General features: G+C 38.5%; 1 protein-coding gene across 2 annotated transcripts; it reads right to left on the bottom strand.

Moving 5' to 3' along the window:
- Nucleotides 1-24,027: 24,027 nt before the first annotated feature.
- On the bottom strand, nucleotides 24,028-142,671 carry LOC147914483 (uncharacterized). 2 transcript variants are annotated; one of them, XM_087443735.1, is made up of 4 exons: nucleotides 142,584-142,671; nucleotides 125,971-126,010; nucleotides 28,864-28,984; nucleotides 24,028-24,933 (listed from the first exon to the last, which is right to left on the bottom strand). In XM_087443735.1, exons 1-4 carry the CDS (start codon nucleotides 142,652-142,654, stop codon nucleotides 24,920-24,922), a joined length of 246 nt encoding a protein of 81 aa, XP_087299861.1. In that variant the 5' UTR covers nucleotides 142,655-142,671; the 3' UTR covers nucleotides 24,028-24,919. The 2 variants fall into 2 exon arrangements, with proteins under 2 accessions (XP_087299861.1, XP_087299860.1); XM_087443734.1 differs by having other exon boundaries at nucleotides 24,028-24,577.
- Nucleotides 142,672-144,179: the final 1,508 nt, after the last annotated feature.

The following is a 144,179-nucleotide window of genomic DNA, read 5'->3' as shown; positions in this document are numbered from 1 at the left end:
ACGGAGGGCCTGGCACAGTCACGTATCTGTCACCTCCGAAACTTTTCAAAAATACAAATTCTACTAACTCAGAATCTCTAGGACTAGAGAATTTTCTAAAACTCCCCAGGTGATTCTCAAACTTAACAGCCACTTGCCAAGAACCGTGACACTCAGTCCCTGAAACTGTTTGTGGTAAGCAGGAGAGAGTGGTGCGAGCAAGTGGCTGCGAGCAGAAATGTCTTTGAAGTTTCAACGTTTATCTTGAACTTCCATGTGACTTTTTCTTCCAACTTGGTAATTTAGCAGTGTTTGTCTTAATGTAAAATTTTCCCAACATCTACAGATGAAATGAATGCTTCAGGAATGAGCACATTTTTTCCAGTGGCTTTAAGAACCAGGAAACCTTTTCCCCCTTTTGAGAAGCACAGGACTAGAAAGAGAAGGGGCTGCCCCTTTCCCCGCCACAGCCAGTCTCTGGCTTCCTGTCTGGGATCAGCCTGTCCCACACGACTAACCTGGAGGATGTCTTCTTGCAGGAGAGGAGTTTCTCCCTGACTTCCCAGGTGCCCTGTACTACAGAGGCAGCATCTTGGGGGCCTCTCAAGTCTACTCCCTTTCTTCTCCACCTCCAGATCGCCTGTCCTGCTGATTTCTAGCTCTCCATTTTTCTCTGTCCTGATTTCTAGAACAAATGCTTTCTTTCACCTTCTACCCGGCTTCTAACTTGCCACTTTTTGCCATTTTTTCATGCACGCTGTGGCCCCTATTAAACTCCCCTGGCTTTCAACACTTACACACAATGGTTCCAAACAGCCCACCCGCTCAGAGTAATGCCCTAGCCCGATCCTCTTCTTCCTGCGTTGCCTGTGCTGTGAGACTCCCAGCTATGATCCTGTGGGTTCTCACCTCTGGTCACCAGTCGCATCCTTTCTTCCTTCCTCAGACCCTTGTTCACGTTCCCTTCGTTAATTCCCACTGTTGAAGAGCAGGATCAGCTACATAATCTGCAGGACCCAGTGCAAAATGAAAATGTGGAGTTCCTTGTTCAAAATTAAGAATCTCAAGAAAGGAATAACAGAGCCTTAAACCAGGAAGGGCCTTTCTAGACTGACACCCTGTGTGGGACTCCACTGTTTCCATACCCATGAAGCTGGCTCTGGTGCCACCCTATTCAAGGACTTTTTACTACTTATCTTACTGAAATCAGTTTCTAGATGATTTTCTGATACCAGTTGTCTATTTGTTTTATAAATTCCTTCCATTTGAGTGATTTTATCAGATCACATCCTTGCTTATTCAACCCAGATAAACACACTGTAAAACCACTGTGCTATTCTCCTCTCTTATGTGTCTCTACTCTCACATATGTGTCCTGTTCTCTTGACCAAAATGGCTGTCTTGCCTCTATACCTTTGTTGAGGCCATTCCCTCAATCCGGAACATCTTTAACTCACTCTACCAGTACAAATCATTCCATCACCTCAGACCTAGGTAAAATTTGTCCCACCTATTAGTCACTCCAGTTTGCTGCCAGGTGAAATGATTTATTCTCCCTCTGAAGACCCATAGCATTTATTGTCTGAGTCATGCAGATGGCTGTTATTACTGTCTTTCATTTAACATTTTTCTGTGGGTAGTGGTTTGCCTCCTCCATCTTAAGATCGGGCTCTGTCTTTATCTTCTCAATACCCTGGGCATGTAGTGCACTCAATACATGAAGTGATTGTCTAAGGGGTTTTGAGTCTAATTATTTTGAATAAACTGTGCAAAGAAGTCCTTTAATCTCAGACATTTAAATGCCTCTCTTTTCCAGGAAAAGTCTGAGAGGGCACTTCTGCTCATTCTTTGCTTTATTTTATTATTTTTTTTTTTTATTGATGTCTTAATAGTTTATAACATTGTGAAATTTTGGTTGTACATTTTTGTTTGTCAATCACCATATACATGTCGCCCTTCACCCCTTGTGCCCACCCCCCATGCCCTTTGCCCGTGGTAACGACAATACAGTTCTCTCTGACCGTGTGTTGGTTTATATTCCACACGTGAGTGAAATCATGTGGTCTTTGTCTTTCTCTTTCTGGCTTATTTCACTTAACATAATACCCTCCAGGTCCATCCATGTTGTTGCAAATGGGACAATTTTGTCTTTTTTTATGGCTGAGTAGTATTCTATTGTATATATATATATACCACATTTTCTTGATCCAGTCATCAGTCGAGGGATACTTGGGTTGCTTCTACTTCTTGGCTATAGTGAATAATGCTGCAGTGAACATAGAGGTGCATAAGCTTCTTTGGATTGTTGATTTCAGGTTCATTGGATAGACTCCCAGTAGTGGGATAGCTGGAGCATAGGGTTTTTCTATTTTTAATTTTTTGAGGAATCTCCATACTGTTTTCCATAGAGGCTGCACCAGTTTGCATTCCCACCAGCTGTGTATGAGGGTTTCCATTTCTGCACATCCTCTCCAGCATTTGTTGTTTATTGTCTTGGTGATTATAGCCATTCTAACGGTGAGGTGATATCTTAGTGTTTTTTTTTTTTTTTTTTAATTTTTTGTTTATTGCGGTAACGTTGGTTTATAACATTGTAAAAATTTCAGGTGTACATCATTGTACTTCTATTTCTGCATGGACTACATCATGTTCACCACCAAAATACTAATTACAACCCATCACCACACACATGTACCGAATTATCCCTTTCACCCTCCACCCTCCCCCCTTCCCCTCTGGTAACCACCAATCCAATCTCTGTCCCTATGTGTTTGTTTATTGTTGTTATTATCTACTACTTAATGAAGGAAATCATACGGTATTTGACCTTCTCCCTCTGACTTATTTCACTTTGCATTATACCCTCAATGTCCATCCATGTTGTCACAAATGGCTGGATTTCATCGTTTCTTATGGCTGAGTAGTATTCCATTGTGTATATATACCACAGCTTCTTTATCCATTCGTCCCTTGATGGGCACTTAGGTTGCTTCCAAGTCTTGGCTATCGTGAATAAGGCTGCAATGAACACAGGGGTGCATGTACCTTTACAAATTGTTGTTTTCAAGTTCTTTGGATAAATACCCAACAGTGGAATAGCTGGATCATATGGTAGTTCTAGCCTTGATTTTTTGAGGAATCTCCATACTGTTTTCCATAGTGGCTGCACCAGTTTGCACTCCCACCAGCAGTGTATGAGAGTTCCCTTCTCTCCACATCCTCTCCAACACATGTTGTTTCCTGTCTTGTTAATTATAGCCATTCTGACGGACGTGAGGTGATATCTCATTGTAGTTTTGATTTGCATTTCCCTGATAGTTAGTGATTTTGAACATCTTTTCATGTGTCTGTTGGCCATCTGTATATCTTCTTTGGAGAAATGTCTGTTCAGGTCTTTTGCCCATTTTTTAATTGGGTTGGTAGTTTTTTGTTGTTGAGATGCATGAGTTCTTTATGTATTTTGGAGATTAAGCCCTTATCAGATGTATGGTTTGCAAATATCTTCTCCCAATTGTTAGGTTGTCTTTTCGTTTTGTTGATGGTTTCCTTTGCTGTGCAGAAGCTTTTTAGTTTGACGTAGTCCCATTTGTTTATTTTTTCTATTGTTTCTCTTGCCCGGTCAGATGTGGTGTTTGAAAAGATGTTGCTAAGACTGATGTCGAAGAGCGTACTGCCTATGTTTTCTTCTAGAACTTTCACAGTTTCAGGTCTTACATTCAAGTCTTTAATCCATTTGGAGTTAATTTTTGTGTATGGTGTAAAGTAAGGGTCTACTTTCATTTTTTTGCATATGGCTATCCAGTTTTCCCAACACCATTTGTTGAAGAGACTTTCTTTTCCCCATGTATGTTCCTGGCTCCTTTGTCAAAGATTAGCTGTCCATAGATGTGTGGGTTTATTTCTCGGCTTTCGATCCTATTCCATTGATCTGTGTGTCTGTTTTTGTGCCAGTACCATGCTGTTTTGGTTACTATAGCTTTGTAGTATATTTTGAAATCAGGGAGTGTGATACCTCCAGCTTTGTTCTTTTTTCTCAGGATTCCTTTAGCTATTCGGGGTCTTCTGCTGTTCCATATAAATTTTAGGATTCTTTGTTCTATTTCTGTGAAAAACGTTGTTGGAACTTTGATAGGGATTGCATTGAATCTATAGATGGCTTTAGGAAGTATGGACATATTAACTATGTTAATACTTCCAATCCAAGGGCACGGAATATCTTTCCATTTCTTTGTGTCTTCTTCAATTTCTTTCAGAAATGTTTTATAGTTTTTGGTGTACAGATCTTTCACCTCTTTGGTTAAGTTTATTCCTAGGTATTTTATTCTTTTTGTTGCAATTGTAAATGGGATGGTATTCTTAATTTCTCTTTCTGCTACTTCGTTGTTGGTGTACAGAAATGTGACTGATTTTTGTATGTTGATTTTGTATCCTGCAACTTTACCATATTCGTTTATTACTTCTAAAAGTTTTCTGGTGGATTCTTTAGGGTTTTCTATATATAAAATCATGTCATCTGCAAATAGTGACAGTTTCACTTCTTCCTTTCCAATTTGGATCCCTTTTATTTCTTTCTCTTGCCTGATTGCTCTGGCTAGGACTTCCAATACTATGTTAAATAGGAGTGGTGACAGTGGGCATCCTTGTCTGGTTCCTGTTCTTAGAGGGATAGGTTTCAGTTTTTCACCATTGAGGATGATATTAGCTGTGGGTTTCTCATATATGGTCTTTATTATGTTGAGATACTTTCCTTCTATACACATTTTATTCAGAGTTTTTATCATAAATGGATGCTGGATCTTGTCAAATGCTTTCTCTGCATCTATTGAGATGATCATGTGATTTTTGTTCTTCATTTTATTAATGTGGTGTATTACGTTGATTGATTTGCGAATGTTAAACCATCCCTGCATACCTGGAATAAATCCCACTTGATCATGGTGTATAATCTTTTTAACGTATTGTTGTATGCGATTTGCTAGTATTTTGTTGAGGATTTTCGCATCGATGTTCATCAGTGATATCGGCCTGTAATTTTCTTTTTTGTGTTGTCCTTGTGTGGGTTTGGTATCAGGGTAATATCAGCTTCAGTAGAATGAGTTAGGAGCTTCCCCCCCTCCTCAATTTGTTGGAAGAGTTTGAGAAGGATAGGTATTAAGTCTTCTTTGAATGTTTGGTAGAATTCACCAGGGAAGCCGTCTGGTCCTGGACTTTTATTTTTGGGGAGGTTTGTGATTACTGTTTCGATCTCCTTACTGGTGATTGGTCTATTCAAATTCTCTACTTCTTCTTGATCCAGTTTTGGAAGGTTGTATGATTCTAAGAATTTATCCATTTCTTCCAGATTGTCGAATTGGTTGGCATATAGCTTTTCATAGTATTCTCTTATAATCTTTTGTATTTCTGAGGTGTCTGTTGTAACCTCTCCTCTTTCATTTCTGATTTTACTTATTTGTGCCTTCTCTCTTTTTTTCTTGGTGAGTCTAGCTAAAGGTTTGTCTATTTTGTTTATCTTTTCAAAGAACCAGCTCTTGGTTTTATTAATTTTTTCTATTGTTTTTTGGTCTCTATTTCATTTATTTCTGCTCTGATTTTTATTATTTCCCTTCTTCTACTGATTTTGGGCTTTGTTTGTTCTTCTTTTTCAAGTTCCTTTAGCTGCATTGTTAGATTGTTTATTTGAGATTTTTCTTGTTTGTTGAGATAGGCCTGTATTGCTATAAACTTCCCTCTTAGAACCGCTTTTGCTGTATCCCATAAATTCTGGCATGACGTATTTTCATTTTCATTTGTCTCCAGGTATTTTTTGATTTCTTCTTTGATTTCTTCGTTAACCCAGTCGTTGTTCAGTAGCATTTTGTTTAATCTCCATGTATTTGTGGCTTTTCTGATTTTCTTCCTATAGTTGATTTCTAGTTTCATACCGTTGTGGTCAGAAAAGATGCTTGGTATTATTTCAATCTTCTTAAATTTATGGAGACTTGTTTTGTGGCCTAATATGTGATCAATCCTGGAGAATGTTCCATGTGCATTTGAAAAGAACGTGTATTCTTCGGTTTTGGGATGGAATGCTCTGTATATATCTACTAGGTCCATCTGTTCTAGTGTGTCGTTTAAGGCCAATGTTTCCTTATTGATCTTCTGTTTGGATGATCTATCCATTGGTGTAAGTGGAGTGTTAAAGTCCCCTACTATTATTGTGTTACAGTCTATTTCTGTTTTTATGTCTGTTAATAATTGCTTTATATATTTAGGTGCACCTACATTGGGTGCGTAGATATTTACAAGTGTTATATCCTCTTGTTGGATTGTTCCCTTGATCATTATGTAATGCCCTTCTTTGTCTCTTTTTACGGTTTTTGTTTTAAAGTCTATTTTGTCTGATATGAGTACTGCTACCCCAGCTTTCTTTTCATTGCCATTTGCGTGGAGTATCTTTTTCCATCCCTTCACTTTCAGTTTGTGAGTGTCTTTAGGTCTGAAGTGTGTCTCTTGTATGCAGCATATATATGGGTCTTGTTTTTTTATCCAGTCAGCCACCCTATGCCTTTTAATTGGAGCATTTAGTCCATTGACGTTTAAAGTAGCTATTGATAAGTATGTACTTACTGCCATTTTTTAACTTTTTTTTTTTTTTTTCCCTCAGTGTTTTAGTAGTCCTTCTCTGTTCCTTACTTCTTCTATACAGAATTGATGGTCACTTTAGTTTGACCTCTGTCTGAAACCTGTACTCTTTAACTACCCTCCTCCCTCCTTTTATGTTTTTGATATCATATCCAACCTCTTTTTTGTGCATTTGTGTCCATTACGTTCTAATCGTGGAAATAGATAATTTTTCCTATTTGTGGTCTTCTCTTTTCCCCTTAAATCAGTCCCTTTAACATTTCTTGTAACACTGGTTTCTTGGTGACAAACTCCTTTAATTTTTGCTTATCTGGGAAAATTTTGATCTCTCCTTCCATTTTGAACGATAACCTTGCTGGGTAGAGTATTCTTGGCTGTAAGTTTTTTCCTTTTAGCACTTTAAATATATCGTGCCATTCTCTTCTAGCCTGTAAGGTTTCTGCTGAGAAGTCAGCTGATAGCCTTATGGGGTTTCCTTTGTATGTAACTTGACATTCTCTTGCGGCTTTTAGGATTCTCTCTTTATCTTTAATTCTGGACATTTTGATTGTGATGTGCCTTGGTGTGGGCCTCTTTGGGTTTATCTTGTTTGGGGCTCTCTGTGCCTCCTGTACCTGGATGTCTGTTTCCTTCCTTAGGTTAGGGAAGTTTTCATCTATTATTTCTTGAAATAAATTCTCTGCCCCCTTGTCTCGCTCTTCTCCTTCCGGGACACCTATAACACGGATGTTAGTGCGCTTGATGTTGTCCCACAGGTCCCTTAGACTGTCCTCACTCTTTTGAATTCTTTTCTCTTTTACCTGTTTACCTTGGGTAATTTCTTCTAGTCTTTCTTCTAGCTCACAGATCCGTTCTTCTGTATCCTCTACTCTGCTTTTGAGTCCCTCTAATGAATTTTTCATTTCCAGTATTGTATTCTTCATTTCTGATTGGTTCTTTTTTATATCTTCCATTTCTTTGTTGACATTCTCACTGAGTTCATCTATTCTTCTCCCCAGATCACTGAGCATCCTTAACACTCTTAGTTTGAACTCTCTGTCGGGTAGGTTGCTCATTTCTGTTTCACTTAGTTCCTTTTCTGGGGTTTTGTCCTGTTCCCTTACTTGGAATGTATTCCTTTGCCTCCTCATTTTGCCTCTTTCCCTGTGCTTGTGTCTACGTATTAGGTAGGTGAGCTACGTCTCCTGCTCTTGGATAGGTGACCTTATGTAAGTGATGCCTTAGGAGGCTTCCAGTATGCTTCCCTCAGTTCTCAATGTTCCAGGGGTGACCCCTATGTGGGCTACGTGTGTCCTTCTATTGTGGCCTGTTAGCTCTCCCTATAGGTGCCCAGGGAGGCTGAGTTATGCTCCTGGCCAGCTGTTGTAATGCTCAGCTGCTTGTAGTTGTTGTGGGCCCTTCAGTCTCTTTATCAGGTGTGGGGAGCCCCAGCACAGTTGGCTGTAAGTTCTAATACCACATTTGTGTTGCAGTATTTCTTTTAAGTGAGTAGGCCCCCAGTGTGGCAGGTTGTTAGGCTCAGGGCCTTACAATTGCTGTAAGCCTCTAGCCTATTAGGTCTCTTGTCAGCTCTCTGAGGATTGCAGCTGGGTGGGGCTGCCCTCAGGCACAGGAGCACCCAATTGTTTCAGGCTTTGGAAGGTGGGGCAAACCTCCTATGTGGGTCTTTGAGAAGCACAAGTCTTCTGCAGCTGACAAGCCCTGTTGCCCACAGGTCCACACACACAGTCAACACAGTCCTGCCCCGTGTGAGCGCCCCAACCTCCCCAAGTGGACCCAGTCTCTCCAAGGCGGGAGCCCCACACACTCCGCCACCACCCCACACTCTCCACCCGCTCCTTGTGCACACTCTGCCCAGCTCAAGTCAGCTCAGTTGCCAGGCTGCAGAGCATCCAGTCACCAATCTATGCAGGCCCACACGTTGCCTGAGGGCTTGTTGTTGGGTGGGGCCAGTCTCTAGGGTGGGCTGCCTGCCCTGGCTGAGCTGGATTAAATCGGTGCTCTAGCGGGTGGAGCAGACCCTGGGCTAGCAGGTCTCAGGGAGAACTCCAATGGCGTCTGTGTCAGCACGCTCACACCAGGCCACAACAATGGCCGCCGCCAATGTCCCAGTCCCTGGAGAGGTCTCACCCCTCACCGAGATGCACTCAGGGCCTATTAGGTGAGTCTCTTGTCACCGAAGCACTGTGCACCTTTCTTTCTGGTGATTTTAGGATGCTTTCTGGAACGGGTGAGTTTGTGCGTGGGCCCTTTAAGAGCCAGTTTTAGTTTCTTTGTGAACCGGGTTTTCTGGGGGTGCTACCCAATGCTTTAGTAGCAGCAAAGTCAGATATTATGCCACTGGTGTCGATTGTGCTGGGTCCACAAAATGCGCACAGCGGGGGCGCTCCCCGGCTCAGGACCCCACGCCTCCAGTGAGGCTGCGTACCTGTGAGCTGCTCCAGGCGGCCGTGAAGCTGGCGGCTTGTGAAGGCGGCGTTTTTCCTCTCCGGAAGGGAGTCTCTGCCTCTTCTACCCCAGTTACGATTGTCCGTTGTTGCAGGAGTTCCTCTTATCCAGTTTTCAGTTCTGTCTCAGGGGTAATTTTTCCACGAGTAGTTGTAAATTGGCTGTGTCCACGGGAGGAGGTGAGTTCAGAGTCTGCCTACGCCGCCATCTTGACTCCGCCCCTCATTCTTTGCTTTAGAATGAGACCAAGATGTTCACATACAGAATGGGGAGAGGGAGGAAGAAAAAAAGGGAAGAGGGAATTGGAGATATTCCCAGTTCCTCCTAAGTTGGGGGATGTCCAGACCTCTTGATTTATAGGTGGTGTCTCCCCAACTTTATACACATGAATCTGCCTGTAAACACAGAATGCATTCCAAAGTCAGTGGGTTGGAGATTCAATCACATATTAACGAATTTATGGTTTCTGTTCTCATCCATTAGTAAAGATGACTGAAAGACTGTATAAAATGAACATGGGAGTAAGGAAATAAATGAACTAATAAAAGTCTTATTTGTTTTGTTTGTTTTTTCTTAGAGAACTGGGGCATATCTGAAATGTATATTCAGCAACATTAGGAATTTTATTAACTTCCTTAACCCACTATTTATTAGTAACTATTGTGTACTGAAGATTTAAAGATTAATAAAATATGGTCTCTGATTCTGAGTAGCAGCAGAAAGAAAATTTTAGGCCTTCTGGAAGAGGTGGGAGGTAGGGAGTGGGTAGCAGCAATAGAAAAAATGAATCATATGATGATTAAGCAGAAAATAACAAGAGCAAATGTCATTAAAAGACCCTCCCAGGTGTGGGGATCTGGCCTTCCTCTGCCCCAGGGGAAACTTGTGCTGAGAAACAAGCGATGCAGCAGCCCAAGCTGTGAGGCGGGGACCAGACTCAGAGCCAGAACATCTGCCTGGAGAGTCTTCTGTTTGGGGGTAGACGTTAACAGCGAGGAAGAAGGACAAGCTGGGCCAGAAGGACGCCAAGTTTACCGCACCTGGGGAATCCAGGTGTCAGTAAACAGAACTGCCTCTGGGAATCACCTCAAATCAGGAAACCAGGTAATACTCTCCCAAGCCCTACTTTCACTTATTTTCTTTTAGAATGAAAAGTCATGCCATGCCCCTGGGAATTGTCGTAAAACTAACCTATCCTCACCAAGAACCTCATGATCATAGAAAGAGTAAAAGACATAAAATAGCTTTTAAAGCAGAGCAAGCTTTTAACTGGCAAGTAGTTGACTATCTATAAAATGCTGTTGGGAGCAACGCGCGCTCTTGTTTGCTCTGCCTCACCTGCTTCCTGAACTGAAGACAAAAACAGTGGCGTGGCAGAAGAAGGGGGGCAAACTCGGCTTTCAGAAAGCAAAGACAATGCATCGCATGTTCCAAAAAGGGCCCTAAGCAAAAATGAGACATTCCCCCAGAGTGAGTGAACGTCATCAGTCACATTAGAATAGTAGCATGAATCATACTAGTTGTTTAACACTTTAGAAAGTGTATGTAGGTGGAGAGGAAGAATTGGAGAGGAGGACGAAATCCCACAGAAAGTTCAAAGACAACCAGCTATCAGCCTGGGACCCTGCTAAGGCCCCAACAGGCTCCATGCGCTGCACCAAGATGTAAAGAGTGCCCCTCGGAGGTACTTGAGGACAGAGGGTGCCTTGGATGTGTGAATAGAAACCATGCAGGCACCCTGAAACCAACATTTATTCCCACGCCTCAAAGAAGAGATCGTCAAATGACGTGTACATGACAAACTTTGGTGCTGAGCCCAGACTCCCTGATGGACTTCTCCCACCGGGAGAGAGGGACATGAGGGAGTCAAGCTTACAGGAAGGTTTGAGGAGTTCAGCATGGCTTTCGGAATTGTTTGGGAGGGAGGGAGGTGGTTTATTTATTTTTTAATTTTGTTTCATTTTGCTTTTTGAGAACCATATAATTTCAGCATCATCTGTGAGTGTCTGACTCCCAATGGCTGCTGTGGTGCCCAAATTAAAATACAGTGGTACTTTGGAAGAGTGGAAAGTATCATGTGACATTTACTAGATTTAAAAGGCTGGGGGGCACTTTTGTGGTACCTACCAGGCAGCTGACCACAACTTTGCTACAACCGTTGTGGAGATGGCAACAGGGAAGAATCTATCCTAAAACAGGGTCAATAATCAATTTAGAGAGGTTCTAATAGGGGAGCCTTGATGATCAAATGTTGTCAGTTACCAAGTTGTATCACTACTGTCTTGACTCTGGGAGATACAGACCAGGAGACGTGAGAAAGGGAGGCAGCACAGAGGACTGAACCAGGTCACCTGCCCCAGTCCCACACCTGGTGGGCCACAGCCCTCACAGCAGACCATCCTCATTTCCATCAAATAAGTGGCAAAGCCAAGACCAGAAACAAAATGCCCTGATTCTAGAGTCCAGTGCTTTCTCACTACATCATCATACTTGACTCTGATCTTGCCAAAATAATAAAGTATTTCTGAAAGAGTGAATCAGCCTAAGAAAAAAGAAAAATATATAGAATTCATGCCAGTACAACTGGAATTATCATCATTATTAAGTCTATCTAGCACTATCCCAGCCACCATATCCTCAACCTCCAGCATCTGCTGGACAATTTTAATCCCTAAGATTAAAAATCTACAAAATTGATCACTAGTTGTGCACCTTCTATTTGCCAGGCACAGTGTTATTTGTATTATGTATTTGATCGTCACACTCAGGCCTACTATACATGCAATTTTACAGCTAAGCCCACTGAAATTAAATGACTCCCATAACTGAGCAGTGGAGACAGCGCTTGGCTGTTTGAATGCAGAACCCACGTTGCTAACCACTCCCTGCGCTGTCTCCTTTCACCCTCCGCTGGGCCCTTCTGCCCTGAGAGTGAACTGGTTACCCTCAGAACAAGCATCAGTCACAGTACGAGGGAAATGAAAGGCAGCAACCATTTAAGACAACGTTTCATTAAATATACAACTACTGTGCCCTAATAAATGAACTGTATACATGCAATACGACTATACACACCCAACAATTCATTCTTTTGCACAGCCAACTGTCACGGAGCCCTACGGGACTGGTGAACCACAAGAGGGTCCTTCTGCCCGGAGCCGCTGCCGCCAAGAGAATGAGACCCTGTTCGGAACAGCAGGGCGGAAACCTTATTTGTTATCAACAGACGGAGGAGGCACAGCCTGCGCTCTAATACATCATCTCCGCGAAGGGAAAGTGAGCGGGGTTCTCGCGGGATGTGAAGGGGGGGTTCTCGGCGTCCCCGCCCTGGGCGGGGCATTTGGGGCAGGCGCAGAGCTTCCCTTCTTGCACACGGCGCCCTTTGCACACGTTTCCTTTTGCGCAGGGCGTGCCATCGCCGTCTTGGACCTTCCTGGTTTGGACCGCTTCTGCGGTTTGGCTGTCTGGCAGTGTTCTGTCTTGGTTCCTATAAGGAAGCACAATTTAAAAACAAAGCATAGACATGGAAAATGTTTCAGGGACCTCCCTGCGTGCCACGAACATACAGTTGTGAAACTGGCACGATCTGCACAGGATTAACATTATACGATAGTTCTAATGTTTACCAATTGCTTTTCTCAATGTGAAAAAATGAGATACATAAGTCACATAGATTTAGAAATTCAAACATTTGTGACGGCATTAATGTCTCTAAAATGGCCATGTAGTATAAATTTCCAAGATTTTCATCCTTGCCATTACTGGTTTTAATAGCCTGTAAGTTTTCCCAGATAAATGTTAATTTCCCTAAAATTACAAAATAACTGATAAATGTTTAAAGAAAAATATATTTGGGCACCAGAGGAGAAAAACAATCTAGTAATTTTCCATCAGATAGTTTTTTCCAAAGTTTATTTGCTCTTAGATAATACAGTATGTTTTGGATTTTAAATTTCAGACTTGGCATTCCTGTATCTCAATGAGAAACACATTCTTTTGCAGGGAAAAAAAAAAAAAAAAGCTTTGTTAGAGTGAGCAAAAACTATAACGAAAGATCATTCTCTCCTTCAGACAGAGTCTGTGCCATATTTAGCCATCTGCATGGTGTGGTTTGATGCATACTGGAGGAAAAAACTTACAAATTACAACAAAAATCTCTTTGTCACTTTCTTGCCTCAGTGCCAAAATTGTCACTGTGGTTTACTGCTCCAGATTGGATAAAAGGCAGTTGTCAAACCACACTGTTGCCTTTGAGGAGAATTGTAGCTGTCAATATTAATCTCTTAGAGATGGTTAGGCTATCATAGTATCTCATGTGGACATGAGACTTAGAATGTGTGCGTTTTGATAGATGGATGACTGGCAGCATAGAAAATCAATGAGTGGAAGGAGCGAGTGCTACAGCGGGGTGGACAATCATTACAGGAAACTCCACCAGTTAACCACTAATTTTACTTCTGGTTGCGTTTGTGCTCTTGTATCTTGTCGCTAATACAATCTACTTTTAGTTACTAATATTTGATTAGAGTGCTACCAAACCCGCTCCTTGGAATACGTGTCATAATGTGAAAGAGAAACAAAAAACTAGTTTCAATATTAAACTTCAAAAAAGTTTAAAATGCAATAAAATACTAACAGATATAGTAATACAATGTAAGGCTAAAGGAGATCAGAAAGGCTTCAGCGAGAAACCCTTTTCAAGTTGTCGGTACAACACTGTAATAGAAATACCAATATTTACCTTTTTTTGTTCTTGATCAAATTGTAAGAAAGAAATTCACTTAGACTGCTAGAGAATTTTTTTTGAAAGAACTGGAATAGTTAGCTTTCTCAAATTTTTAGTCAGGCTAATAAAATGTGTAGTTGAGAGTAAGCTTTAAAACAAATGGTGAAAACTGTAAAAAATAGGTGATGTCTGTTCCTGACCTCCCCTTCCCACTGGCGGAAATGCACAGGTAAGGCTGTCCACAGGTGACAAATTCCAGGCACGGAATTTATATCACTCTCCAAAGCCATAACACAATTTTTCTCATTTTTCTGTAAGAGTTATATAGGGAATAGTTGTCTTCTGCAATAAGTCATAAAGAATGCAGACACTCTGCCAAACATGTCTCAAAGAAGATGAAAAACCAAACTATTGGTTATTAGTGTGGGCTCTTTTAGCTCAGCCAACTCCATGATTCCTTTTGTAAGGGACCTTGGAAGCCCTCACCCACTGGAGCATGTGCACTTGTGCCTGTGGAGTAAAGAAGTGGTGTTCGGATCAAGTTGTACCAGATACTGCTGTATCATCACTGGCAGGTAACATAGAAAAGAAAAAGCAAAAGAGTTTATTCAGTTCTGAAGGCTTTCAGACAAATAAACCATTTGCGGTTTTTTTCCCCCTAAAACCAGGAGGTTTGAGCTTGCATTTTTAAAACAGCCTAAAAATCTGTAATATAAATATTATATATGCATAATACGAGCACCATGAGGAAAAAATACATAATTGCCTATAATGTTTTCATTTATTAATGAGTTCATTAGAAAAATAAATACGTCATGGTTCGAGTGTTCACAACTAATCTGCATAAGATGCCAATGACCTATGTACTGTTTTCTGAGATAACATATATTTCTACCCACAGCTTTACAAAAGAAGAATGAGAAAAACTGCATTTCAAAGATTATTAAATTTTTCAGAGACTCTGAAATCATCTAATCCAATTTTTCACAAAATGCTTGTCCTAGACCCCAGTGCTACACTAACAGAGCTTTAAATAACTTTGAGTAGCATTCTGTGGAAATGACTCCCTTTTCAGTTGTTCCCCTTCTGATTAAGTCAAGAAAAAAAAATGTCAGTTACTAATCGTTGTTAACAGAGAACTGGCATCAGCTTTGAGCTTTAATGAGGCAATGGTCCCAAGTGCCGTTTTGATGCATTGTTCATTTTCATAGGTGACTGCCGTTCATAGCATTGTTACTCATTTTCCAGTTACAGCAGTGATCTGTGGTTTCCTACTTAGATAAATTTACTTCGGTAAAATAGAGGTGTTTTTATACTGCAGATATGATAATTTATTTTAACATGCTTCAGTATAAACAGTAAGATGTGCATTTTGAACAAACTGTTTCTAACTTACACTCCAGAAATGGCTGACTACCATTTGAGGCCGGGTCGGGACTCAATATCTAAAGAGAACTATACTTAAAAGATAACATGTCCCTAATCAAACGTATACCAAATGCTTTGTTAATTAGTGTAAGGTATGTTAAAAATAATTTGTATTGGCTTAAATGAGTGTAGCCCACGAGTGATGATGAGTAGGAGTACTGAACAGGCCCCACCTCCTTGCGTGGGCACCACAAAGCCCCAGTCGTGTCGATCCTGCATCCTTCCACTGCACGGGGACCCTGCACCTGATCTTACGACAAGGATGCTGTAATAAGAGCACGGTGATCAGAACACCACGATGTCCCTTTGGAGTCAGCCTTTCTTGCTAGGGCTAGTGTGCTGAGGACAGAAGTGGGACTTCAAAGGTACTGCATAGAATGGATGACCTCTTTTGGTGCTTAGTTGCTAAAACCTTATTTCTTTAATCTTAAAGTGCACATTTTTCTCACATTTTAACATGCCTAGAATTGGATGTGTCTTACAATCAACAGCATTTTATAGTTACGATTAGCAGTGTTTCTTTCATTCTCAGTGGTCTATAGAACTATTATGCATCTTAAAATAGATAGCATCCTAGTTTTGGTTAAATACAGTAAATGTTTGCACATTTGACAGAATTAGATCTGAGACTTTCATTCATTGTAATATATCATCTGGTAATGAAGGAAGGAAGAGGAAAATATCCTTTACCGACTCTAATAACCACTGGAGGACTAGCAATATTTACCAAAGAGATGTTTGCTAAATGGCATAATTGGCTTAAAAGTAATTTTGCATCATGATACAATTCAAAGAACTCAGTAAAAAACAGTAAAGGCTGTAAGTAGATATGGAAAATATTAGAAAGTCTTAAGTGAATGACTGAAATTTGGGAAACATTAATTTGGTCAAACCTTACAAATAAAGAAACTAAGAGTCAGTTAAGTGGTTAAGTGGCTTGACCAAGATTTCACAGCAAACTGAGTGGTGGAGTTTATGTAACAACCAAAGTTCATTTAACTATTTTATGCTCATCTTAGTTATCTATTGCTCGGTAATAAGTTACCTAAAGCTTAGTGGTTTAAAATAACAAACATTATGTCACTATTTTGGGGGGTTGGATGCCTGTGGCTCACAGTCTTTCATAAGGTTGCAGTCAAGCTGTGGCCAGGGTGAGGGTTCATCTGAAGGCTCACCTGGAGGGGGAATCAGCTGCCAGAGCTCACTCACGTGGTTGTTGGAAGGAGTTTTAAATGACGCAGATCTCCCCAGAGCCAACGTGGTTCCCCATGTTATTTATTCTTTCTTATAATAGACCCTCAGCAACTTTTCAGATTGTCCTGGCTCTTTCTGATATTAACTGCTCGAGTTATCATGGCCAGAGACAAAACTGTCAAATACATGAAAATTATATTTATATTTAGTGCTTGTTATTATATTTAGAAAAAGCACTAAAAGGTTAACAGGGCATCTTTTTGGATGATAGAATTATTGTTGATTTTGTTTTACTTCTTTATATTTTCCTACAATTTTCAAGTTTTCTACAATAAGCATGTAAAATGCAAGTTATTTTAGCAAGCAATTTTTTAATGTTTTAAAACTCATAAGCAATGAAGTAAATTATAATATATGTGCTTTCATGTTTGCTTAAAAATACATTATTTGCTGCATTTAGGGTTTTTCCTTGAAAATTCAGAATTACAGGTCCTTGGATACATTCTACCCTGAATAAGTCTAATGCCAAAAGAGATTTTCAACTCTGTTACCAAATTCATGACTCATGCCAAATTGCAGAAGCAGAAAAAAAAGGTAGAAGAAAAGGCCAAGTTCCTTTTGGTCTCTCAGACAAGGTGAAGAGCTCAGAAAGGTCAAATCATTATTTTCTTTTAAAAGTTTGGCTTCCTGAACAAGTAGATTAAGTCACAGTTTTCATTGCTGTCTTGCCCCTTCGCACAGTCAAACATGGGCTGTACAGGCGTCACTGTAAAGGAAAGCCTCTTTGCAGAGTCTTCAAGTGCAGACATTTGGATGGTTTGGACCTTTTCACTCCAGGCACAGCCTCTTGTAAGGTGGGTGTTAGGTGTCTACTGGCACTGCAATGTTTTCTTTCCTCCCTGTGCCCATGGTTGACAGTCACTGGTGTCCCAATTATTCTAGAGAACCAGGCCTACCTATTCTAAGAGATAAGCTCAGGCTCCAGCAGAAACTCAAAGAAGAAAAGAAAAATATCTTAAAATGATGCTGATTTAACCTGAAGAAACTTTGGAATGTGAGTTATTTACATTTCAACAATTAAAAACAACTGCATAGCTGTTTTTTTTCCATTTTTGAAGAGAACAAAACACTGAGTTATGACCCTACACAAAGCTTGACATTTTTGTCCTTAACATAAGATTTATTCTTCTTAAATCAAGATTGTTTACTTTATTAACAGATCAGAAAGATGTATTTTGTCTTAAATGTTTCCAGAATGTGATTCGTTTCTGAGGATCCCACTGCAGTAATATAAACTTGTACATATCTTGACACACAATTATAAGCTTAGAAGAGGTCATAATTCCATGACTTCATCACAGTGGCTTTCGGGCTGGAATAGTAATTACAGCTGTGTTCACTCTATTCATTATGGTCTTCATAAAAAAAATTCTTTATATGAAAAAAGAAACCCCTTCAAATTGTTTTAGAAATAGGGCGGTATATAAATAGAATAAATAAATATATTGGAATCTAAGTGATGATTTATATTCACAGTTCACTATATTTTTTTTAACAATTTATGGTATCATCCTTCCTTTAACGTGGAACCCCTAAAACAAATAATAACAAGTTTACAGATGGCTATGTAACAGCAACTTCATGCAGTCCAGTATAGCCATGAAGGAAGTTAGGGAGGCTAATTTTTAAATAAATTTTAAATAAATAGGAAGGCGGATAAGAAAATTCCTCAAACTGCTTAATTGTTGGCATTTGTATTATACGTTAGAAACTCCTCCTGAGACCTTGAATGGATTTCCAATGTGTTTTTCTCAATCTTGAGTACTGTCTTGTATGAAAACTGCTATTAAAAATGTCAAGAAGCGGGCCAGCCACGGTGGCCTAGTGGTTAAGTTCAGTGTGCTCTGCTTCAGCAGCCCAGGTTCGGTTCCCAGGTGTGGACCGACACCACTCATCTGTCGGAGGCCATGCTGTGGCGGTGGCTCACATATGAAATAGAGGAAGATGGGCAACATATGTTAGCTCGGGGCAAATCTTCCTCAGTGAACAAAACAAAAAAAAAGAAAGAAAAAAGTCAAGAAGTAATACAATCAAAACACCTGAAGGTAAATGAAGCTCATCTCGCTTTCCTCATGTCGCCCTGATGCCATGCCTCCCAATTTAATAGATCATGACCATTGTGATGATCGGCTATAGCTAACAGAAAAGAAAAAAGTTAACATAATGAATTCTAATGTTTAATAAATGAGAAAAAGAAGAAAGTTGCGTATTGGAAGAGAGGACACAGAAAGAAAAGAGAAGGGATTTTGGTATCATGTTATTCAAAATACTCTCTCAAATGTGCCTGCATATGCAGCCTATTTCTCAAACTTACTTGCCAAGAAACTCTTTTGTTGTTTTATTTTATTTATATTTTTGTCATTTGGCTTCTCGTGGGACTATGTCCAAAGGAATATACTTGGAAAATATCAATATTATCTGACAAAATTTATAGGCAATTAGATAATATAGTAGCCTGAAGCTATATTTACACAACAAAATTTAAGGGCCTATTATGTGTTCTTCTACTCTAAAGATTAATGTGATGCTATAATACACAGGCCTTTTCCTTAGGGAGTTTCCTGTAAAGTGGTCATTTTAGGTCTTGCAGCTATAAATTTCTCTCAGCTCCATAGTCAAAGTAGTAAAAAAAAATTAGACCAGTCATTTTCTGTGTTCCTCAATTAAAATATTAACATAATCCCTCCTCTATGATTCTTTGCTCTCGTCACATAGGCAGCTGTTACTATTCTAGACAGAGACAAGCTATTGGATGGCATTCTGTAAGATCAGTGCTTATCAGTTTTACCCACCGTGGGCATTCAAACTGTGCATGTGAAAGAAACCTAGTGGGTGTATTTACCTGTAAAAATACCTGAAGGCATTATTAAACCTAGTACTTTATGAGGATAACAGCAGAATTTCTCAAGAATGACTGTATGCACATTTTATAATGAGAAGCATCCAGTTCATCATATATAGTTAGTTACATTTAATGGAGAGGGATGATAACATGTTTTTCCATACTTCATGATCAAATTAGATATAAGTACTCCATCTCCCCAAGGAAAACAGAATCAGAGCACAAACAAGACATAACATCCTCAGATTTTTAATTTGGAAAGCACAGTCTAGCTGTATGACAGCAATAATTGAAAGAAAATGTGATCAGGCATAGGAGTTTGTATCACCATTTCCCATCCTAAAACTAGCTAAAGACCTTAGAGCCTGGAGGGCGGAAAAGATGGTGGTGCCCACCTCTCCTCAAGCAGAGCTCCAGGGAAGGACACATTCTGAGGGGTCCCAGAGTTGAGGGATGTGTGTGGTCCGCCTGTCTGGAGCTCTGGGGCAGCAGTCTGGCCGAACATCTTTCTGCCTCCATGGTGCAATAGGGGGTGAATGGCTGCAGAAGAGCCTGGGCCGCAGTGGGCTCCCATCCCGGGGAGTCTTTTGCAGTCCCATCAGCAAGTGGCAAAGCAAAGCAGCAAAAGAGCCTGGAAGTTAGCTGAGACGTGATCTGGGGATCTGGAGGAGCCACGCAGCCAGAATGAGCAGAACCCAGATGGACGCAAACATGGGCATCTCAACAGATGACAGCATGCGTCACAGAGTTCACCCAAAGCCAGCACATTGTGTAAGCTCCTAGACCTTAGATGATTTCATGAAGAGCAGGAAAACACTGGAAGATGTCTGAGAGCATCTGAAATTGACTAGATTAAGTTTCCTACCATCAAGCAAAATGAGGGATAAGAGAGTGAGATTAAATAGATTTGCAGGAAAAAGAGTTACATTTTTCACATAACCCTATTAAAAAAATGACTTATATGGTATATTCATTAGGTTCTGATATTAACCTCCAGTTCTTCCTCACCAGAAAACTGGTGATAACTCTGACCCAGAGTAACCAAGACAAAAACACTTGCCTTTTCTGGACTCTCTGTGTCCCTCTTGTCCTCTGCTGTCAACGCTGAGATTGCTGCTTCTGGGCTATTTCCTTCCCGAGCAATCACCTTTCCCTTGTACCTTTTCAAATTATAGATTTGTTTTGTTTATTTTTTTGTGAGGAAGATCAGCCCTGAGCTAACATCTGCGCCCATCTTCCTCTACTTTATATGGGACGCCGCCACAGCATGGCTTGATAAGCAGCACGCAGGTCCACGCCTGGGATCGGAACCCGCGAACCCCGGGCCACCGAAGCGGAGTGCGAGAACTTAACCACTACACCACCAGGTTGGCTTCTCAAATTATAGTTTTAAATGTTGAATCCTTGTCAACCAATTTCTATGAAAGTTTTGGCTTCCTTCCAATTTGCTCAAGAAAATATTGGCTGTGAGTATGCAATCCTCCATGTTCTTTATCTAACTATTTAAACTATTTAAACTAATCTGTGTCTGTATGTCTGGGGGCTATGTTCTCTCTGAACCAGGAGAAATTTTGTAAATATGGGATAAGAGAAAGGATGTTGTAAAGAACTGACAATGGGAAGAGTTAGATACTGTTTGTCACGTAAGGAGAACTCAGTACGTTCTTGCTGAGGGTTGGGGGATGGAAAACCAATAAATGAATCTGAGCTGAAAAGTAGACCTTCTATTGCATACTTTTTTGAACACTATAATTCTTATGTATCACCTTTAAAAATGACCCCAGAGGCAGGGGCTGAGAAACATCTAATATCAAACAGATCACACCAACTTCTAAAAATGAATTATCACATTATACTGTAATCACTGATTTCCTTGCCTATTTACTAAATCAAATTATCAGCTTCTTGAAAGCAAGGACTATGTTTTCTTTATTGTTGTTATTACTAATCCCTACAACAATGCCTGGGACATAATGGGTGTTCAATAAATACTCACAGAAGGAAAAAATTAATTAATGAAAGAAATTGTTAATTATTACATTCACAGATCTATCCAGCTGTGTCTAAAATATATAACATCAATCAAAACCACAAGTTAATTGTTCTTTCTTATATCCTGCTCTATGTTTAAATGAGATCATTCCAGTGAGAACGGGAACTTCCTCCAATCATTAAGAACAAACCACAACGTCCATCTCAAGGTAAACAGGAAATCGTGTCTAAAGCTGTTGGTGGGCCAGTGAAACATTCCCATTTCAGTGGAAATTCTTCCACATGTACACAGGTTGACCAATTTGAATTGAAACTTTGAGTTCTGACTCAGTTCAGCCAATGATGTCACTCCCTCTTTACATTTTGAGTCTCTGTACTTGTTTGTTGCATATTGACTTGAAGGAGGGGGCATTAAAGTTCAAAGTAGCAGTCCCCTCCCAGGAGACTGACCCAGTCTGTTTGCATGTGCTTTATAGTTTTGGAAGTCTTTTCATTCCTATTATCTAAGTTAGTCCTCTCAAAATTCCTATGAATTAGAGAGATTCCCTTTTTCCATTTAATGAGTAAACTGGGGCTAAGGGAGTTGTTCAAGGTCATGTGGCTTTTAAATGGCAAAATCAAGACCAAAATCCATCTAGGTCTTCTAACTATAGCACCCCAGCCCTCACTCTCTATGCCACCTTGCTGTCTTTTTTATAGAAAAATACGTCATTTGGGAATGTTTTACCTAGACAAATGGAAAGTTTTTATGTTTCACATAGAAGTATACTTAGCAGTCTTAATTATGATTGTGAATTAGTAACACTAAAGAAGAAGAAGACCCGAGTGTAACTACTGTGTATCTGTTACAATGTCTAGGGCATAAATATACATCTTAGGTAATGTATTTTCCTGAGAAAAGTGTGTGGGTGCATTATCTCATTTCCTGTGGCCAGGTTTTCTTGTCCTGGCTCTGAGTTCAGACTCGGACACAGAGCCAGCGTGTAACTCCTGATGGAATTCTGGCAGCAGAGTCCTGGCTTCACTACAGCTCGCTGTCACCCAGAAACCCTAAGGGAATAGGCAAGTGTTCCATGGACTTGCAAAAGTGGATTAAATTGTGAATAGTGTTATCTTTTTTTTGTAATCACTCCACACTGACTTTCATTTCATACATAATCTTAACATTTTACTGAGGCATGTAAATAATTTCTCCATAAACTCACAAGGAAAAAGCAGCAGGTATTGTTAGTCATTATTCCCGTCTAGCCTAATTCCTGGCACATATGCAGTAGGTGCTTCATAAGGCCATGAATTCAGTATCAATGTATGTGTAAAATATTATTTTTTATTATGAAGAAAATCTCCCACTTTCCAACTTCCCTCCATCCCTTGCCTTCTAAGAGGAGTAGATTGATGATCAGTGTGGTGAGTCTGAGAACGCAAAGACAACAAAGGGAGGCAAATTTATCTCCTCAAGAAAAATATAAAGATATAGAATTATCTGAGAAAAATTCCAGGAAGTAGAAAAAGATAAAATGAACTGGAGAACTGCAAGATGAGCATCAATAGAGAAAGTAGCCACAGGTGGAAAAAAAACTTGGAGAGAGTAGAACAAGAACTTCTAACAGCATTTTTTTAGGCTCACTTTGTGGTGTATGATGCTACACTCTTCATCTCCCACAAAATCTTTCATAAAATCTCTGTTCCTCTCCAACATTATGACATTGGATTTGTTTGACGGACATGCAGAGAAATGCTGTTTACTTCAAGGTGGACAAAGAAGTTGCTTAGATCTGTTTCCACTGGCTTGGTGTTCATAGGATCTTTTCAGCATATGTGCAAATGCATAGACGTTTAGAATGAGAAAGATCCTCAGAAGTCATTATCTAATCTCTACGTGTACCGAGAGGAAATTGAGACACAGAGAAATTAATTGACCTTTTCTCTATTTCATTAGCTCTAAGAGTCATTGTAAGATGCACCATTACATTTATATATCACTAAGAAAGAAAACAGAATGCCACTAATTAAATTATAACACAATATTTTTATCATTTGAAATTTTATTTTATACTTAGTGAAAGAGCTATTTTAGAAAAACATGTTAAATGACACCATGAAGATATAAACAGCCAAATCCAAAATGTGAGAAATTGTATTACAAAAATAAACCTGATTATTTAACAAAAAAATGGCATGAAGAAAAGATGAACTATTATAGATTAAAAGAAACTTGATATATATTAACCCAATGCAATGTGTGGATCTTGTTTGAAAACTGATTTCAACAAACCAACTGTAAAAATTAATTTTTCAGGTAACTAGGGAAAACTGAATATGGACAGGGTATTAGCCTTTATTAAAGAATTGTTATTAATACCAGTGAGTGAAATAGTACTATAATGGCTATGGGTTTTTTATTTCCTTATATGTTAGAGATATACAATGAAGAATTTAAGAATGACACGATATCTGGCATTTGATTTCGAATCCCACATCCCCCAAAATCTAGGAGCAATGATAGATAAAACAAAAGTGACAGAAAGTTGGTAACTTTGGAAGCTAGATAACAGATACATTTGGGTCCACTATACTGTTCTCTCTACTGGATATGCTTTAAAGTTTCTATTAAAAAATGTTTTAAAAGCTTTTTAGATTTTTTTATACATGAGTGTTATATAATATATATTAAAAATAAATAAAATGTTAAATTGTTTTTAGAGCATCTTCAGATTCAAAGCCAAACACTTCTGAATCACTTTTTAAAAATAAACTGTTTATTTTAGAATAGTTTTAGATTTACAGAGAAGTTGCAAAGATAGTACGGATTTTCAATATACTCCACACCCAGTGTTTCCTCTATTATTTTCTCTATTATTAACATCTTGTATTAGCATGGTATATTTGTCACAATGAATGAACTAATATTGATAAATTAAAGTCCATAGTTTATTCACATTTCCCTAGTTTTTACCTAATGTCATTTTTAGGTTCCAGAATATCATCCAGTATACTACATTACACTTAGTTGTCTTTTCTCCTTAGGCTCCTCTTGGTTGTGGCAATTTTTCAAACTTTCCTTGTTTTTGACAATTTGCAGAAGTACTGGTGAGGTATTTTGTAGAATGTCCCTCTGTTGGCATTGTCCTCTCTTCCTCTCATGACTGCGGGGTTATGGGTTCTGTAGGAGACTGCCGTGGTATCGTGTCCAGGGTGCACACAGTCAGGAGGCTGGCCTTGAGCACCTGCCGGAGTCCTGTTTGTCGGGTTCGTCCACTGTGAAGTTGTTCTGTCCACGCTCCCCTCTGTGGAAGAAAGTCACGATGTATATACTCTGTACTTAAGTTACACTTCACCTTCTCAAGGGGGGAGTATCTACATAAATTATTTGAAATTCTTTTGCAGAGGAGATTTGTCTCTTCCTCCCCATTTATTTTTTTATCCAATCATTTATTTATATCAGTATGGACTTGTGGGTATTTACTTTATACTTTGGGTTATAATTCAATTTTATTCTTATTTTGTTGCTCAAATTGTTCCAGTTTTGGCCATTGGGAACTTTCAATTGGCTCCAGCATCTCTTTGACATGCCCCCATCATTGTGGGTCTTTATTTGAGTACAAGCATACTTCAGAAATATTGCAGGTTCAGTTCCAGACCACTGCAATAAAGCAAATATCACAATAAAATGATTCACACAAATTTTTTGGTTTCCCAGTACATATAAAATTTATGTTTACACTATACTGTAGTCTATTAAGTGTGCAATAGCATTTATGTCTAAACAAACAATGTATATACTTAATTAAAAAATACTTTATTGCTAAAAAATGCTAACCATCCCCTGAGCCTTTAGCAAGTCATAATCTTTTCGCTGGTGGAGGGTCTTGTAAAAAATGCAATATCTGGGGGCTGGCCCAGTTGCATAGTGGTTAAGTTCATGCAATCCACTTCAGCGGCCCAGGGTTTGTGAGTTCAGGGTCTGGGCGCAGACCTACATACCACTCATCAAGCCATGCTATGGTGGCGTCTCACATACAAAATAGAAGAAGACTGGCACAGATGTCAGCTCAGTGACAATCGTCCTCAAGCAAAAAGGGGAAGATTGGCAACAGATATTAGCTTAGGGCCAATCTTCCTCACCAAAAAAAAAAGCAATATCCGCAAAGTGGAATAAAGTGAAGGAAAATAAAACAAGGTATGCCTGTACTTCTTTATTTTCTGGCACTTACAAGATTCTCCAGGCTCATCTTATATATTTCCAGCCCCAGCTGAGTCATTTTTTAACTGAGAGTCATCAATATCCATGTTTTCCCACACCTTTTGTCTTCTACCTTATCAAGAACATTAGTGAAGAAACATTTCTTATAAAAGTGTTCCATTCTTGTGTCAAGGTTTTCTTCCAAGATGCTGATACCTAGTCTGAACAGTGCTTTTAGCAAAATATCAAAACATAGAAGTTTTTTATACAGCTATGAACAAGTTTTCTCACATGCTTTCAATGACAACTATTTCACATCTGGCAGATGGCAGATAGCAACTGTAAGATCTTTTAGTGCAGTTGTGCTGGTGACAAATTCTCACCCTTTTTATTTGTATAGAAATTTGTTTATTGTGCTTTCATTTTTAGAGACACTTTTGCTGGATTCTAGGACAGCTGTTATTTTTTTCCTCTCGTGTCTGGGTGCTCAGCCTGGTGTCTTGGTCCCATAAATAAACTAGAATTACTGATAGAAGATAATTCCCTCTCTCCCCACTCAACTGCAGTCATTCAACAATTTAAACATTTTTAAAATCTAATATCTTCTGTCTCCACAGTTTCAATTAATAATTAAGCCATCCATCTTAAAGTCACTGTTTTTAAGATAATATGTCTTCTCTGTCCACTTTTAAATTTTTTGTCTTTGGTTTTCAACTTTCTTGCTATGATATGTCTAGTTGGTGTCTTGTATCAAATTTGGAAAATTCTCAATCACCATGTCATTAAATATTGATTATGTCTCATTATCTCCACTTTGTCTGTTACACAGATTATACTTATGTCAGATATTTAAGCCATATTTCACACTCTTCTTTCTGTTTTTTATTTTTTTTAGTCTTTCTAACCTTGAATCTAGCTATTTCCTTCTGATTTGTCTTCCCAGTCAATATTCTCTTTTCAATGGTGTCTAATTGCATGTACTTTGTCCATTGAGTTATTGTTTTCTTATTATTCTATTTTTCAGTCCTAGAATTTTCACTAGGTGTTTCTTAATTGTTTCCACTGCTCTGCTTAATTTTCAATCATGTTTTGAATTTCTTGAATATATTAATCATAGTTATTTTTAAATCTGTGTCTGAATAGCATTATCTTAATTTCTTGTGTGTCACTTTCAATTTTTATTGTTTTTCCTTGGTTTGGATTATTCCTTTTTATTTCATCTGTCTAGCTAGTATTTATTAGGTGTCAAACATTGTATTTGAAAATTTGTAGAGATAATTTTAGGCACTGAATTATGTCACATCTACCTAAGAGGATTTACTTTTGTTTTTGGCAGGCAGCTAGACTAGGAAAAGTACAAACTTCAGATCATCTTAACCAAATTAGGTATTGAAGTTATTTGAAATCAGACAAATCCTTTGAGAAATGGTATTTTAATGGTTTACTGTTATTCCTAGAGGGAAGCCATTTAGGAACCCAACCAAAAGTTTGTTTGCTTAGGTTTTTCTTTTTTTTCCAATGCCTTTTCTCATGAGGATCTGACTTCCACTTTTGCCCCTTCAGTCTAAGAAATCTATTGGAAGATTTGCTCAGCTTCTTATTTTCTCAGCCACCACATTCAGAATCAGCAGATTTCTCTGGATAAAAGGAGCCCCACATTCTGGGTTCACATTCCTACAGTTCTCTCTTCTCCTGGGTATTGACCCTGCATTCCTTACTGCTTTGGTAGCCTTCCAATTCAACAAACAAAACGTGTCCACCTTGTTTAGTTGTTCTAAGTGGGAGAGTTGGTCCAAACAACCTATTTTATGATGGCCAAGAGCAGAATTTCCTACATTTACTTTTTAAGGTCAATTCATACTACTTATACCCTCACTGAATAATATTATAAATAAATGATAATATCAAAATGTTGTATTATTAAAATCACTTATTGACTATCAATTTATAGCATCAGTCTATAGATAAAACATAGTGACTAAGTAAAACGGGAAAAAGTATAAATGCTGTAAACTTTAATCATAGAAAGTGACTTATTAGAAGTTGAGAGGTGAGGGAGAAAGTAAAGGTAATTATAGCACTGAAAACTTCATCTTATTACATTATTTGGAGTCAAGAAATACAGGTTCAGAAAGTTGAGTTTTATGTATATTATTTAATGTTTAAAAGTAATCAATATTTTTAAATAATTAAAGAATTGAAAATAATTAAAAATAAAACAGCAATAAAATGAAGGAAAGGCTCTCAGTGTAAAGAAGCAAAATGCTGCATCTTTTTTAGCAGGAATCTATAATTATTGATTAAAATATACAAATCTAGAAATAGATGCATAATTTTTTTATTTGAAGTTATAGAGATAAACACCATAAAGCTAAATAAATTAAAAATTAAAAGAGTTTATATTGCGATAGTAAGACTTGGTGGTGAGTAGAGAGTATTTTTCATTTCATAACACCACTCGATTTTATTTATAGTTTTATAATAAATTGTTATATGAAATAATTATTAGTTGATCATACAGAAAGGACCAAATAAATATAGTCCATCATAAAACGGGAGAAAATACTAAGATAAATGTAAATATATATTTTAATGTAACTTCTTTTGAGAAAAAAACTTTTCTATAATAGAGTTAATTCGTTCACCTTATGAAAGTATATCTTATTACTAGGCCAAGAAAATAAACTATATATTACCAAATTAAAAAGTCCAGGGCCCAGCCCCATGGCCAAGTGTTCAAGTTCCACACATTCTGCTTCGACGGCCTGGGTTCCCCAGGTTCAGATTATTCTTTTTACTCCACTCACCAGCCATGCTGTGGCGGCACCCCACATAAAAGTAGAGAAAGAGTGGCACAGATGTTAGCTCAAGGCTAATCTTCCTCAAGCAAGAAGAAAAAAGAGGAAGATTGGAAACGAATGTTAGCTCAGGGCGAATCTTCCTCAGGAAAATAAATGAATAAATAAATAAATAAAAAGACTAACTATAATGAAATTGACCTCTATGGTGAGTACACTAACTCTCTAAAGGAAATCAAACAGGAGATAAATCAAAGTTTTCAGGTCATGAGGAAGCCAATTAAAAGCTGAAATCACTCAATAGCATTGAGTAAAATTAATATAAGTCACAAAGGTGAACTGTTTTCTTCCTAAACATGATTCCTGTGGTAATTTTTTTGAAGTTTACTGTTCACATGCTCAGGGAAAAAATATAAATGCTGTTTATTTACTCAAACCACTTAGATATTTACTCAAACCACTTGGAAGGTGCTTATGTCAAGAAAATAATAAATATGTTTTCAAAAATAAAAATGTATTAGCAGTGACTCCAAACTTTTGATTCCATGGGCCTCCCTCCCTGGGTATACATAAAATCTTCCAGGAGACTTACCTACGTGAGAAGAGCAAGCAGAGAACTTCTTGTCCTTCAGCAGCTCGCAGCTTGCAGTGCGTAGAACACCAGCAGTTGGAGAGAAGGGCATCTTGTACAACCTCATGGAACAGAAGCTAATCTGAGAGCAGCAAGTTAATATGTTAGGGCCATGAGTTCATTTTTTAAAATTTATTTAAATAGTTCCAAAGTTTGCATTTTTCTTATTTGTTTTACACATTGACTAGCAGTGGTTAATAAAACATCAGCTACTGAGAAGTACTTCTAGCATAGAGTTGTGGAAAGTTAAATAATTTCCATACCTAGGTGTTATCTTCAGCAGAATATTTAGTACATGCATATATCTTTATGCATGAGCTCATATATGTATATTCTATATGTATTTTCTTATCAGTTATCTTCAGGTGTTTTTATAAGAATCATTTTTTAAAATGTTGTCAAACTCTTCCAAAGGCATTTGTGTTGTTGATAGGCTGACAGGCATTATTAATGCCCAGAATAGCTCCAGAGACTTGAAATATTTTAGCACTGAGATCTCCTGTGTTGTATCTTTCCACTCTCAGATGTTATGCCAGAAAGACTATGCCTGGCACAGGCATGGTATACCTGCATGGCCATAGGGTCCACTATTCAGAACAAGTTCTATGTTTATAAAGATTCTGATCGGTTATAATACTGGGCTGGGGGGGGAGGTCTAAACCCAAGCAAGGCCGTTAGTTTTTCTGTGACCTCTGTCCATAGCCCGCAGCCCCTAACCCTGGCCCACTTGTTGGTCAAGAGTATGGTCTTGGCAGGAGATGTGGCTGAATCATGATAAATTTATTCCCACTCAGCAGAGTCTCAGAACACATGCCCCACAGATGGTGGGCCTCTGCCACTTTCACACACATTAAAGTCATCTCTTTTGCTTATACAAAGAGCTGGGCCTATAGGGCCCAGAATCCAGTTTTCATACCACATCAATCAGTGCCAGCCACCATCCAAGCACAGTGGCCACCTGTGGGAACAGACTCTGTGCACTTGCATAATGTCACTAAAAAATGGCTTGCAGAATTAATCAAGTGAAAATTTTCAGTGTCTTAATCTTTTCCATATCAGCTCCCTCATTTTTTCATTCCAGAAGTTTAATGATAATAACAGTTTATGATTAGTCTAAAAGTATTTTATTTTTTAAAGTATCTAAAATACCAAAATTTGGGAGCTGAATTAAAGAAATTGATGAACTATTATTACTAGCTTCTGTGAAATTTCCTCCTCCCTGAAAAGAGAATAATTTTCTTACTGAAATAACTGGGCTTGTGCTTCTATGTATATTTTTCTAATGCTAAACTTAGCAGTTACAGTACACTTTAAAATTAGTTTGAATTAAGATAAAATGCCTTAGCACCTTAAGTAGTTAAAATCCAAATTAATGGAAATGATTGTCAATTAAATGAGTGACTTCCTTTCCCACAAACTCAGAAAAAATATTCTAATTTTTCAGAACTCTGTCAGATTTGAACAAAATGTTTTAGTTTCTATATGGTTTTCAAAACAATTTACCATTTATCCAATATGAATGTTAGCACTTTATACAAAGTGCACTATAAAAGTGTTACATACAGATCAAAAAATAAAAGAAGGATATATTTATTGGATAGATGATAAAAAAAGCCATTTTTAATTGGCAAAACTCTGTTAAAAGTTTTGATATTAAAATAATGAAAAATATCTAAATTAAAATTAATGAAGTTTTTATCAAAATTGGACTGAAGAACAGTATGAGAGAATAAACTAGACATTCTCAGACATGCATAAATTTAACTTCTTAATGTACATTAAATATACTTGCTGAACTTCAACAAAAATCACATAGTAACTGATGTTTTTCCTTTTCCATCATTCAATATTAATTCAAACCATTCAATAGCCATTTTGCGTAAGCAGTTGAAGGAATTTAATAGCAAGGCAGCATAGTTATATGATTTTAAAAGAGATAAAATATTAGCTTTCTACATGAGAAAGTTACAAATAAGCCTAGATAAGCAAGTGAGAAAAAGAAGAACAGAGTTCCAGGGCACGCTGTAATCTGGGAAGCTTCACCTCTGACAAGACCAGTTTGGTTAGCAGTCTGTAGCCACATTTTATACTGACATTACGGTTCTCCACACATACGTAGTTACTGCTCACACAACACATGATGTAAAAGTAAAATTAAAGAATTTCTGAGACCACAGTTCTAAGAAATATTACAAATAAAAATAAAAGGTTGCTTTCCAAAGATTCAGGAACAGGAGCCCAAATGAATTGAGAGTTATTCAAGAGACACCACTCAATAATAGGTGAAGAAATCTAGAGTCTAGCAGAACTTTGCCATGGGCCAGCTAAAGCATACCTATGAAGTGACATTACAGCATCCTTTGCATGCCAGATGCCACAGAGGTATTTCCTTCTTGGAAACAGACACTCCTTCAATCCATATGCCAAAAACTTAAGATGGTTGAAATTTTTTAAGTTACAAAAGATTAGACTAAAACTAAGAAACCGAGAAAGTTGATTCCCGGATTTGATAAATTGTATGAAGTCCAATATTTGGTAAGTCATTGAAATTAAAAGTTGTGAAAATTTAAAGAGATTGGTATTTGCAGAAAAAAAATTGGGGTTTGTGCAATTGGAAGTAGTGTATGGTGGAATATTATGGAATCCTTAAAACCATGCTCTGAAAGAACATGACAAGAAAAGTCTCATGACACAATGCTAACTGATTTAAAAATCAAAATACATAACTGTATATTTTGCATGATCCCAATTTTAATATAATAGTGAAAGTGTATTATTCTTTTTGGCTTTTCAATATCCTTCCAATATTTGGGGAATTTTCTGCCTTTTAAGTCCTGGTGGGAGGCAAGAGTGGCCTCCAAAATCTGGGAGCCAATACTCTTTCCCCGAATTCGTCTGTAGTTAAGGCATACACACATAAACTGGCCTGTGCAAGTGTCACAGACCTTGGCTCAGGAGCCACTGTCCCTAGAGATGAGACATGGACTATTCTATCTGGCAGCAGGAAGAGTTCTGCAGAAAGAACCAGCTCTGAGTCTGGGCTATTTGCCCTGGCTGCTTAGCAAATCTGACTCTCCTAGACTCCCAACAATTCTCAAGCGACTCAACATTCACTTAATGAGGTCCTTTGCTGCTTAATTAAACTGGAAACCAGTCTCTATTGCTTACAGTTAAGAACTCTGACTTAGAGTAGCATTTACCAAAAACTCAAGTGTAAGTTATCTGAAAGTTTATGAATTGTTTTTGCTTCCTTCTTTATACTCAGGTTTATTACTCATGTAAATATACGTCATCTTATAAACAGAGAAAGGAATATTATTTTTTAAATCAGAGCCTTCTTTGGTGTGCAGTTAGTTGATTTAATGGGGTATGGTTTACAGAGCTAGCGATGTGGTGGAGCTGGCTGGTACCGGACCACAGGAGACAGCTGTGCACATCTCCTCCCAAATCCCCTTTCAATGGTATCACGTTAGTAGCTTGAAGCCAGCCATGGCGGGAGTATTTACATGAAGGAAGTTGGCATGGCTTTTCTTCCTTGGAGAGCCAGGTTTTTAAAATCCAGATCTTTTTTTCCCCCACAGAGCCAGTTGTTAAACACTCACCATCACACTGCTGTGTGTAGCCTTAGCTAAGTACATTAAATTCTACATTCTATCATCAAATTCCTTAAACTTTATGAAGTGTGTTCTTTGCCAAAATTTTTTTGCTGTAGTGTGCTTGGTGGCTCTCATCATCAAGTACTAGGGAATCCCTTAGGATGTTTCAGCTATGAATACTCCCAATCAAAATGGCCTAATTCCATAAAACAAGAGTATCAGGACCACCTGAACACTTGTTAGAAACACAGAGTCTCGGGTCCTACCCAAGCTTTGTTGTTAGTGCCCTCAAGTGGATTCTGACTCCTAGTGACCCTGTGGACAGCAGAGCAGAACCCTGCCTGGTCTTTTTGCACCATCCTCTCATCTTCCAGCGCTGTATCAGACAATGCTCCACTGCTATTCACAGGGTTACCATGGCTAGTTTTTTCAGAAGTAGGTGGCCAGATCCTTTTTCCTAATCTGTCTATTCTGGAAGCTCTGCTGAAATCTGTCCACCATGGGTGATGGTGCTGGTTCAGCATGACAGCAACACTCAGCTGCCACAGTATGACAACCAACAGATGGGTAGCGTGCTTCCCTGAGTGGGAAACAAACCAGGGCCATAGTGGGGAGAGCACTGAATCTTAACCGCTAGACCACCAGGGCTGGCCACCCTAGAACTACTGAATCCAAATCTGTATTTTAGCGAGATCCCCAAGGGGTTTATATTCACATTAAAGTTTGAGAAACAGTAACTTGAACAATTATGGTTTATGTTTCTCACATAGCCAGAAGTTTGAAGGAAGATGATAACATTATTTTTTCCTGCTTTATTGAGGTGTAACTGACATATAACACTGTGTAAGTTTAAGGTGTATAATGTGATGATTTGATACGTATGTATTGTGCAATGATTACCACACTAGGGTTAGTTAACACATCCATCACCTCACATAATTACCTAAAATGGGTTTTGATCACCAATTCCAACATGGGAGGAGTGTCCCCACACATACAACAAGCAGTGTTCTGACACCAGCTGGGTGTCCTATAACTTAACTCAATTCTGCCACTATCTATCCAGGGATAGGATCAGATTCCACAGGTTAAGGGTTCAGTCCTACAAGACTGCCTCTCGACCCCCCACTTCAGTTGCCAGTCACAAGTCCAGGTTATCACCTGTGCTTCTGACTGATTGGCTACAGATTTGAGGTTCCCATGACCTCCTGCTCGGACTTCAGATGCCAGTCACAAGTTCAGGTTGTTACCTGTATTTCTGACCAACTGGCTATACATCAGAGGTTCCCACAACCTCCTCCTCAGGTTCAATTAATTTGCTAGAGCAGCTCACAGAACTCAGAGAAATATTTTACTTAGTAGATTACCAGTTTATTATAAAAGGATATAACTCAGGAAAAGCCAGATGGAAGAGAGCCATAGGGCATGGTACAGGAAAGAGTATGGAGCGTCTATGCCCTCTCCAGGTGCTCCACTCTCCCCGGTCTCAATGCAGAAGCTCTCCAAACCCTGTCCTTTTGGGTTTTTATGGAGGCTTCATTACATAGGCATGATTGATTAAGTCATTGGCCATGGGCGATTGATTCAACCTCCAGCCCTCTCCCCTCCCTGGAGGTCAGAGGGTGGGACTAAAATTTCCAACCCTCTAATCACATGGTTGGCTCCAATGGCAACCAGCTCCCCATCCTTTGGGTACCTAAGGGCTTTCCAAAATTCACCTCATTAACATAACAAAAGACACTTTTATTGCTTTTATCACAAGAAATTTCAAGGGATTTAGGATCCGTAAGCCAGGAAACATGGATCAAGACAAAATATATATGCGAAATATATTTTGGTCACCTGAATACCCAAATATATATTTCTCATAAATCACAATATCACATTTTTTTGCATAGTGAGAACATTTAAGATCTACTCTCTTAGCAACTTTCAAGTTTTATAATACAGTATTGTTAACTATAGTCACCATTCTATACATTAGATCCTCAGAAGTTATTCATCTTATAACTGGAAGTTTGTACCCTTTGACCAACATCTCTTCACTTCCCTCACCCTTCAGCCCTTAGCAACCACCATTCTACTCTCTGTTTCTATGAGTTCAGCTTTTCTAGATGCCACATATAATTGAGATCATCCAGTGTATGTCTTTCTCTGACATTTCACTTAGCATAATGCCCTCAAGGTCCACCCATGTGTCACAAATGGCAGGATTTTCTTATTTTTTATGGCTGAATAATATTCCATTTTATATATGTTTATATTAATCATATCATATCTTTATCCATTGACTCATTATTGGACACTTAGGTTGTTTCCATACCCTGGCTATTGTGAATAATGCTGCAATAAACATGGAGATGCAAATATCTCTTTGAAATAGTGACTTCATTTCCTTCAGATATATATCAAGAAGTGGGATTGCTGGATTATATGGTAGTTTTATTTTTAATTTTTGAATAATTGCCATACTGTTTTCAATAGTGCTTGAACCAATTTACATTCCCATCAACAGTGCACAAATGTCCCTTTTTCTACACATCCTCATCAGTACTTGTTGTCTCTTGTCTTTTTGATGATAGCCATTCTAACAGGTGTGAGGTGATAGCTCATTGTGATTTTGATTTGCATTTCTCTGATGATTAGTTATGTACCTGTTGGCCATTTGTATGTTTTCTTTAGAAAAATGTGTAATCATATCTTCTGCATATTTTTAATTGGATTATGTTTTTTTGTTGTTGAGTTGTATGAGTTTCTTGTATATTTTGGATATTAACCCATTATCAGCTATGTGGTTTGCAAATATCTTCCCCCCTTCCATAGATTATATTTCATTTTGTTGATTGTATATTTTGCTGTGCAGAAGCTTGTTAGTTTGATGTCCCATTTGTTTGTTTTTGCTTGTGTCATATCCAAAAAAGTTGTTGCCACGATCAATGTCAGGGAGATTTTCCCCTATGTTTTCTTCTAAGAGTGTTAAGGTTTCAGGTCTTATATTTAAGATTTTAATCCATGTCAAGTTAAATTTTGTGGGGCATAAGGTAGGGGTCCAATTTCATTCTTCTGCATGTGGATATCCAGTTTTTCCATCACCATTTATTGAAGTGACTATCATTTCCCCATTAAATATTCTTGGATCCTTTGTAAAACATTAGTTGACCATATATGCTTGGGTTTATATCTGGGCTCTTGATTCTATTTCATTGGTGTATGGGTCTCTTTTATGCCAGTACCATACTTTATTGATTACTATAGCTTTATAATATAGCTTGAAATCAGGAAGTACAATGCCTCTCGCTTTGTTCTTCTTTCTCAGAATTGCTTTGGCTATTCGGATTCTTTTGTGATTCCACATAAATTTCAGGATTGTTTTTCAGCAAAGGCTCTCTCTTGCTGTCTTGGGGTGCATAGACGGAGCCATCTATTGGGTGGGAGTGTGTGTACCTGAGGTGCACATAGCATTGAGGGTGCCTATGGACCAGTTGGGGGGGATCTGCAGGTGAGACATCCCCAACAGCTCTAGGGTGGCCTTCCTGATGGAATCTGCAAAGAAGTTAGCTGGATCCTTTTTCTTTGATGCCCTCCTAGAGCCCTGGCTGTTATTTCCCTAGCTGCTCCCTGCCCCCTCGGTCTCACAGTACCCCTTAGTATTCTGGATGGGGCAAGAAAGAAGTGGTGGCATCTTTGCTGGCCATCCTGCACAAATAGGGAAGCTGGGTTCTCACTGGGTTCTCATGGGCAATGTTCTCACTTTCGCCCATGAGAGAAGTCATGGGTCAAGAAGATCTCTCTTGTGACTGAGCTGTGCCACCTTAGGGGAAGGGTGACTCAGGTAAAATGAAACTGTTCCTCTTACTCTCTTTAATGTGTCCAATTCTGGACTTTTTTTTTTCATCCAACATTGCACTGGATCTTCTCCACTGGACTCCTGGACTTCCACAAAGGCGTTCTCATCCATGGGAGATTGTCTAAATTGGTGTTCTTTTGGAGGTAGAAAACTCATATTCTGCCATGTTGATGATGTCACTCCCAAGCAATTCTTCAAGATGATAACACTATTCATTTAATATCTCAAGAATGTTAGGGCTCTGGAGTACCTTGTCTACAACTTGTTTGGTCTTCCCTTCAAGGTAATATTAGAGCCACAAAAACTCTAAGCATATAATTATCACATGTCCAACACAAAAAGGTTCTCTTCATGTATCTCTATCTTTTTATCACAACCTCTAGGATATTCACTCTCAGCTTCTTTTGGCCAGGATTAAATCATATGCTCATATCTAAAGTGTAAGGCTGATTGGAAATTCAAGTATCTAGTATTATCACTTTTCATTATGGGAGGTGGGTTCTGCCAGCAAGACAAAAGAAAGAGAAGAATGGCTGTTGGGTAGGTGACTAAAGTATCTACCAAATCAAATGACATTAATTTTTCATTGACTACAGCATAGATAGAATGCTATCAATTCCCTTCACACTGTATGGAAGGCATCATTAATAAATCACTTCACTCCTCCCTATGGAACCTGGAAGAAGCTACCCATAATTAATTTCAACACAGTGACCTGAATATAAGCTGAGTTAAAAAAACAAAAGCAAAATTATTATAGTCAATTAAGAAACGGTATAATGCTTCCTTCTAGTCACTCAATCAACCTATTTTTATTCAGTATATAAAATGTACCACTATTCTAAGTATTGGAGGATAGGTCAATCATTTGTTTAATTTACGCTTTAACTTATTCACATATGAGTAAAGCATGTCAATTATTTTAGATTCATTACTACCAATTAGTTACTATGCTTATAGAATAAAATTTGCCTTGGGGTTCTTAATTTTCAAGGCCAAAAGATGATAGGACAATTTACCTTTAAATTGCACAACAAATAACCTGCTGCTCAAATAGACATGATGCCATAAACTTGAGGAAATATGCTCTGAAAATATTTTTTAAATATTCAATTGAATCTGTGAACTTTTTTGATGAGTTGGGGAGAAAAATAAGACATAATGCAGCATGACAAACTGGGTTCCACTGTAAACTGGTCTTAGTATTAGGATCAAACTCTTTTGCTGATCATATGACTTCCTGAAGGAAAGTATACTGGATAGGATTAAAGATAGAATAGAAATGGCAAAAGAAGAGATTAGTGAACTTTAAGACATGGCAATATAAACTAACTAAAATAAAACCCAGTATGAAAAAAAAACTGAAACATATTAAACAGAACATCAGTGATCTATGAGACAACTTTAAGCAGCCTAATATAATTGTTACTGAAGTCCTGAAAGGAAAGTGGAGAGAAAATAACAGAAAGAAAAAAAAAACTTTTGGGCTGGCATGGTGGCATAGTGGTTAAGTTCACGTGCTCCACTCCAGTGGCCTGGGGTTCACAGGTTTGGATCCCAGGTGAGGACTGATGCACCACTCATCAAGCCATGCTGTTGTGGCTTCTTGCATACAAAATAGAGGAAGATGGGCACAGATGTTAGCTCAGGGCTGATCTTCCTTACCAAAACAAATAAATAAATAAAATTTGTTTAAAAAAAAACTTTTGAGAAAATAATAAATAATAAACTCATAGATCAAAGACATTCAATCAAGCACAAACATGAAAAATATGAAGAAAGCTACAACAAAGCGTATCATAATTAAATTGCTTAAAATGGTGAAAACAAAATCTAAAAAGCAGCCATAGGAAAAGATACATTACACACAGAGAAACAAAAATAAGAATTACATCATTTTTTTTTGTCAGAAATAATAGAAGCTAGGAAACAGTGGAGCAATATTATTAAAGTACTGTAAAAAATATTAAAAGGTCAACTTGGAATACTTTACCCAGCAAAAAACATCTTTCCCCCCAAAAAGAGAAAGATAGATCTGTTGGGTAGAATGGAGATATACTGTTTAATGAGTACAGAGTTACTGCTTGGGTTGATAAAAAATTTTGGAAATAGATAATGATGATGGTTACATAACATCATAAACGTACTTAATGCCACCAAATTGGACACTTACTGATTAAAACAGTACATTTTGTGTTATGTATATTTTACCATGACAAAATTTTAGAAAAGATCCTAAACAAAAAGGAAGGTAAAATAAAGATACTTTTCAAATAAATGAAAGTGAGAGAATTTAACTAAAGCAGATTCACAATACGAGAAATGATAAAGGAAGCCCATCAAACAGAGAAAAATAAAACTAGATGCCAACCTGTACCTGTGAAATGGAATAAATAGCACCAGAAATGGTAACTGGAGAATAATTATAAAAATATTTTTCTTATTATTTAAATCCATTTAAAAGTTAGTAGATGTCTAAAGCAAAAAGAATGGTAATGAAATGTGAGATTTATAACATATGGAGAAGTTAAATGTATGAAAACATAGCATAATATCCAAGGGAAAAGAAATAGAAGTACACTGTAGAAAAATTCTTAGGCTATATGTGAAACAGGGTAATAGCACTTGGAGGGAGACTATGCTGAGTTCAATATGTATTATATTAAACATAAAGCAACTCGCAAAATAAAATTACATAACAAAGAGTTACAGCCAAGGTGATAAAACAAAATCATAAAAAAAAAAAAACAATCCAAAGGAAGACTGACAGAAAGGAAAGGGAAATACAGAACAGAGTAGACAATGAGAAAACAAATAGTATGGTGGCAGATCTAAATCCAAACATATCAATAAGGCCATTAAATATAAATGGTCTTAACACTCTAATTAAAAGGAAAAAATGTCATCTTGGATTCCAAAAGAAAGATCAAATATATGACATTTACAAAAAACACACATTAAATAAAAAGACACAAATGGGTTAAAAGTAAAAGGATGGAAAGAGATATACAATGATAACAGTAGTCAAAAGAAAGCTATATAAGTATCAGAAAAAGCATAGTTTAGAGCAAAGAATATTATTAGGGATAAAGAAAGTTATGCCATAATGATAAAGGTGTCAATTAGTCAAGAAAACATAACAATCCTAAATATTTATACCACTAATAAGAGAGCTTCAATAATACATGAAGTGAAAACTATTAGACCTAAAAGGAGAAACAGAAAAAAATCACAATTTTAGTCAGATTTTAATATCCCTTTCTAAATAATTGACAGAAAAAGTAGGCCAAAAATTAGTTGAGATAAAGAGTTGGACACCATCAGCCAACTTTTCCTGACACGTATACAAGCACTTCACCCAACGACAGCAGAATAAACATTCTTTTATAATGCACATGCAAAATTTACCAAAATTGACCATATTCTGAGTCATAAGACAAGTCTTAATAAATTTAAAATGATTCAAGTAATACGATGTTCTCTGCCCATAATTAAATTATACTGGAAATCAACAACAGAAAGATATGTGAAAATCCCCCACATATTAGGACACTAAACAACACACTTCTAAATACCCGGTTGGTCAAAGAAGATGTCAAAGGGGAAATAAGAAAGCATTTTGAACTAAACAAAATTGAAAACACAATCAACATGTGTGGAATGCAGCTATAAGCAAGGGAAATGCATAGCACTAAATGCCTGTACTTGAAAAGAAAAAAGGTCCTAAATGAATGACCACAGCTTACACTTCAAAACACTATAGAAGAAAAAGTAAATAAAACTCAAACTAAGAAGAATAAAGGAATAATAAAGATCAGAGTAGAAATCATTGAGATAGAAAACAGAAACACTTCAGATAAAATCAATAAAGCCAGAAGCTGGTTTTTTGAAAACATCAGTAAAATAGATAAACCTCTAACCAGATTGATCACGAAAAAAGAGAGAAGACAAATTACCAATCTAAAAGATTTTCACTTTTTGGAAGATGGAGTAGACATGTGTTTCCCTATTTCTCCCTCTAAGTACAACTAAAAACAGTGAATGAACATGTGTGTGTGTGTGTGTGTGTGTGTTAAACAAACATAAGAAAACTCTGTAAGGTGGAGAAAAGAAGGCAAACCTGCTATGGACCTCAGGCCCCAAGGACATGGTGGCAAGTTCCCTTGGTGTTCCATTTGCCTCATGCATCCCAGACATGTTGCTGAAGAAGCTATCAACCAAGAAATGACCATGAGTACAGACAACAAAAGCCTACTCTCTCTAGTTCAAGGACCATGGAAGGGACAGCCTGGAAAGAAAGGAAACCTTTAGACAATGTCTGCTTTACTAAAGCCAGACCTCACAGAAAAACTGTGGCTCCACCTTCATCCGTGCCAGCAAATGTCAAGCAGGTAGCCCAGATTTCCATCCTCTCTAGTCTGTAATGAGGAACCCCAAACTCCCAACAAGGTGATAACAGAAAAACTAAGTAGAGAGCCTGAACTTCCACCCCATCTGGCAGTAACAAGCTGTCCTCCCCTCCTCCGCACTGGGGAAATATCAAAGAAGACCTAGTTAAGAGTTGGGACCTACACTATTGTTCAGCAGTAATGAGGCCAACCTAGCATCAGTGGGGATTAGTAGTAACAAGACTCTCCTAAGCCTCCTAGCCAGAGACATATCAGTGGAAACCTAGTGAAGAATCACAATTCCCACCCTGCCCAGCAGTAAGGCACAATGCCCTTACCTCAGATGTCAACAGAGACCAAGTGGAGAATGTGGACTTTACTGCCACCTGGAAGTAACAATGTGCCCCCCCAACCCCTGCTAGAACAGAGCTAGAAGGACTCAGCTAACAGCAGAATGGTGAAGACAGAGGAAAGAATCAGTGAGCTTAAAGATAGAACAATCGAGATTATGCAATCTGAACAACAAAACATACTTTAAAAAAAAACAGTCTTGGAGAACTGTGGAACTATAATAACATGTGTGTTAGAGTCTCAGAAGGAAAAGATTAAGAGGGGCTGAAAGCTTTTAAAAAAATAATGGCTGGAAACTTTCCAAATTTGGCAAAAGACGTAAACCTATAGATTCAAAAAGCTGAGTAAACCCACAACAAAATAAAACTAAAGAAATGCACACCAAGACATATCATACTTGCACAAAATAAAGACAAATAAAAAATCTTGAAAGCAGAGAAAGAGAAATGACACCTTACCTATCAAGGAGAAACAATTCAAATGACAGAGTATTTCTCATCAGAAACCATGGAGGCCAGATGAGGTGGCACGATATTTTTCAAGTGCTGAAGGAAAAGAACTGTCAAACCAGAATCCTATATCCAGTGAATATATCCCTCAGGAATGATGAGGAAATTGAGACATTTTCACACAAAGGAATACTAAGAAAACTTGCCACCAGCAAACCTTACTTAAAAGAATGGCTAAAGGAAGATATAAACAGAGAAGAAATAATAACAGAAGGAAACTTGGAACATCAGAAAGGAAGAAAAATTTAAAAAATTAAAAATATGACTAAATAAACACATTTCCCTTCACCTCTTGAGTTCCTTAAATTATGTCTGATAGTTGAAGCAAAATTATAACACAATCTCGTGTTGTTTAAATGTATGTAGGGAAAATACTTAATACAATTATATTATAAATGGGGGAGGGTAAAGAGACATAAGGGAGTAAGATGTCTACATTTCACTCTAACTTGTAAAATAATGACAGAGTAGACTGTGATAAATTCTGTATATATAGTATAGTACTTAGGAAAAAAACTAGAAAAGCTATAAAAAGAGATATACTGAAACACACCATAGATAATTAAAATGGAATTCAAAAAAATGATCAAGTAAACCAGAGGGAGATAGGAAAAAGAAAATAGAGAAATGAAAAACAGAGAAAAACAGAAAATCAGAACTTAAATGGCAGACTGAAGCCTAACATATGAATAATTATACTAAATATAAATGGTCTCAATATATCAATTAAAAGACAGAAATTGGGCAGAGTGGATTAAAAAATATGACCCAACTATATGCTGTTTATAAGAAATTCACTTTAAATATAATGCTATTGGCAGGTTGAATGTAAAAGGATAGAAAAGGGTATATCATGCAAACATTTTTCAGATGAAAGCAAAAATGGCTATGTTAATATCAGATAAAGTAGATTTCAGAGCAAAGAAGTTTACCACAGACAGAGAAGGACACGACATATTGATAGAAGGGTCAGTCTACCAAGAAGACAAGCAATCCTACATGTGTGTGCTTCAAACAACAGAGCTAAAAATACGTGACAAAAATAAAAGAACTGAAAAGAGAAAGAGACAAACTCACAATTATAGTCAGAAATTGCAACACCCCTCTCAACAATTAATAGAAAACTAGGCAGGAAGCTGGCCCCATGGTGCAGTGGTTAAGTGTGCTCACTACGCTGCAGCGGCCGGGGGTTCACAGGTTCTGATCCCAGGTGCGCACTGACGTACAGCCCTTCAAGCCATGCTGTGGCAGCGTCCCATATAAAGTAGAGGAAGATGGATGTTAGCTCAGGGCCAATCTTCCTCAGCAAAAAAAAAAGAGAGAAAGAAAGAAGGAAAGAAGGAAAGAAAGAAAAAGAAAGAGAGAGAGAGAAAGAGAGAGAGAGAGAGAGGGAAAGAAAGAAAGAAAGAAAGAAAGAAAGAAAGAAAGAAAGAAAGAAAGAAAGAAAGAAAGAAAGAAAGAAAGAAAGAAAAGAAAGAAAGAAGGAAGGAAGGAAGGAAAGAAAGAGAGAGAGGAAGAAAGAAAGAAAAGAAAGAAAGAAAGAAAGAAAAGAAAAAGACAGAAAACAAGCAGAAAATCAGCAGGAAGAACTGAATAATACCATTAACCAACAGAATCCAACTGATGTTTATAGAACACTCCACACAGCAACAGCATTCTTTTCAAGTATGCACAGGACAGAGACCATATCCTGGGCCTCAACAAATTTAAAATAATTGAAATCATACAGAATATATTCTGCAGCCAAAATGAAATCAAACTAGAAATCAGTAGCAGAAAGATCCCCAAACATTTGGAAACTAAACAATACACTTCTAATAACCCATGTGTCAAAGATGAAGTCTAAAGGGAAATACAAATATTATATTGAATTGAATGAAAAGGAAAATATGACATATCAAAATTTGTGAGATACGGCTAAAGCAGTGCTGAGAAGAAAATATATAGTACTAAGTGCTTACAATAGAAAAGAGGAAACATCTCAAGTCAATAATCCAAGCTCCATCTCAAAACTGAGAAAAGAAAAAACAAAAAACAAGCAGAAAGGGGGGCCAGCCCAGTGGCACAAGTGGTTAAGTGCATGCGCTCCACTGCGGCGGCCCAGGGTTTGCCAGTTCAGATCCCAGGCACGCACCAACGCACCGCTTGTCGGGCTGTGCTGTGGCAGTGTCCCATATAAAGTGGAGGAAGATGGGCATGGATGTTAGCCCAGGGCCAGTCTTCCTCAGGAAAAACAAAAAGAGGAGGATTGGCAGATGTTAGCTCAGGGCTGATCTTCCTTACAAAAAAAAAAAGCAGAAAGAAGGAAAGAATAATGATAAGAGCAGACAACACTGAAATTAAAAACATAAAAAATGAAGAAACTCAATGAAACAAGAGCTGATTCTTTGGAAATATCAATAAAATTGACAAATCTTTAGCAAGACTGATGAAGAAAATGAGAAGACAGAAATTACCAACATCAGGAATGAAACAGAGATATTATAGACCCCAGAGACATCAAAAGGGTAATAAGAAAATACTATGAACACACGAATTTGACAACTTAGTTGAAATGGATCAGGTCTTCAAAAAACACAAACTGCTACAAGTCCCAATGTGAAATAGATAATTTGAATAATCCCAAAATGCTTAAGTAAATTGAATTCATAATTTTATTTATTTTTATTTTTATTTATTTATTTTTGCTGGGAAAGATTCACCCTGAGCTAACATCTGTTGCCAATCTTCCTCTCTTTTTTTCCCCTCCCCAAAGCCCCAGTACATGGTTGTATATCCTAGCTGTAAGTCCTTCTAGTTCTTCTATGTGAGCTCCCACCACAGCATGGCTACTGACAGATGGGTGGTATGGTTCCGTGCCTGGGAACTGAACCCTGGCTGCCAAAGTAGAGTGCACCAAACTTTAACCACTAGGCCATCAGGGCTGGCTCAGAATTCAAAATTTTAAAACTTTCAAAAAAGAAATATTCAGGGCCAGACGGTTTCAGTAGAGAATTTGACCAAATGTTTAGAGAATTAACACTGATTCTAAACAATCTCTTCCTGAAAAGAGAATAGAAGGGAACACTTCCCAATATACCAAAACCAAAGTACAAGTAAAATAAAACTCCAGACCAATATCACTCATGAATACAGATGCAAAAATTGTTAACAAAGTATTAGGAAAAAGAATTTAGCAATATATAAAAAAAATTACACACCATGGCCAACTGGGATTTACTTGAGCAAGCCTGGTTCAAAATTCAAAAATCAGTGTCATCTACCATACTAATAGGCTAACAATGAAAAATCATATGATTATATCAATCGATGCAGAAAAATATTTGACTAAATTCAGCACTCATTCATGATAAAAACTCTCAAGTTCCTCAGCTTGATAAAGAACATCTATAAAAAAAATGCAAAGCTAACATTATACTTAAGGATAAAAGACTGAATGATTTCGCCTCAAGATTGAGAACAACTCAAGGACGCCTTGCTCCCACAACTCTTATTCAACATGGGGCTGGAAGCTTTAACCAGTGTAGTAAGGCAATAAAACAATATAAAAGGCACACAGACCTATAAAAAAGAAATAAAACTCTCCCTATTTGCAGATGACATGATTGTCTCTGTAGGAAGTCCCAAGAAATTTACAAAAAAACCACCTAGAACTAATAAATGAGTTCAGAAGTTTGCCGGATACATTGCAAAAGTTTAAAAATCAACTGTACTAGCAATGGACACTAAAATTAAATATACAATACCATTTTAAATTGCTCAAAAAATGAAATATTTAGCTGTAAATCTAACAAGAAACATACAGACTTATATGGTAATAACTACAAAACGTTAGTGAAAGAAATCAAAGATTTAAATAAGTAGAGAGATATACCGTGTTCATGAATTGAAAGACACAATGTAATAAAGATGTTAGTTCTCTTCAAATTGACATAAAGTTTTAACACAATTCCTATCAAAATAACAGCAAGATATTTTTGTAGATGTAGACAAGATAATTCTAAAGTTTACATGGAAAGGGAAAGAAACCAAAATAGCTAAACCAACTTTGAAAAACAAGAATAAAGCAGGAGGAATCAATCTACCCAATTTTAAGAATGATTATACAGCTACTGTAATCACAACCGTGTGGTATTGGCAGAGGGATAGACACATAGATCAGTGGCCTAGAACAAAGCTCAGAAACAGACCTACATAAACGTGTTTCCCTCAATGGAGGAGGGACGGCCTTTTCAACAAATAATGCTATAGCAACTGGACATCCACAGGCAAAACAGTGAACTTTAAACTAAATCTCACACCCAAGAAAAAAGTAACTCAAAATAGATCACGGACTTAAATGTAAAATGTAAAAGTATAAAACTCGTATTAAAAAAAATCTTTGAGATCTAGGATTACGTAAAGAGTTCTTAGAATTGACACCAAAAGTACTATCCATTAAAGAAAAATTTGATAAATTGGACTTCATTAGAACTAAGTACTTTTGCTCTGCAAAAGGTCCTAGTGAGGGGATGAAAATGCAAGCTACAGACAGGGAGAAAATATTTGCAAACCACATATCCAACAAAGGACTAATATCTAAAATATATAATGAACTCCCAAGACTTAACAAGTAAGAGAAAATAAACAATATAATCAGAAATGGGCAAAAGACCTGAACACACGTTTCTCTGAAGATGAAATACAGATAGCAAATAAGCACATGAAAAGATATTCAACATTATTAGCCATTAAGGAAGTGCAAATTAAATCCATAATGAGATATCACTACACACCTATCAGAATTGCTAAAATGAAAAATAATAACACCACCAAATGTTGGCAAATGATGTGAAGAAACTAGACCACTCATACATTGCTGGTGGGAATGTAAAATGGCACAGTTAGTCTAGAAAACAGTTAGGCATTTCTTAAAAAACTAAACACACAACTATCATACCAGCTTATAATTTGTCAGAGAAATGAAAACTTATTTTCACACAAAAACTTGTGCACAAATGTTCATAACAGCTTTATTCCTAATAGACAAATACTAGAAACCACCTAGGTATCTTCAAAGGATGAATGGTTAAACAAAGTGGTACATTCTTACAACAGAATACTACTTAGCAATAAAAAAAGAACAACCTATTGATACATGCAACAACTTGTATGAATCTCCAGAGAATTATGTTGAGTGAAAAAAGCCAATCTCAATAGGCTTACCTACTGTATGATTCTATTTACCTGACGTCTTGAAATGTCAAAATTACAGAAATGGAGAACAGATTTATGGTTGTCAGGGGTCAGGGACTGGGGAGAGAAGAGAGGTGGATTTGGTGCAAAAGGGCAACAGAAGGGATCTTTGTGGTGATGGAAATGTTCTGTACCTTGATTGTATCAATTTCCATATCCTGATTGTCATATTGTACTATAATTTACAAGATGTTGCCCTTGTTAGATAAAGGGTGCATGGGATCTTTCTATATCATTTGTTACAACTGCATGTGAATCTACAATTATCTCAAAAAAAAAGTTTAAAAATAAAAGATAAGAATGGAATATTATGAACAACTTTATGACAATAAACTTGATAATTAGATGAAATGGGCAAACTTCCTGGAAGACACATCATCAAGCTCACTCAAGAAGAAACAGATAACTTCAATAGCTGTATAACTACTGAAAAAAATGAAGTTGTAGTCAATACTTTTCTATAAAGACACCTCTAGGCCTAGATTGCTTCACTTTTTAAGGAAGAAATAATACCAATTAAACACAAACTCTTTGAGGAAGTTGAAGAGAAGGAAATACTTCCTAATTCATTCTATGAAGCCATCTCTACTGTGATACCAAAACCAGAGAAATACATTACAAGAAAAGAAAACTACAGACAAATATTCCTCATGAATGCAAATGCAAAAATTCTTAACAAAATTTTAGCAAATCCAATCCAGAAACATATATTACATAATACAGCATGACCAATTGAGGTTTATCCTAGAAATGCAAAGTTGGTTCAACTATTAATCATATGAAAAGAAGAACCATATGATCGTCCTCAAAAGATGCAGAAAAAGCATTTGACAAAACCCAACATTCACTTGTAAGCAAAACAAAAGAAAGAAAACTCTCAGTGAACTAGGAATAAAAGGGAACCTCCTAAACATAATAAAAGTCATCTAAGAAGAACTAAAACTGATCTCATACTTAATGGTGAAGCCTGAATGATGTCCCCTTAAGACCAGGAGCAAGACAATGATGTTTGCTCTGGCCATTTCTAGTCGATATTGCACTGTAGCAATAAAATAAGAAAAAGAAACAAGAGGATCCAGATTGGAAAAGAAAAAGTAAAACTGTATTTATTTACAGGAACAAGATCATCTATGCTGAAAATCTGATGTAATATACATAGCTACTAAACATCATGAGTTAATTTAGTAACTTTGCAGGATAAAGGTCAATATACAAAAAACAAATGTATTTCTACATACTAGTAACTAACAATCAGAATTTGAAATTTGAAAAATAACATTTATAATAGTATCAAAAATTATGAAACATTGTTTTTAACATCAAAATTAAAACTATTTTTTTTGAAAGGCATACTTAAGAAAATGAAAGGACAAGGCATAGACTGGGAGAAAGTGTGTGTAAAACATACATCTGACAAGGGGCTTGTATATAGCCAATATATAAAGAATTCTTAGAACACAATTATAAGAAGACAAACAACTCAATTACAAAATAGTCAAAAGATCTGAGCAGAAAAAAATATACAAATATAAGACAAGCATATGAAAAGATGCTCAACATTACTAGACATCAGGGAAATGCAAATTAAGACCACAATGATGTATCACTACACTTTCCCTAAAATAGCTAAAATTTACAAGACTGGCCATATCAGTCTTGTTGGTGAAGATGAGGAGTTACTATAACTCTCATATCTTGTTAGTAGAAGTGGAAAATGGTACCACCACTTTTGGGAAATTAGTATAGCAGTACCTTACAAAGTGTTATATACCCTTATCGTAGGACCCAGCGAATCTACTCCTGGATATTTATCCAAGACAAATGAAAACATGTGTCTACATGAAGACTTGAACACAAATGTTCATTGCAGCATTATTCATAGTAGCCAAAAACTAGAAATAACCCAAATGCCTGTCATTTGGTGAATGGATAAACAATTTGTGATATATCGATAAAATAGAACATTATTCAACAATAAAAGAAACAAAATATTAATGGATACAACAACATGGGTAAATCTCAAAACCATTAAGCTAAATCAAAAAGGTCAACTCAAAAGATTACATACTATATAATTCCATTTATATGAAATTCTAGGAAGGGAAAAGTTGAAGTGGCAGAAAGCAGATCAGCGGTTGTCTGTGGCCAACGGGGGCCAACAAGGGGAACAAGTGCAGAGGTACATGAGAAGACTTTTTAGGGTGATTTTGGTGGTGGTTATACAATTCTGTATCATTAAAAAAATTCAGCCAACTGTGCATTTAAAATAGGTAAATTTTAACGTATGTAAACTATACCTCAATTAAGCTGAGATAGATTAGATATAGATAGATAGAAGGATAGATAGATAGATAGATAGATAGATAGATAGATAGATAGATAGATAGATAGATGATAGATAGATAGGTAGGTAGATAGGTAGATAGAGAGAGACAGCCAGGGGAAACCAGCAGCAATGCCCCTCGAAACAATCTTCAGGTGCCATAACTTACCCATTATAGCGGACTATTCAGATGTGAGGACTTTTGCCAGCACTCTCCTTGTTAACTCACCACGGCACCTGGTTTGTACATTCAGCTGTTAGGTTGGTGTTCATTCTCTATCAGGTGGATCCAACCTGGCAAAATGCAACTTTTCAAGGGTATCTTATTGAATTCATTTAGGATCAGAGTGATGTCTGCAAAAGTACCCTCAACTGATGGTTTTAAAACGAATGAGTATGTTCTTTTTTCTTTTTTTTTTTTATAATTTTATTTTTTTTTATTTTTATTTTTTTTTCTCCCAAAGCCCCAGTAGATAGTTGTATGTCATAGTTGCACATCCTTCTAGTTGCTGTATGTGGGAGGCGGCCTCAGTATGGCCAGAGAAGCGGTGCGTCGGTGCGCGCCCGGGATCCGAACCCAGGCCGCCAACAGTGGAGTGCGCCCACTTAACCACTAAGCCACGGGACCGGCCCTGAATGAGTACTTTCTTAAGCAGTTCTGTAATTTCTCACTTTCAATGTGAGTCTTACTGAAACATAGTGATCATTTTATTATTCTAGTACCTTTGTTGAAACCATGCAAAATATAATATTTGGCATAGATGGGCCCCAAATGTGCATCTGTTTTCTTTCTTTGTCTTTTTATTGTTTTGTTTTTTAAGTCTTTGATGAAGTTTGGAACTTCTGACTCATCGGCCCTTTGCAAGGGCTGACTTTCTTTTTATCCTTTCCATTTCTGTGAGTTTTAAGCACAGTTTACTTCTTTTATATGCATATTGCCTTTAACTACATTTTAAATGATTTTTCTAATATTTTGACAGCTATTCTTGCAATGTATTATTTTTAACTTACCTGAGAACCTTCTGAGAGAAGTAAAGAAAATTTAAATTTGCTCTACCTTCTAAAAGTCTTCTTTGAACATAGGGTCAACATAATTATATGATAAATAAATATTAAATTGCAATTATTAACAAAATTTTTTAAAATATAAATAGAAGCAGAAAGTAAAAAGCAAAATTGTTAGCAGCATATATCACACAAGAGAATTAAGACATGATCCAATAATCAGTAACTATGAGACGTACTATACTGATAGAGTTGAAAAGAGACAATGTTGATTTCAATCCTCAAAAAACTTCAACCTCAAAGATGAGACAAAGTATAACCATATAAAACACTTAGTCAACATTTAGTGTAATGTTTCATTTTACATTATGTGATTCAAATTTACATTATATGAATCCATCTGGAGAAAAAAAATATTTTATCTGTTCTTTCCCAGAATTTGTTTGAAACAGGTTTTTGTTGTTTCTTTTTTTTCACCTAGACCAGTCTACTAACACTGGCATAGACAAAGATATGTGAATTTCTCAAAATTATTTGAAAATCTTATGTGCGTGTGTGTGTGAATGTAATGAATATTATATTTTTTAATTGAAATATGTTTGACGTAACGTGTAAATTTAAGGTGTACAACATGTTTATACATTTATATATTGTAATATGATTGCCATTGTAGCAATGGTTAGCATCTCTATCACATTACATAATTATTCTTTTTTTAGTGGTTGGAATAATTAAGTTCTAGTCTTTTAGCCAGTCTGTTAATTATAATACAATATTGTTGTCTATATTCACTGTACTGTGCATTTGATTTCTAGGGCTTATTTACTAGTCATTGTAACTTAGCACCCTTAAACAACATCTGTCCTTTTCCCCCACCCCATCCCCTGGTAACCACCATTTTATTTTCTGTGTTTAAGAATTTGGCTTTTTTAGATTCCACATATAAGCGAAATAATACAGTACTTGTCTTTCTCTGACTTATCTCACTTAGCGTAATGTGCTCAAGGACCATCCACGTTGTCACAAATGGCAATTCAGCCTTTCTCATGGCTGAATAAGTTCCATTATATATGTATATCACATCTTCTTTTTCCATTCATCTATTGATGGACACCTAGGTTGTTTCCATACCTTGGCTATTATGAATAAATGCTGCAATAAACATAGAGTGCATATATCTCTTTGAAATCCTATTTTCATTTCCTTTGGCTATATACCCAAAGGTGGAATTGCTGGCTCATAAGGTAGATCTATTTTTAATTTTTTGAGCAACTTCCATATTGTTTTCCATAGTGGTTGAACCAATTGGCATTCTCACCAACAGCGTCCAAGAGTTCCTTTTTCTCCATATGCTTGCCAACACTTATCTTCTTGATGATAGCCATTCTAATAGGTGTAAGATGATATCTCATTGTGGTTTTGATTTGTATTTCCCTGATGATTAGCAATGCTTATATTTTCTAATTATCTAACATTCTAGGCTTCTAAATGACTCATTAAATAAGTCTATTCTCCTCTCTCCAAAGAACACATAAAAATACCTGTGGTCTAATAGTACCTCTCACAAATCACTAGTGTTTGTTTGAAGAGATTGTATAAATGAAACTTGGTTTTGGATAGACTATAAACAGAAAATTTATAAAGATCTATCATTGCACAAGATTGGAGGCTTTGGAGTTCAATTTTGGGAACAATGGATAGAAGAAAAGAAGAAATACATTGAAAATGAATAACAGGAAAAGAGAAGCTTGCCCACCATACTGATTTATAATTTTCTATTTATATGAACGTCACTAGACTATAAGAACCTTGAAAGCAGATATTATGTCTTACTCATTTTGTATTCTTAGCACAGAACATGGCACCTGGTACCTAATAGGAATAAACAGATGGGTTAATGAATATACTTCTCTCTCTCTCTATCACAATCTCTCTCTCTCACACACACATACACACACACACGCACACAGACACAGCTTGGACAACAGAATTCAGAACAGAACAGGAAAACATATGGTGAGGCTTAGGCAAGTTAAATATTTTCAGTTACCTTTTATTATGATTTTAGTGTTCAAAAAGTATTTCATAATAGACCAAAAGCAGCTTTATTTTTGAAAACATAAGTAAAATATTCAGAAACTAGCAATTTCATGGTTTTATAGAAATTTAATTCATGGTTGGCCTCGTATGAAAAGGAGTCACATTGACATTTTGCTAAATTCATGTACTAGAATGTTAGTCCTGGAAGAGGTCGGTGCTCCCGAGTGATTAAGTTCTGGGCAGTGGGATGTGTGTGAATGTGGCGTGTGCCCCTCTGGCCTGGTCGAGAAGAGCCTCTCACATGCGTGCACTCTGCTCTTCGGAGCGCTTCTCAGAGCTTTTTCTCCCTCTTGGCCACTGGGACTGAGACAACCGCAGTGGTTGGAATCAAAGATGGCAGAGCCTCTTTTAGTCTCGGTTATTGATTGATCTTGTAGAGAATTTCTGTTCCCACTGACCAGAAATACCACCTCAAACTGCTATGTGAGCAAGAAATAGACTTCTGTTGTGTTTGAGCAGCATATATTTTGAGTCTACTTGAAAGAGCACCTAGCATTAGCATAATACACCACTCTTTATTTTGAATATACCTTGAATATCTGCCTGGAGTCATTCATTTCATTTTCATTCAAGAGCATCTTTTTTCATCTCCTCATCACTATAGTTACAAAAGATAGGGAAATCATTAAAGCATATTTTTTGTCACCAAAGAATTCCCAAACTGGTTGGAAAAGGAAATAAGCAAGCAAATGGTACAGGTTATCACAGGATACAATCTTGTGTGCTATGCAAGCACACAGGAGGAACTATGCAAGATTAGGAGTTAGGAAGGTGACAGGTCAAGGAATGCTTCCTGGAGCAGGTGATATTTAAGCTATGTTTTGAAGGATCAGGAGTTAACCAAGTGAAGAAAGAAGGGAAGGGCATTTTGGGCCAAGGTTCCAGTCAGTTTGGTAGCACAGAGGGTTTGGGGAAGTGTCAGTCATTGTGAAGGCCTCAGGGCCTGGGGTGTGGAGCAGAGAGTCCCTGAAAGGGAGAGAAAGCAACACGCAGAGTGGAAAGGGCGACCCACAGCTGCTACGCCATCTATAGTGTGTGTCTGAAACAGCAAAAGGCAGCTGCGGCAGTGCCCCCTGGAGGCTCCTGTGCTGACCGTGAGCAGGTTACCTTGAGGGAGGAAGGGTCCAATATCTGAGCAAGTTCTTGGAGGTGTCGAGCACCACGATTCCCACATCCTTTCCTGTCAGTCAGGGCAAAAATACAGCAGATAATATGAAGTTTCTTTGCAAAAGCCAGTTCAGGTTTTGTTTAGCTTTCTTTTTCTCTTTTTTTTTTTCTTTTCTTTAACTTTTGGATAACCTATCAGAGCAAACTATTTTGCTCTGTACCTTCATTTGCTAAAAGAAGGAAGTAAAATAAAAAATAAATAACTTTGCTACCAAATTGTTTCCATTGGTAGATACGTGGATGCAAATAAATCAATGTTAAAAATGTGTGGATAGCATATGCAGTGAACACAATAACTAGCACTTCACAATCAGAGAAATTCATATGTTCATTCCACTTTAATTATCTGGTGCCCCAGAAGATAACGTATACAGGATGCAGACACACTAAATATCTACAAACAAGAGAAAAAAAGGATCATGCTTTAGAAGAAAAAAATCAAGCTCCCGTCTTCTCTCATTAAATAAGACAGATGGGAAGTCATGCACATCACTGGTGATGCCACAGTCGTGGGGTCAAGAATGAGTCTGTATGGAAAGGAACCTGTTGGTTGACTTTTCTCTAATTAATCATCCCTAAAAATTTCCAGTGTTGTTGGTATTTAAAAAGCCCTTAAAGCACCTGCCACTGCTGCTGCCATTTGTCTTTGCTATTGGCCCTCTCCCTGTCGTTTCTGCCTCCGCTTCAGTACCCAGTGAGTTTACTTTGGAAGCAGAATGACAGATAGCCATCACAACCAGCAGGTCTTCTTGAGATTGATGCAACACAGAGAGAGGCCCTGTCCAAGATTTAATAAAGACCACATTTAATGAAGCTAAAAAAAAAAAAAAGAAAAGAAATCTCATTTCCTATTGCAAACTTTTCAAGAGCTTTGAGAATCACTTATCTGTATAGAGTTAGAAAAGAATATTCTTAGAAAATATTATTAGAAAAGAATAAAAACAAAGTATAACTGGAGATACCTAGCTTATAACAAAACAACTTGCCAAGAGAGCCTTCATTAGATGGAAAGCCGCCCTTCATCCTGGGAGATGAAAAACGTGGCCTCCTCTACGGAACAGCTATAACCCACATGGACTCTGCTAATCACGCAGAGCCTTGAAAAGAATCTGAATCCTTTTCCTTAATTTTGTCATGGCTTCTTGGCCACCACCTGCTGTGTTCCTGAGGCTTACCCCAGGAATTAATTCTGTGGCCCCGTTTCTTTCCTTAATAAACTTGTGTCCCAGGCCCAGAGATTAAAGAGCCCCTTTCCTGAGTATATGCAGAGCAGGTGGTGGGAGCCCTGCAGCTGCTGCAGGGACCCCACTTCATGTCTAAAATGACAAAATCAAAACAGCTGTAGGCCTCTTAGAGGTCTTTTGACACAGAGTACAAACAGGTCACCCTGGGAAGTGCAAGTTCTCATTAGGTTAAAATGTTCTGTGTTGCCCATTTGACGATCACACACGTTCTACACACCACTCTGCTCTGCAGTATTTTTTTAAAAAGATAATGGTTATGTTCACAGGAAGAAAAGCAAGGAGAAAAGCAAAAGTTCCTATTAGCAACATTGAGGTTCCAAAAATCAACCATCTGGATCATAGGGAAAATTTAATGTGATTTTATTTTACCTAGCTGGGTGTCTGTATGCCAGGAAGGCAGGGTCGATAATTCTAGGTCATATGGAAATCCACAGATAGCTCTGGGACTGTCATAATCCTGTCTATCAGTGACCGAAATATCATGCCTATCCATAAACTGAATTGTTATGCTATTAAAAGAAGGTGTGATCAAGTGGGAAATGTACTAAACTAAGAAATCCTAAATGTTCTTCCTTGAGCTGCCATTAACTACTGGTATGACTTTGAGAATGTCATTTAAATTCTTTGTGCTCAAGTCTACAAAATAAAAGAGTGACCATTTTTACTCCAAGAACATTTTGTAAATAATCAAGCAAAGCAGGCATAACAAAAGCTAAAATTCAAGCCATTTAAACATAACTAACCTTCACTTTCATTGAAACTCTTGACTGAGTATCAGATTTCATGCATCTAAGAATGGTTAAGACTTAGAAATGATATAAAACTCGCATTCTATACTAAATTCCTGTAATGAATTGCATTTGGAAAGGAAGATTAGATTAAAAATGAAAATAAGTGGAATCCCAGTACCCATTTAAAATGTCAAATGGCGAGGGAGAGAAATCATATTTCCAGGTAAGAAAAGCCAAAAGAAGGAGGAAGAGGAGGACAAAGAGGAGCAGAAGGAAGAGGAGGAAAAAGAAAACAAATACTCGTTAAAATTAAGTTAAACTGCTATGCCATTTCAATATCCTAGAATAGTAGTTTTTAAGTATAGTCCCTGGACCAGCATCACCTGGGGACTTGTTAGAAATGCACATCTTCAGGCTCCACCCCAGACCTATTGAATCAGAAACCCTGACTGAGGGGCCCTGCATTTGAACAGAACCTTCAAGTGATTCTGATGCAGAGCGAACTTTAAAAACTACTACTAAGTTCTAAGTTCTACTAATTAGTACTAAGACTACAACTCTAGCAAAAACAAGTTGCATTTAATTAATGGGTGTTAAGTGGTTAAATAAGCACATTGTAGGAATGGAATAAAGAAACATTCAGGAATGTAAGGAAGAAACAAGAAAATAATTGTTGTTTTATTTTGAATTATGCTATTTAAATTTACATCTTTTGAACTTGCTAGAACAAGGGCATGGGGGAGCTGGAGAGACACTGACCTCCCAAGAGCTTGAAAGCCAGGATCACCTGGGGGCCTTTTTCTAAGCTAGACATGTCTCTTTCCTTCCTGCCCATTGAAAATTCCTGCTGTAGTAAGCCATTCTACTGACTGGAGTACTCTTATATCCTTCAGATGAACTGGAGCAGAAAATTGCTGAAATACACTATATTCAAATATAGCACCCAAAATTATAATAAATAAAAATAGCTGTAAATTATTTGATACCAATTTAAAAATTTTTAGCTTTAATCCTCACAATAACCCTTTAAATTGATCATTATTCCCATTCACAAGTTAATAACCCATGATATGGAAAGGTTAAATAAATTATGCAAGCCTCCACTCTTAGATGGTGTGCCTTGGACTTTAAGGATTTCAGAAGCCCAGCCCAGAACCCATGTCTTTTTCCCAGAAATAGTGTCTGCGGTTTGATAGGGCACTTATGGCTGGAGACAGGATTAGTCATCACTGATACACAGTAAATACTTGAAGCCTCTGCAGAAGACAAATGTTCTTACTAAGCAAAGATAGAGATGAGAACTAAGGACAGAAGTCTAGGGAATGCTAACTTTTAAGGGCCAATTTTTGGGTGACCAACGTTCCTGATTTGCCCAAGGTTGAGGGGTTTCCTGCGACAGGGGACTTTCATTGCTAAACCTGGGATAGTCCCCAGCAAAATGAGGTGATTGGTTACCCTACAAGTGGCGAAATAAGACACAGCTAAAGAGAATGAGAAGGAGCAATTGGAAAGCCAAAGCATGGAACATGGTGCCACAAAGACTGAGTCAGTGTAGAACATCCAGAAGGAGTCAAGTTTCATGAGTTTCAAAGGCTTCAAAGAAAGGAAGAGAATGAGAACAGGGAGATACGCACTAGGAGGGCACTGCAGGCCTCAGAGACCATTGCAAACAAGCGGTGGCGGCCAAAGCCAAGCTGTAGATTGAAGAAGTGGTTGAGGAAGGAGAGGACTAGAAAGTTGCCAATTCTATAAAAGAAACAAATATAAATTCAAGAGTGAGGCAGGAGTAGAGGAAGATTGTAGTCTATGTTAAGGACTGGGGAGATGTAAGCACATTTGTAAACTTGGAGTTACAATGTTTACATTGTTGACAATGTTGGAGACAAAAGTTCACAGCTAGAGTGACGTACCAGCAGAGAGAAACACGGAAGCAACCTGGTATCCTTTATAAAAAGATACAGTTTGTACCAAATTAGGATCTGGGGCTGTAAAAAAAATCAACAAACATAGGGTGTCTGTTACCGGCCAGGCTCTGTGACAAGTACCTTTACTTACACCATCACATTACACTCCTGTTGAAGGAGACACACACTTACTCTCAAGAGAATTTTATTGGTGGCAGTGTCTAAAAGTAAATACATATATATGTGTTTTCTTGAGAACTACAAATAAATAGATCAGAACAAAGTACTATACTAAAAACATTGTCACATTTCAAATGGTTTCCTTCACATTAATTAGCAAAATTCTCTCTGATTCTTGCCATGTTAATAATCATAAGTTGAGTTCTTATGAAAACTGTGCAATTTCCCCTTCATATTCACTCTTCGATGTCTAGAAGACTTAGTCCTATTTGTAAATGACTAGCATCTCTTTCTTTTTAATCCACTTCAGTTTAAAGCTAAACAGATGTGGGAAAGGTGACCTCAAAAGTTGTATTTGTGGTCTTCTAGTTTTCACGCACTCCAGAGAGAGAAAAAAAATAATAATAACTTTATATATTTTTTTAAAAAAATCTTTGGCTTTACATAAAATTATTTGTTCAAGTGCTGAGCCTGACGCCATCTAAGTTCAGTTTATGATTTATAGCTAAGTAAAAATGAAATTATTTTATCTGTATAAAACAGTGGCTGTAACCTCAGGACAATGTCTTAGAGCTGTAAATTATCTACAAACGCTCACCAAAAATGAACTCAAATAGAAAGATTCCATAAAGTAGACAAATAACTGAGCACAATTTCTGGCACAGAGCAGAGGGTAAACAAAGGTTAATCCTCCTTGGTTTAGAGATGTACAGATCAGCTTATGAAGCTTTTCTTATATAGAATCAATGATTTGTTTTATCTCTGTTTCCAAACTCATCAAAAAGTTAACTAATTTTACCAAAAATAAAGTCTATACCAATTTTTTGAGGTTTTTTTTTTTCATTTATATTTATTTGTATACCAACATACCTCATTCTGCCAAATCAATAGTTTCAAACATTTCAGATTGCCCTGTTGGTCATTACCATCAGTTTTGGATTAAAGGCCATAAAACCACAGAGAATAAATACAATATCTGTTTAAAATAGTTTGTGTACATGCTAATGTGGCTATAAAGCTGAGGATAGTTGATACATGATACGTTTATAATGGCAGTGATAGCGATGTCAGCATTAAATAATACCTTAAGTTACAAAAATCATACTGCTAAATTAATATGATTCGTGTTATTAACATTTTCTTCTCAATAAAATAGATCAAAAGAGCTGAATGTTCTGCACCCAGGAAGTCTGCAATATTTTAACCACTGGATTGCACTAGAAATGGAAAGTTTAAGACCACACAAAACTACAAAGGTGAACTGCAAAGGTCAAAGAAGTCAACTGATGATTAATTCATCAGTAAAGTCAAAGGACAAATGTGCACTTTATTTTTGCACACTAGACCAATTGTCTGGCTAATGCAACTAATTTGACTGATTCAATATCCTAAAGGGAAAGACTCAATAATTTACCACTTAAATAACTAACCATGGGACCGGTTCCTATGAAGCCCCAACTGTTTTATTTGATATGGTGTACACAATAATATAAAACTATAAGTACAGCTAAAATATCATTATTTGTAATTAAAATATTAAATCAAAGAAACTACTTGATTCTGGGAATTTCAGTCTTACTTTTAATGATTTGAAGTATTCAAGTTAACATTTGCAACTGTAAGTCTGTAAATACTAAAAAGTGTTGCAACTGTGAGTCTATAAATAAAAAAAGAATTATAATGTCAGTGAAACTATTTATAGTAAATGCCTTAAAGAGATTATAATCCAGATGTATAAATTGTTTTAAAACTCTCATTTACTAATAATCCAATAGATTCCAGCACATTATTTATTCTCTGTGATCATTCACACTGTCATTCATTCAGCAAGAATCCCTGCCTGCCAGCCACTATGCTTTGGGCTAAGTGGAATAAACAGACGAGTGCCACCATCAGAAAGCCTTGATGGACTGGAAACCCAGTCAATAGATAACAACAAAACAATTGTAACATTTAGAATAAAAAAGCAAACTGTTAGAAAAGCCATCTGTGTATATAATTGAGTTAAGTGAAGTCCTCAGCTAGGAAAAATTACGGTTAGGAATTTTGCTAAACAAATCTAAAATAAGTATTATAATAAGAAGCATGTGCGTTATATTACACCCTGTCCTCCAAAAAAGTATCACAAAACATCAAAGCTATAAATTTTCACAGATATTTTTGTTAGGACACTAAATTACTTTAATATTTTGCAACTCCATCTGTTACAAATCTTAGAAAATATTCACTGGCTAATCCTTTTTCATTAATGAAATAACTGCCAAAATGGTACTAATTCTCAAAATGGCATTAATTATTGAAGCATCATAAAGTTTGTTAAAAAAGAAATGTTTACTTCCCGACCTTTTCCCCAAAATCACAACCTTAGAAATTAGATCACACGTCACAAGTGGTAGTGAGACGGGAGTGCCTGGACAATTTACATTTATCTTTCTTTCTTTCATAGAAATGGGCTGAGTTTTGGAAACACTGCCTCACAGCTTCTTTCATGGAAGAAAAGGGCTTCCTGCATCTAATGTTGTATTTTTTTTTTTCTCTTTTCAACCTGCACCTCTTGCTATTTAATTATATCTTATGGGAAAAATCAATTACTCTTTCTCTCCTTGAGTCTTTCTTCCTCCCACCATGGTATTCTGTCCCCCTAGTACCCCTCATAATCTTCCTAAACAAGCAGTGCTATAAGATTCAGGAAACTAAGCTTATCACCTGGCCTTGCCACTTGCTGTGCTACCTGCTCAGTTTCATTCTCCTGCAGACTGCTTGTAGGAAACATGGAAAAAGTCCTAAAAAGTCCCTATCAATCTATCACTGGGAGTTGAGACTGCTATACCAGGGGCAGCTGATTAACAAGAAAATACCTCTTCCCCTGAGGACCAACCCCCACCACCCCTCATTGTCTCCAGGTCCATAATGAAAGTCAGATCCCAGCATAATCTAGTCAGAGAAGAATAAGGCCAAGCCCAGATGGAGACAGCCTGCACACCTAAAGAATTGCAGGCTCTTGGCAATCGGAATCAGCAGAAATCTGGGGAGAATGTATACAAATGGATGGATTCTTAATAATACATTAGAATGGGGGAAATAAATTGATATAGTGCAATCACCTAGGATTCAGAATTTAATGTGTATGAGTAACAGTAACAGTCTGCTAGGTTATTAATTGAGCTTGGACTGAACTGTGGTTTATAATCAGTGAGATTGAAATGCCAGAACTTAAATCCAAGATATTCCGTGGAGGAAAAAGTCTAAAATCCCATGAAGATGAGACTGCTTGGCTGGATGTATTTATGCACCAACTGTTCAGCCACTCCCTAATCATAACCCCAGTGAGGGCTCAGGGGACACCCTTCACAAACGCACTAAGAAATACATTGGTGAGGGTGGCAACAACATGCTTGGAAAGCTCTGTGAAGTCTGTCTCCTGTAAATCATAGATGATGGGGAGGGATGCTACAAAGGAATCAGGTTTTCTGATTTTAGTGGCAATCATGGGATCCTGGCGTGGCAGGAGCCAGGTGGGAGTGCCTAAGCACCTGAGCCATATCAGCTGTAGGGAGTGGGCAGTAATCAGAGTGCTTTAACCCCCAGGAATCTGTGGCAATGTCTAACTGGTCATGGGGTACCTAGGAATAAAATCATTGCAGGCGCAGCTTAATATTTATAAATGGGAAAATTCGAAGTCTGATAGGCAGTAACCTGACTCCAGTTGCTCTGACCGGAAGTCTCGGCCTCTCACCTAGTTGCCAAGCTTGTGCTGGTTCATAGAGCCTCTTGAATGAGAAGACCAGGTTTGGCTGAGAAAGAACCCTGCAAATAGGATATAATGAAAATCGTAGTCCCAGCCAGCGACTTTCTCCCTTGGCCGCGACAGGGCCTCCCCCAGAGACCTTGGTGCAGTAGTGCTGCTCAGGCTCCGCCGCCAGGCGTTCGCGCTGCGTGAGGAATCGATGGAAAGAACTGGAAGGTGTTATAGTGTGAAACAATAGAAATGACGTTCAAAAGTATTCAAATAAATCAGAAGTAACTAAAACAATACTCATACAGTAAAATACTTAACTTTTCTTTTCTTTACAAGGAGAATGGGGGTTGGTAGCAGTTTGCAGAAAGAAAAGGCATGAAAGTGTAAATAAACGTGTGCAAATATTTATTTAACCCAACAGAAAAGAAGTGAGGAGGAAAGCTGCGAAGGGATTATTAGACTTAATCATATGATTGGTACCTAAAATGCTGTATTTGATAACTATGAATCAAATGATAAAAGAATTATTAAAAAATAAGTTCTGTAAAAATCCCCAAATATAGAAGGATACAATAAGAAATGTACTAGGAATTAATAAATTTTAGCTGCTAATTGCTATAAATCATAAACCAAGATTGACATTCTACTTAAGAAATTGAAAAGAAAATCGTAAAAATGATGAAATTTTGGCAAAATAAGAAATTGAGAATATGAGCTAAACAAAATCACTATAAACTGAAAAAATCCATGTTAAGCTTTGAAAATTTGTTTATTGACTTTAAAATATACTTTTCTGAATATCAAATACATTCATAGAAGATAAAACACTCTGTGATCCTAGATTTTGCTAAGTGAAATGTTCTCTACTGCTGCTATAACAGTTAACTAAAATTTTTCAGGAAACTTTTGTGAATTGAGTTTCTTTTTCCTTAACTGAAGTATAGCTGACATGCAATATTATATTGGCTTCAGGTATACAACATAGTGATCTGACAAGAATTGAGTTTCTTCAAATTTATTTTAAGCTAATTGATGTTCAGCCTGTTCACCTGGCACCTGCTGCTCTGGGGGGATAATAAGGAGATGTTATGATCTCTAAAACCTCAGTTTTGCCTTGATTCTATGCTGCTTTAGGCAATGTCCACACAAAATCTAAACATATAGATATGTCAGTGAAACAGCTGCTCAATTCCGAAAAACCTGTCAAATTAATTCACTGCTAAATTTTTTATAAAATGTAGGCATTCCATAGATCTCATGCAAATGTTCACTTTAACGCAACATAAATTCAGTCAAAAAGTATTTCTGAGTTCTGGTGGTAACAACTACTAGAAGAAAACATACAAATGCTGACGAAGAAAAGGAAGAGGAGGAGAAGGGAGGAGGGGATGAAAGAAGGCAGGAGAGAAGGAGCAGAATGATTAAATGCACGATCTCAGAGCACCCGTGTCACCAGAGTTGATTATTCCAACAGTTCAGGAAGGTATTTAAGGTAGTTATAACCTTATTTTTCAGACAGGGAAGCTAAAACTGGATGATTTTAACTTACCAAAGACTATACAGAAATAGAACAACAAACTCAGAATTAAAAACCAGGCAGAGGCAGAAGTCTTTTAGAAAAGAATAGCATTTGGACCTTGAACCTCAATCATAGGATATAACTTCTCACCTAACAAACACCACCTCTTTTTTTATCTCTTTACCTTGAATCATGGTTGAGGATAAAAAATCCATTTTAGGCTTCCAGTATGATCTTGGAATTACAGGGCTTGGGGCAATATTATTAAATATTCAGTGCTCCCTACAGTGATGTTTAATACCATGGTCTATACTGCTCCCACTTTTCATGCAACTCCAATGGCACACCCGACTGTGAGGATGTGTCTGAGGAAGTTGAAACTCAGGAGGAGCCTCAGCCTTGGCTAGGATACCGGTTCCGCAGGCAGACATCTGAGTCAGAGCCCCCCTACAACCATGTGGCTGGGGCAGGGTACTCAGCCTCCCTGAGTCTGTTTCCCCAACTCCACATGAGTAAACAATAGTAGCACCAAGATCACAGGCTGTTTTGAGAATAAATGAGTTATCCATATAAAGCACTTAGTATTCTCTCTGGCATATAATAAGCACTCAGAAAGATTTAGCTGTTAGCTCTGCTGTAATAGGGAAATGTTTCTGTATTTTTATCTAGAAGAATGGACACTAAAATCCAATACAATGTAATCCTAAAAATATACACTGTTAACAGAGAGCACGCAAAGTTCATACTGTTCCAAAATAAGTAGGTAAATCTGCAATGATACTCACATCACACTGGACCCCATTAAACACACAGAGCACCTTACATAAGACGGCATTGGATTATGGGTCTTCTGTTACGTAAGAGCGCCTGTGTGTGATTATAGACATTCCTTTTCTCTAATCCCATCTGCATTTATAGTCTGGACAGTGTCATCAGTGACATAGCTCAGAACTGAGTCCAGATGGAAGCAAAAACGTTTACTAGCCTAGCAGAAGAAATGCCATAAGAGAAATATATTTAGTGCGAGAGATGGAGATAGGTGAGTCCTTTGAGACTAAACCAAGTTTAGAAACTTCGCAATATAAATTTCACAGTTCTTTTCATGTCCTACCTTTCCAGTTATTGCAAAATATCTAATTCCTAAGCCTAGTAAGGACAGTGTTATTAAAAATCAATAAATAAGAACTCTATTTTATCATCCTTATGTCTTCATCAATGGGGGATAATGTTGCCTGTAAAAGCTAAGACTGAGGTTTTAATATAAACAGCAATCCATAAGAATTGGACATCAATAAAAAAACACAGCCCAGTACTTAAGACATGTAAAAGTATTTAAAAGGCTTTTCTATCAGTGTAATTAATCTTCAGCTGTTTCTTCAACAATATGATAATCTCACTATTGTTTACCTCTCCTTCCTGAGTACATGAAGAGTACTGTTTCCTAGCCCCCTGGTAATTAGGCAGGGCCATGTAACTAGTTCTGGCTGGTAGCCTGTGAGTAGAAGTGGTATGCTTCAGTCCCCAAACAAAGCACTTAACTGCAGGTGCAAAGCTCTGTCCCTCTTCTTACCCTCTCCACGAGTTGAAGATGGAATAGCTGAAAGCTGGTGGAGCTTCTGGCAGCCAGGGTGTATTAAAGCAGGGCCCCCAGCAACCCACAAGGGACTGCAGCAGCACTGTTCTCGGGCTGTCTTCACGAACATGACTTGACTACTCCAAGGAACTTTTGCCCAGGGGAAAAAAAAGTTGCAAATAACTACACTGTTTATTTTAGAAATTTCCTCAAAATCCATTTAAATGAACATCAAACTACTCAGCTTCTCAAATGATACCATCAAACCACTGTTTACTGTCCGAGAGTCTCTTTACAACCCTTGTATCAAAACCTTTACTAGCCATGCCCATCAGTCCTAAACTATAATATCATGAACCTTACCCAAACAGAATCTATATCAACACAGTTTTGGAGAGGAACATTATGAATTGAAGGTGGCACACACATGTTGATACATACTTACTATTCCTGGTCTGGAAGGCTCAGGAATTAGAGGATTCCAGTACATCTAAAAACAGGTGGGACCAACAATCTTGGGACTTGGAGGATTCAGGTCCACCTCAAGACAAAGAAGGTGGAGCTCACAACCTCAGGACTAGTTGAAAGTCACAAAGATGCAATCAAAGATCTAGATCATCTTCTCTAGCTCAGCAGACGGATAATTATTCTCCGGAGAGCATGCAAAATAGAGACTATGTATCTGGAAATACCGGGAAGAGCTGAAGGAAAACATACTACTAAATTTGGGCGATTCAACGCAAGTTCACATTCTGACGGGGAGATGCCTGGCTCCCTCCCTTGGCTTCCACACTTTGGCTCCCAGAATGCAGGAGCGAGAGTTATACTTGCCAGGAAGAGATTGCTGGATTCAAAAGAAAATACTACAAAGACTGACACTCAATGATCCTGCAATGAAATAGCAAAATTCTTGATCCTATGAATCCTATGAATTTTAGATCCTCACTCTAAAATCTGAGTGGACAGAGATTGCCAGATATTTGAGGAAAGCCTCCAATGTGAAAGGGTATCCCCCCTCAACGAAAAAAATGCTCAAATAAAATGAACACTATGCAAAGCAGAAGAAAACATCAAAAATAACCTCTGAAAGATAAATTATTGCGGGGGGGGGAGTGAGGAGATGGCAATGAAGATGAAACAAGAAAAAAACTCTTAAAAATTACAATTATGATAAAAGAAAAAAAAATATTCAATAGAAGGATTGGAAAACAAAATTGAAATTTTTCCAGAAAGCAGAATTAAAGAACAAGAGATTAATAATGTCAGAGAAACGGTAAATATAGATCTGACATATGACCAACAAGTGTCACAAAAGTAGATAACAGGTAAAACAGAAGGCAAGAAACTATCAAATAAATAATAAAAGAAAAATTTCCCAGAACTGACAACTGCGTTTCTAGATTGAAGTGTCGGTAAGTGTGCAGCACAATGGGTTAACAAGACCCAGAGCAGGGCACATGGTTGTGAAGTGTAGAAACACCAAGGATATGGGAAAGACCAGAAGCTTCTGGAGAGAAGCTGGGAAGGGCAAATCCCTGTCCTGGTGGTGAGGGTAGTGAGACTTCGCAGGGGCACTAGAACCAGGGGACAAGGGAAAACAGCCACAAATTGCACTTTAACTGCTGATTATGGGAAATTTCAAGCATATACAAAGTAGAGAGCAGAGTCTAAGGAATCTCAGTGGACCTCTTACCCAGCTTCAACAGTTAGTTACTCATGGCCAATCTTGTTTCTTTTTACCCCCAACTATTTCTCCTCCTCCTTGAGTATTTGGAATAAGATCTAGGCAACATATATTATTTGTAAATACATTAGTACATATCAAAAAAAAAAAAAACACTCCAAATATAACCACAATACTATTATCCCATCCCAAATAGCTATGCAAAATTCCTTAATAACCAACAAGTCAGTGTTCACATTTCCATGATTATCTTCTAAATCTTTTTCCTTTGTGTTTTTAACAATTTGAATCTGGATCTAAGTAAGATTCATGCATTGCCATTGTTAAAATGTCTCTGATCTCTTTTAATCAATAGGTTCCCTCTCCGTCTCTCTTTTATTCCTTGCAAAATTTTTGTTGAAGAAACTGAGTGATTTTTCCTTTAAATTTTCCTACTGCCCAGATTTTGCTGATTGCCTCACTATGGTGTCAGTTAGTGTTCCTCTCTCCCTTGTAATCCCTGTAAATTGGTCATTAGATCCTGAGGCTTGAGCAGATTTAGTTCACGTTCTTTTAGCTTGACCAGTTGATCAGCTGTGTTCTGTATTTGACTCAGGAGCTACGTCATGATGATGTGAGCAGCCGGTGACTGCCATGGCCTGAACCCACTCGTTTCCTGGCGGCTGCAAAACACTACTGCTCTTATTCTACCTTTCCTTCTTAATTTGTCAACTGGAATATTTATATAAGAGAAAAATAAATGTCCTCTTATCGACTGTTTAGTTACCTGACTTAGTTCCTACTGGAAAGGCAGGATAAATTCTTGATTGTTCTCTATTTACCAATTTTCAAAATAACGAGTTACTTTCCTAGTATCTTTCAATGATAACCAATGAACTTTGGGGGGCTCATATGAACTTATGACTTTAACTATATTTGATGTGTTCATGTGTTTCAGCCCATTGAGGTTATTAGTCTTATTGATGCTCAAATTGTCCCATCTTTGGCCATGTAAACCATTTAAATAGGCCACTGGGTCCTTTTGACATGACCCAATAGTTTTGACACTCTTGCTTTTTATTATATCTTACTTTCTGGTATAACAAAAAATTCCAGGCTTATCTTTTATATTTCCTGACCAAGACCTGGAATCAGCCAGTTCTGTAAGGATTCTGCTTTCTTTCAGAGGAAATAGCATTTAAAAAAGAACATTATCTGGGTGCTGGGTGGATAGACTGATACTGGGTTGCTCATTATTTCTAGACTTTTTCTGTTGACAGAGCTAGAAAATATGCAATATGTAATTTTTAAGACAAAATATATCATGATATAATATATCAAAGATACATCATTGATACTTCCAATTAAAATTCAGTATTTAGGGTTTTTACTAACCTCTGTGAAATCTTACATATCTCTTTCCCTTCTCCCACAACAACAACAAAAATCTATTCTAAAGGAAACTGACATAATTACTATTTGTTTTATCCCACATACATACAAAACTATCCAAGAGTAACAGTACTAACACTACCATCAACTTTATAAGTACTATAACAGTTTAAGATTTTTCTGCAGTTCTTTTGTCCTTCTAGAACTAGGAATCTATAGTCAAATCACTGTAATAAGTCATCTCTCTAAGGTTATGCCACCAAACTGCTCCAGCAGCATCAGAATTGCCCATAGCCCCCTGTACTTAACTCAAGATGGAACAGTTCTTTCTGAGTTTCAGCTGCTGTCTTCAGAACTGCCCATGAAGCCTTCCAGTGAGTACCTGATTGAGACAGTAGTGGTCTCCAGTTCCCTGGATCATTGAAATCTTATCGTCTTCCCTCTTCTTCCTCTTGAATTGCTTTTGATACCACATGGGTTCTGTAGCTATTAGTGGTTTGTTCCTGTTTACTCATATTTTGGTATTTTCTGGAATACTTTTTCACCTAGTTTTGTTGTTGATGTTATTTGCGCTTTAGTTTTTCTATCCTAGTTTTTCTGTTTGTTTTGTGGGGAAATTCAGTGAAATTTAAAAACTATGTAGTTGCCTCTATCTTTCAAAAATCTTTGAGCTTAATTTCATTGACTAATCTTTCTCTTCAAAACTTTGATTAGCAATAATTTTCAATTTAGAATTTTACATCCAGTAAACAATCAATCAAGTTTGAGGCTAGAAAATTGACATATTCACACTTGCCAAACCTCAAAAAATGTACCTTTTATGTACCCTTTCTCAGGAAACTACTGAAGGATGTGCTTCACTGAAAGGAACAAGAAAACAGAAGGAAGAATACATAGAATCTAGGAACCAAGAGCCTTCATATGGAGTATTAGCAGAGAAAGTTCAGGAGGAAAGTTCCAGAATGCCACCTGATTGCATTCCAGGATGCAATTAGGCCAATGTAGAGTGGAAGAATTGAAAACTCCTGGAGGCAATTCTTCAGAGACAAAGACACTGACAGATTATCTATTGTGTTCAAGCCTATGAAATATAACGTTGGAAGGTTTTATAATTCTATTGGAGTATTTAGGAAGTGTGGCAGAAACTTCTAAGTGTCCCACAATTTCCTTTCTCATATTCTTACTCACATGGCTTCTTAGAATAAAAAGGAAGATGTTTCCTAACTAATTTTGCAGTTAGGGGCAGCTATATGACTAAGCTCTGGCCAATGGAATGTAAATGGAAGTGATGATTGGAACTCCCGGAAAGTATCCTCAAAGAAAGGAGGTATGTTCTTATTTTTCTCTTTCACCCTGCTCCTGAAAGTAATGTGGGCAACAGATGGAGCTTGAGCAGCTACTTCGATTCTAAGGTAGAAGCCACATATTGAAGATAGAAGAGGAGTGAGATAAAAGGAGAAGCCTTAAACACTGATCATCACAGCGCTGCCATTACAGCTCTGAACTGCTCACCTACAGACTCTGCTTTCCATGGGATAAATAAACTTCTACCTTATTTAACCCACTGCTATTTTTTTCTGTCACCCTAACTAACTCTGATCCTAAATATCATAGGGAGAAATAAATACATAGAAAACTACGCAAATGAAAATATGAAGCAATTATTAACTCCAGGAAAAACAAAAGTCTTATGAAAAAGCAAATGTCTTCAGAATACACTTCATTTAGCAATAATATGTATTATAATGTCATAAGGATGTAAACACTGAATATTGATTTAATCAAGCGTTGTGATATAACTATTTGGAGGGGGAGACAGGTGTTGTTAGAAAAGTAAACGCTCATCTACTTTAATAAGTAGTTGATATATTATACTTAAAATTGGTAAATGAATAAATAACAACATATTATTTTAAATACATAGATAAATACCAGAATAAATGGCTTTAAGAGTTGAAAGTGTTCACCAATGGTTGCCTCTAGTAGAGAAACTAGATGATGGGTGGGGTCTGGTAGGTGGCTGCTGTTTTCCATTGTAAACGTTGAAGCACCATTTGATTTTTAAACTCTGTGCATTCAGCTCTTTGATAAAAATTTAAGTAATTTTTAGTTGCTATTTTGGGTCAGGTGGTCTACCTGGCTTATATGCAGCAAGATGCACTTTAATTCAGAGTAAAATGTCATCCTGGCTGGTGAGGACAGAGACACAAGTATTAATTCATCGCTTAGTCTCTGTAATGCACAGTACCTAGAACATTGTTGGCATCATTGAATGTCTTGTTTGACTATCAGAAAGACACTTCCTCTTCCATCACCTCAGGAAAATATTATCTATACCATCCTTTAAGACTCCACAGAGGAAACTGCATAAATTTCTCATTGGCTCACTTAATGATTCCACACTCCTCCGTAAGCAACAAGAGGACTCGGATTGTGTTTGGTTTTCCAGTTGTTACTTTAGCTCAGTGTATGGCACATACAATTGCTCCATAAGTATTTGAGAATTGAATGAAACCATTTCAGAATCTAATGTGTAGTTCACCTACTATTATCTTCCAATGAGCCATGTACAATTTTTACTTTCTCATTGGAACATTTCCTTTCTTATTGATACTCTAAAAGAAATCATGGGTAGGTTTCTGGCAAGAGGAGAAGGCATTCTAGAGAAAGGAATCAGTGATATCCAAAATGAGAAATGGAAAAGTGTGTAGCATTTGATAAAGGTAAAGGAGGGGGGAGGACAAGAGATTGATCTTGGTCCAGCCCCATGTATTTTCAACAACCCAGAATGGGAACGTCAAGAGACTTTCATTAAATTGCCCAGGGCATATACCCAGTTTGTGGTAGAAGTAAGATTAATTCCCCAGCCCTCTAGTGTCCACAGCAATGGACTAATAATTTTTCATCATATACAGATATAGATTAAAATAAATGTATTTACACTCAGATGTAATTCCACAAAAATGAACCACATAATTGATCTTTAGATGACTGTGGTGAACTAATGACATGAAGTTCTTTTTACATGATTTTATATTATACTTGTTATTCAAAGAGCAGTTTTAAGAACAATCTCTTTTTGAAGCTTATTCATTGTCTAGAAAACTTTGGACAAAAGGCGCCATATATAAACTCAGTAATAAATGGGTCAATAAATCAGAGATGTCATGATGTGCTCCTGGTGGAATGCTAGATTAAAGCAGAAACCAGTTATTTAGAAATCACAGACCTTGCTTAAGAAATGGGAAATTTGGACAAGTTCTCACAGATTCAGTATCCCTTTTCCGCCCAGAAGCATGCTAGCAATGCACCCTGCCTGGACCACAAGCATTCCTACTACGACTGGGGGTCTCCCTTATCCACCCTCACCAATAGCACAAGGCTGGTGAAACGCAATAGCATGTGCTTTATGCAAGCCTTTCTTTAGCAAAAATGTGACTTAGTGTTTTGTATTCGAAAAGTAATTTCCAGGCACTCAAAACTTTTTAAAAATATAAATCAGTCTCCATAACACATAGCAAGAAATATAACGATTATCAAGCTTGAGAAATGGAGTTAAATTATTAAAAAGGGGGATTCTTAAATCTATTTACAACTTACCTAACTCACTAGGAAACTGTGCAAGTTCTTTAATGTTGAGATTCTCAATTTATCAGTGTTAAAGATGACACTAATTTATCTTCAAAATGAGGTTTTCTGATGGTGTTGGCTGATTTGAATAGCACTTTTTAAAATGCTGTCAGTGAATCTAAAATTGTGCCTTAGAGTTTCACATGATGTAACTATTCATTAAATAATGTTGAAAACAATTTTTTTAATGTGCATAGAAATTTTGAGTAGAAAATCAGAGTTGGAAGGAGCTTGGCGATCACCTGGTAGCCATTTAGTTCAGGCTTTTAGTTCTCCGTTCAGTCTCACCCTTTGTGAGAAAGTAGGAAGACACAGGCCCGGAGTCGGGACCAGACTCAAAGCCTGCTGCCCACTAGCTGTGTTGCTTGAGCTATTCATTCTCTCTGCATCTCAGCTCCTCCTCTATAAAAACGAGGAGAATAAGATCTACTTCATAGGGTTGATGTGATTATTAAAGAAAACAGTACATAAAATGTATAATTGAGCATTAGATCAGATAATAATGAGCAGTTGTTACTATTTTGATTCCAGCTCTAAATCATATTAAAATAATCTTTGCATGGTCTCATCTTCAACTTCTCATGCACCTTTCCCCAAACATCTCTAATGCTCTGCTCAGTCTTTCCTTTCTACAGTCTTCATCCTGCTATGCTATGATTTTATTCGAGGTTGTTCTTATTTCCATAAAAAATGATCACTTATTTTCACTGATACTTAAAAGGAAAGATCATTAAAAGTGACAGACTACAATCAGTCCCTCTTGAGATTATTATCCCTCTTAGATATAAACACAATACAAATATTGGGGTTGTTTATGCAAAGATGATTCTGCTGGCCGTAGAATCCATGTGTGGGTTCCTTTACAAAGACCAGGGTGTGACCTACAGTTCTTTTCTCAATTATAGCTTATAGGGATCAGCCTGTTCTTAAACTTCAGTAAAATCCAGTTAAGTCATCTACTACTTTACAGTACTAAAAACATGTTCTGAATCACTGGGGTAAGATTCAAGTGTGAGCCTGTGGTTCTTTTGTGTTAATCGTTTGCTTGTGTGGTTTTTTTTTTTTCTTGGTGAGGAAGATTAGCCCTGAGCTAACATCTATTGCCAATCCTCCTCTTTTTGCTAAGGAAGATTGGCCCTGGGATAACATCCATGTCCATCTTCCTCTACTTTATATGTAGGACGCCTGCCACAGCATGGCTTGATCAGCAGTGAGTAGGTCTGTGCCCGGGATCCAAACCTGCAAGCCCTGGGCCGCCAAAGCACAGTGCGCAAACTTAACCATTACGCCACCAGACTGGCCCCAATTGTTCACTTGTTTTAATACTCCTGTCTATATTATGCTTTTTACCCCAAACAATATAAGATTCAGATTAGAAGAAGAACACTTTTTTTTTCATGAGTTTGGGACCATGAGAAAAGAGATAAGAAGCTTTCAGTTCTCCCTCTATAGACAATTCTCTACTGTCAATAGCTCAGAATTGCTGGAGAAAAAAACAGGAGAGATAAGCTGTCAACAGTGTGAACTGCATATCACAGAAGTTGCTTTTAGCAGCTGCCGCAGAAAAGCTGGGTCCTGGAAGAGGTCCACTTATAGTGAGATCTAGAGTTGAAAGGCAAGCAAGAGAATTTCTCAATATCAAGCAACAAGGACAATGGAGACATGCGTGGCCTTCAATTTTTAGTTGAATATTTGCTAGTATCACCAAGATTTGTACTTGCAGTAGCAATCCCCACCCTTTGGGAAATAATCAGGTGAGGTCCTTGAGGAGCATGAGAAGAAAGGATTTACCCCAGAGGCCCTAGGGAAGAAGTAGCTTTAGTCTGAAAGTCTACTTCTCCTAGCGAGATGGGGAAGTGTGAAGGATGGATATGAACACAAGTAAGTATATTGGTGGGGGCAGGAGAAGGAGGCACAGAGAAGAAAGAGGCCACTGCACAGCCTCTACTACAGGAATGCCATACATGTACACACACATATGAAACAAAACATGTATAAAAGTGCTCGATTCTGAACAGTTACTGCGCTCATATTCATTACAGTGCACTCATAATGCATGCTCCAGCCATGCTCTGAGTTCTCACTGTCTCGGCTAAGGAGAGCTACACATTGCAGCCATGCCCTCCGCCAGTGTGTGCTCTGCCTCACTACCCGGTAAGGAGATTCTGCAGTGGACCATGTTTCCTCCACTTACACTTCTCTTTCTGCCATTTATTTTGAGAGCTGGAGAACCATGTTTATCTGTAATAGTTGATTAAAAGAGGTGGATATGGGGGCCAGCCTGGTGGTGCAAGCAGTTAAGTGCACACGCTCCGCTGCGGCGGCCCAGGGTTTGCCGGTTCGGATCCCGGGCGTGCACCGACACACCGCTTGGGCAAGCCATGCTGTGGCAGCGTCCCATATATAAAGTGGAGGAAGATGGGCACGGAGGTTAGCCCAAGGTCAGTCTTCTTCAGCAAAAAGAGGAGGATTGGCAGATGTTAGCTCAGGGCTGATCTTCCTCAAAAAAATAAATAAATAAAAAAAAATAAAAGAGGTGGATATGACCAAAGTAAAGAAGAGCATCAAGAATATTAAAATTCCAGTTTCATGGCACCTCCGGCACCTTGAAGGGTCTGGTAGAGGTAAACATCAGAAGATATCTAGCCACTGGTGGGAATTCTTTGCCATTATAAAGAGCATTATAAAATACCATTGAGGCCTGGGGCCATGGGTTGATAACTCCATGAATGGCTGCAGTAAGAAATTGAGCAGAGGGTCATCCTGACTCCAGGGCATGTGTGAGGACCAAAGAGTGACCATGTGTACTGTCCTGGGAAAGTAGCCCCTAAACCATGCTATAATACCCTATAAAGCCCTAGCTCAGCCCCTGCTCCATTCCCTAGAAGGCATCCCCTCATCTCACCTACCCTCCCTGACCAATGTCCCCTCCACACGCAGAGACAGCTATATTAGGAGGCTCACCTCTAACGTCTAGCCCTACACCACAGTGATAGACATCAACTTGTATTCACTTCCATGCAAAAATGCATCTTCCTCTACCAAGCAGTCAGCCACAGCACAGCCACACAACAGAAACAGGAGCCTCTGGGGCATTAAATGATGGCTGAAAAGAAGAGGAAGGGAATACGCACACATCTCTGCATCTCTGCCCAACTCAGTCTCATTCTATTACAGAGAAGGAGAGGGGACGAAGAGAGGGGAGAAAGGGAGGGAGAGAGGAAGTGGAGAAGAGGCAGGAGGAAGAGACAGAGAGAGAGAGAGCAAGAGGGTCAGACAGGAAAAAAAAAAAAAAACCCAGATAATAACAGACATTCTCAACAGATAGAGAATTTTGGCCATTTTTTATCAAAAAATTTATATGGTATTTCATATTCCTAAACTATTATATGTCTATCATTTTCATATATGGATATCTGCAGAATACTGAATGTATTTTCAATTTTTCAATTGTATTTTCGATCTAATACAATTTTAACCAAATAAGTTTACAATCATTCTATTTTATATCATACTTGAGTGGTTTTATTCTAACCATGGATTTGGATATTCACCACCATCCACTCCCACTCACCACCATTATCCTAGTTAATGAAGAATTAACCTTGCCTGATGGTAAAGAAAATAATTACTTTACTCTCTACTTTTACAACTGCATACTGGATTTCTTAAATCAAGGCACAAAGCATTTCTGAAAATTTCTTTGCTTATATTTTTTCTTCTGTGGCACCTATCGTGGCTTCTCTTACAATGTGCAAAGTAAGAGCAAGGGAGTTGCCCATCTCATAAAGTACAGCATCCTTGGAAATGAAGCCCAGCACTAAGTATTCATGTTTCTAATCTCTTTTGATATTTCCATGGAATTCTTAACTATGGGTGTTTTTAGAGCAGGATCCACTCAGGCACTGCTCAACAAGAAAGATAACAGGAAGACTTCATCCTATTTCTGGCTTCAGTTTATCACACAGATTAACCAACCCTTATAGAAAGCTATGTATGTGCTAAAGACTACATCAAAGTGTAAAGTTAAATGAAGTTTAAGTGCCTCTGTAATTATTTTATGTAATTATTTTTGTGTTTTGTACTATTTTGTATTTTGTATTATTTACGTAATTATTTTTATTTATATAATTATTTTAAAACTCAATGAGAAAATATATACATAATCCTAGTTTGCCTTTTTAAAGTCCAAGTTTATTCATGCTACTTGGCATAATTATTGATAGTGTCCCCTTGTCACTCTCAAAAGTTCCAAATAATTTCAAAGCTTCAGTGGCTTAAAATAGTAGCTATACCAGATTTTTCAAGTGCACATCTTTGTTAAAAGTGAAATGCACCTGGAATCTCATTCTGCTTCTGTTCAAATAAACATCTTTAACCCTCTTCACCTAAGATATTGTCCAGGCTAAGAACTAGGGCAGACTGCATGAGAATACCTTGGAAAGCACATGAACTTTCTTAACCTATACTCAGTTATTTGGCCTCTCAGCTGACCTGTACCATCCCTTTTCCATTCCAGATATCACATGGAGCACCACAAGCTCCTGTGGGGCTGATCCTTGAGTGTCCCCAGCCTTCTTTGTGACGGAATTCTGCCTAGCCTGCTCTGAATTCAGAAAAAGATGTTTCAAAATTCTAAAGTTTTAGAACAGAAGTAGCCTTGTGATGCTACATAATAATTATTGGTTCATACCACAAATACTTGAGAAGTTTGCTTTTCTTCCAAGAGAAATCATTTTAATGTAGTATACTATGACATGGTCAAATAAATAAGAGAAAATGGAATTATATTTACGTTTTGTCACATCACATCATATGATAAATGTGAAAAGGGTTTTTTGTTGGAGAATTTTTTTTAATAATATGAACTTTGGCTTCAGTAGAAAACATTTTTCTCCTAATTTCTGGCAAGTCAAAGTGGAAATCTCAGCTGTTACAAATAATTTAACTACTTTCAACAATATTTCAGACAATCAGGCTGCATCTGAAGCATACATGTAAAGCTAAAGTTAAGAAATGCTCAGTTCTAATTTTTACACTAAATATGCAACCTAACAAATTAGCTCCTACTTGCTCCTACTTAAATTAGTTTTTGCCAATAAGATAGATAGAAAGATGTGGCCCCTCTGCTTTTAGGATACCATTATATTATGTTGAGGAAAAATAATTAAACCAGGGAATAAGAAAGAAAAATACATAAAGTAGAAGCACACAATTTAGAGAAAAAGAGTAATATTAGAAAATAATATATAAGAATTGGCCTTAACTAAAATATTGACATCCTTGAACTTCATGATTTATTTGAGAAGTACCAGAGTTAGTGAAATAATCTTATCAGAGCATATAACAAATATGATGACCTATTTTCACAATAAAAAGTGAGATGGTTATTCTTCGTGGTAGGCCCCAGCCAGGGCTGACACCAATGTTTAGTCTCTCCCAGGCCTTCCATCACAAGAGACAACTGATGGGCATTACCACACAGCAGACAACATTTCAGAGGTGCAATAAACCAACTGACAATACTCATTATTGTACAACCTTTTAACAATGTAGCAGGATAATACTGGTAGAGTAGTAAAATTTGTGCTCTGAACCTGAATGTTAGATCCAGGAAGTGTGGGTAGCCAAAATCAGGTTTTACAACCATTCTATTATATCAGGCTAGGTTAGGCTAAAGTAACAAATAACCCCAAAATCTCAGTGGATTAAGGAACAAAAGTTAATTCTCTCCATGTCCACTGTCTTGGTTTGAACTACCACAACAAAACGCCGTAGACTGGGTGGCTTAAACAACAGACATTTATTTCTCCCAGTTCTGGAGGCTAGGAAGTTGAAGATCAAGGTGTTGGCTGATTCAGTTCCTGGTACGAGCCTTCTTCCTGGCTTGCAGATGGCCACCTTCTCACTGTGTCCTGATATGGCAGAGAAGGAGCTCTAGTCTCTCTTCCTCTTCTTATAAAGACACTAATCTCATCATGGGGGCCCCACCTTCATGACCTCATCTAAACCTAATAACTTCCCAACGGCCCCACCTCCAAATACCATCACATTGGAGATTAGGGCTTCAACATATGAGTTGTGAGGGGACATAGATATTTAGTTCATGATATTCCACCCCTTGGCACCACAAAATTCAAGTCCTTCTTACATGCAAAATATATTCATTCCATTCCAACTTCCTCAAAAGTCTTAACTTGTTCCAGTGTTAACTCTAAAGTCCAAAGAGAGTGATGTCAGCATCATGGTGAAGTGAGTTGCCCCCTTTGTCTCTCCTCTCTAAGTTACAACCAGTAGGACAGCCATGGACCAACAAAGGATCCTCTGCATAGGACACCAGAACACCTGAGAAATCTATACATCCACACATCTGAAGGTGGGTGGACTGGACCTTGTGGAGGCAGTAGAACCAGGGGAGCAGCAACAGTGGCTCCCAAGACTGGAGGCTCCAGGAACTGCAGCAACACCCATGAACAAAGGCCCCAGGAACTGATGCAGCGCATGCAACCGAAGGCTCCAGGAACTGGGGCAGCACTCATGATGCAGCACCCTCCCCCTCCCTCAGCAGTAGCGCCTCCGACCCTGGCCCTCCCATCAGCAGTGACTGCATCCAAGACACTGGTGCCCTGGCAGCCATGGTGGTGCCCGTGACCTGAGGTTCCAGGAACAGCAATAGGACCCAAGACCAGGGGCTCCAGGAACTGAAGCAGCACCCATGATTAGAGGCTCCAGGTACCACGGCAGCACTTGCGACCCAGCCTCTCTCCCTCCCCCAGCAGTGGTGGCAGTGCTCTGATAAGAGGCTCCAGGAACCACAGTAGTGCCTGCAACTGGAGGCTCCGGAAATCATGGTGGTGCCTGTGACCCAGGTAGCCCTCCCCTTGTGCTGGCGGCACCCACAAACTCAACCTGATCAGCAGTGGCAGTGACACCTGTGAATCCAGGACCCTTGGCAGCGGCAGTTCCAGCACTTCCAGAAAGACTGGAAACAGCAGAGGTGGCACACAGCAGCAGTACCCGAGGGCACAGAGACCCCAGTAACAGTGACAGCAGAGCCCATGACCTTGGTACCCCCCAGCTGCACTGGCACCCAAAACCCAGCCCCCTTACCTGCAGCAATGGCAAATACAGACCCAACAACCCCAGACGTGGTGGAGGTGCCCACGACCCCAGCTCCTGCCCTACCTTCCCCCTACCCCAACCACAGTGGAGGAACCGGTGACTCAGGTGACACCAGAAACAGCAAAGGTGTTCAGCAGCCCAGTGACCCCAGTGACCACACCCATGACCGCAGCAAGGCACTAGCAACCTTGGAGGCATAAGTGGCACAAGGAGGGCACTGACAGTGCCTCTGACAGAGGCAGTGGAGGGTGGAAAGCACAGGCTCTCAAATACAACCAGAAGCAGCTCAGAACCAAAGTAAATAAAGCCCTACCCAAAATAAGAAAGGTGTTTGTTACCACAAATGTACCAGCAGAAGAACAACTCATCGAGTACCATGAAAAATTATGGTAAAAGGGTAGCAAAGAAAGAAAATGATAATTCTCCAGAAACCAAACTTGAAGTCATGAAAAATTGTGATCGGATAGAGAATTCAAAATAGCTGTCATGAAGAAACTCAATGAGCTATAAGAAAACTCAGAAAGATAGTTCAATGAGCTCAGGAACAAAATTAATGAACAGAAAGAGTACTTCACCAAAGAGATTGAAACTCTAAAATAAAAAACAAAACAAACAGAAATTATGGGGCTGAAGAACTCAATAAAGGAGATGAAGAATAATGCAAAAAAACATTGGAAATAGAGCAGAACATATGGAAGAGAGATTTAAGGAGCTCAAAAACAGAAATCTAGAAATAATTCAGATGAAAGAGGAGAGAGAAGTAAGATTTTTAAAAAACGAGGAAATTCTACAAGAAATATCCAACTCAATTAGAATAAGCAACAAAACGATTATGGGTAATCCAGAAGGAGAAGAGAGGGAGAAGGGAGCAGAGAGCTTATTTAAAGACATAATAGCTGAGAACTTCCCAAACCTAGGGAAGAAACTGGATATACAAGTACATGAAGGTAATAGAACACTTAATTATCTCAACACAAAAAGACCTGTTCCAAGACACATTACATGAAAACTGTCAAAACACAATGACAAAGAAAGAATATTAAGAGCAGCCAGGAAGGAAAAAACAATAACCTACAAGCGAACCCTCATTAGGCTATGAGCAGATTTCTCAGCAGAAACTCTACATGCAAGGTGAAAGCAGAATGATATATTCAAAATATGGGAAGATAAAAACTGTCAGTCAAGAATACTCTATCCAACAAAGTTATCTTCAAATATGAAGGAGAAATACAGGCTTTCTCAGACAGAAAAAAGCTGAGGGATTTCATTGCCACTAGACCTGCCTTACAAGAAATTTTGAAAAGAGCTCTCCTACCTGAAAAGAAAAGGCAAAAATATACAAAGCTTTAAGCAAGGTGATAGACAGACAGAATCAGAAAATTGCAACTCTATATCTGAATAGCTTAGTAAACAATTATGACATAAAAGTTAAAGGGAAAGAAAGCATTAACAATAACTATAACCACTCCAATTTGGTAACAAACTCACAATATAAACAGAGATAATTTATGACAACAAAAACATAGATGGAGAAGAGGAAAAGGACAGAACCTGCATAGGCAAATGAAGATAATATACTACCAGCAGTAAAAGGAATATCTCATCAATGAGATCCTTTATATAAACCTCATGGTAACCACAAAACAAAACTTAAGAGCAGAGTCACAAAACATACAGAAAAAAAAAGGAAACAGAAATACATCACAGAAAACCACCAAACTGAAATCACACCAGAAACACAGGAAAAAGAAACAATGGAAATATAGAGCAATCAGAAAACAAAAGATAAAATGGCAGTATTAATATTCAGAGTATTCATATAGCAATAATCACCCTAAATGTACATAGATTGAATTTGCCAATCAAAGGACATAGACTGGCTGGATGGATTAAAAAACAAGACCCAACAATATGCTGCCTCCAGGAGACCAATCTCAGCTCTAAAGACAAACATAGGCTCAGAGTGAGGGGATGGAAGATGATACTCCAAGCAAATAGCAACCAAAAGAAAGTGGGTATAGCCATACTGGTATCAGACAAAATAGATTTCAAGCCAAAACACATAAGAGACAAAGATGGACATTATATAATGATAAAGGGGACTAGCCATCAAGAAGACATAACATTTATTAATATATATGCACCTAACATAGGAGCACCAAGTATATAAAGCAACTATTTACAGACTTAAAGAGAGAAATTGACAGCAACGCAATAATGGTAGGGGACCTCAACTACCCACTTACATCAATGGATAGATCATCCAGACAGAAAGTCAGCAAGGAAATATTGGCCTTAAATGAAACCCTAGACCAGAAGAACTTAATAGATATATAGAGAACATTCCATCCAAAAGCAGCAGACTATACATTCTTCTCAAGTGTACATGGAACATTCTCAAAGATAGACCACATGTTGGAAAACAAAAAAAGCCTCAATGAATTTAAGAAGACTGAAATAATATCAGGCACCATTTCTGACCACAATGGTATGAAACTAGAAATCAACTACAAGAAGAAAGCTGAAAAATTCACAAATATGTGGAGACTAAACACTATGCTACTGAACTACTATTGGATCAGCAAAGAAATCAAAGGGGAAATAAAAAAATACCTAGAGACAAATGAAAAGGAAAACACAATATACCAAAGTCTATGGGATCCAGCAAAAGTGGTACTAAGAGGGAAGCATATAGTAATACTGGCCTACCTTATGTAACAAAAAAAAAATCTCAAATAAACAATCTAACATTACACCTAAAAGAACTAGATACAGAGGAAGAAACAAAGCTCAAAGTCAGTAGAAGGAAGAAAATAAAAATCAAAGCAGAAATCAATGAAACAGAGACTAAAAAGACAATAGAACATATCAATGAAACTAAGATCTGATTCTTTGAAAAGATAAACAAAATTGAAAAACCCTTAGCTAGACACACTAAGCAAAAAAGAGAGAAAGCTCAATCGAATAAAGTCAGAAACAAAAAAAGAGAAATTACAACTATTACCACAGAAATACAAAGGATTATAAGAGAATACTATGAAAAGCTATACACCAACAAATAGGATAACTTTTAAGAAATGGGTAAATTCTTAGAATCATACAACAAGAATAGAGAATCTGAATAGATCAGTCACTAAAAAAGAGATTGAAACAGTAATCAAAATCCTCCCCCAAAAACAAAAGTCCAGGACCCAGATGGCTTCTCTGGTGAATTACACCAAACATTCACAGAAGATTTAATACTTATCTTTCTCAAACTCTTCCCAAAAATTAAACAGGAGAGGATGCATCCTAACTCATTTGACAAGGCCAATATTACCCTGATACCAAAACCAGACAAGGACAACACAAAAAAAGAAAATTACAGGCCAATATTGCTAATGAATATAGATGCAAAAATGCTCAACAAAACATTAGCAAATCAAATACAATAACACATTAAAAGGATCATACACCATAACCAAGTGGGATTTACTACAGGGATGCAAAGATGTTTCGACATCCACAAATCAACCAATGTGATACACTGCATTAACAAAACGAGGAATAAAAATCACATGATCATCTCAATAGATGCAGAGAATGCATTTGACAAGATTCAGCACTCGTTTATGATAAAAACCCTCAATAAAATGGGTATAGAAGGAAAGTACCTCAACATAGCAAAGGCTATATACAACAAACCCACAGCTAACATCATACTCAACAGTGAAAAACTGAAAGCCATCCCTCTGAGAACAAGGATGACCACAAGACAAGGATGTCCACTCTCACCACTCATATTCAACATAGTATTGGAAGTCCTAGCCAGAGCAATTAGGCAAGAAAAAGAAGTAAAAGGGATCCAAATTGGAAAGGAAGAAGTAAAACTGTCATTATTTGCAGATGACATGATTCCATATTTAGAAAACCCTAAAGAATCCACCAAAAAACAATTTGAAATAATTAATGACTACAGTAAAGTTGCAGGGTACAAAATCAATGTACAAAAATCAGTCACCTTTCTATATGCTAATAACAAACTAGCAGAAAAAGAAATCAAGAGTACAATCCCATTTACAATCACAACAAAAAGAATAAAACAGCTAGGAATAAACTTAACCAAGGAGGTGAAAGACCTACATACTGAAAACTATGACATTGTTGAAAGGAATCGAAGAAGACACAAAGAAATGGGAAGATATTCCATGTTCATGGATCAAAAGAATAAACATAGTTAAAATGTCCATATTACCTAAAGCAATCTACAGATTCAATGTAATCTATATCAAAATCCCAATGACATTTTTTACGGAAAGAGAACAAAGAATCCTAAAATTTATATGAAACAACAAAACACCTTGAATAGCCAAAGCAATCCTGAGAAAAAAGAACAAAGCTGGTGGTATTACACTGTCTGATTTCAAAATATACTACAAAGCTACAGTAATCAAAACAACAGGACTGGCAGAAAAACAGACACACAGATCAATGGAACAGATTTAAGAGCCCAGAAATAAACCTAATTTTTGACAAAGGAGACAAGAATATACAACAGAAAAGGAAAGTGTCTTCAATAAATGGTTTGGACAGCCACATGCAAAAGAATGAAAGTAGACCATTATCTTAAACATACACAAAAATTAACTCAAAACAGATTAAAGACTTGAATGTAAGACTTGAAACTATAAAATTCCTAGAAGGAAACATAGGAAGTATACACTTTGACATTGGTCTTAGCAGTATCTTTCTGAATACGTCTCCTCGGGCAAAATAAACAAAAGGGACTGCATCAAACTAAAAAGCTTCTGCACAGCAAAGGAAACCATCAACAAAATGAAAAGGCAACCTACTAATTGGAAGAACATATTTGTAAATCATACACCAGAAAAAGGGTTAATATCCAAAATATATAAAGAATTCATAAAACTCAACAACAAAAAAGCAAACAACCCAATTAAAACATGGGCAGAGGATATGAACTGACATTTTTCCAAAGAAGATATACAGACAGCCAACAGGCACATGAAAAGGTGTTCAACATCACTAATTATTAGGAAAATGCTAATTAAAACCACAATGAGATATCACCTCACACCCATCAGAATGGCTATTATTAAAAAGACAAGAAATATTAAGTTTTGGAGAGGATGTGGAAAAAAGGGAACCCTCATACACTGCTTGTGGGAATGTAAATTCATGCAGCCACTATGGAAAACAGTATGGAGATTTCTCAAAAAATTAAAAATAGAAATACCATATGATCCAGCAATTCCACTTCGGTGTATTTATCCAAAGAACATGAAAACACTAATTCAAAAAGATATATGCACTCCTATGTTCATTGCAGCATTATTCACAACAGCCAAGACTTGGAAACAACCTAAGTGCCCATTAACAGATGAATGGATAAAGAAGATGTGGTATATATATACACTGAAATACTACTCAGCCATAAAAAAGATGAAATCTCACCATTTGCAACAATGTGGATGAAGCTTGAGGGTATTATGCTAAGTGAAATAAGTCACAATGAGGACAAATCCATATAATTTCACTCTTTGTGGAAGATAAACAAACACATAGATACAGAGAATAGATCAGTGGTTACCAGGGGGAAAAGGGGTGGGGCGAGGGCAAAAGGGGTAAAGGGGCACATTTATACCATGACGAATGGCAACTAGACTTTTGGTGGTGAACATAATGTAGTGTATACAGAAGTTGAAATATAATGATGTACACCTGAAATTTATGTAATGTTATAAACCAATGTTACCTCAATAAAAATAAATAAAGCCTCAAATCAAAATCTCAGCTAAATATCATCTACATCAGATATGGGGGAGATTTATGGAATGATTTATCCTGAGGCAAAATTCTTCTCCAGCTTTGAATCTGTGGAACCAGATGAGTTATGTGCTTCCAAAATACAATGGTGGAACAGGCATAGGATACATTCCCACTCCAAAAGGGAAAAATCAGGAAGAAAGAGTGATGGGTTCCAAGCAAGTCCAAAACCTAGCAAGGCAAATGCCATCAGATCTTAAGGCTTGAGACCCACTGCGGCAGCAGACTCACCTCCACAGCTTTGCTGGGCACGGATCACACTCCCAAGGTTCTGCTGGGTGGTGGCCACACTCTCAAGGTTCTGCCAGTTGGGGTCATGTTCCTAAGACTCTGCTGGGAGGGGACCTGACCCATATAGCCCTAGGTGGCCTTCAGGGTCATTCTTCCCTAGTCTTGAAGAAGGGAAATAAAGCACATGTTGACAGCCAAATATCTCTATCGTCTGATCCTGTAGAATCTAAGTCCAATAGTCTTCCTTCATTTCATCCTGTTTCTGTCTCCTTCAGTTAAAACTGGCTGTGTTTCTGCTTGTATAATTCCATAATCTCTTTGTTAAGTGATACTCCAGTCACACCCTTAGCATTCTTTTCCAAACAGGTTTTCTCATTTTTCCAATATGGACAGGCTGAGAATTTCCAAATCTTTAAATTCTAGTTCCTTTTTGCTTAACAATTCCTTCTTCAATTCATTTCTCTCTTCTCACATTTTACTATAAGCAGTCAGAAGGAATCAAACACACTTTGCTTAGAAATAGCCTCAGCTAAATATCCAATTTCATTGCTCACCAGTTCTATCATGCACAAGCACTAGAACACAAACACAATTCAGCCAAATTCTTTGCCACTTTATAACAAGGATTACCTTTCCTCCAGTTGCCAATAACTTGTTCCTTATTTCTGTCTGACGTTTCATCAGACTGGCCTTTAATGACCATATTTCTACCAACGTTCTATTCATGATTATTTATGTATTCTCTAAGATGAAAGATTTTTCTCCAGTTCTCTCTTCTTTCTGAGCTCTCACCAGAATCACTGTTAATGTCTACATTTCCAGCATGACCTCAAAACTCCGCTAGCCTCTACCCATATCCAGTTCCAAAACTGCTTCCACATTTTTTGGTATTTGTTACAGCAGCACCCCACTTCTCACTACCCAAATCTTATTAGTCTGGATTCTCCATAGAAACAGAACCAATGGGACATGTATATGATTTCCAAATATATATATGATTTTCTATAGGGAATCGGCTCATATAATTGTAGACACTGAGAAGTCCAAGATCTGCAGTCAGCAACCTGAAGACCCAGGAGAGCCAATATGCAAGTTCCAGTCCAAGGCTGAAGGCAGGAAAAGATCAGTGTCATAGCTTGAAGACAGCCAGGCAGAGAGAGAGACTACTTTCTTACTCAGCCTTTTATTATATAATATACTGGATGAGGGCCACCCACATTAGGGAGGGCAATCTTCTTTAGTAGTCTACCAATTCAAACGTTAATCTCATCCAGAAACACCCTCACAGACACAGCCAGAAATAAAGTTTAACCAAATATCTGGGTACTCTGTGGCCCAGTCCAGTTGACGCATAAAATTAACCATCCTGCTCACCGTGGATCGGAAGGCAGGCTCTGTACATCACAGTCACTCAGGGAGTGACTGAATCAGCTGCCAACTCAAGGGTTACAAGTCATCACACACCAGAGTGAAAAGAGAACTCTGAGGGCTTTGTACTGACAATTAAATGTGCCAGCCTAGAAGTGACACAGGTCACTTTTGCCCCCAACCCATTGGCCAGAATTTGTCAAATGACCACATGTAATTGAAATGAGTGAATTTCCTAATTGCGTAGTGCTATATTATTGTGGTTTATGTTGTATTTCCCTGATGACTAAAGATGTTAAACACATTTTGAAGTGTGCTTATTGACCATTTGATGAATCTTCCTTGATGAATTTTCTGTTCAAATGTTTGCCCATTTATTATTGATTTGTTATGTTTTTATTATTGTGTTGTATTATTTCATTATATATTCTGGATACAAGTTCTTTGTCAGATATATGCTTCGTAAATACTTTCTCCCAGTCTAGCTTGCCTTTGAATTCACTTAATAGTGTATTTGGGGGCCAGCCCGGTGGCATAGTGGTTAAGTTCGCATGCTCCGCTGTGGCGGCCCGGGGTTCACAGGTTTGGATCCTGGGCTTGGACCTACACAGCGCTTGTCAAGCCATGCTGTGGCAGGTGTCCCACGTATAAAGTAGAGGAAGATGGGCATGGATGTTAGCCCAGGACCAATCTTCCTCAGCAAAAAGAGAATTGTCAACAGATGTTAACTGAGGGCTAATATTCCTCACAAAAAAATAAATTAAAAAATTTAAAAAAATAGTGTATTTTGATGAGAAGGTGCTTTTAATTTTGAAGAATTCTAATTAATCATTTTTTATTTTATTATTATTATTCTGCATTTACTCTCCAAGTAATGGAGCTTAACCACACCAGGCTGCAAAGATAACCTCTTCTATTTTCTTGTAAACACATCAGAGATGAGCTTTTCCACTGATGTGTACTGTCCATTGCCCACAGAATTGCTTTAGCACCTTTGTCAAAGATCAATCAACTGTATACACGCGGATTTCTGACTTTCTATTCGGTTCCATTGATCTATTTGTCTATCATTATGCCAAGACTGCACTCTCTTGAATAATGAATTTTTACTGTAAATCTTGAAATGCAGTAGCTTATATCCTCCCACTTCATTCATTTTCAAATTTTTTTTAATATTTCAGGACCTTCACACTTTCATATAATGAACTGGATAATTTTATAAAAATTTCTATTGGTATTATGATGTATATTTCATTGAATTGACAAATTAAGTTGGAAAAAATTAACAAATTAATGAAATTAAGTCTTCCAGTCCATGAATATGGTATATTTCTGCACTCCATTTCTTTCAGCATTTTTGCTTTGTGGATTTCAGTACAGAGGACATTCACATATTTTGTTAATTCATTCCAGAATATTTTAAGCTTTGATATTTTAAAAGTAATGTTTTAATTTCTTTTCTTTTCTTTCTTTTTTTTTTTTTTGTGAGGAAGATCAGCCCTGAGCTAACATCCATGCTAATCCTCCTCTTTTTGCTGAGGAAGACTGGCTCTGAGCTAACATCTACTGCCAATCCTCCTCCTTTTTTTTCCCCAAAGCCCCAGTAGATAGTTGTATGTCATAGTTGCATATCCTTCTAGTTGCTGTATGTGGGATGCGGCCTCAGCATGGCCGGAGAAGCGGTGTGTCGGTGCGCGCCCGGGGTCCAAACCCAGGCCGCCAGTAGCAGAGTGTGCACACTTAACCGCTAAGCCATGGGGCCAGCCCTATTTTCTATTTTTACCTAATATGTATATATATGATTTTGATTTTTGTAAATTGACCTCATACTTCTGAAATTTCTAAATTCACACATTATTTCTTGTAGTTACTTTGACATTCCTGAGAAATATCTACATAGACAATCATGTCCCCTGTGACTAGAGATTGTTTTACTTCTTCCACTACAATTGTTATGCTTTTTATTTCTTTCTCTTGCCTTATTTTACTGACCAGAACCTCCAAGACAATGTTGCATAGAAGTGGTGAGCACAGACATTCTTGCTTTGCTCCTCATCCTAGGGGAAAATTGTAGAATACTGGACCACTTAGTATGATGTTAGCTGTAGTTTCTATTTTACAGATGCCTTTTACTGGACCGAGGAAGTTCTCTTCCTGTAATTACTAAAAGTTTTTTTAATGAATGCGTGTTGAATTTTGCACATTTTTTTTGAGATAATCATATGGTGCTTCTCCTTTATTTTTTTAGCGTGATTAATTATACTGTTTGGTTTTCAAATGTTAACTCTAAGCTGGCATTTCACGGATAAGCCTGTCTTGGTCATTGAATTTGGTTTGCTAATATTTTATTAATGATTTTGCCTCTATATTCTTTAGGTATGTTGGCTAGCAATTTCTTAATGAGTTTTTTTTTCATATTTTGGTGTCAGAGTTGTGCTCATCTCATAAAACAAGTAGGGAAGTGATTCCTCCTCCTCTATTTCTGAAAGAGCTTGTGTAAGATTGGGATTATTTATTTTTTATAGAATTCACCAATGAATTCATCTAAGCTTAGGGTTTTCTTTATGGGAAAGTTTGTAATAATAAATTCCATTTCCTTAATATAGATAGATTTCAGATTTTTTATAATCTTTTATGCCAGTTTTGGCATTTTATGTTTTTTCAAGGAATTTCTCAATTTTGTCTATGTGGTTGAATTTCCTGGTTGTTTATAATAGTCTCTTTTTATCTGTCTAGAGTCTGTAGAATCGGTAGTGATAGTCCCTCTTTCATTCTTGCCATTAGTACTTTAGTAATTTGTTTCTTTTTTTCTCTTTCTCTCTCTCTCTTATTTTTGCTTTTATTTATTTACATATTTATTTTTCTCAGTCTTGCTAGGGGTTTATCAAGTTTTATTAATATTTTCAAAGAACCAGCATTTTTCTTTGCTAATTTTGTTTTCATCTGTTTTCTATTTTATTTTTTTACTCTTTCGTTTTATACCATTTTATTTTTTCTGATATAAGTATTCAAAATCATGAATTTCCTTCTAAACATTGCTTTAGATGCATTTCAGTAAATTTTTATATGTTGTCTTTTCATTATCATTTAGTTCAAAATTTTTCTAAAATCTCCTGTGATTTCTTCTTTGGCCCATGGATTATTAGAAGTATGTTGTTTAATTTTAAAATATTTTGGAATTTTCTAAACTTCTCATTGTTATTGATTTCTAATTTAATTCCATGGTCATCAGAAAACATACCCTGTAAGATTTTAATCTCCCAAAATATATCGAGACTTGTTTTACAGCCAAGGATTATCTGTCTTGATGAACACTACATAGACACTTGAAAAGAATGTGTATTCTTCAGTTGTTGGGTATAATGTTCTATAAATATCAGTAGAGTCAAGTGGTTGACAGTGTTGTTCAAGTCTTCTCTATCTCGCCTGATTTTTTGCCTATTTGTTCTATATATCACTGAAGGATTGGTGTTTAAGAAAAACATCTCCAACTGTGACTGTGAATTTTCCTGTTACTCTTTTTCTTTTCTCAGTTTTTGATTCACATATTCTGAAGCTCTGTTATTAGGCACATACACAATTAGAAATATTAACTCTTTCTGTTGAATGGACTCTTTTATCATTATGACTAGTCCTTCTCTCTCTCTGATAAATCTCTTTGACTTGAAGTCACTTTGGTCTAATGTTATTCTTATGCTTAATGTTTTCATGGTATATTTTTATCCATCCAAATGGGTAGAGAAAAAAAAAAAGATAGAAAAGTAAAAATGTTCAACCTATCCAGTCTTAATATCTAAAGTGTAGCTCTTATATACAGCATATAATTGAGTCTTACCTTTTTATCTAGTCTTACAACCTCTGTCTGTTCACTGGAATGTTAGTCCACTTATATTTAATGTAATTTTTTATATATTTGGATTTAGATCTTCTACTATGCTATTTTTTTATTTGTATCATTTGGTTTTTTTTCCTTTGCTACTATTTTTCTGCCTTCATTTAACTGATTTGAATATTTTTAGTATTCCATTTTAAATTCTATATTGGCTAAGAAGCTATATCTCTTTGCATTATTTTTTGGTGTTGCTGTATGGATTAAAATGTGCATCCTTAAATTTTCACTGTTTACATACAGTTAATATTAGACTACTTCAGGTAGATTGTAAGAATATTATAGTTCTATTGACACTCCCTCCCTCAGCCTTTGTCTTATTGTTGTCACATATATTACATCTACATAATGTTATAAACACCATTCAGTGTTACAATTTTTGCCTTAGTCATATGTCTTTTAAAGAAATTAAGGGAAGAAAAAATATTTTTCTTTTATATTTACCCACATATTTATTACTTTTTGTGCCAGTCAATTCCTTCATTAGATCCAAGTTTCTACCTAGTGTCATTTCTTCAGGCTGAAGAACTTCCTTTAACATTTCTTGCAGTGCAGGTCTGCTGTGACTAATTCAGTTCTATTTTAAGCATGAAAATTTCTTAATTTTGCTTTCACTTTTGAAAGACATTTTCACTGGTTATAGAACACCAGATTGACAGATTTTTTTTCTTCTTAGTTTTCAGCACTTTAAATATGCTGCTTCATTCTCTCCCAGCCTCCACTGTCTCCGATAAGAAACAGTTATATGTATCACTGTCAGCAGTTGTATGCATCATCGTTCCCTGTATGTGGTGTGAATTTTCTCAAGCTGCTTTCAAGATTTTCCCTGTATCTTTGGGTTTCAGCAGTTTGACTATGATGTTCCTAGGTGTGGTTTTATTTGCATTTATCCTTCTTGGGGTTTGCTGAGATTCTTGGATTATTTTTAGCTGTGATGTCTTCAAATACTTTTCCTGTCCCAATTTTCCCACTTTTGTTTTTCCTTCTGAGACTCCAATTACATTTTAGACTACTTGATATTTCCCCGCAGGTCACAGGTCACTGAGCTGTTCTTTTTATTTATTTATTTTTTTCAGTTTCCCCCCTAGTCTCTTGATCTCTCTTCAAATTCACTAACCCTTTCTTATGCAATTTCCAATCTGATATTATGCCCATCCAGTTTTAATTTCCATTTCAAATACTTTTTCAGTTTTACAGATTCCATTTGGTCCTCTTTACAGTTTCCATTTCTCTCCTGAGATTCCCCATCTGTTCATTTATTATGAGATATTTTTCTTCTAGCCCATGAAAATATCTGCAATAGCTTTAAAAGAACTTGTTTGTTAATTCAAACATCTGAGTCATCTTGTTGTTGGTTTCTATTTACTGCTTTTTATCTTGTCTGTGGGTCACATTTTCCTGATTCTTCACATGTCAAGTAATTTTTATTCTATTTTGATCACTATGAATTATGCATTTTAATATTCCATATTCTGTCATCTTTTCCTGTAGATTATTGGTTTTTGTTCCAGCAGTCAATTAATTTGGTTGAACTCAAACTCCAAACTCTGGCTCCCTTGTAAGCAGCTGAAATCTCCACTCAGTTCTGCTTTCTGCCAGGTCCACTGCATTCCCCCATGTATGCATAGTTTAGGGACCAATCAAGGACTTATATAGGGTTTATGTGCTGGTTTAGGGGCCTCCATCTCAACTAGCTCCCTCCTTTTTAGGAATCCTGAATCCTCTCCCTCACTTTTCATCTATCTTGGTAATATTGAACTCCATCCTTTGACTCCTCAAGCCAGTAAGACAGCGACTTTCTGCTTGAATTCCAGCCATTCCATATCACTCTTAATGGAGAACACTCTCAGGCAGAAAACTCATACATGTAAGACACTCCCCTTTATAAGGATCGAAACTCCTTCAGTTTCTGCCTGCTTTTGGCCACTCTCCAGCACCTTCAAATTGTTTTTTATTTCATCAAGAATGTATTATTTGTCTCTACATCATGGTTAGTCCAATATTAGCTAATTTACTATTACTAGAAGCAAAACTCCCTAATTCCAGTGTTTTAAGATAAAATAATATCTAACTCCTACTTATTTAAGTATAAAACAGTAAAAATAAAATTCCCTACTTTCTAGTGAAAAACATTTAAAATATATGCATTCAACTCCCACAAAGCCAAAGACAAAAAAAAGGCAATTATTCTATCACATGTTAAAATTACCTTCTTCCCTTTAAAAATACACAAAAATATAAAAAATTCTATTGCAATAATTTCCACTCTTACTCCATAGGCTTTTTCTAATTTCCTAGTGGAGTCTTTCTTCTTGTTCTACCACAATGTCTAGAGAATATAAAAGTTTATCTGCCATATCATTCTCTAGTTGCTGAAAAATATAGTTGGCTTCCTTATCATATATCAATAACTACTTTTCAAGTGAAGAGTTAAGGTAGACCTTACCAATAAGCTAACCCAACTCAATATTCACCCTCCTTCTCCCATTCCATCTCCATTATAAAACTTGGAAAGACTAAATACTCAATTATAGTTTCCTTTGCATCTAGAAGTGGGCATGTGACAAGGTTTTGGCCAACGATAAATAAATGGAATTTTTCTAGGTGACATCTAGAAAATCATTTGTTTTCCTGATAGAAAGGACAGATTTCATTAGCACAGCTCCTTCCCCTTTCTTCCTGTCTTGAAAGTAGTCATGATGCAAATGCCTGGAACTGTAAGTATGAAAGAAAGCCCATAGGATGGTTCTATTCTTCATGTACTGTTGAACCAAAACCAGCAGCTTTCCAACTCCAGAAATGCTCAATAGGAGAAAACTATTCATTTAGATGACTAATAGCCAGGTTTTCCTTACCTACAGCCAAAATTGCTTCTAACTGCTATAGAAGTCAGCCTCCAACACAGCACATTTATGCCAACTCATATCCCCAATGCCTATTACAGTGCCTGGAACATAGGACTTATTAAGTCTTCATTGAATGAATGCATATATGACTATAATTTACATAATATTAAGATATAAAACCAATTCAAATTTAAGATATAATTTTGGAAGTCAACAAATTTTTGCAAATTTGAATTTCTCCCAATATCTTCTAATGAACTTATTGTTGATGACAATTACATGTTTACATTACTGTAACATCTTTCAAAAGGTGTTGACTTTTGGGTTAATTTGGAATACTCTTAAAAAATTCTCCCAAAATGTATAAGACAGATCTGCAAATTTATATTTGGGGGCAAGCACTATTGTGTGTACTTCTTTCCTATGATTTTAATGTCTTTACTTAAAGTTCTGTCAATTCTTGAAAATTACTTCATCACATCTGTGAAGATTTAGTTCATCTCCATTAACTTCAACTTAGATAATGTTTTTCAGATTTTCAAAGATTTTTATTACCATGACGCATTATAACAATTGCAAAATTGCCAAAGCAAGAAATTGCAAGATCTAAAACTTTGACATTTTAGATTCTGTGATTTAGACTCTATTTTTCATTAGTTCTAGAGAAATTGCATTTAATAACATTATAATACATAGAGAAATCTAAATCATTCAGCTTTCAGAAAACATTAACTCCAAGGAGAATATTCTGTTTATTTCATTAATATGTTTTCCATGCAATTTATATTTTTAAAATAGAAATTTTCTAGTAATACAATTCCTCGTCTTGAATATACATGTTCTCAATGTAGAAGTAAGAGGTTGTTAACTATCAGTATTATTTAATAAATATTTTGGTTAAAACTCTAAATAGAGGGCCATCCGGTGGTGTAGCAGTTAAGTGCACGTGCTCCACTGCAGTGGCCCGAGGTTCTGATCCCAGGTGAGCACCAACACACCGCTTGTCAAGCCATGCTGTGGCAGCGTCCCATATGAAGTGGAGGAAGATGGGCACAAATATTAGCCCAGGGCCAATCTTCCTCAGCAAAAAGGAGGAGGATTGGTGACAGATGTTAGCTCAGGGCTAATCTTCCTCACAAAAAAAATCTAAATAGTTTAAATCATAGAAAATACTTATGGATGAACCATGTTTCTGTTTAGATTAAAGAACCATAGGGAGCATAATGAATAGTTTCTCTTAGTGCTATGCTACTCAGAACAAATTGACCTCATCCTGGTGAGGTTTTGTGGTATGCTTGACACCAAGGCTTCCATGTACAGTTATGAAGCCTGTGTGTGCATCAACTCTGCCTAAAATACAAGAATGTGGCTTGTAAATCATGAGAATGGCTTTAAAAGGAAACATGGAGACAACCAAGTCCAACGGCTTAATAAAAAGTGAAATGAAGATACCTACGTATTGGAGAGCAACAAAATAGTTTTGAAAGTAAGTGAACACTTTCCTGAGATAGCAGCGTTAAGGATTCCTCCTTACTAGGCTCTGAATAAGTCAGAGTTCTAGGGTTGGAGAAGTTTAATAACTTGGTTTTTAATCTCAACACTTGGTAATAGACAACTGAGATTCATATAGATACAGATATAGGTATGAATATAAATATGTATTCTTAATCAAAGAGAAAAATATTTAGCCAAAAATCTATAATCTCAACCTATGGCTATTCAATTTTACGTCAGGGGCCAGAGTTATTTCTTATTTAATAATTAAAAGTTCTGATGTATCTCCTTCTATCAGGCAGACAACTTAGACAAAGTAGAAAGTGTTCATTTCCTCCATAAATGAATTTTTTTATTTATTTTTATTCTGTCTTGTGAGTTTACTCTCACATGTCCAAAGTAACAAGATTAAGGGCAGAGTTCAGAAGTCTGAGGTGGAGTCTAGGTTTATTTAAACAACATTTAATCTATATTCCTAATAATTTGCATCATTCTACCCCCAAAATTTCTGGGAAATATTCACCTGCCAATCACAAGCCACAAAAAAATGCAAAAGAAAAAAGAAAACAAAAAGATGATATAAAACCTGCCATTATGATAGGGGACATTAGGAATTAGCCATAGAATTTCTCGTCTTCAAAAAGTCTAAGTTCAAAAAAGAAAAGGTCTAGCCAAGTGAAAAAGACCCCATTTCAAGTAGAATCCAAAAAAGAATTCATTAAATGTAAACACTTCTATATTCTGCTTTTTTTTTTTAATGGATCATTACAAAGATAAGTAAGAGGTTTTGGAGACATTATTTAATGATGATTATAGATCAAATTTCCGACTTGCAAAAGTTCCATTTTCTGTCTTTTGGCCGAACTTACAGATTTAGTCATTTGATGAATGGGCCACTCAGATTACAAGATTTTCATGAACTGTGTCTTTAACAAAAATACTACATAAGAAAAACAAGTTGGACTTAGGCACAACTCTCCTATTCTTAGACTTTGCTAAATTCTGATGTACGTAATAATTAAATCAACTAGAAATTGAAGACTTGCTACCTTTAATTTCAACTTTATGCAAAGGTGAGCATGTCATCTGTTCAGGCATCAATCTTGATTAAGTCTTCATAATTTTAATAAGAGGCCCTTGTCCTACCTTTGGACTGGTTGCATATTACAAACATCTGCCCTTAATAAGTAACATAGCTGTTCCAGATAACAACCAGTGAACAAATCTTTGAAATTTCAGCTGCCAGTGCTTATTAGAAAACAATTGGGAAAAATAATATTTATAGTCATTAGGAACAATATTACCATAGCAGCTCTCATATCATATCTTCATCTCTAATACCAGTCTGCACTTGGAGAAATTCCAAGACTAGGGTAGGGATGGTACAGGTGAGTCTGAGATGTGTTGTGACAGGAAGCAAGAAGTTTCAAGATAAGTGGGGTTGGTCAAAAGGATATGAGAGCTAATAAGAAGGGGCTCCCACTGGCTGAAGTCGTGAACATTTGAACAACACAAAGAATAATGGTTCTAGAAAATTAACACCAGAAAATTTAGTTATGATCTAAGGTGTCTATTAAGTCAACTTTTTATAGTTTCAAAATTGGTAATTAACATGAAAGAATTAAGTAGGTATCCTGATTTTCCAAAATAAACTGTACTTCAGGGTAACCAAATAGACAAGTTGGACCTATTCTTCTATGTTCTGGAAGAATGCCAGCAAATAAATATCAAATGATCGAAAAAATATTAAATCATTTAAGGATTATCAATTGTCATTAAAACCATTAGGTAAATGGTTGATGGAAAACTGTACATTTATATGGTGATAAAGTAACACCCTACTGATTACTCACATGATGAAATGAGAAAACACGTCTGCACAAAGAGAGGATCATGGTTTCCCCCCCTAATCCGCCGGTCAGTCTGAACATTACCAAAGGAGGGGTGACCAGATGGAAAATGTGTCCCGATTCGACGCATTGTGAAGGACATAACATCACCCGTGGTGTAGTCCAGCCAAAATTGTTCAACTGGAATTCATTCCAGTTCATTAGGAAATATAGGTGTTTTTCTATAAGAGAACAGCCAGATAAATCCAGAAGAGAAGACATTTTGTAGGACAACTAGCACAGTCTCTCAGCAAGTCAGTGTCATGATAAAAAGCACTGTTCTGGGTTAACAAACCTTAGAAAACATAGTAACAAGATTTGATGCATGAACCTGAGTTGGATTCTGGTTTCAACAAATCAGTTCTATAAAGGACATTTAGGGAATCATTGGGGAATATGGAATAGAGACCGGTTATTAGAAAAGATAAAACTTCACTGACATGAAAAAGTAAATATTTTAACTAACAATTTAACTGGGAAAAGCTATTTACAAAATACAGTGCATAATATGACTTTTTTGCAAAACACTATCATAATTTTTTATGGATGGGGGTAAAATGGTTTCTTTCTTATTTTTATTTATCTGTGTCTTTTGATTTTCTACAATATACATATACTGCTTTTGTAATAATATATTTTAATATTTTTAGTTAGAAAATATTTATGGTCCTAAGACTATGCAGTCCATTCATGTATGCTGTAACCAGGTGGTCTGTCTAACTTCTCCTTTGAAACAAGCCATATTATCTCAGAGCTATATATCTGGGCCAAATTATTTTGTGCCCACTCCCAAATCTGGCAAAAGGAGCATCTTCCCTGAATGATGAGGCTAAATCACGTATTCACCTCACTCCAAAGGACATATCCAAACACTACAAAATGGAACTGCATCAATTATGATGCCATTAGGGATTTTAGGCTGTTTATGTGTACTCATGGGAGAAAATTCTCTCAAGTCTCGGTATTAGAGATATCTATGTTTCTCAGGACTCGTTAGTTGGTTTATTTATAATGGACACTGACTTTTATAATTATCTTTCACTTTTTCTTTGACCTCTAGGAAATTGAGATCCAAATTCTCAGTCATCCTCTATCTACTCTTCAGGATGGTGTGTTATGCATTTCTGGGCATCAATATTGCTGCTGTCTTTATTAATTTCTTACCTAGCTTTTCTCCTTACCCAGATTTGTTCAATTGTTTAATTTTTTAACTGTATATGTTAATTTGCTTAAGATATTTTACAGAATGATCTGGGGTATTGATTAATTAGTTAACTAAGACTGACAGAAGAAAAAGATCTATGAAATATTCTAGCCAAATCACTCTGGCTCAATAACCTCAGTCCTATTCCTGATCCAGTCTGGTCACAAGAAAGCTACTTCCCTGGCTTCCATCATGTCAGCTCCCTGTGCGAGTATCTTTAGCACCATAATGTAAAAATGATTCCCTAATGTTCATTGAAAGCCGACATTGAGGAAACAGCACTATGAAGACGTTTTCTGTATGATCGGAAAAGCTGCTGTTGAACACGCTACGTGTTATATTCTTCAAGGACAAAGTCAGAGAATCCAGCCTTTTCTTTTCATTACTGCCTAGGGAGTTTCTGTGCGAGTCTATTTCAGAAAAAGTTTCCATCAACTAGAAGCGGCTTTTTCCTTGCCAGGAATCATAATACATATATCACCAAAATTGGATCTAAAGATAAGTGCTTCAGTCCAGTTTCACAAGTCTCAATCTAAACATGCTCTATTTATCATCAGTTTTCAGCATTGCCACAGAGCCATTCTGGCAGCCCGAGGACATGATCTGGGAATCAAACTAAATTTTTAAAGGAACTAATATGTGGAAAGTCTTACCTTTGCAATAATGCAGACTTCAAAATGATCATCATACAATGAAACCATAGTACTAAGAGAAATGGTGAATACAACAAAAACTGATTTATAAACCCTTCGCTGAAACTTGGAAGCTGAATCTTACAGTTGGGTAAATAATGGAGAATGAGGTAATGAAGTTTTCTATCCAGTGTGTAAAAAAAAACATTAATAAAGCTGCTCATGTGAAAATCTCAAAAAAATTAGGAATTCATCAACTGGAAAAAGACAAAACATAAATAGAAAGAATAGGCCACTTAAATTATTAGGGCACACTACTGAATGAACTATTTCTTTGTAATCACTTAAAAAGTTTAAATTAAGTTAGTGATGAAGAGCACTGGGAATAAGAGGACACGGGACTGAATGTTGGCTTTGTCATTTACTAGCTATGTGACCTTAAACAAATTAATTAGCCTCTTTTAGCCCATTTTCTGTACCTGGCATTTGTAGTTAATAATACTTCTACCTGGTAGAGTTCTTATGATGCTTAAATGACATAATGCATGAAAATTTAGTGCAGTGGCTGGAATGTAGTGTGTGCTTAGTAAATGATATTGTGTGGCTGTAATGATCACTAAAAGATCACTGAATTTCTAACATCATGAAATTCCAGGGCATGTATTTTCTTTGTAAACCCAAAACTTCTTCTCTTTTGATAACTGTACCATAAAAGAATATTGTGTCTATATCTGGAGTCATTATGAAAGCAAGCAAAAAAGTAGTCTTAAAAACATGGACCAGCAAGGGCCAGCCTGGTGGCATAGTGGTTAAGTTCGCATGCTCTGCTTCACAGCCTGTGCTTCACACGTTCAGATCCCAGCTGTGGACCTACACACTGCTCATAAAGCCATGCTGTTGGCAGCATCCCACATACAAAATAGAGGAAGATTGGCACAGATGTTAGCTCAGCAACAATGTGCCTCAAACAAAAAGAGGAAGATTTGCAACAGATGTTAGCTCAGGGCCAATGGTCCACACCAAAAAAAAAAAAAAAAAGGGCCAGAAAAACTGAATACTGCAAAAAAGTAAAGAACTACTTAAGAGAAAATGTTATAAAAACATCTGGAAGAAATACTAGAAATGGAACAAGTGGCAAATGTAATCCTGAAGACATGACAGATATTTATTGATTATTTTGATAGTATATGGTTGTTTCATAGGTGTTTGAAAGATAAGTGTGATTCTGTATTTTATCTGCCCAGGTAAGTTAAAATATTCTTCTAGAATAGAAATCATGGGACCAGATCTTCTATTTCTAGGATGCATGTCACTTTTCTCCTAACTTCTAGCAGGCAAACACACCAATGCCAACACACACAAACACACACACACACACACACTCAGTGGAGAGTTTTGTATAATGGGAGTTCAACACAATGTTTTGGCTGATGGTAAAATTATCTAATCCAAGAAATACTGCAATGGTTTTACTTTCTCAAAACTAGCTATAGTTCAATTTTCTAATTTCAGATTGTTAAAAACTATAGAAAGCATTGACCCCCAGTTTCAAAAATAATCTTTTGCTGAATAAATAAAAACAATGCCATTTAGTGAAAGAGTGAAGACCAAGGAGAGGAACAAGTTTGGGGATTAATCAAAAATTCTGAATTTTGTTTTAAACGTATTAATTTGGGGATTCAAACAGTTTTTAATTCTGTTTTGAACATGTTAATTTGGATTAGTCATCCATGAGTAGTTCTTACCTTGGCAGCTGCATATGACTCCAAACCTTAGGTGAGAAGTCTAGGCAGGAGCTAGAAATAATAGCAGCTAACGTTTATTGAGTGCTTAGGACAAGCCACACACCTTTAATATAATCCTCACAACAACCCTGTAACTAAAGCACTATTATCCTCATTATATGGATGAAGAAACTGAGACATAGAGAAGTCAAGTAATCTGCCCAAGGTCACACAGCTAGCAAGGGACGGAGCCAGGGTGTGTGTGCAGACAGGAGGCTCCTCAGCCCAAGCAATCCTCCTCCACTTTTTATACTAGTGTTCCAGTACAGTATGCTATATACAGTATATCTAGCATTCTAGTATACTGGTATTCATAGACTCAGGGCTTTAAGAGATGATATAAGGATGTAAAGATAAGATCTGAATGTATAGCCCAGAAACATACCCCAGTATAAAAGTTGGATTGAAAAGAACAGAATTTTGAAGGAAACCAAGGAGCTGTGGGGTCATATAAGGTAAAACAGGAAAATGCTTTAAGAAAGCGAGAATAGTTCAACCAGGTTGAATGCCACTGTGAGGCTGATAAACACGAGGACCAAGCAGGGGCCACTGAGTTTGCTGCATGGAGACACTGACCTCAGCAAGAGCAATCTCGGTCTCTGCAGAGGTGTGGGGTCAGACGCCAGATTGGAAAGGGTTGAAAGTGAACGGGAGGTCAGGAGGTGGGGACAGTAATTGCAGAATACTATTGTAGAAGTTTTGCTACAAACGAGAGCAGAAAGAGGGTGTTTGCAGGGAGTTGTTTGTTATCGAAGCTGTTTGGGTTTTTGGTTTGTGGTAATGATCCAGTGGGAGAGTGGATAACAGAGGAGCGGGACTCTGAGAGAGGATGAGACAAGGGACGCAAGAACAAGTGGAAGGAGCGGCTGCCATCAAAGGAGGCCACTCCCCTCGTGGGGACGGGAAGGAAGGCAGAGGGGCAGGTGCAGGTGAGCTCAGAGAAGTGATCTGGTGGAGGGAAGATAAGAGAGTCTCCAAGTTTAGATGTATTGTCTCAATTAATCGTGAGCTGAGATCATCAACTGAGAGTTAGAGTGAAAGGGTGTGGAATACAGAAAAACAAGAAGAAGAAAGTGTAGTAAGTCATCTCCCCGAGTGAGAAAGCAAGCTTAATAAAGAACAACACTGACAGCTGGGCAGGGTCAGGGCCTGTCTGAGAACTGCAATCATGAATTCAAAGAGAAATCAATAATCCCAGTCATGTGATTTCTCTCCAGCAATGTTTACTTGCTCTGGTGCAAGCAGAAAAAATGAAGATGATGACAATGATTATAATACTCATTGAGAACTTATTTTGTGCCACTTTTCTAAGTGTTTTACATATAATGAATTTTAAACAACTCTGGATGGGAACATTGCAAATCAAATATCAAAGAGTAAGGAGATAGTTAATAGCTCGTGCAACCAGTGGCTATAATTATAGATCAGCAGTGAGAAGATATGGCCTGTTATCAGCAGATAATAATTACTTCAAAGAAACTAGGAGAAATGATTTGCAAACAGCCATGGGACACGGGAAAGCAAGGAAAACATTGCCCCATTTCCTGACCCTTTGACATGTGGCTCCAAAGAAAGCAATGTCCTCAAGGATAGCCAAATTTTTATTTAGTGAAGAGGTAAAAGGAGCATTCAGAGGAGATGCTGAAGATGCAATGGGGTTTGCTAAACAGAGATGGAGAGTTCCAGAAGGTACATACACGAATTTAGGAGAAAGAGAAGGAAAGGAGATTGGATTCAATTTGAGATGGCTAGAGTAGGAAGGAAAGTCTGGGTGGGAATGTTTGACAAGGATGCTTGGCCCTTTGGGCATAACTGAGCCAAACATGGGTGTGAGGAATAATGGAGCTAGTTCTGAAAGCATCTCAGAGGACTGGAGAACTAAGTTCTAGCATCTGATATGGAATGCTCAGTTTGAGGTTATATTATAAGTCAGAGTTCAATCAGGCAAACAATAATCATTTTAGATATTTTGAGCAGGAAGGGATTTAATTCTGGGATTAGAAACTTAAAAAACTGTTGGAAGGCATGGGAAGTGTAGGAATTACAGGGAGACAGCACTGATGACCTCAACTCCTATAGCAATGAAGGGGGTAATTCTCAGGACACAGAAATTCAAGAGACCCACTACCTCCTCATTGGAATAGTGCCTTTGCTTCTCCTTGACTCCCAAATCTAATGTAAGTGCCTGTCACTGATAGAATTTAAATAGGAACCTTGCTGACAGGGAGTCTGGAAAATGTAGTTTCCAGGATTCCAGTCCCTGAATACAGGGGAGAGAAGTGAGAGAGGAAACAGTGCTGAGTTACCAACACATGATTCCTGGAATGACATGACGTGACTGACATGGCCTCTCCCTTCTTCCCTCCCTTGCTGCCTCCCTCCCTCCCTCTCTCTCCCAGAAGTACAGGGAGTGATGGCTGGCCTGGCCACCACTCTCCCCCTCACACTTCCCTGTCGCTGTCTAAGCAATCACAAGGTTCTATCTGTTCTGCCTCTTTGTATATCACCTCACCCTATTCTTACTGAGCTCTATGTCACCTCCCGGCCATCACGCTTTCTGTTTCTTCTGACTGCGTCCTCCAACTCCAGCACCCCCTTCTTGGGCTCATTCTCACTCTGTCTGCAGATATCAGCTTGGTATCACTTACTCCCAAAAGCCTTCCCTCATATCCGCCCAAGAGGTTTAGATGTCCCTCTCATGTGCTGTCATAATGCCCTAAGCTTCCCCCATGATAACACATATTACATTTTAACTAGGTTGCTTGTTAAGTTATCTCTCTCCTCCATAAAGTCTGGGACTCTGTTGGGACAGGGACTCTATGTTCCTTGTTCTTATTGTGATCTCAGTACCTTTCACACCATAAGTTCTTAACAAATATCTGTGGAAGGAAGAAAGATAGTTTAATGGGCTGAATTTTGTTCACCCCAAATTCATATCTTGAAGCACTAACCCCCAATATGACTGAATTTAGAGATAGGGCCTTTAAAGAGGTAACTAAGGTCAAATGAGTCAAAAGGATGGGTGTCCTTAGAAGAAGAACTGATGTCCTAAGAAGAAGAAGAGACACGTGAGATGAGCTTGCCATGTGAGAAAGCGCCATGTGAGGACACTGCAGGCAGGCTGCCATCTGCAGCCCAGGAGGGAGGCCTCAGAGAACCAGGCCTGAAGACGTCTCCATCTCAGATGCCCAGCCTCCAGGACTGTGGTGTCAGCTGCCCAGTAGGTGGTATTTTGTTATGGCAGCCCTAGCAAACTAATATAGGTAGGCAGGGGGAAATGAAGGGAAGAAAGGAAGAAAAGAGAAAAGGAGAGAAGGAAAATGATAGGACTTCCCTTTTATTTCTTGATTAGAGTTTTCTTGATGTAACAGTCTGTTTCCAAAATCCACACATCTGGGACACATCATTTACCTCGTTTACAAGGAATTCTTGATATATTTATTTCTACTGCTCTTGTTTATATTCCCATTGATGTGAAACTAAACTGTAAGAAAATACACTGCCTATATCAAGAAAAATTGGCAACTATTTTCCCTTTTTAAAATAATTTCATGGAATAGTAGATCCTTGAAAGGTAAGATTCATAATTGGGAGAAAAGATAAAAGTGTGTCCCTATTCTGGGTCTCTCTGACATGATCCATCCCCCAAACAAATAAAAATCAAATAACAAATACACCAAACATCTTGTTCCAGGCCCAAGTTTAAGTTTTCCAAGAAGAAGCTTTTAATAAATCATATTAAAACTTGATAAGGCCACCTTATTATTTTTCTAGGTACTTTGCTTTTTTTAACAGGGCAATCTATATTTGCACTGTCTAATTGGATAATACTAACTGCATGCAGCTATTTAAATTTAAACTTAAACTAACTAAAATTAAGTGAAATTTAAGATTTACCTCCTCAGTCTCACTAGCAACATTTCAAGTGCTCAATAGTCACTCGTGCCTAATGGCCGCCATATTGGGCAGTGCAGATATAGAACATTTCCATCCTGGCGGAAAGTTCTATTAGACGGCACTGGTCTAGATCAATAGTTTAACACAAAGGAATGTCTCTGAGGGTAGGAATTTCAGACAGGTAGATTAATAGAGAATCTATTGAGAAATAGACTGAGTATTGATCTCCTCGCACCCTTCCTTTCTCACCCCCTTTAACAGTAAGATAGATTTTCATTACACATACTGGAAAACTCAGTTCAAATTGACATGAACAATAAACAATTTTATTTACTCACATAACTTGAACATTCAAAAGGAGTTCAGGCATGGTTTAATCAGGGTGCTGGCTCCATTTTTCTCTAATTCTTTCACAGTCTTCTATTAACAGTTTAACCCTTAGCCTAATTTCTCTCAATGTTTACAAATGGCTGCAGCAATTCCAGGTCACACATCCTATCCTACATTATTGAGATAAGAGATTTTCTCTTCATCCCAACTTAGAATAGATGTCCTTTATTTCACTCTGCATGGCCCAATCAATCTTAAGCAATAACAATGTCCAGGTAAATAACATGAACCGATAGTCAAAGGACTGGCTGCTGATCCAGTCATCATGGCAGCATGTCATATTAGGCAGATTTGCTTAGGCCTGTGAGGACTCACTCTGGGGACTGGGAGGAAGCCAATCCCCCACCCCGCCAAGAAGACTGCACAGCTGCTATGAAATAGGGGCCAGTTCTCCAAAAGAAATGCTGTGCTGCTGCAAAGGGGAGGGACAGATGCTGGGCAGGCAGCCAACACACGTGCCCTTCTACCCTCACATAAAATAAGTTTCTAAAGGTTTAAAACTAAGTCAAAAGGTGATGCTCACTTTTAGTTTTGAGAGATATATTGAGTCCCAAACTGCAAAAGGTCAGAGACTTTACTCTCCTTATGGGCTCACAAGTCAGCCTACACGGCTATATAGACATGTGCGTGTGTGTGTGCACATGCTCTGACAGAGACTTCAGCCCTCGGGTCAGAGAACAGACCAGTCACTGCTCACAGCACAAAGAGCAGCCAGAGGAGCATCTTGCATTGGTTCGCTATGCCCTAGTTCCCCAGAGGGTGACATAATGGGGACCAGATGTTCACCTGTATAGGCAGCAGGTTTGGCACTACAGGAGAGGATCCTTGAAATTTTGAGACTCACAGCTTATCCAGGGTGGCTGGATATCTGTTCTATCCCCTCTGCAGAGAAAAAGAGAGAGATCTTCACAACCCTAGAAGGTAAGCAAATGTCTCTCCAGGAAAGACAAGTTTCTACCTGTCACAACCTCTAGCTTCCAAGACCTTTGCTATTCAAACATTCCCCTTGCTCAGAAAGCCAGACCATGCAAAAAGTAAGAATACTCATGGAGAAGTGACTTCCGAAAGGACAATAGCAAATTTATGTCCAATTTGGTGTCCTTACTACTAAGTTTGAGACTGTTTCCTCAAACATTTACTACAACAATGTTATCTATTTTGTTGTAATTTGCTATTCTGATAAAGTAAATTTTTACCTCAAAACTTTTTTTTTTTGTGAGGAAGATCAGCCCTGAGGTAACATCTGATGCCAATCCTCCTCTTTTTGCTGAGGAAGACCGGCCCAGGGTTAACATCCGTGCCCATCTTCCTCTACTTCATATGGGACGCCGCCACAGCATGGCCCGATGAGCGGTGTGTAGGTCTGCACCTGGGATCCATACCTGTGAACCCTGGGCCACGGAAGCAGAGCACATGAACCCAACCAACCAAAAATTTTGTTTCCTAGACAAAAATTTTGTGTTTTTGTTTTAATTTACACTTCTTATTTATTAAATTTGTATATTTTTTCCTTTTTGTTAAACTGCCAGCTTATGTCCTTTGTTCATTTTCCTAGTGTGCTAGTGTCATTTAGGTGGATTTACAGAATTTCTTAATAATCTTCCACTAGGATCCTCTGAAAGCACAGCCTGAAGAAAAAAGTTACTGTAGGCACGATTTATTTAGGAATGTGATCCCAGAAAGCAAGGATGAGGGAAAGGAGAGTGCATGTGGAAGAAGGGAGAGTCAATACAGAGGGTGGTTTTCAGGGTCCACCTGGGAGGAACCCACAGGTTTCTGAGCAGCTTTAGGGGCTGTATCTCAGGAAGGAAAGGGGGCATTCATCTCCAGGCGCATGCCCCGCACTGGTCAAGGGCCTGGCTGAGTGTGAGCTCTCCATACTTCCTGGCACTTGTGTACGCCTGAATGCTGGACGGTTTCTATGGGCTCCCAAGCCTCAGTGTCATGGAGCCCCCGGGCAGGGACAGAGATGCTCACAGCACGGGTCTGGGCGAGCCTATGTCAGGTACATCTGCCCAAAAGAGTCCAAGTCAGTCCAGAACTAGTGTCCACAGCCATCGTTAGACCGAGTCGAGGCTGAAAGGATGTGCCATTGTGCACAGGAAGTGTCCAGTACCACTTAGGTGCACCACTGGTACCGCTCAGCTCCCCCAGATCCAATTTAGCATTGCATCCCCTATAAGGCAGAACTTCTTTCCAGCTTCCCTATCAATGAAATGTCTGTTTCGCCACGTTTGTCTCCCCTTGCTGCACGACTTAAATTAGGGTAGGAAAAATCCTCCAATAACTTCTCTGGAATTCCACTACTGAAGTTCTATTTCAGCATCAGAGATGGATAAGCATGTTCAACTCATATCACTCTGAATTTCCGGCAAGGATTTCAATGGTTCCTATGCAGCATTTCCAGAAGGCATCATTTTATTCAAATTTTTTCTATGTCTTCTATATCAGAACAATAGATAATACTTATTAAAGTCCATTTGTACAAATAATTTTAGAGATCCTGAATGTACTTTCAGGCAGCAATAAAGCTTCATAATAAATACATTTGAAAAAAGGCCAAACATGCAGTTTTTCCTATTTGTTTATAAATTGGTTTCAACTTCAAGATTCAAAGGGATGGAATATAAAAATATAATTGTCATTGACAAAAATTATGTATACCCTTTGGAATGGAGCTCTACACTAAGCCATTTCATACAGGAACTCAATCAACGGTTGGGGTCACCGAATACCTCACACCAGAGTAAAGACCTTCTCGTCCCTGAACCAAATTGAGAAAAACCTGGAGTCATCATTTAATCTTTCTTTGGGAAATCTTTAAACATTAAATGCAAGGATTTGCCTCAAGGTAAGGCAGCCTGTCTGGGCCTGAATGCAAGAGGTAAGGCCTTGTAGAGCCCTTCAGCAATACAGTATTTTCCTTATAGAGCCAAATTTCATAAGGATTGGTGAAAATCAGTCAGGACCACACAAGTTCTGGGAATCCCCATTAGATTCCTTCCCATTTTACAACAGCCCGAGAAAATATGGTTGCCTTTGATCGGTTTGTCTGGGTTCTCTCTTCTTATCTGGGCATTTGGAATATAGTTCATGGGTCTGAATGAGCATCCTAAATTTTGTTGTAAATCAAGTATCGACCCACAGTCCAGGCAGAGATCCTCTGAGACACCCAGAGCCATCACACATGTCCAGGAACAGACTCAACTAAAGCCCAAAGCAGGAGCAGAAACAGAGAAGAAAAATCCCCATCTTTTTTCACCTGGTCATGGATATGCAACTTAGTTTTCCTACAGCTTAGGTTTCCACGAATTCCTCCCTAATCCTAAACTGGAGGGTTAATTTAGTCCTCACAATTATACCAGAGGAAGGGTGTTCTAGAGGAGAGCTGAGCTTCTATTCCTAACCCAACAGCGGTACCATGATCTTCAAAGCCACCTACCCTGACACCCACACACACAAAGCCTTCCTCCTCCCCTTCCATTCCAAGCTTCTTTGGGAAGTAAAACAAAACCAAACAAATAACAGGAGGAAGGAAACATGTGGGAGTGGGGTAATCTTTAGTGCTGTTACCATCAATGCCCAGGCATTGATTTTTACCTGTTCGTTTATATGGTGCTGGTAAGAGCGGGTGTATGCATAGGCAGAACGTGGGCATTGAATGTAACCTATGTTTTTGAATTAACACTAGTATTTAAACCACTTTAAAATGGGATGTCTGTCATCTCTTTTAATATAGGGGTCTTGGGGGGGGGGGTTGTCATTGTTGTTTTGGTTGTTTTAATGCTGTCTTGACCAAGTTTTGAGGCCCTAGCCAGTTAGCTCCCCTTTCTTAAGCTGTCAATTAAGTCCACGCCCCGGCCACTCTCCATAGCAGGTTCTCCCTCTCAGGGCCACTCTGCACTAGCACTAATCGCCCCAGAGCCGGGTACCAGGCAGCTAGTGTCAGGCCTTGTGCCCCAGAGCCAGCTGAAATCATTTAAATTAGCCAGTCCACGAGGAACCACGGAAACCCAGCTAACCCCATCAGCTTGCCATAGGAGCTCTCTCCAGTTCCAGCTTGCTGGGGCCCTCTCCCCACATGTAATGCCCTGGATGGCCCAGCCCGGGGAGCCTTCTTTCCTTCCAGAGTTCTGAATAACAAGGAGCTCTGCCTTTCCTCTGTCAGTGCCCCTGTGCTTCCTGCCCCCGGAAGAACCTTTAAATCTTAGCATACATCTCTGTAGTGACACCACCAATCAGAAACAAAACACAGACCTTTTCCCACCACATTCTTGAAGATCAAAGCCTCATGATAAAGTAAAAGCCACAGCCTATTTCCATTTTCTCTGAAATATCAAGAAGGGCACTGAAATCAATCAATTCAAGCCATCACATTTAAAAAAGTGACTCATCCATACTTTGACTCTCAACTTCTCCTTTATAGACAAATCTTTTTAAAATAGAATCTCATGTCATCTTAGCCTAAAGATGACACAGCAGTACATTTTATTTATGTTACTTTTAATTCATAAAATAAATTTTGAATTCTAAAAATAAAAATGTAAAGAATATATATCCACAGAACCTTCTCCATTACCGTTCCAGGAACAGGATCTCATCCTCTGAAGCCTTGTGGCAAATGTCCACAGGGCTATGCAGAACTAATATCTGACTCTGCAGGTGTGGATCCTTTCCACTTCCCCTGAAACTTTCAGTTTTTCCACACACTATATTCTGTTTTGACAAAGAACCATGAGGAATAAACACTTTTTAAAAGCAACATCCTATAATAAAATGCATTAGCTCATTTCTGCCTTTGGACACCATCCATGCATCCAACATGAAATGAACTGTGCACATTCCCCACGTGGTGACGGCAGCTGGTGCGGCTCACCACGTGAGGAGGAAACCAAACCAGAGACTAAAGAAATACAATGAAACGGAGAAAGGGCAGGAGCAGGCACTCTTTTCAAACTCTGGGTAAAGAATTCTCCTTTCCTTTTCCCCCCAGATACCCACGAGAGACAAACAGCTGAGCCTCCCTGCACGCCCTTCTCTGTTATGAAGTCCCCACAACCCCACTGCACATGTCTTCCTTACAAAGATGTAAATATCAGGGAACAGGACTGCACTGTCAATCTATCATGGTTTATATTTTTTAAAAACTCAAATACAGAGTTCGGAGGAAAAAATTACTTCATCTGGGCTTAAGGGAATGAAAACTGTGAGAGGTAAACGTCAAAGTGAAAATCTTGAGGACTAAAGATTTGGATTTTTAAGCTTTTCTACCCTCATTAGACGGAAATTACGGGCGATTTAAATGGTTTCCCTAAAGAGTACTGAAAACGGAGTGATGTCAGCATCATGGCGGAGTGAGCTTTCCCGTGAACTCTTCCCCCGACAAGATACAACAAAAGCAACAGTCACAGACCAACAACGGAATCCCAGACAGTGAAAACCTAGAGCGGAGGGATCCACACTGCCGCACATCTGAGAGCGGAACGTGCTGGGCCCCCGGAGGAAGTGGGGAGAGGTAAGGAGAACTCCTCTCCCTCCCCATCAGATCAGCGATCCCGGTCCCCTCGGCTGCCAGAGAGGGGGGAGGGGCGGCCCTCAGCGGGGAAACCGTGGCTCTTGGGACTCTCTCAGCCAGTGGGAAACTCCCGCACAGACGACTCAGAGGAGCCACAGGGCTACCATCAACATCTGAGCACCCCAGAGAGCGGATAAAGAGGGGCAAACGAGAAGCCCCCCACGTCAGGGACCCAGAGGGCAAAAGAGAGAGCTCCCCCCTCCCCACAACCTGGACTCTGCAGCTCAACCGAGCAGACCAGACCTAGCAATCCGAGGCAGACCTGATCAAACGACTGGAACCGTGGATCGCAGCGGGAAAAAAAAAACACAAAACTGCGGATCGCAGCAGAAAAACCGGGGCAGAGGCAGGGGGCTTAGACTACACAGCCCTTTACCACCAGACAGTGGCGGCAGGTGGAAATTGCAACCAGAGACTTCAGGATGAGGAAAAACAAAACCAACACAGGAACCACAATGCAAAAATATATGAAATCACCAGACCAGAAACAAAATGACAAGCACTCAGAAATCAACCCCGAAGACACAGAAATCCATAACCTAAACGACAGAGATTTCAAAATAGCTATCATAAAAACACTCAGCAAAATACGAGACAACACAGACAAACAATTCAATGAGATGAGGAGTTTCTTCACAAAAGAGATTGAAATCATAAAGAAAAACCAATCAGTGCTGATGGAGATGAAGAACACAATGAAGGAGATAAAGGAGAAACTGGAATCTTTAAAGAACAGAGCTGACAATATGGAGGAAAGAATTAGCACTTTAGAGGATAGGAATACAGATATACTCCAGATGGAAGAGGAGAGAGAACTAAGACTAAAAAGAAATGAAGAAAGACTCCGAGAAATATCTGACTCTATTAGAAAATGTAACATAAGAATTATAGGTATTCCTGAGGGAGAAGAGAGGGAAAGAGGAACAGAGAGCCTATTCAAGGAAATAATAGCTGAGAATTTCCCAAATCTGGGGAAGGAGCAGGAAATACCAGTAAGCGAAGCCAATAGGACACCTATATATATTAACAGACAAAGGCCTTCACCACGACACCTAGTGGTAATGCTAGCCAGGATCAACGACAAAGAAACAATATTAAGGGCAGCTAGACAAAAACAAAAAATAACGTACAAAGGAACTCCCATCAGGTTCTCAGCGGATTTCTCAACAGAAACTTTTCAGGCTAGAAGAGACTGGAATGATATATTCAAAATACTGAAAGACAAAAACTTTCAGCCAAGAATACTCTATCCAGCAAAAATATCCTTCAAATATGATGGAGAAATAGTAACTCTCCCAGACAAACAAAAGCTAAGGGAGTTCATGGCCACGAGACCCCCACTACAAGAAATATTCAAGAAGGCCCTCAGGCCTGAAAAAAAGAAGAGAAAGGGAACACAAAGCTTGGAGGAAGGAGAAAAGTAGGTAGACAAAATCAGAGAAATAGTAGATCTTTACCGGAATAGGTTAGCAACCACTTAAATACTAAACTCAAAGATCAAAGGAAGAAATTCACCAAAAATAAATTTAACCTCATCACTGTAAACACACAGCCACAACACAAGATAGAATAAGGTATAACAAGAACAACTTAGAAGGGGAAGAGGAAAGTGACTGAATTGACTTAGTATAAGGAAATAGGAGGCTATCAGATAATGAACTATCTCATACACAAGATTTTTTGCCCAAACCTCAAGGTAACCACTAAACAAATAATCAAAACAAAACCACATATGATAAACAAAGAGAAAACTAGAAGAATCATAAGACAGAACAACAAAACTGAATTGGCAGTCCAAAAGAAATGGGACAAGAAACAAAGGAAATGCAAAAGAACCAGAAAATAAGGGAGACAAAACAGCAACATTAAGCCCTCATATATCAATAATTACCCTAAATGTAAATGGATTGAACTCTCCAATCAAAAGATACAGAGTGGCAGGATGGATTAAAAAGCAAGACCCAACAATATGCTGCCTTCAGGAAACACATCTTAGCACTAAAGACAAGCACAGGCTCAGAGTGAAAGGATGGAAGACAATACTCCAAGCTAATGGCAAACAAAAGAAAGCAGGTGTTGCCATACTCATATCAGACAAAGTAGACTTCAAGATAAAACAGGTTAAGAAAGACAAAGAAGGGAAATATATAATGATAAAAGGGACACTACATCAAGAAGACATATCACTTATAAATATATATGCACCCAACATAGGAGCACCAATGTACATAAAGCAACTATTAACAAACCTAAAAGGAGAAATCAACAACAACACAATAATAGTAGGGGATCTTAACACCCCACTTACAACAATGGATAGATCATCCAGACAAAAAGTTAATAAAGAAATATTAGACTTAAATGAAAAACTGGATGAGATGGACCTAGTAGACATATACAGAGCACTCCATCCAAAAACAGCTGACTACACATTCTTCTCAAGCGCACATGGAACATTCTCTAGGATAGACCATATGTTGGGAAACAAAGCAAGCCTCAATAAATTTAAGAAGATTGAAATCATAACAAGCATCTTTTCAGACCATAAGGCTATGAAACTGGAAATGAACCATGAAAAAAAAACTGGGAAAGTGACAAAAATGTGGAGATTAAACAACATACTACTGAACAACCAATGGATCATTGATGAAATTAAAGGAGAAATCAAAAACTATCTGGAAACAAACGAAAATGATAACATGCCATATCAAACCATATGGGATGCAGCAAAAGCGGTCCTGAGAGGGAAACTCATAGCGATACAAGCCCACCTTAACAAACAAGAAAAAGCCCTAATAGACAACCTTAAATTACACCTAACAGAACTAGAAAAAGAAGAACAAACAAAGCCCAAAGCCAGCAGAAGGAGAGAAATAATAAAAATCAGAGCAGAAATAAATGATATTGAGACCAAAAAAACAGTAGAAAGGATTAATGAAACAAAGAGTTGGTTCTTCGAGAAGATAAACAAAATCGACAAACCCTTAGCCAGGCTTACTAAGAAAAAAAGAGAAAAGGCTCAAGTAAATAAAATTAGAAATGAAAGAGGAGAAATTACAACGGATACCATGGAAATACAGAGGATTATAAGAGAATACTATGAGAAATTATATGCCAACAAATTGGACAATCTAGAAGAAATGGATAAATTCTTAGACTTATACAACCACCCAAAATTGAACCAAGAAGAAATGGAGAATCTGAATAGACCAGTAACAAGTAAAGAGATTGAAATAGTAATCAAAAACCTCCCAAAAAATAAAAGTCCAGGACCAGATGGCTTCTCCAGTGAATTTTACCAAACATTCAAAGAAGATTTAATACCCATCCTTCTCAAACTATTCCAAAAAATAGAGGAAGATGGAACACTTCCTAAATCATTCTACGAGGCCAACATCACCCTGATACCAAAACCAGACAAAGACAATACAAAGAAAGAAAATTACCGGCCAATATCGCTGATGAACATTGATGCAAAAATCCTCAACAAAATATTGGCAAACCGAATACAACAATACATTAAAAAGATCATACACCATGATCAAGTGGGATTTATACCAGGGACGCAGGGATGGTTCAACATCCGCAAATCAATCAACGTGATACATCACATCAACAAAACAAAGAATAAAAACCACATGATCATCTCAATAGACACAGAGAAGGCATTTGACAAGATACAACATCCATTTATGATAAAAACTCTCAATAAAATGGGAATAGAAGGAAAGTACCTCAACATAATAAAGGCCATATATGACAAACCCACAGCCAACATCATACTCAATGGGGAAAGACTGAAAGCCATTCCTCTGAGAACAGGAACGAGGCAGGGCTGCCCACTCTCACCACTCCTGTTCAACATAGTACTGGAGGTTTTGGCCAGAGCAATTAGGCAAGAAAAAGGAATAAAAGGAATCCAAATAGGTAACGAAGAAGTGAAACTCTCACTATTTGCAGATGACATGATTGTATATATAGAAAACCCTAAAGAATCTGTGGGAAAACTATTAGAAACAATCAACAACTACAGCAAAGTTGCAGGGTACAAAATCAATCTACAAAAATCAGTTGCATTTCTATATGCTAATAATGAACTAACAGAAAGAGAGCTCAAAAAGATAATACCATTTACAATTGCATCAAAAAGAATAAAATACCTAGGAATAAATCTTACCAAGGAGGTGAAGGACCTATACAATGAGAACTACAAGACATTATTGAAAGAAATCCATGATGACATAAAGAAATGGAAAGATATCCCATGCACGTGGATTGGAAGAATAAACATAGTTAAAATGTCTATATTACCTAAAGCAATCTACAGATTCAATGCAATCCCAATCAGAATCCCAATGACATTCTTCACAGAAATAGAAAAAGAATACTAAAATTTATATGGGGCAACAAAAGACCCGAATAGCTAAAGAAATCCTAAAGAAAAAGAACAAAGCAGGAGGCATCACAATCCCTGACTTCAAAACATACTACAAAGCAATAGTAATCAAAACAGCATGGTACTGGTACAAAAACAGACACACAGATCAATGGAACAGAATTGAAAGCCCAGAAATAAAACCACACATATACGGACAGCTAATTTTCGACAAAGGTGCTAAGAACATGCAATGGAGAAAGGAAAGTCTCTTCAATAAATGGTGTTGGGAAAACTGGACAGCCACATGCAAAAGAATGAAAGTGGACCATGTGCTATCGCCATTCTCAAAAATTAACTCAAAATGGATCAAAGACCTGAAGGTGAGACCTGAAACTATAAAACTCATAGAAGAAAATATAGGCAACACACTATTTGACATTGGTCATAAAGTAATCTTTTTGGATGACATGCCTACCCAGACTAGGGAAACTAAAGAAAAAATAAACAAGTGGGACTTTATCAGATTAAAGAGCTTTTATAAGACAAATGAAACCAGAATCAAGATGAACAGACAACCAACCAGCTGGGAGAGAATATTTGCAAAACATACATCTGACAAGGGGTTGATCTCCATAATATATAAAGAACTCACACAATTGAACAACAAAAAAACAAACAACCCGATCAAAAAATGGGCAGAGGAAATGAACAGACACTTCTCCAAGGAAGATATATAGATGGCCAATAGGCACATGAAAAGATGCTCAACATCACTAATCATCAGGGAAATGCAAATCAAAACAACACTAAGATACCACCTCACGCCTGTTAGAATGGCTATAATCACCAAGACAAAAAACAACAAATGTTGGAGAGGATGTGGAGAAACGGGAACCCTCATACACAGCTGGTGGGAATGCAAATTGGTGCAGCCTCTATGGAAAATGGTATGGAGATTCCTCAAAGAATTAAAAATAGAGATGCCCTATGATCCAGCCATCCCACTACTGGGAATCTATCCAACGCACCTGAAATCAACAATCCAAAGAGGCTTATGCACCCCTATGTTCATTGCAGCATTATTCACCATAGCCAAGAAGTGGAAGCAACCTAAGTGTCCCTCGACTGACGATTGGATTAAGAAAATGTGGTATATATATACAATGGAATACTACTCAGCCATAAAAAAAGACAAAATCGTCCCATTTGCAACAACATGGATGGGCCTGGAGCGTATTATGTTAAGTGAAATAAGCCAGAAAGAGAAAGACAAACACTGTATGATCTCACTCATATGTGGAATATGAACCAACACATGGACAGAGAAAACTGGACTGTGGTTACCAGGGCAGTGGGGGTGAGGGGTGGGCACAAGGGGTGAAGGGAGTCATATATGTGGTGATGGACAAACAAAAATGTACAACCCAAAATTTCACAATGTTAGAAACCATTAAAACATCAAAAAAAAAAAGATGACCTGCTCTCCCCAGAAAAAAAAAAAAAAAAAGAGTACTGAAAACATTGTCATCACTCTGCTTTCCTGCAGGAAAGCAGAGCCAGTGAGGGACTGAGCCATCTCTGTGCAAGCAGGAGTGGGCATACAGCCTAAGCACAGCAGCTGAAATGCAAGCGCCTCTCCGGGGTCTGGGTGTGACGATTATAACTCCTGTTATCTCCCCACATAAGCTTCCGGAAATACTTTCTTAGGCTCAACTATACTAATCACATCAAATCAACCCTGGCCTAAGAGTCCTTGAGTTTTAGGTCATGACCTTTAAGCAATTAATAAAGAAAGTCTTTACCATGGTATCTTTTCTATAATTCTGTAATGAAAGATAACTGTTCTGGACAAAGAAATGTGTTATGAAGAAAAGTGAGTAGGAATCCTTTCTGGGCGATGATGGTAACAGCACTAAAAAGTACCCCACTCCCACGTGTTTCCTTCCTCCTGTTATTTGTTTGGTTTCGTTTTACTTCCCAAAGAAGCTTGGAAGAAGGCTGCACTAAGAGCCAAGACCCTTGGTTGGTCTCAGATCTGCCACTGTCTTTGTGGGCTTGGGCCCCAAGGCCTCATTGCTTTATCTGTAACATGAACCTAATGTGCCTTACTTACTTGTAGTTCTAATAACCTCCTTAAATTCCTGCTGGGTGCCAGGCATGGTACAAGATGAATATTAAGTATATAAGACTTGGCTTCTGCTTTCAAAGTGTAGAGAATCTTAGAGAAACTGTACCATGGGTGCAAACATCTTCCTTGGAAGTTGTTATCTACAAAAATATTTACAAAGAATGTAAATACACTGTTAGCAACTTCTCAGAAGAGAATAGCTTTTTCTTAAAAAAATTAGAAATATCAGCCAACCTTTAAAAATTCACAAAATCAGTTATATTGTAAAAAACAAGGTTACACCCCCACTTGTGATAGGACATATATTTTTTAAAAGTTCCATCAAGATGGGAAACATGTAGACATCATATATAAAGACATTTCTTTGCAATTCAAAGAAAACGTTCATGAAAAAAACCTTCTGCACCTCTGTCTACACTTGTCAGCATCTCTAAAATTGGCAATCAATGACCCTTAATGGCCCCAAGTGTATACAAATCAAGGAAAGCGTTTTGTACTCCTCTCTGTGTGCAAATACAGCATGCTCTGCTATTAACAGAAAGTCAGCTGTTGACAGGCAGAGCCATTAAAACATAAGTGATCTTTCATTCCAGATCTCCTTGAAGTTATTTTGCCAAGGATACAGAGTTGCAGTATCCTCCAAGGTTAGGTGGGAGGGCATAAGGGGAAAACATAAAGAGAATTAGGAAAATCTTTTGAATTTGGCAAACACAAGTCGAATGTTATAGACCTCTCTCTTGTATTCAGCCATTCTTCTTGGAGCACAACTGTACAAATGTACCCAGAATTGATCCTTTATAAACTCTAGCTTACTTTAGAGTTATTAAAAAATATATATTTATAGATTATAGTTCAGAATGACAAAACTGGGAAAGACTCTTCCTTACTGAATTCTAAATGGCACCAGAATAGCATACCACAGTTATCATATTACAGCAAACTGCACAAGGAATGTTTCCAACCAAAGACCAATTCTGCCAATGAACCCAAGGAACCATATTAGCTATAAAATTTAGCTCGAGGAAGTCCCCCATTATTTTAAGCACTTTGCATTCTTTGGTTTAAACCACTGACATGGGATTTTTTTCTGAAAATTTGGCAACATAAATCTAAGGCTGTTTTACTGTAAAACTAAAAAATGTCAAGATCTCAGAAATAAACTCTAAATTTCTCAAACGTATCAGAGTAATTGAGATGGGACATAATATTGTTTACCTGAGTAATATCACCACCAAAACCATGAGGACATGGAAATTAGTGCCTACAGAAAAAACCACAGGTTTTCGTTGAAATGTTTTCTAGAGCCAGAGTCTATAAGACAAATATGGCAAACCGCCGGGAGGAAAAGATCTGGCAGAGACTGCTAGCTGTCCAGCAAGAGAGTGAATAAGGTTCTTCCTTCTTCCAGGGTTACAGAGTTGACAGGGCTGTGACAAGGCTGCCAGGCTGAGGGCTGAGCTCCCCGGGCCCCATGCCCTCCATGCGGCTCTGTGATGAGACACACAGCTTCACCACTAGACTGCAGCAAAGCCTACGTGTTTACCTCCCATATCACTGCTTCCGTGGAATTCTCTGGCCCCAGACTTCTATTCTTTCTCCTTCCCTCTGGCTGAGGGACCCTGAAAGTCACTTGTTGATCTTTGCAATGCCACTATTCACCTGGCTTCTAAAATACCTGCATGGAGTAGAACCAGCTGCCAACCTGGAGCACTTACCCCAGAGAAAGTGAGAAAGAAATAAACCATAGTCTCTCTGCCATTGGATTTTGGAATTTCTTTATTCAAGCAACTTGGAAGACCTTAACTTAACACAGAAAAAAGTAGGAAGTGGGAAATGATGGGAAAGAGCAACATGAAAGAACTGGAGGAGATGATTATCTAAAATCTGGGTGTTACCTGAGAAGGTGACTAACAGATACAAGATATAATTCTCAAATCATTTCAATTTGTCTATTCAACAACAAATAATTATTGACTATACAGCCTTTGCCAGGTACTCTGGGGAAATAAAGATGAAAAAGACAAAATCCCACTCTTTGGAAATGTACAGTCTGGGGGTACTCGATAGAGCAGCTCGTGGAGGGGTGCTGACTCGAGAGACACACATGCTTCCTGCTGCCGTCCTTCTCTTCTCTCTGCCCCTCTTCATCCTCGACATGGAATTGCTAATATATTTGATTTGGAGGGAAGGAGAGGGAAAGCATAGATTTCCTAGACATGATGGCGTTAGATTTTTATTTCCCATCTTGATGGAACTTTTAAAAAATATACGTCCTATCACAAATGAGGGTATAACCTCGTTTTTTACAATATAACTGATTTTGTGAATTTTTAAAGGTTGGCTGATATTTCTAATTTTTTTAAGAAAAAGCTATTCTCTTCTGAGAAGTTGCTAACAGTGTATTTGCATTCTTTATAAATATTTTTGTAGATAACAACTTCCAAGGAAGATGTTTGCACCCATGGTACGGTTTCTCTAAGATTCTCTACACTTTGAAAGCAGAAGCCAAGTCTTATATACTTAATATTCATCTTGTACCATGCCTGGCACCCAGCAGGAATTTAAGGAGGTTATTAGAACTACAAGTAAGTAAGGCACATTACGTTCATGTTACAGATAAAGCAATGAGGCCTTGGGGTCCAAGCCCACAAAGACAGTGGCAGATCTGAGAAGACAAACCAAGGGTCTTGGCTCTTAGTGCAGTGTTTTCACAACATTTGCTGGTTGACTAATATGGCATTTTATGAATCAAACTGCTCAATATTAGCTGTCAATTTTATGGTTTAAAAAAAGGGACAAACACTTCTCTTCTCTGATGTTTACCTAATTATTAGCATTGGCTATTTCTAGCCATTTACTATGTTCAAAAAATTCAATTGAACCTAATTTTTTACATTAGGTTACACATAAAATATTACGATTAACCATAATGAAATTGAGTCTCAAAATAAATCCATTTGTTGAGTAGTCTAAAGAATAACCTAATTTGGTCATTGGTGATTTTTGGCAGGATGGAGGGGAAAGATACACCCTGGGGGGAGCAAATCATAATTCTGAGAACATGTCTTCAAACTCTACATGCTTTCCCTTGATTCTAATACAGTCCCATAGAGGGTGCTCTCCATAACCGTTCTCTGGCCCAGCCTCACCTTCCTCATCTTCCCATCTGCAATTAAGAATTACAGCCTTCGTGGGGCCGGCCCGGTGGCGCAAGCGGTTAAGTGCGCACGCTCCGCTGCGGCGGCCCGGGGTTCGCTGGTTCGGATCCCGGGCGCGCACCGACGCACTGCTTGGCAAGCCATACTGTGGCAGCATCCCATATAAAGTGGAGGAAGATGGGCACAGATGTTAGCCCAGGGCCGTCTTCCTCAGCAAAAAAAGAGGAGGATTGGTGGATGTTAGCACAGGGCTGATCTCCTGACAAAAAAAAAAAAAAAAAAAGAATTACAGCCTTCGAGATTTGTAGGGGAAGAGAAAAGCTGAGCTCTATATAGCAAGGGATTGAAAACAAAAGAGTTAAAGACAATTAAGGTCTAAAAATATATTATCAGAGAGATGTGCATTTATTCATCCACTTACCACTATTTAAGAGCTTGTGGAATTTACAACAGGAACTAATATTATCAGATACACCCAAAAGGCTTAAAAGACCTAGTTTTTACCTAATCTAAGAAAATAAGGAAAAATAAAACATATATGAATGAAATAAGAGAGAACAAATATAAAGCATATGCTATATATATACATACATATCATATTTTACATGTGTGTATGCTTGTGTGTATATATATATATATACACACACACATGCATATATATACATGCCTGAGTGTACTCAGAGTAAAGGTGGGTGGGTTAATAAGAAAATGTATTGGTTGAAATGAAAGAAGTTTCAGAGAAAAATAGCATGAGAGACTAAAAGGAACAAACTGTATAGAAAGTGTTTGAGGGATGTCCTTGGCCACATTGGGAAGTACCAAGACATGAAGCTAAAAATGGTTAGATGGTGCTACATGGAAGTAGGAATCAGAGGATCATGAGGGTCAGGCTCAGGACTTTATATATGTCATAACTGATAACAGAAAACTATCCTAAGTTCCTGACCAAGAAAAGCAATGTAATAAAAACAGTTCTCATGGGATATTCTTGGGATTGTGAGTAAGGATCTACAAGGCCTGAACAGAGGTGTTGAGACTCAGTGTAGAGATTCAACAGGGGGCTTGTAGTGCCTGCAGAAGAGTGATGCTGTGGATATGCAAAGAAAGGAGTGACTCCCGAATTATTCTAGAGGAAAACTCGTAAGGATTTGGCACATAATAGGATGCGTGTGCCAAAGGAGAAGAAATAGTCAGAAACAGCTCTGAGGTTATGAGGCTGGAGAATGTATTTTCATTGCTATAGTACTATAAGCAAACAGTTAGAAATTGATTTTTCTCTTGGTTTCTGTATAGAAAATTGAAACATTCACGGTCACAGATAATTTTTCATCATAATTTTCTGCTGTTTTTTATGTAGAATGAAATATAGCCAGAACTTTTTGTTTCAGTCACCTCACCTCATCTTACTACACACACACACACACACACACACACACAATTCCTCAAACATTTTTTGAGGAGTGTTATATATGGTTTTTATATATAACATTTAGCAAGTACCTATGTTGCCCAAGGTTAATTGATCTTTCCATCATCGTCTCCCACTCCTCAACATCCCCAAGCACAGTAAGCTCTAGCCTTTCCAAATGACTTGCCACTTCCTGAATACTTGTTCATGCTTCTGTGCTTAGCATATGATTCTAGATGATGGTCCTTCTGTCAAATACTCATCCTTCTCCTTATTTATCTGAAAAGTGCCAGCTCATTCTTCAAACCAGATCATTGATTCCTCCTCTGTGATGCTTTCCTCCAAGTCCTATCCATCTCTCAACAAGAATTTTTGGCACCACTGAGCTTGATTAAAAAAACATTCAGTATCCAAAGATAAAACGTCATTGTCTCTTAAGGAGCTCACAGTCTAACAGAGTGACAAACATACAAAGAAGCAATTATAATACAATATGAGATGTTCTCTAATAAAGGCAGCATTTGTGCAAGGTAGTGTAGAAAACATAAGGGAAGAATTTTCTAAGTCTCTTTGTGGAAGGCAAGAGAAGTTTCCCATAATAGTTCACACATAATCCTAATTATAATAGTTATCGCATTTTTTGTAATTATTTTTTGTGTCTGTGTGTTATCAGTTCAGGTATTCCGACAAGCAGATGCCAAGATGGAGGACAAGAAATTTTTTGAGGGTAAAGTTTACAGAACACAGGGCAAGAAGGAGCAGGAGTTGACAGGGAAAGATTTTCCACCATGATGCATGGCTGACACCTGTGAATGGAAAAGAAGGAAGTAGGCTTGGGTAGGAAGAGCTTCAGACTGCAGCGCAGCACTGAGAACGTCTTGGCCAGCCAACGTGGAAATCCAGCACAAGGATTCCTTGTGGAGGATGCTTGCTTCAGGCAAAAACGGTCAGGCCTAGTACCTCCACCATTCTCCACCACTGACTGGGAGCTACTTGGGGAGAGCTTGACCTCAGCTCAAGCCTCTGCTTTAGATCCCAGAGGCCCGGGAGTAGTCAGATAACTGCAAGGAGCAGCAGGTTCTCTTCTTGAAGGGGGAGCTGAGAAGTGCACTTTCACGGCTGCTCCAGTCTGACTTGCTAAAATGCTGAATTCTTCCAAGCCAAAGATCAAGTCATAGTCTATTTGTATTTCCAGCATTTAAGATAGTGCCTGAAACTCAGTAAGTGCACAACAAATGCTTGATGAAATGACATTTTTAAATGAAATATGGTGAGTTAGGCATTACGGATGTAAAATGTATAAAAACATATTACTTTGATCATATAAATCTCATGAAAATATAAATGACATTGTTAGATAATAAAACCTGGGTGACACAAGAAAAGGTACAAACAGAAATTGCTACAGGACCGTAAATCTTACACAGAATGGGCCCAATTGCAGTTTTAAAAGCCTGCCAAATTCCAGATTTCCAAAGACATCTGGATGATAGACTTTTGTTTTAGCTCCACAGAAATTAACTTAGGAATGTGTTTGGCCCAAGCTAGGATAGTTTGGAAGGTTGAGGATGATAAATAGCTATTCAGGGTTAAGTTTACTTAGTGCAAGTGTACCGTACTTTTGCAATCATATTGTCTATTGTGCACCTCTGAAATTTATGAGATCTGACATGACCCTTGCTCACTCAAACCTAACATGTGCAACTGTGTGTCCACTGGTAAGTCCCATTTGAGGGTTCCATGAGCTTACACCTCCATCTATCATTAAACAATGTTGTGATATCTCTCTTGTGTACTCTGATTGAACTGACTTCCTTATGTTTAGTTTAGATAATTAAATTTTGTTTGATTTATCCAAGTGGTATCTGCGTATGGCTCCTTTCAACAATCTAAGCCTACTATTAACATTTTCAATATGGTGGTTATGCAGATTGGTGGCAACAGTGGGATTCATGCAAAAACTCTGAAGTCTATCACGGCTACATATCTGAGGAGAAAGTTTTGGAATAATGAAGGGCAAGGGAATGAAACTGTGATGTGTAGATGCTTCACTGACCTTCTATGGTTTGAGATGACTAAGACCTTAACACAAGTGATGCAAGGTAAAATTTTTCAGTAAAGAATGAGTAATATGTCATTAATTCTCAAAGGTCTGGCCAATTGGGTAAAAATTAATTAATAGTAAAAACTTCCAATGGCCCGGTAATTCCTGGACACAGTGACAAGGGACTCATTAAAACTTGGGGAGTGATAGGAAGCTGAGGTAAAAGAACAAAGGTTACAGTCGATATAAAGATTTGTACCACATTAAGAGTCATATGGTGGGGCAGTCAGAAAATGCCTGAAGAAGGAGGTGAATTTGAACCCAGTTCTTAACGAAAAGACAAAAAGAAAAGGGTGGCGAGCCAGCCCTGATGGCCTAGTGGTTAAAGGTCAGTGCACTCCGCTTTGGCAGCCTGGGTTCAATTCCCAGGCACAAAACCACACCACTCATCTATCAGTAGCCAAGCTGTGGTGGCAGCTCACATATGGGAACTAGAAGAATTTACAATCCTACACAACTATGTACTGGGACTTTGGGGCAGTGGGTAGAGGAGGAAGAAAAAGGAGGAAGATTGGCAACAGATGTTAGCTTAGGGTGAATCTTCCCCTGCAAGAAAAAAAAAAAAGAAGGGGGTGGGCATTGCAGGAGGGCATTATGACAAAAAAAAGAGCTGCAGAAATAGAAGAGAGCTTATCACGTTCTCGGTTTGGTAAGGAGGTCTTTGCGAAGAAATGTTGGTAAATTATTTGTTCATGTATTTATATCTTGTCTTCTTCCAAAAAGGATTTGTGGCAGTTTATTGGAATGTTAGATTGGGATCAAATTGTGTAGGACCTTGAATTTTAGGCAATAGGATTTCTTTATTATTCCATGATGAATAAAGAGTGTCAATCAAAATTGTGTTTGATGGGGGCCAGCCGGGTGGTGCAGTGGTTAAGTGCGCGCACTCCACTTCGGCGGCCCGGGGTTCGCAGGTTCGGATACCGGGCGCCCACCGATGCACCACTTGTCAGGCTATGCTGTGGTGGTGTCCCATATAAAGTAGAGGAAGATGGGCACGGCTGTTAGCTCAGGGCCAATCTTCCTCAGCAAAAGAGAGGAGGATTGGCATCAGATGTTAGCTCAAGGCTGATCTTCCTCACAAAAAAAAAAAAAATTGTGTTTGATGAATATATACATATAAAAGCAGATGCCCAAAGATTAATTTCTAAGGAGCACTATTAAGAGGGATGAACATCTTTTCAATCTATATCACAAGTAACACAAAAATGTATTTGTGTGCATCTATAGTACAACTGCTTCCTTTTATGCTATAACATGTGAGAGTTATAAAGAGCTGCATATAAAAGTAAAGGCTAGAAAGAGTGGGTATAAGTGGGCTACAGACCAACAGCATGATGTCAAACACATGAGACCACTTCTCAGGGTACCTAAGTCAGGCAAAGGGACCTCAGGGAAATGTACCAAGGAACAACCAAGAGAACACGCCTTCCTAAACCACCCTATACACAGTGTCTTTATCCAGTAGTGCTCCCCAAATCTTTTGTGCCTTAGAAGCAAGCAATTGGTATGGATGTGTAATCCCATCATTGTTTTTCATAAGTTCAAACTCAGACAGTACATATGAAGAGATCAATTACAAAACCATTGACACATCCAGGCAAGAGTAAATAAGGGGGAAAAAACATTGGAAATAAAAAAAAATACAAGAAATGTCATGAAGAGTTGGCAGGATCTGGGAACTGATTAGATGCAGGAGTTGAGAGAGAAGTCAAAGACCGAAGGTTTGGGATGATGTTGATAACAGAATGGTAGTGTTACTATCAGTAAAAAAAAGAACATTAGTTTCCAGAGTGACATCTATGTGGAAAAGCATAGCAGGCAGATAGAAATAAGGGACCACAGAGAATTTTGGATTTGATTGCCTGGAATCTGCACATTGAGGTGAATCTGGCGCCACCTACCACATATCATCTGCTATCTGAGATGACCTATGGGATTGCCCAAAACCATTTGCAAAGTTATTCTGGATGTTCACTGCTTGTTTTAAACTTGCTCCCATTCAATCCTTTTTTTTGAGCTGACCCTGACTCTTGGCTCTATTCTCCATTTATATTTCTGCTCCTAATCAAAGCACTTAACATTGATTATTTGTGTTCCCAGTTTGACTCTTGACTCTTCCTGAAGGACTTAACTTGAAATAACCTCTAGAAGTTCTTGCTGCTCCAGAGAGCATTCTCTGACCCAAGCTCCCATCCTCATCCATTTTTTGAGCACTCAAACTGTGTCTATCCAAACAACCATGATGAAAGAATTTAGAATGAGCTTGAGATGGCAATGTAGGAGTCATCCAGGAGTTGAAACTGAAGGCATGGAGGAGACCACCGGGCAAGATTGCAGAGTGAGAAAAGAGCTGTATAACTTTAGAAAATATCCACTTTTAGGCATGAGAAGGAGAACATGGAACAAAGAGCGCACAGAAGGAATCATCAAAAGATAGTAAAACAACCAGTATACGGCAGGTTATGGAATCCAAGCGAGGAAAGAATTTCAAGGAGTAGAGAAGGAAGAAGTTGTGGAAAGCACATACACGAGGTTAAGCCGTAAGAAACTGAAGCAAAAATAGATACACTAAACTTGCAAGAATTCTGGGAGTGAAAGCAATGTGAGAATAGGATGATAATTTGTTGGGAAATCAGATTGAAGAGAAGGATTTTTCTTTTCTGTAAATAGAGAGATTAAAGCAAGTCTGCAGTTAATTGATGTGGTCATTGAAAAACGAAAGCTTGAAGATAAAATGAGAGAGAAGGAGTAATTGATGCGACAAGCTCATAAGGTTGGCAAAGGGGAAGAAATCAAAAATAGTCATAGCCATGTGTTAGGAGGAAATAAAACAATGTAGCATCGCTGAGGGTGAAGAAATGGACATTCAAAAATAGGTAAAGGGGTATTAACAGCTTTTAAAACTAGAAAAAGATGAATAAGGAAATCTGAGAAAGGACCATTGATTGCCCTCGAAAGGAGCATTTTCAACTGGTTATTGGGAACAGAAGCAAGATTGCAGAAGGATAAGAAGTGAAAGGAGGAAGTAGAGGCAATAAATGTAGACCACTCTTTTGAGAACTTTTGTGAAGAAAAGGAGAAGAATCGGTAATAATTCAAAAGATGCAGAATTGAAAGATTTATACAGAGTCAGGGGGACTGACTATGTCTGCAGAGGAGAGGAAGACACCAGTGAAGAAGGAGAGAATCAAGGTGCTGAAAAGAGAGGGATAAGTGCTGGAGTAAGGCACGGAGGAACTGGGAAGAAATTGAACCCAGAGCACAGGCTGAAAGATTTGTCTTGGAGGGAGCATAAACAGCTTGCCTCTTAGAAAGAACAAAGAGAAGATTCAGTGAATGAATGTTCTGAGACATTTTGAGAAAGGGAGTAACTTCAAACTTAGTCCAAATTCTCCCACAGTCTTTACGAACGGTTATCATTACAAATCAACTATGTCAAGTATAAATCATGCATAACAATCTTATGTTTCATTTGAATTTTTCATTTAAATGGTTTTGTTTGAATTCTGCTTTGTGTCTGGTGCTTTGTCTCTATGCTCTACTTGCATTGCATTGAGAAAGAATAATATACTTAAACAATTTAAGTTGAGAGGCTAGAATCATAATGATGAAGGAAAAAAATCACAAGATTTAGAGAATTACTCACTGCAGTAAACAGAGCCATAGGGAACAAAGGTGTCTTCTTCCTAACAAAAATAAAAAGAAAGGAATGGTGAGGTTCCAGAATAGAAAGGAGAATATTTATGTTCACTTGTCTAGCATTGCAGACCTGACTCACATTTTCAGAGATACCAGTCAAAATCCTCGGGGCAGGGCCGGCCGCGTCCTTAGCGGTTAAGTGTGCACGCTCCGCTACTGGCAGCCGGGGTTCAGATCCCGGGTGCGCACCGACGCACCGCTTCTCGGGCCATGCTGAGGCCACGTGCCACATACAGCAACTAGAAGGATGTGCAGCTATGACATACAACTATCTACTGGGGCTTTGGGGGAAAAAAAAGGGGGGGAGGGTTGGCAATAGATGTTAGCTCAGAGCCGGTCTTCCTCAGCAAAAAGAGGAGGATTAGCATGGATGTTAGCTCAGGGCTGATCTTCCTCACAAAAATAAATAAATAAATAAATAAATAAATAAAAATCCCTGGGGCAGTGCCAGCTCAGGTAGTGAGAGACCCAAGAGAAGCCTGGGAAGGAGGAAGGCAGCAGGTGTGGTAACCAAGTTTGGTCCACATGGAATCTGCTCTTTTTATAATCAGCTTTTCTTAATCTGCAGAAAGCCAAGAGCTCTGTTTCTCACTCCGCTTGCAGTGACTGTTCCGGGTGTGACTTAGGCTCAGCCAACCAGCTATGTGTGTGGGACTTACATTCAGAATTGAATTAGATGGAGAGGGAGACAGTAGCGCTGGTGCTGATTAGCAGACACTGTGTGACTCTGAAATCAACAGTTCTGGCAGTGGCTTCTGGGTTCCCCCATCAGAGGTAAGATGGTATGTTCCTGAAGTAGAAAAGGAAGAAGCTGCAGAAATCACATGTAAGAGTTATCATGAAGGGAGTATAGACATACTAAACTATCAAGAATTTTGGAAGTGAAAGCAATGTGAGAAATAGGATGAAAACTTGTGGGGGAATCAGGTTCAAGAGAAAGATTTTCTCCAGGGGCTGAGGAGCATGACAGAGTCTGGGCACACTCTGGAGACAGAGACTAGGCACACTTTCCCCGGCAGGCCGGTGCTGCCATGTTGTTCTGGGATTCATTCTTGCAGGCCCAGTGGAAAGCTTACTCCTCCAGCTATCCCAGTGACTTTCGTGAGCACTTAAGTCTCTCTATTATATCCCTTTCTGTGAGTGGTTTCTGTTTCCTGAAACTGGAACCTGAACGATCCAGTAGGTCAGAGGCTAGCAAATCACAGCCATTGGGCCAAAACCCGCCAGCCACCTGTTTTTAATGGCCTAGGAGCTGTGAATGGTTTTCACATTTTTAAATGGTTACATTTTAAATTATTATATAAGTTAGAGTTGCCGGATTTGTTAAATAAAAATACCAGATGCTGGGGGCCGGCCCAGTGGCATAGTGGTTAAGTTCGCGCGCTCTGCTTCGGTGGCCCCGGGTTCACAGATTCGGATCCCGGGAGCAGACAGACGCACCGCTTATCAAGCCGTGCTGTGGCGGCATCCCACATAAAGTAGAGGAACATGGGCACAATGTTAGTCCAGGGACAATCTTCCTCAGCAAAAAGAGGAGGACTGGCAACAGATGTTAGCTCAGGGCTAATCTTCCTCACAAAAAAAAAAAAAAATACTAGATGCCAAGTTAAACTTGAATTTCAGATAAATAACAAATAATTTTTAAGTATAAGTATGCCCCAAATATTGTATAAGACATACTTATACAAAAAAATATTTTATTTGGCAACCCTAATATAAGTACCTACATAATCTCCTTAATTTTTGGCCTGCACATTCTAAAATTTTTAATATATGGCCTTTAAGAGAAAGGCCTTAACGGGGTTTGTGAACCCCTGTAATAAATGACCTCTCTGCACACACATCCCCTCTTGTCCAGGGCTATTGAACCAATTTCATCAGTTCAAGCAACATTTAATGAGCATCAACTATGTGCAGCGCCCTGGGGAGAAGACAGGGAGAGACCGTGCTCTTAGGGCTCACTTGTGAGTAAACTGGAGAACCTTGAAGCAGCCATAAGAGCTAAGAGAGTCTCCTTGGTAAAGGATGCTGATGCTGAAGGGAGTTAGGCCTCAGTAACAAGACTCACTAACAAATCAAGATCCAAAGGAAAGCATACTGGTTTCTGTCCTGAGAGAACTAGAATCAGACGGGATAGTCTCTAGAGCAGAATCATCTCTGATTACATTCTGCCTGGATCTGGAGAGATGGCCCAAGGCTCTTCACATCAGGAGGGCCCAGGAATCACTGCGGATCCACTATAAAGGATGAGACACAACACACGAGCCCCCTGACTGCAAAAAATGGAAAGTAGATCATACGGAGTGCCAGTTACTAAGGTATTAAATTTTTGTCTCTCAGCCCCAAACCCACTCTTCTTTACCCTGCAAACTACATTTCTGCTTTTTCAACTCCTTCCTGGTTAGGATCCTCAAGCAGGAGCTCTAGAAGGGGATCCAAGACTGGAGGAGAAAGACGGGATTTGCTCTTTCCTGTCTGTTTCCCGAGGACTTCCTGTCTAGGGCAGTTCCTTCGAAGCAGAACCTCTTTACCTTGGCAGCAGCAGGGCCTTCCTGAAACAGCATCTGAGTTGAGTTTGCAATTTTTCCACCACTCTCAAAAACAGCCTCAGAGATACCTGCAGCATCCACCATCCAGCCTCCTCAGAGGTTTTGAGTTTCAGCTCTGGGGGGGCCCCTCCTCTAAGTTTCTAAGTTTTGATGATTCTCATCATATTAAGCTCCAATCTCTTAAGAGAACTGGCTGTGAGGGGCTCAGCTGACCGACAGCCCCGGCCTTGGCTTCACTGAGGCTCCACCACCACAACTGAGCTGAGGTCAAACCCCTGCCCATCGCCCCTACGCTGCCCGCACAAGCCCTGGTCCATTCCCGCTACTGCCTGGGCACAGTGCAGTGCCAGTGCCAGCCTGTTCCTGTGGGGTGTGGGACTCCACTAACAGGCAGCTTTGGCTGGGAGCTCCTCACCATCTTGGTGGAAACTTTTTCAGAACTGCCCCATCATCTGAGAGTTTTATGACCTCCCTCCTTTTTTTTAAATTTTATTTATTTATTTTTCCCCCAAAGCCGCAGTAGAGAGTTGTATGTCATAGTTGCACATCCTTCTAGTTGCTGTATATGGGACACGGCCTCAGCATGGCCGGAGAAGCCGTGCGTCAGTGCGCGCCCGGGATCCGAACCTGGGCCGCCAGTAGCGGAGCACGTGCACTTAACCGCTAAGCCACGGGGCCGGTCCTGACCTCCCTCTTTTTTCACAGGTGTCAGACCTGTCTCAAGGTCTGCAGGCTGTCTCTGCCTACTTCTGCTCCCTCCCGATTTATCCCTCACAAGTGTGTCTCCCAATAAATCTCTTGTACATGGAATCTCATCTTGGTGGCTGCCTCTCCAATGAACTAATACAGAGGTAGTTGTAGAAGGCCAGGCAAGGGATGACACCAGCTTGAAGGAGGATGTTGGCAGTGGAGATGGAGAGAAGTGGACAGATGTGACGTGTATTACAGTGAAATAATGCACAGCACCCGCCTGCTGTGTGTTTGGACATGGGGCAAGGTGGAATGTAGGGATTTTAAATTATACCAAATGGCATTGGACTACAGTCTCTAGCGACTTCGGATATAACTGCCTCTTGTATTACAAAACAAAGTTTCGTTTAGGATTCATTGAGGTAAATGCCTCTTTTCAAGATTTAAATCATGATAGATGATGTTCCAAAGGGAAGTTGCATCAGAGAGATGCAGAGGCTGAAAAGCCAGTTACTATGTTACTATTTCTCTCCCTCACCCTCTATCATGTGTTCTCTCTTCCTGAATTATTTTGTGTATCATCCACTTAAACGAATTTATTTCTCACAACTCATTTTACTCTTGCAGCATTCGTCATCAATGGTCTCTTACTGCTTCTTTAGCCACATGGTTTGTAGGACACCACACTCTGGCTTCTCTTCCCACCACACCGGCTACGACTTCTCAGTTTCTATTGCTGGTTGCTTCTTCCTTGCTTGACCTTTAAATATTGGAGTGCCCCTGGGTTCAATCTTCAGCCTGCCCCTCTATTTACACTAATTCCTCTTACCTCCTAGATTATTTTAGCTAGTCCTGTAGCTTCGAATACAGAATACCGGTAATATGCTCATGACTCTCAAATTCACATATCAACGCCTGACTCCCTGACTTCCTCCTGAGCTCCAGGTTTGCTATCCAACTGCCAACTCAACATCTCCATTTGAATCTCTAATGGGCATTTCCAATTTAACACACCCAGCATGAACTACTGACTTCTCACTAACACTTCCCCAGCTCCCTCTGCAATCCTCCTCCTCCCCCAGCCTTCCCCATCTCATAAAGAACTCCTCCCATCCACCCAGTGGCTTCCTTTCTTCCATAACTGCTCCCCTTCCTTCTCTCTGGACCTCCTAACATCAAGTCCGGACACGTCCTGACAGCCTTGACCTCCGCTGGCACTTCCTACCCCTTTACTAGCTTCCTTTTTCTTCATAGAACCTTTCACCATATGAGCATGTGTGCATGGATGTGTAGTTTTGCTTACTTGTGACAAAACAAAAACATGAATGTAAGTTTGTCTCTTTGCTCATAGTTATTTCTCCAGTGCCTAGAACTGTACCTGGCTCATAGTAGGCATCATAAATACTTGTCATATTAATGAATGCCTAGGGGAATGAATAAATGAATCAAGAAATCAAGAGCTCACTGCTGCTTTTGATGTTCTCTGGTTTCATCTCTTTAGGACTCACATTCTAAAAAGCATCTCTTGCTTGCAAGTAGAAGTACTCACTAATAGAGGTCCCAGTCACTGAAGCTCTTAATACAACAACAGTAATTATTTTTACTAACCTTTTAAACTCTTCTGTATTGTTTTATATCTTCACAGGTATTATCTGCAGAGCGAGAGAGTGAATAGACGCATCTTACTTTTCAGGATGCCCACTTACCAAAGGTGCTGTCTCCCAGCCGGCAATCAGCTGGTTTCCAACAAAACTCAAATCCAGATTAAAAAAAAAAAAAACATGTTGGACATTTTCTTTCCCCTTGCATTGCTCTTAGTTTTCTCTTAAGAGCAATCATCTCCCCATTTTCTTGTAATGGATTATTTGATGATTTCTGATCAATGTCCTACAACCTTGAACTTTGCCAATGTTATCATTTGTTACCTGACAGATCACACCAGCCCTCTTCCCTTAGTTCCACTCCAGAAACCTATAAATTGTATCCTTTGAAACACTTCTTCTTGCCAGTACATTTGGTCTACACTAGTACACATTTGATTTTTACAAGCTAAACTACTTTTTCTGGCCCCACTAGCTGCCTGAGCAGACGAGCCTAGTAGCTATGCCATGAACTGACGTTCCAGGGACATTGTAAGGGAAGGAAGTCCGACAGCAACATAGAGAAGGGTCAGTACATTTTTCTGGCAAATGATTTTCCTGAAAGCATTTGGTCAAAAAGCCAGTCTTTGCATTCCAAGCTTATGGGAGTTTCTGGGGGAAATAGTCCGACTTTATCACTGGGCTGTCAGAAGGTCCTACAACTTAAGGAAGAAGGAAACAGACCTATAACCAAGAAAAGTGCTTTTCAAGAAAAATTTGTAGCTCCATCTTTGAAATGGAGAGCATTCTTTACTCAACAGAAAACAGTTGACATGTTTAGCTTCTGCTGAAAATGATGGGTGCTAGTTGGAATTCGGTAATTAAGAAACTATTAATTAAGATGTTAGCTCAGGGCCGGTCTTCCTCAGCAAAAAGAGGAGGATTGGCATGGATGTTAGCTCAGGGCTGATCTTCCTCACCAAAAAGAAAAAAAAAAGAAAGAAACTATTAATTAGCAAGGTCTAGTGTTCTAACTACTTGTTTTAAATACAACTTGCTAAATGAAGAGATAAAAATGTGTCTTTTATGAGAATAGTTTCTCCTGTGTATCTCATGCTTCCTACAAAATATTAATTTCCCAAATGTAAATGTATTCAGATATTATAACGATCAAATAAACTTCAAAGTAACTTGATTCTTCAACAGAAAAATATTAAACTTTTTTTTAAAAAAACTATATATTTTGTGCATTACTTTAATTTCAGTTACATATTTGCCACAGAATACAAAAACTTAGGCTGTGTCATTACAGAGTATAAGATTTTATTTTGGATAGCTGAGGTTATTTACTCTAATGTTTGATTTTGTGACAAAATTGTGTTTTATAACCCTGCTCACTATCACTAGTTACTGGTCTTTACTTTGGCTTTCCGTCTGTGTGTTACATTTTCTTTATAACGGCTACCTTACTAAGCTTGGCATCTATAATTCCTTCATTCACTCATTCAGCCATCCCTTATTGAGCTTCTTCTATATGCCAGGAGCTATACTGGGTATTGGAAATATACCATCAATACTAATCAATGCCCTTAGGATATTCAGAGTCCAGTTGTCATTTTATGTTGGAATGTCAAGATTTGAGCATCTTTCGGGAAAATTTTTCATAAACACATATACCTTGTTATATTATTTGTTGCCCTGATTATTTCCCCCACCAGATTGGGAGCTCTTGAGGGCAGAAACCATATAATAGTCCTCCTCATTCCTCATAATCTGTCACAGTGCCAGGTATATAGTAAGTGCCCAGTAAATACAGATTACTTCTTCTCATCCTGGACTTGGTCAATTCTAAATGTCTCAAGAATATCAGATAAAAGACAAAAGTAAAAATCAATTGTCCTCTCCCTAATGGCATCTAGAAAGGGTCAAAGGGTCTTGGGCCAAATTAGAATTTATCACGATCATCCTGAAATAAACTAAAATGTGAAGGGGGGCTGGAGCTTGACTTGGCCTGAATCTTACAATAGTCCTGAGAGTTACCTGATTGCTCATAAAACCAGGTTTAAGACATATGCTCATAGATGTTATGAGTTTTCTAGAACTAGACTGCTGTCTATTATATCTCTGATGAACAAAGATTTGATCAGAAGCCCAAATCCCCAAGCCTTTGACCAACCATTTACAACAGCACAAGGTCCCCCAGTGAGAGGGACATCATTCATTCATGCAGTCATCTGCAGTCATCAGATATTTACTGAGCACTTACCATGTGCTAGAGAATGGATTGAATGCTTCCTTAGATATTAGGCACTGTGCTCAGTACTTTGTACAATTCCAGTAGAAACTCCTACCCTGCTAAATAGGTTGGCCTATTAGGCCTCCAGAGCACCAATTTCCCTTTCAGCACACAAGCAGGCAAGAAACCTGTCCATATTCAAACGCTGGTCTTGTAACTCTAGTTCTTCTCCACTTATGCTAGAGGACTAAGCCAATAGAGACCATCTGTAAGCCAAAGAGCTGAGCCAGTGTAAGTGACCAATTCCATTTCCCATTGGTCTCATCCTGATGCTGATTAGGACTTCCAGGAGTTGGGTTATCCCCTAACCGGGAGATGCTGTAAAGTCTGGTATTTACTCACCAGCATGATTGGAGGAAAAAGAAGGAAAGTACGCACCTCATCAGGAAGTTTCTTTGGAAAGCTTTTGTTGATAATCCTTTATTCTTCCCACCAAAAGCACCATGGTAGCTCACTGAGAACTCCATTCTAACTACTTTTGGGGTACTAGAATAAGAAAGGAAAGAAAGCTTTGAACTTATCCACACCAAACACTCACACTCTATAGATGCCAGAGAGTAGGGCCAACACCATTGTGCTCAGAGTCTTTCCTCCAGCCAAGGCCTGAGGCTGAGCTACCCTAGGCGGGAAGAAATGAAGCCCTCTGTCCTTTCCACTACCCACCCTGTCATTTCATTTCACTGTCACCACAGAGAAAGCTAGGCCGTTTACTGCCATCACCATCTCTCTCTCTAATTAGGTTTCCCATCAAGGAAATGGCAATTAGACTACATATATAATGTGTCCTAATTTTCAAAAATGTACTAATAATATATTTGCTACTCTCTCACAAACATACTTTGGTGTTAGAAAAGACTACTGCCTGATTCTTTTATGTGCTTACCCTTTCTCCATCGTTTGCCCCCTAGCCACAAGGCCACCAGTCCTATAATGTTTTCAAGTCAATGCTTCTTGCATTTCTTAAAATGAAAACCCCTTCATCTAGTGCTGTGGTTAACAGTAAATGGCCGTATGTCTAGCCTCCCTATTTGAAGAAAAAATGCACTAGGATCATGAGGTTTGGCATTCAGCCATCAAACAGAATAATTCTCTTTGGAAAACCAGCATTGTTTTTTTGTTTTTTGGGTTTTTTTCCTTCTTCTCCTTCTTTCTCCTTAAACCATTTTATATCTCCACTATTTGGACATAAGATGTACAAATTTTATTTAACCACTTCTTGTCTGTTTTGTAGTTCATGGTAGTTGCTCCCAAAAGGATAAAAACTGTCATTTGTGTCTCTTATCCATCACTTGGCATATTACAGGGACTTCATGAATACTCTGTCATGAAGATTTTTTGAAACTTTGCTATTGAAAATCTAATTTGTATATATTTACCAAAGTAATTTAGAAATCCCAAATCTTGACAGATTATTCAAGTATTCAAAGTTCATATAAAGCTTCAGAATATGTATTCTAGTATCTTCTATGAAAGTGCTTCCTGGAAATCTGTTTTCTTTAAATAACTCCTGCCACAAAAGCCTGAAGTCTTTTTTTCCAGCTTCTACAGAAAAGTTTCCTCTTTCTTCAAGCAAGTAGGTCTGACACGTCCTCAGTACCCATAACCTTCCTTAACCTGTGTTCTTTGGAAACACACAACCACTTATGACTGGATTTAATCCTAACAAAACTGAAATCTTAATATAAAAACTCAGAGTAGTTACACAGGGGAAGACTTCATGTAAGATGCTTGAAGTAAATTGTCATACTTTTTCTCCTCAAAAGATACACATTCCCTCTTTCATAGTACTTTTTGAAACTGTTTTGAAAACTGCAATGAATATTTCACAAAAATGTAAGGTTATCGTGCTTTTTCATCCAAAAATGTTAATATTCATATTTTTAATTGGAGTTCAAAATTTAGTAGTGCAAAGCCACTGATTCAACAAATATGACATGGCCCAACTTGTTTACATTGTTACAGACCACACTTCACAATCATTGTGGCAATAAATTAACTGTTGAAAAATAATCAAAGCCAATATGTCTATTAATAGCACACAGAATATAAAGCTAACTTGAAAAGCTGGTTAATCACTTAGAACTAAGTGTCAGGTAGATATAGAATCTCAGGAAGAACTTTTGTCACCTCCACACACTTGCACAAAATCACTGTCCTTCTCTCTTTTTTTGGTTTTTATCCTTCCTCTCGGGAATGACATCTAATTCAGTAGTTTCCAGACTTAGGTATTTGACCAATGAGAAAAATTATATTTTGTTGAGAGAAAATTGCAGTGGTTCTTCTGTGCTTCTACATGTGACATGTACTGCCTCATCTTCTAGACTCTTTCCAAGAATGCACAGATAGCAAATTGTCTTGCAGGACAGAGATGGCATCTCTCTCCTGACCAAAGGGCAGGCATGCTCATTGTCCACTACAAAAGATTCAAGCTCCCTAAACTCAGAGTTCCTCCCCTCTCATGCGGCTCCCTGCCTGTGCTGGTGACATCAGGCCCTCTTCGTATGGCCCACAGGACTCAGAGAACTGATGAAATATGCAGATGCCCACGCTGCTTGTGTGCCACAAAAAGCAAAGTCCTTTGTCTCTGACTGAGGAGTCCCTAGTCCCCCAGCATCCATGACACAGTAGCACACTAACTTAGTAGCTTGCCAGTATAGTAAAATCTTAGACCCTTCACGGTTCTTGACAGTTTTTAAAAATACTGATCAAAATAATTGCCAACTCTTTATTTCCCTAAAACTTAATTTAAAAAATAAAAATTTCTACCATTTACAATCACCATCCTTGTATGAAAGAAAGTAGAAAAGCTATAAGCTCATAATAAAGGACAGAGCAAGTAAAACTTGGCCAAGGACCGGTAACGCCCCAGGCCAAAAACTCCCATAAGTTTGGGAAACACATGCTGCATAGTGTTGCCTCCATTTCAGTTCTGCATGGCCTTAAGGGCTAGTGCTTCTGCAAGTTCAGAAGGTTGTTAACAGAAATCTGTTAGCTTCCCCACAGTCCAACTGTGCAGCTCTCACGTGACCCCTTCACGCTGATGAAGGGTAGTTTCCTGTGACAGTAAGGATGAAGACATGAGGACTGCCCAGAGATCAGAAAAGACGCTGGCTTCCCAACCATAAGCTGCAGTAGTATCTGAGCCGAAAAGTGAAGAGAAAAAGCTGTGGGGACGGGGCCTCCCGCCGTCTGCTCTGTCTGCCCCAGTGACAGAAGCAGGCGGCCACGCTGGGAGCTGCGAGGTCAGGTGGCAAAACCCCCTGCCTTCCGCCAAGTCGAACATTTGGTTACAACGGAACAGCATCTGGAAATACTGTCTTTCTTCTACTGGCTGGGATTCCCTGTGGACAGTCACTTCAATACATACTGAAAAGCCAAAGCTTAAATCTACATCAACATTAAGGAAAAAAGAAAAAAAAAGAAAACTTGGCAGAATTTTTTTCCTAAATTAAGAATTCTGTATTCTAAATCCCTAAAAGGAAGTTTGGAACTTGTCTCAGTTACTCCATCTCTCCACACAAACTGGACTCGACTGTCCCTTGGAAACAATGAAAGAACTCCCCAAATCAAACGAGTGTTCTGCAAACTGTGGCCACTGAGGTGAGAAGTGAGGCAAAGCTTCCTGGTGGCAGTTCAGCTCCTCCTTCATTCCCTCCTGTCTCTGCTCATAGCATCTATAAAATTCAACTGTAAGGGATTTTAGTCAATAAAAATGAAAAATAGTAGGGAAAATATCTAATTATGATCATGACTACCAACAACTGACTTGAAAAATCTTTTCTAAGCAGCTAACAAGATTTCAGATTCTTCACGCGTTATAACATCCATTACTTCTAATTCCTCTCAACACATCCCACTTCTTGTATCATTTAAGAATTCTGAGCCCCATATAAGCAGTATTTCCACAGCTCTAAGGTTCCACTTTGTAGACAGCAAATACTCTTTTGGGGGATAAAGTCTTGCTGCAAAAGTATTCCTTTCCAACAACTTGGCTCAGTAACTCTTTCAACTGTAATTGTAGCTCATGCTCCTGTGTTTAAAAGTCCCTAAGAGGGTAGAAAAAGGACAGAATCTTTAACTTTTCCGATGTAAAGAATAAACAAGCTCTGCATTCTAAAAATCTTGGCTGGTTAACTTAAAGGTAACTTCCTCCTTAAAAATCTTTCTTAAGATAAAGAGTACAAAAGAAAAAACATGAAAACTTCCTTGGGGAAGACTTTCTCTTCAGGGTTCCAAACATCTCCAACATGGCTTCATCCAGAATACCCTGGGGACCTGTACTTCTTCAATCTTGCCTTTCCCTCCATCACTGCCCCCACCTCTCTACTCATGAATTCCAAGACTGTTCTCTCACCACAGGGCCTCGGCACCTGCTGTCCCCTCTGAATAACACCTCACTGTGGAGGTCTTCTTCTAGAAGTCCTCCCTGATGCCTGGGTTGGGTTACTCCAGAGCACCTTATAGTTCTTCTATCTCACCCTATCATAATATGTGTGTTGTGTGCTGTAATTGCTGGTTTTCCTTCCTTAATTTCCTTCTAGACAAAGCTCAATGAAGTCAGGGATTTTCCAGGAATGAATACAGTGTGTGACACCCTGTCATTTGAAGCAATGATTGAGTGAATTTTTCAAATCTTGTTTTTACATTTTGAGTCAAATAAAATAAACTTGCTTATACTTAGTTGAATATAGTTCTATTCAGGCTTTGAGGAGATACAAAATAATCAAGTCATATAGTAACCTTGTTGTACCTCAATGAAGAAATACTAAGTAGCTCAGAAAGTCATTATTAATCAAAGTGGTAAGTGAGGCAGACTCTGATTCGATATAGCACATGCTTTTCTCAGTTGAGCACAGTATAGGAAGAGCAGAAGGGAACATCCCAGTACAGAGTATTCCTTCTGTTCTGCAAAAATATTTATACTAAAGGGAAGAGGGATTTAATTCATGTGTAAACACGACAGTTTTAAATATTTCCATAAAACATCATTAATCACAGACTCTTCTTTCCAAAATATAAAAAGAATTTATTCATCTGCACTAAAGCAATATATGCAATGTATTCATCATTTTCTTATTCAAAAAGCGATTTACTCCTCAAAGAAAAGCATGTACTTAACTAGGTATATGTATAAATTTGTTTAAAAGTAAAATTATATTTTAGAAAAAGCTTAGTCAATTTTAACCTAAAATTATAAAGTGCTTAGAAGCCATAAATTATGTTTAAATAATATTTTTCATTATTCTAAAGTGCTGACAGAATTATTACTTTTGATAACAGCAACACTCATCATTTACTGTATATTTTGTGGTTGTAGAAGACATCAATCCAGTTACCTTCATTCGGGCTGCTATGACAAACTACCACAGACGGAGTGGCTTCTCAAGTGTGGAAATGCATTTCTCCCGTTTCGGGAGACTGGCAGTCCGAGGGCAGGACGCCAGTGTGGTGGGCTCTGGTTGAGAGCCCTTCTCCAGGCTGCAGATGCCGGTTTCCTTGGGACCGCAGAGCACAGCAAGCTCTCCCTTGACTCTTCCAAGGGCACCAAACCCATCCGTGAGGGCTGTGCCCTCGGACCTCATCTCATCCTACCTGCTTCCTAAAGGCTGCACCTCCTAATCCCGTCACACTGGGGGCTAGAGTTTCAACACACGAATTCTAGGTCACACTACTGAGTCCATAACAACAATTATTGAGCCAAGACACATACCTGAAACCATGAATAACAATTGAAGGTGGTGGTTGTTAAAACAATTAGTTCCATAGGGTTCACTCAAATGAGTAATTAAAAAGGAAGATGAAATCTGAGAAGGCTTCACAGAGGAGTTGGTCCTTCTTTAGGATCAGGTGAGATTCGGGAAAGCGGGAAGAGAAGGTCCTTCCGGGCAGGGGCAGCAGGGAGAGGCGAGCGGGCGCCGTCTGGCGTTCAGGGCGCGCCCGGCAGCAGGAGGAGACCCGAAACGCAGCGGGGAGCCCGACGCCGTCACAGCGGCCGCCAGACGCTCCTCGGAAGACGAAGAGATACACACGTGTCTTCGGTGTTGTAAGAGTAATTTGCCTGTGGTTTACAAATAGATTGGAGATGGGAAAGACCTGGGGAAGAAAGTAGTTTTTCCCGAGCACAACGGAAATGAACAAGGAGAGAGCGAATGCAAGAAACATCCCGAAGGACGGCTGGACGGGCCTGCATCACTGACGCCGGAGGAGAGGGAGTGGGGAATGCCCCTCACCTTGATTTCTACAGCACCGTCGACCGACGCTTTCATTTCCACCCTTGCCACGCTGACGCCACAGGGGTCTTTAGTTACAAAAGAAAATGCCCTCCTGAAATGCCTTCCTGGGCTCCCCATTACCCTCGTGACAAGGCATAGACTCCTGGCTTGACCCTGAGTGACCTGGTTCGAGCCTCTCCCTGCAGCCTCGTCTCCAGCCGCCCTCGCTGCCCTCCGGCGCATCCAGGGCTCCTCACACGCGGCTTCCCCTGCCTGGAATTTTTGTAACTCCTTCTCGCACTCTTGACCCAGCTCCATCTCTCTCGCGCACGGAAACACACCCCACTTCACCTGGCTAACTCCCGCTAATTCTTGGTTTCTCCATTTGAATGTCACTTCCTTGTATGAACCTTTTCTCTTTACTAAACTAGATAAGGTTGCCTGGTTGTGTGATTCCAAGACACTGAATTTCCGAGAAGCACCCATCACATTCACAATCACTTGTGCGATATCTACCTCTCCACTAGACTGTAAGCTCCATGAGGGCAGAAATTGTCTGACACGTTTAGGGTTATATCCACAGTGCCCAATCCAGAGCCTTGAAATACAATTTGCATATCAAAGATGTTTATTATATAAACTAATGAGACCTTGAAGTATTGAGTGTTAGTGTTTGGAGTCGTGTTCCCGCCACAACACTTCGCCCAAAATTTAGATCTTGGCAGAGGAAGCCACCATTCAAAACAATATAGATAACTACCAGCAGGTCTGCACTGGCTTCCACCAGTAGATAATTGTCTTCTTCATTCAGCCTCACCTACCCAGGATTTGACTGCTGTTTATTTGTAACACATATGAGTATTCTCCACCTATTATCACCTAAAGCCAAAGAAAATAACATTTGGCAAATATAGCCTCTTTTTTATCTCCCCTAATTACCTATATATCAAATTATTTTAGACATTAAGAGATATAAAGTTGTAAAAATAAAGCATTCTGTATCTTTAGTATGCCAAAGTTGTGTTCCTAAGTCACATTTTTTTCTTCCTATCCTGATAGGAGCCAGCCCTGTTGGTCTAGTGGTTAAGATTCAGTGCTCTCACCACCACAGCCTGGGTTTGTGTCCTGGTCAAGGAACCACACCACCCATCTGTTGGTTGTCATACTGTGGCAGCTGTGTGTTGCTGGGATGCTGGAAGCTCTGCCACCGGTATTTTAAATACCAGCAGGGTCACCCACGGTGAACAGGTTTCAGCGGAACTTCCAGACTAATACAGACTAGGAAAAAGGACCTGGTCACCCACTTCCAAAAAAATTGGCCATGAAAACCCTGTGAATAGCAGCAGAGCGCAAAAACACCAGGCAGGGTTCTGCTCTGCTGTCCACAAGGTCACTAGGAGTCACAATCCACTCCACGGCAGTAACAACAAAAATCCTAAGAGGACTTTTCTCATCTGCTCTAGTTCAACTTTAGATACATTCAAAAAACCAAAAGAATAATTCAGCTTCTAAATGGAACCTGAAGTATCCTCCCTCCTAATGTGGCAAAATGCCCAATTTTTTATTTCCATTATCATCTAATTCCCTCTTTTCTGCGGGGCATTGCCAGCTGGGGTGCACTGGCAAAGGAAACCAAAAATGCTCTTTTTCTTTCCATTTATTAAACAAGGTTCCAAAAATGCTGGGAAAATATTGACTAGAGTGGAAACTTCTGGAAGACAAACCCATTTCTCCACCACACTTTGTGCATAGTAGGAATTCAGTGACTTTTTTAACTTGCAAAAATCTTAAGTTACCAATCTCAGAAAGCAATTCTCTGGCTTAATAGCACACTGACGTGTCTTGAACCCACCTAATTAATAAATAACTTGTAAGACTTTAACTCTTAAAAACAAACAAACGACAGCAACAAAATCCCAGAGATTATCAAAAGGCAATTAAAGGAATGAAACGGAAAACTTGAAGAGAAAGGCTAAAGGAAATGAAATTTTTCCACCAAACTCTCTAAGACTTAACTTGGAGAAGAGAATCTTGCTTACCATGTTGCCAGCATCATCATATAGTGAGTCTTGATTACATATCTGTCCTGTTCTGGTCCTTCTACATGAATGGCTTGAGTTTTTCCTCCCTTGTGACCACCATATCTGCTACTATAAGCCAGGTGCTTATAGCAGAAATGCTATAAGCTATTTCTTTTCTCAGAGAAATGAGAATAAACTAAAACCTTTAGGTTACAGGGGAAGTGTCTACAAGTAAGGATTATATAATACTAACAAAAATTGTTAAAAGTACAGTCAAGTTTCCTTTATCTGAGGTAGTCAAGCAACGGAGACCTCTGGCTGATCAGGTGTCCAGTTAAACCTTACACAGTAACAAGATACCACAAATGTCCCAAGAATCAGAAAATAATATAATATGCTGTAACAAAAATTATATCTAATATAATCTAATCTGTGCTTTATCCAAGCTCTTTCAGGATCTTTCCTGGCCCTATGACCAGCATTCAGAATGTCGTTAGTCATTGCCCTTTACAGGTCAGAAGTCTAAGAGGAGAAGTGGCTAACTGCACCCCACCCACAAGTCATCGGGAGTGTTTGCTATTGTTGAATAAGTCCCTGATCTTAATGGCAACTTATTTATTTATTTGTCTCTTTCTTTTGTTCTTTGAAGATGACAGTTTAATGCCAATCCTGACTCCATAGTTAGTCACGAATTCAAGAAATACGGAGAGGTCAAGATGGCGGTGTAGGCAGACTCTGAACTCACCTCCTCCCGTGGACACAGCCAATTTACAACTACTCGTGGAAAAATTACCCCTGAGACAGAACTGAAAACTGCATAAGAGGAACTCCTGCAACAACGGACAATCCTAACTGAGGTAGAGGAGGCAGAGACTCCCTTCTGGAGAGGAAAAACACCACCTCCATAAGCCGCCAGCATCACGGCCACCCGGGAGCTGCCCACAGGTACGCAGCCTCCCTGGAGGCGTGGGGCCCTGAGCCGGGAGCGCCCCAGCTGTGGGCATTTTGTGGACCCAGCACAATCGAGACCAGCGGCATAATATCTGACTGTGCCTGCTACTAAAACATTGGGGAGTACCCCCAGAAAACCCGGTTCACAAAGAAACTAAAACCAGCTCTTAAAGGGCCCACGCGCAAACTCACTCATCTCAGAAAGCATCCTAAAATCACCAGAAAGAAAGGTGCACAGTGCTGTGGTGAAAAGAGACTCACCTAATAGGCCCTGAGTGCATCTCGGTGAGCGGTGAGACCTCTCCAGGGACTGGGACATTGGCGGCGGCCATTGTAGTGGCCTGGTGTGGGCGTGCTGACATAGACGGCATTGGAGTTCTCCCTGCGGCCTGCTAGCCCAGGGTCTGCCCCACCCACAGGAGCACAGATTTAATACAGCTCAGCCAGAGCAGGCAGCCCAACCTAGGGACTGGCCCCACCCAACAACAAGCCCTCAGGCAACTTGTGGGCCTGCGTAGATTAGTGACTGGATTTTCTGCAGCCTGGCAACTGAGCTGACTTTAGCGGGGCAGGGTGTGCACAAGGAGCGGGTGGAGAGTGTGGAGCAGTGGCGGAGTGTGTGGGGCTCCCGCCGTGGAGAGACTGGGTGCGCTTGGGGAGGTCAGGGCATGCACACGAGGCAGGACTGTGTTGACTGTGTGTGTGGACCTGTGGGCAACAGGGCTGCAGAAGACTTGTGCTTCTCAAAGACCCACATAGGGGGTTTGCCCCACCTTCCAAAGCCTGAAACAATTGGGTGCTCCTGTGCCTGAGGCCAGCCCCACCCAGCTGCAATCCTCAGAGAGCTGACAAGAGACCTAAAGGCTGGAGGCTTATAGCAATTGTAAGGCCCTGAGCCTAACAACCGGCCGTGCTGAGGGCCTACTCACTTAAAAGAAATACTGCAACACAAATGCGGTATTAGAACTTGCAGCCAACTGTGCTGGGGCTGCCCACACCTGATAAAGAGACTGAAGGGCCCACAACAACTACAAGCAGCTGAGCATTACAACAGCTGGCCAGGAGCATAACTGGGCCTCCCTGGGTGCCTACAGGGAGAGCAAACAGGCCACAACAGAAGGACACACGTAGCCCACAGAGGGGTCACCCCTGGAACATTGAGAACTGAGGGAAGCACACTGGAAACTTCCTAAGGCATCACTTACATAAGGTCACCTATCCAAGAGCAGGAGACGTAGCTGACCTACCTAATACGTAGACACAAGCACAGGGAAAAAGCCAAAATTAGGAGGCAAAAGAATACATTCCAAGTAAAGGAACACAACAAAACCACAGAAAAGGAACTAAGTGAAACAGAAATGAGCAACCTACATGACAGAGAGTTCAAACTAAGAGTGTTAAGGATGTCCATGGATCTGGGGAGAAGAATAGATGAACTCAGTGAGAATGTCAACAAAGAAATGGAAGATATAAAAAAGAACCAATCAGAAATGAAGAATACAATACTGGAAATGAAAAATTCATTAGAGGGACTCAAAAGCAGAGTAGAGGATACAGAAGAACGGATCTGTGAGCTAGAAGAAAGACTAGAAGAAATTACCCAAGGTAAACAGGTAAAAGAGAAAAGAATTCAAAAGAGTGAGGACAGTCTAAGGGACCTCTGGGACAACATCAAGCACACTAACATCCGTGTTATAGGTGTCCCGGAAGGAGTAGAACGAGACAAGGGGCAGAGAATCTATTTCAAGAAATAATAGATGAAAACTTCCCTAACCTAAGGAAGGAAACAAACATCCAGGTACAGGGAGCACAGAGAGCCCCAAACAAGATAAACCCAAAGAGGCCCACAACAAGACA

Source organism: Ceratotherium simum, chromosome 19 (assembly GCF_057802395.1).
Source record: "Ceratotherium simum simum isolate JZ-2026a chromosome 19, ASM5780239v1, whole genome shotgun sequence".
Lineage (NCBI taxonomy): Eukaryota > Metazoa > Chordata > Mammalia > Perissodactyla > Rhinocerotidae > Ceratotherium > Ceratotherium simum.
This window is presented reverse-complemented; position numbering and strand designations above follow the sequence as displayed.

Excerpts from the sequence above, each read along its gene's own strand:
- LOC147914483 (XM_087443734.1), bottom strand. The coding sequence starts at position 142,654 with ATGGCCGCCGCCAATGTCCCAGTCCCTGGAGAGGTCTCACCGCTCACC. Across the intron at positions 126,011-142,583 it reads ATGCACTCAGGGCCTATTAG|GAAGAAGACACCTTTGTTCC; the intron begins GTGAGTCTCTTT and ends TATTTTTGTTAG. Across the intron at positions 28,985-125,970 it reads CTATGGCTCTGTTTACTGCA|ATTAGCTTCTGTTCCATGAG; the intron begins GTGAGTAATTCT and ends TGCTGCTCTCAG.